General features: G+C 44.6%; 1 protein-coding gene and 1 long non-coding RNA gene across 7 annotated transcripts; both read right to left on the bottom strand.

Moving 5' to 3' along the window:
* Nucleotides 1-16,945: 16,945 nt before the first annotated feature.
* Nucleotides 16,946-21,378, bottom strand: LOC309878582. The gene is made up of 2 exons (XR_014317584.1): nucleotides 20,838-21,378; nucleotides 16,946-20,376 (listed from the first exon to the last, which is right to left on the bottom strand). It is a non-coding gene; the product is annotated as an uncharacterized lncRNA (long non-coding RNA).
* Nucleotides 21,379-51,427: 30,049 nt separating this feature from the next.
* On the bottom strand, nucleotides 51,428-129,432 carry TSC22D1 (TSC22 domain family member 1). 6 transcript variants are annotated; one of them, XM_082759575.1, is made up of 4 exons: nucleotides 129,082-129,432; nucleotides 125,720-128,550; nucleotides 53,699-53,750; nucleotides 51,428-52,915 (listed from the first exon to the last, which is right to left on the bottom strand). In XM_082759575.1, the coding sequence occupies exons 2-4, from the start codon at nucleotides 128,515-128,517 to the stop codon at nucleotides 52,643-52,645; spliced, it is 3,123 nt and encodes a 1,040-aa protein (XP_082615701.1). In that variant the 5' UTR covers nucleotides 128,518-128,550; nucleotides 129,082-129,432; the 3' UTR covers nucleotides 51,428-52,642. The 6 variants fall into 6 exon arrangements, 4 of the variants coding, with proteins under 4 accessions (XP_082615701.1, XP_082615704.1, XP_082615702.1 ...); XM_082759578.1 differs by lacking the exons at nucleotides 125,720-128,550; nucleotides 129,082-129,432 and adding an exon at nucleotides 58,451-58,471; XM_082759576.1 differs by lacking the exons at nucleotides 125,720-128,550; nucleotides 129,082-129,432 and adding an exon at nucleotides 54,171-54,478.
* Nucleotides 129,433-144,179: the final 14,747 nt, after the last annotated feature.

Here is a 144,179-nt window from a genome sequence, read left to right as displayed (position 1 = left end):
CTATGTGCCTATGAGATCATTTTTCTACACATAAACTTTGTAAGGGAAGATTTTCTTATGCTTACACAGCTTATTTCTATGATTATTTGCTAAACATTGAGAACTTCATTGGCACAAAACAGGACCCAGAATGAAGACATATCAAGCCCTGAAGCCATTCTTCATGTGAAATATACCCCAAATGGCCATTCTGGCTGAAAACACAGAGTTAGGAGTTTCAAAACCACTTCCCTTCCTTGGAGTTCTAAGCATATTCATGACATTTCTGGCAAAAGAGCTTAAACAACCATTCACAGAAATTTGTGCTGCATTCATCTCAAAAGCTTTCCTTTTAGCCCATGCAAAACCAGTTTTTCAGTGCAAAATATACATTTCAGCAAGATTAAGATTGTTTATACAAGATTTTTGAATGCAAATTCAGGAGAAATAGTAACAAAAAATAAATCACTTTTTTAAGTTGATAGTTACAATGTTGATTCTTCATGAAGCAACCCACTTCTTCCCACACAACATCCTTGTCTCTAAACTGGAGAGACATGGATTTGATGGATGGACCACCTGGTGGGTAAGGAATTGTCTGGAAGGTTGCACTCAAAGAGTTGCGGTCAATGGCTCAATAACCAGGTGGAGATCAGTGATGAATGGTGTTCCTCAGGGGCCAGTATTGGGATCGGTGTTGTTTAATATCTTCGCTGGCGACATGGACAGTGGGATTGAGTGCACCCTCAGTGAGTTTGCTGATGGCACCAAGCTGAGTGGTGCAGTTGACACACTGGAGGGAAGGCACGCCATCCAGAGAGACCTGGGCAGGCTGGAGAAGTGGGCCCACGTGAACCCAATGAGGTTCAACAAGGCCAAGTGCAAGGTGCTGCACCTGGGCTTGGAACAATCCCAAGCATAAACACAGGCTGGGCAGAGAATGGATTGAGAGCAACCCTGAGAAGGACCTGAGGGTATTGGTTGATGAGAAGCTCACCATGAGCCAGCAATGTGTGCTTGCAGCCCAGAAACCAGACATATCCTGAGTTGTATCAAAGGAAGTGTGGCCAGCAGGACAAGGGAGGTGATTGTCCCCTTCTGCTCTGCTCTCGTGAGACCCCACCTGGAGCACTGCATTCAGCTCTGGGGCCTCCAGCACAAGAAGGACATGGACGTATTAGAGCAAGTCCAGAGGAGGACCGTGAGGATTATCAGAGAGCTGGAGCCTCTCTCAACCTCTCCTATGAAGACTGGCTGAGGGAGCTGGGAGTTGTTCAGCCTGGAGGAGTGGTGGTTTTACTCGGATGGACAGCCGAGTTCCACCATGGCTGCTCTCACATTCCCCCTTCCTCTTTGAGGAGGGAGAGAAAATATGACACAAAGGGCTCAAGGGTTGAGATAAGAACGGGGAGGTCACTCAATTATCATAATGGGCAAAACAGACTCAGAGTAGGATTTTTTTTGTCTATTACTAATAAGATAGAGAAGTGAGAAGCAAAGGAAAGAAACCAAAAATGCTTTCCCCCAATCTGCCCTCTTCCATTTCCTCCCACCAAGAAGCACAGGGGAATGGGGGCTGTGGTCAGTCCCTGACGCTTCGTCTCCGCCTCTTCTTCACAGTCCCTCCCTGCCCCTGCTCCCCGTGGGGTCCCTCCCATGGGATTCTGGCACCCCCAGACCCCTGCTCCTGCGTGGGCTCCTCTCCACGGGCTGCAGCATGGAGATCTGCTCCATGTGGGACCCATGGGCTGCAGGGGGACAGCCTGCTCCACCAGGGGCCTCTCCACAGGCTGCAGGGGAACTGCTGCTGCCTGCCTGGAGCACCTCCTGCCCTCCTGCTGCACTGCCCTGGGGGCTGCAAGGCTGGGTCTCACTCCTCTCTCTCTCCAAGCTGTTGTGTAGCAGCAGGGTTTTTTTCCCCCTTTCTTAAATCTGGTCTCACAGAAGTGCAAACAACATCGCTTATTGTCTTGGCTCTGGTCAGCAGCAGGGTGGTCTTTAAGGTCCCTTCCAACCCAAACCATTGTATGATTCTATAATAACTAATGAAACTTTACAACTAATTTTGGTATTAAATGGTATTTAGTATATACCACAGTATATACTAATACCACAGTGGCAATGGAGCCACTCCCTGTCATTCTGCTTCCTTGTCTCTCCCAAACCAAGGGTGGATGGAGACTGGATGCTGTCTCAGGTTTAGAGGATGCTATGCTTTCCTTCTCTCACACTCCACATACAAAGGAGGATTTGTATCGCTGTCCTTCATGCATCTAAAAGATGTCTGTATCTGTGTTGTATGTCAGCTCCCCTCAGAATCAGAAGGAGGAAACTGGCACATGTGAAAAGTAATTCATCTCATCCTAGGTAGGTTTGTGCCCAAAATAGGTCAGATGAATCATGCCTTCAAAGTGCCATGTGCTTCTGACCACAGAGAGAGCCTGGATGACTAAATGTTTCATGTTAGCTGAGATGGATCCTGTCCTCAGCATCTTTCTGTTATACCATTGCCTTGCCTAGTCCCCTGTTGCTCACAGCACATTATCCTCCTGAATGATCTTTCATCTCACTTCCCTTCTCATACAAGTGGCAAGGTCCAGAGAAATGGTATCTTTCTCCCAGCAACTCAGAAGCAATTTCCCAGCCTGCACCTTCTTCTGAGATATCTCACTGATCTGGTATTTCATGAAGCATCTTCCAGAAATCATTTGTGAAAGCTCTGGCTTATATTTCACATCTCTCCTCCAAACTCACCTCTAGCAGGATGCATGCACTGTAGCTTTCCTACTGCTAATAGCTAAGTGGGTGGTCTGTTGGGAATCATTAAAATTCTTGCTCTTCTGCATTAACTACCCCCCCTTAAAAAATAAAAATAAAAATTCTAGGAGTGAAACCTGCTATTATCCTAGCACCAATATACCAGTGCTGACAGAACCATGGACTGGAGCCCCTCAAGACTGCAGCGTGGGTTAACAGAACAGTTTACAATAGCTTTCTGACACTTCGTGAATGGCAGCATAAATTACAGTGCAGAAATAGATCAACAAGCTAAAGTGGCTTTACTTCTTTGAACAGCTCTTACAGGCACCAATGCTCCCCTACGGATTTAAAAGAGTCTTTTCTTCTTACTCCTCCACCTTCCTCATTTTAAGCAGGCAGCAGTGAATGGAAAAGCACATTGTGAAACACCATTGCCTCTTTATCAGGTTACAGCACTAGAGAAAAGAAAAGATGAAAATCCAAGTGAAAATCACTCCTGTTTCCAGTCTCACCCTGCCCTGGAGTCCCCCTAATAGCTGAAAGGGATTAGGATCTTAAATGACTTGCTGACAAAACCACTGTACAATAGGACCAGTTGGCAACATTGGAAGGAGATGTTCAGCTTTGTTTTCCTTCAGCTTCATAGAGGGTCTGACTAAAATACAACTATTCTGTTAGCCCATAAATAAATGCAAAGCCTGATCAAGTTGCAGAAGTCCCCAGCACAAAGTTGAGGCTTTTAAGGGGATGGTTTTTGGAAGCAGCTCTTCCCATGTGGGCACAGTGTGGGGATGCAAATACCTGGTTTGGCAGGAGGACGTGAGACAATTAGGGCTTGTTAATCTGAGGTGCTGAGTGCCAACAGATCTCTTGGAAATCCATGGGAGCTGGGAAAAATCTTTTCCTCTTGGAGGAAAAAACATGCTCCTGCAACAGTCTGAGAACTTACAGAGAAGTGACTACATAAAAGAATTAAAAAATAATAATAATAATAAATAAAAAAAATAAAGCTCCAGTATTATGAATGTCATCATATTGCTGCAGCACCTAGGCATGCTGGCTGGCTTCGGGGCATGGCTGCAGCAGCTGGTAGGACTCCCACATAAAAATGAGCTTCCAGGGACAAGTGTGAAGCTGAAATACTGACGAAAGCAGTAGGAAGAAAGGCAAGACAACCAGAGCATGAAGAGCTGCACCACTATCCTCATATTCTGGCACTGACTTTGCTCAGGATGAGGAGAGAACATGTTCAAAGAGAAGGAAGCCAACTCCATTTAGTATGTCAGAGGAGGAATGAAGAAAGTACAGAAGAGGGCTGAAACTGTCTGTCTATCAGTCTTCAAGAGTAAAAAATGTCTGAGGAAGTTCCCCAGAATATCCATGAACGTCAGCAGTTTTTGCTCAGCACAGCCTGGATCAAAGCACTAAAAAGAAGGCTTTGCTCTTGCTGCCAGTTGCACTGCTGCTGTAAATTGGAAAGCTAAGGCCAGCTCCATGGGAGGAATAATCTGTACAAGCCAAGGATCAACATCCATTTGTAGATCTCCTTGCCACATGGATGGTAAAAACCATCTGGACTCACATTTGCTACATCCGTAGGACAGGCATCCAGGTCAAAGCAAGTTGTTTCCAGGATATTTTTCTAATTGAGAAAGGGAGGGAGATGCCTCCAGGGGAAAGCCATCACATCCTAAGATATATTTGTAAGCTCAGCCAAATGAACCTTGCTCTTCATGGATGACAAGGGGAATCTGACTTTGTCACCTGAAGAGTGGTGTGATGAATCCCAGTTACTGTGCTGAAGCCTTCAACACCTTCTTGCCACCACTGCTGAACCTATTAATTGTAGTTGTTGTTATTCCTGTGTTTTGGAAATCACAACCCAGACAGATGAGATTCCCAATATCAGCAGCTTCCCTGCAGAACCAGACACCTGCAGCTATGCTCAGATCCATCCCAGGACCAAAACCTTAGATTTCTGCCTTACTTCTGGCAGCCTGGCACTTCTTTTTGTGGCTAACCTGGTGCATGTGCTAGATGAGAAGGCCCAACCCCAGCATTAAAGAAAAAAGGTGTCCACATGCGATGCTGCCCCTTCCTCTCCTGGAGAGAGTGGCAATAAAGATTGTTTTCAAGGTTCCACTGGCAGAGTAAATGCGTGCCTTCAACTCTTATCCACAGCTCAGAAGGGGGCCTTAAATATGTATTGCAAACACACACACATCACCCGAGACTTCAAGCTGCTCTGGTTTGTGTCTCATTAAGCTACGAGGTGATAACAACTGTGAAATCCACAGCAACCTGACACAGCTGGAGTCGGTGGGTACTTGAGAGATGCTGTTGCCTGTGGCCTTATGTTACCTGCACAGAAACATTAGGTTAAAATAAACAGAAGAGGAAGAAAGCATCGTTACCAGGCAGGCGCTGAGCAGAGAGTGCCTTTTCCCTGTGATAATTTGCTCTGCAGTTTTCAGGTTTGTTACACGGTTTGGGGTCATGTTATTTCAGTGTCTTTTCCCTCAGAATAAATATGGTATGAAAATTCTCCTAATGGACCCCTGTAGACAGAAATTCACTCCAGGATGTGGAAGCAGCTGGTAAACACTCACAAGCTATAATATCCACATGACAAGCCTCGATACCCGCTCACGCCCCATTAGCAACACCGCCAGGCTCGCTCCAAGCTTCTGACAGCAGGGGAGAAGGATCCTGGGGAGCCAATGTCATGAGAAGAAGACCCTGCCATGTGCCTGGGTACACCCAGTGGTGTGGATCAGGGCTGGGGGAGACCTGCTGGGTCTTCCCAGCACCATTCAGAAGTTAATCCAGCACTGGGCATTCAGAAAGAGCAAAGGAGAAGAGAGAAGCAGTGCCTGAGACTGATGCTGGTGTGGCAAACTGCAAGAATAGGTCAAGCTGTCAGCTGTTATTAACTCTGGCAAAAAAACATATCTTCCAGTTCAACCTCAATTAATTCATATAGCATTTGTTCGAGGGCCCTCATGTTACACTGTGGAATTACTGGGCCTGGCTTCAGCCTCGCTAACCTGCCTGCTTCTCCTCCTGCACGGTTTAAATGTCAGTTATATTTTTGTGGTTGACTGCTTGCTGAAAGGATAAAAGAATAAGTGTTTGTGCTAACTGATCTACATGAAGATGCCTCATTAAGCAGAAATGGACATGGGATGATACAATTTTGATGCTGTCTTGGCTTACTTTAGGAAACATATTTTCTGTTAGAGAAGTGGTGAGAAACATGAAACACTAAGTTTGCTCCATTTGTCCCCATTTTGCCACCTTTGCTTTAGATCTCCCTTCGCCTGGGATCCTACAGCACCGATGTGTTACTCAGCTCTGGTGAGGCCGCACCTCGAGTACTGTGTTCAGTTTTGGGCCCCTCGCTACAAGAAGGACATGGAGGTGCTTGAGCGGGTACAGAGAAGGGCAACGAAGCTGGTGAGGGGCCTGGAGAACAAGTCCTACGAGGAGCGGCTGAGGGAGCTGGGCTTGTTCAGCCTGGAGAAGAGGAGGCTCAGGGGCGACCTTATCGCTCTCTATGGGTACCTCAAGGGAGGCTGTAGCGAGGTGGGGGTTGGCCTGTTCTCCCACGTGCCTGGTGACAGGACGAGGGGGAATGGGCTTAAGTTGAGCCAGGGGAGTTTTAGGTTAGATGTTAGGAAGAACTTCTTCACTGAAAGGGTTGTGAGGCACTGGAACAGGCTGCCCAGGGAAGTGGTGGAGTCACCATCCCTGGAAGTCTTCAAAAGACGTTTAGATGTAGAGCTTAGGGAAATGGTTTAGTGGGGACTGTTAGCGTTAGGTCAGAGGTTGGACTCGATGATCTTGAGGTCTCTTCCAACCTAGAAAATTCTGTGATTCTGTGATATGTGAGGATGCCCAAGCTCAGTTGTTGGTGCTGTCAGGGAAGAGGCTTGAGGTGGCTTTGAGGTACCCAGCAGTTATTACACAGCTTTGTGCTGTCATTGGGGAGAATTGCTTCAGACCTCTCTTGTTGGAGCCATTTGACTTCATATATACAATTAAACATTAATTGGAAGACTGATTGGCTAATCTTATATTTAGGAAAACTGGGATGAGACACAGAGGGCTGGTCTGGGATGAGAAACTGGGGGAACATGGATCCAGCTGTACACTTGGCCATAAATCATTTCCATATAGGGCAAATTTCTAGCAATAACCCTCACTTTTCCCTGCCAACCAGGGAAGGAAAACCCAGGTCTGCAGGTCCTCATCGCAGACTTCGGCCAAAATCCTGCTGATAACAAATGGATAACGAGGCTTTGGATGGACAGTTGGCTAGATCCACAGGTCAGCACTATGCTGAGGTCTGTAATTCCTGTTTGAAACCACACAGGAAGGAGACCTCAACCTGGGTCAGCCAATACCAACAGAATCGCTGAGGTATCCATCTGGTCTGGACATACAGATGGATATAATAACGCATTGATATGTGTGGATGATGAAGACCTGCACCCATTGATCCTAATATACAATCAGCAACACAAGAGAGGCTCAAGAGTGAACGTCTCAGAAAGAATGGTTTCAGCAGGACCTCTGTGCCAGTAAGCACTGACAGGATCCCTTCCTATTCTCATTTTTATGGGGTATGTGCCTCCAGTCTCCTTTGAAAATGGACATACGCACACGTCTTTCACAGCCTGCACAAATGACCACATTTCAGTTCTTACAGGCCAAGAAATTGAGGAAGTTCAAGGGGTCTAGAGCCTTCCCTCAGAAGGAAAATAAGATATCTTCAGCACTTCTGAAATATATATATATATTTCATATTATATATATAATATATATAATATATATATTTTATATATATACCCTCCCTCATCCAGGCAAAGCACACATTGACTTGCAAGAGAAGGAAAGGGAAAAGCCTCCAGGAAATAGTGAACGGTTTCCAAGTCTTTCCCTTGTTCATTTTTACAGACTCTGGCTTCCTTCTGGGGAAAAGAATGTCCTTTTTAAATGTGCCTGACCCTGGGCTCCCTTCCTACAAACATTTATTCCGGGAGGTAGTTTGTTTTTATTTATTCTCAACTAACAACTGGAGAAGGAGTATCCCAGAAGCCTGGTGGCCACAGGCATTGCTGCTCCCTGCTGTATTTCTCCTGTCCCTGGCTAACAGCAAATTGCCACAAAACCTCTATTTTGGGTTAGCTGGAGTAAAAGCAGAAAAAAAAATGTGCAACTCACACATCTTTTATTTTGGTCCACTCTGAAGGCATTACCTAGTTGTATGTCTCTGGCTGCATCTCCTCCTCATAGACTGAACAAGACCATTTATGTTGCCTGACACCAAAGCCATCCTGCACAGAAGAGCCCATGGCATCCTCTAAAATTTTCATGTTGCCCTGTCTAGGCATTGTCCAGAAAGCCTGCATAATTCATGCCCCATTCCCTGGACCAGTCCAACAGCATAGACTGTCACGCTCCAGTGTCCGGAGCAGTCCATGGCTTTGTTTAATTTCCCATCCTGTCCCAGCTTGCAAGATCCAAGGCACAACCTGCTCCTAACTGAAGGGAATCCAAAGCTCCATACAGCTGAAGGAGCCAGGAAGATTTTCCTCAAGGGACTGTGGCCATGCTCTTCAGCTGGAAATGGGGGTCCTCAGCACTTCGGATGCTCGGACTCAGAGCAGAGCTGTACAGCTGATGCACTTTTCACACTTGGAGCTCAACATGTGGCTGCACATGTTTGTGACTAAGAATGTGCTTTTTCTGAAATGAAACTGGAATCAATAACCAATCAAGCCAGTGTGTGCTTCTGTGGAACAGCTTAAAATAGCATTTTTCTTTTTCTTTCTTAGCAACTGCTCGCAATAAGCTCAACATTTCATTTCTTCCACAGCCCTGAAAAGAGCTCTGAGATCACATCACCGCAGTCACAAATATTCCACATCATATAAAGCCAGAGAAGTACGGGGAACTGAAAGGCAGCAGACCACGCTATGCAATAGGAAAAAAAAAAAAAAGGAAAAAAACCCACTTGTACCCATAGTGCAGCAGTACCTGAGCACTTCAAAACCAAGGAATGTGTAAATTAAGGTTGTTTGTAGAATATCACTTCACCTTCCTCTGCACATATGCATCCTGAAAGAGCTTTTAATTATAAGAATTGCATGCTAATTTTTACCACCATGCCTCTCTCCCCGCTCCCAATCCTTGAGTAATGAACAGCTATTCAATATCTTTTTTTTTTTTTTTTCTCCAGCACATGGTCTCATGCTTCATTTTTATTGCTTGCTGCTCAAACCCTGACCTGGAGTCAGAAGTCTCCATGGATCATGTAGGGATGGATTTTTTTATAGATGTTAGTCGCCTGGCCAAATTTGGGTAGGTTTTCCAAAGGAGGCGAAGAGGTCGGGTGCGTGACACTAGCTCACTGACCCTAGTTCCCTGCTCCAGAGTGCAAAGGAGTCCTCAAGGAAAGGCAGCAGCCGCTTTCCCCGAGGACAACAAAACTCATTTTTCTTCTGAGACAAGTGCAAGATAAGCCCAACGGAGGGTCCTGGGAAGGTCCAGCCCCGATGGGTCAGGTAGATCCGGATCTGAGCGTGTACCCTGTGGCTTCTTACCCGCCATGGCCAACTGTGCATTCAGCTGGTAAGACCATGTAAAATTCTGTTTTGATGAAGTGGTGCTGGTGTGCTCATGGCTGTTCTTGGAAAATTGCCTCTCAGTGCTGCCTGCACATGCAGGCTCTAACACTCGCATTGGGGTAGGCAGCAAGGTTTGAAAGAGCAGGAAAAATGTGCACTGAAACACAAATTTATTTAACAGAACTGGCTGTTTTTGAAACTGTATGAAAATAAATTGCTTTCATTTTGCTTAGGAGCAAGAGCCTGGTTTTAAGTAGTTGCCCTCATTAACCCTTTGCTTTATAACATGTGACTGCATCAACATTCAATAACCTTCCTTTGGGAAAGGGAAAAAAAAAGAAGAAGAAGAAGAAAAGAAACCCAGTCACACTGGTTGGATGGACCATCAAATATATATTTGATGGATGAAGCGGAGAAATGGAAATGCCATCTGCATTTCCAGCATTCCCCAAATGATCAGCCCACTGGGAAATTGCAAGGGAGGAGAATTTGATATTCTCTGTGTCTGCTATTCACCGTTACGCACCAAATTTTGCAGGAGATCAATACTCTTTTAACAATTCTGCCACAGATGCCAGAGCTCATTAGCAGGAGGTGAATAACCATGGAGGTCGGAAATCCTATTTTACTTGTCTGTCTGAAGGATTTTGGTCTCTTATCGCCTTAGCTGAGGATTTCATGACCAGATTTTGCAGTCCACATTGAGCTCTTACTCAGGTAAAATTTCCTTATCTAAATGAGAGTCTTCTCTGATTTGACTCAGCAGAAGCCTCAGAGTCCTTTCATCATGAGTTATTACAATTTTGTGTTGAATAAAATGTACAGGACCGCAAACCAACCAGATCATAGCTACAGATGTCACTATTTTGATGTGAGACCTGCTTATTCCGATCATCCAGAATTCCTCTTATCCTTAAATGTCCTCTCCCCCTTGAAACAACATCAAGAACAACGAAGCATACAGTCACATTAAAAAATAAAAATAAAAATTGAGTGAAACCGAATTCTACGCATGCATTCTTCCCTTGGAATTCAAACTCTTTTCCTGTGGTTATACAGATTTCTCCCCTCTGCCCCTTGCAAATGCAGATTTCACAAAACTCATGTCATTTTGGCTTGCATCTTTGGTCCAGCTCTCAAGAGAAAATATGTCTCAGAAGCCAGTGTGGTCCCAGAAGGGCTATGAATAGGATTTTTCTCAAAAGCTGGTAGTAAAATATGATACTCCCCCCTTCACTTCAGTGCTCACGTGCCCTTTAGCTCTTGGGTTTTAGGCGAGCTTTGAGAGAAGTTCATGGGACATTAAAGCCAATAACCGTTACACTAATTAGTCAACGCCAATCTGTTTGCTTGAGACAGCCAGGCTGCTTGGGTGCAATCCTGCCAGATGCTGAGTTCACTGCGATGTAACCAAAGCCATTGAGGTGACTGGGCTCCAAAAGGTCCAAAATTCTTCATTTCAAGCAGAAATACTCAACGCTGCACGAAGCAAAGCTCATGAGACCTCTCCTGCAGCAGGTGCCACCGCTTTTCCCGTGCAGAGGTGGGTAAAGCAAAACACTGCTTTCACCAATTCAGCCAAGGCACCCGCACAGGGCTGTGTCTATTCCTTAGTTAATCTGTTTGAAACTGTTGTTTAATCCCACCATAGGGTTCCCAAATGCGACAGCTTGCAACAGAGGTGACAGGAGGATATTACTGCAACATGTCGACGTTTTGCAATGGCTGGGAGCATTCCCTCCTCCTGGTCCTGGAGGAATGGCTTTTTCCCATGGATGCTTTTTTTGGATTTATTTTTAAATTTATTAAACACAATAAAATTATAATTTGTATTTATGGAGTTTTGTACAATGGAGTGGGCTTCATTTTCCAAATTTACAATGCTTTTCTGTCCCTGTAAACAATCAGGCTTCCCAGACTTCCCTAAAAAAACAGAAAATGGAAGCTTTTGAGGAATCTGGCTGCAAAATTACCCATCATTAGTTTCTCCAGAAGTTCACACTGGCCATACGCACATGTTTTGGGTCTGTAAACACAACATGTGAATGCTGGGATTGCGTGACAAAAATCTCTTCAAGAGACAATCAGACTGATCTAGTTTCATAATTATTAGTAAGATGCTTAAATAAAATAAAATAGTGTTGTGATTTCACGGGGAATCCTCTGAGAAAGCCATCTGTACATGTAAACAAAATGATCCAAAACATTCATTTTAGACAGTAAGCCATGCAAAACCTTCCCTCTAACACACACATTTGCTTTATGTGAGTGGCATGTTTTACTCACAGAGGCCAGCAGACAATCAGAAAATACAACTGCTTGGTATTTTTGCTGCTTTTATTTAAAGGGAGTGAGAAAGGGTAGAAAGTAAGGGACAGATTTTCAAGGGTGCGTGTGGCAAAATGGCTCTTTGACATTATTTATGATTTTGGGCATTTCCATCCAGATGCATTTTAAAATACTTTTGAATCCTGGGTACAGTTTGCAAGACCTATGACTTAAAGTTCTCTCCAGAAACCAAATTTCGCTTTCTGAGTTTCATAAATTTAATACTTCTTTTTAATTTAGATAGGGAGTTTTCAAATGCTTCTGGAGGATTTAAGAGGACAGGTTCCAGGGAAAACTGGGAGGCTGTGTTAACCTAAAAATCTTACATTTTGAAAAGCTCCCTCCCAGCTAAACAATTCTACATACTAAGGGCTTTTTTTTCCAGACCACTACAAATCTTCTCTTCTTGGGCTTCAAAACCCTCCAGAGGGTTTTATTTGATAACAGCCTTTTCAAATATGTTTAAGAGCTTCTCTGAAGTCTTGAAGACGTGTGTTTTCACAAGACCTGCATATGACAGAGTGTTTTGGTAGAGTGTTTTTGCTGAGGCTGGGATTCATTTAATTTAATTTTAGCCATCTAGAAGCCGGGTCACCTAGTGTGCTGATCACCAGGGCTCCCTTGTCTGGCTTCACTGGAGAAAGAAATAAGCAGCTATGGTGTCGCCCCACCTCCTGCGGATGTGTAGCTCGGGATGGGATCTATTCCTTTCAGCTATCCTTACCTACCTCTTTTACTCACTTCACCGTAGGGAGAACCCAGCTGATCTGGTGGGATGCTTGGCTCTCAGATGCCTGCTGTTGGCACTGATGGAGCTCATCCTGAGAATACCTGAGCTGTGTGATTTGGAAGGCGTTAAACACGACGCTGTGAGTTTGTGTCACTGAGCTCCCCAAATGAGTGGGCAGTTCCCAGAAGTGTACCCCATAAACAAAACATTAAATCTGTGCCCACAGCCTGATTTTGTTGTCTTCTGTGCAGAAGTGGTTTCACAACCTTCTCTTCAAGAGCACTGTGCTCATAGCTATCAACTCATGAGGACCATTTGTCCACCTACCTGCCGTAGGAAGAAACCTGCTTGAGTCAAAATCTGAAGCTCCACGTAGCATCCACAGCGAGGCAAAGCTCCGATAATGAGCTTCTGGAACAAATTGCTCCATCCACAACTGTGCTCGCTCAAATACAAGGCACACGTACGAAAGCCTGAGAAACAGGCAGGTTCTGCATTGGCAGGTGGGTACTTAAGTGTCTGACACATTTAGTCTGATTCATCCAGGAGTAAATTTGTCATTGTTGGGGCAGGACCAAATCGACTGTAGGAGTTTTATCATATGCTCACAACATCTTTTATTTTCATCAGTTGCAGCTTGGCGTGCCACAAATTAATGTGCTCATGCGTTAGGTCAGGTTTTTTTCTCTGCAGGCTATTTTAACATCACCCAAAAATGGTGCATTTTAGGAAACAGAAATCAGTATAAAAACTCCATTTATATTTGCGTCAGTGCAGCACATTCACATCTTTCGGAAAAGTCTTTGGTTGCCAAAACTTTGAGGAAAGAACTGTGACCTTCTGCTGTTTCCCATGCTTGTTGTCTAAATTAAACTTGTTGTGAATCATGTTTACAACACCCAACTTGCTTGCCTCGGACCTCTAACAGACAAAGGCTTTCAGCCCCTAATGTACGTTTCCAGATTCACCAGAGCTCACTGCCACTGTTTTCGTCACTTCCTGTACATGGAAAATGCAAAGGCCAAATTTAGAAATGGATCACAAGTCTCCGGTCAGTTTGTTTCCAAGAAGGCTGATGAAATCTGCTTTGTTATTTAGCTTAAACCTGTCTTCCCAAGCATTATCTTCCTGGAGACTCTCAGACCCGTTTCCATCCCCCAAGCTGTTAACTCCTGCAGCGTTAGGACAAAAAGAAAAAGCAAACTTTTCCTGGGGGCCGAGAGGCAGATGCAAGGTTGTAAATGTCATTTGATAGCACAAACCCTATGTATGTGAAACCAAACAGGGCTCTTCTGTGTATTTAAATCTAGAAGAAAAAAAAAATGCAAAGCAAGATATACTTATTAGCATGATAAGATAAAGAGTCTGAAAGAGTCACTGCCCTGCACATTGTACATTAATTTATGCATCCTCCTTGCTTACTATTGCAACCTTAAAATTACTGACACCATTATTGGATCAAAGAGGTTTCATTTCTTTAATATTTGGTCAAAAGCCCACTCAGCTGCTTTTGAGTTGGCAAATATGAAATCAACACATGCTTCAGATTATAAGGGCAACCACTCGTTTAAAACAGGTTTAACACCAGTGTGCGTGTAGAAAACAAATGGGGCAAAAGGGAAAAGGAACAGTCTGATAATGTCAGGTTTTCTGAAGAAGTAGGAGCTGTGGACTTAGGTATTGCTGTGGTTAGCAAAACCCTGGAGATTCTCTTTCAAGCAGGAAATACAAGGTACAAATAGCCGCTGTCCTGGAGGGCATCAGTCTGTGCATCAAGTAAAGAAGAAATAAAGTCTGGGGAGGCACAAGGAAGGTTTCATAATTCCTATTATTTAAATCATGTTTTTAAGCCTTATTTTAAATTTTTATTCTAATGGAGATTTAATTAATATATATATTTTTTTTTTAATTGTTTCTAAATCTTATTTTCAACTCCATGCTCTGCCTTGCTCTGGAGGAAGGTCTGGCATCCCGTATGGCCAGGCACACACACTGACCCATTCCCAACCAAGCCCGGGTGCTTAGCAGTGCTTAAATGAGGGCAAGGAGAAGGACAGGCAGGGAGCACACTGCGGAGGATCCTGCTCAGCACCAGGAAGAGCTGTGTCCTGAAGGAAAGGCGTCCCCTGGGCACCTCCAGCATAGCATCCTCCTGGTCGCTGTCAGATAACCTCTCTTCCCCAGCCCTTTATGTCACGCTGTGCCTCCTATTTTTGAACTGACGTTACCCGGGCTTAATCCACTTAGCCTGTGAGCACCTTCATCTGCTTCCCGCAAGCAGCGTGCGAGGCTGTGAGATCCTCCCGGCTGCACTCCCCCTCTGCCCCGCTCGGAGCCTGTATTTATAAAGAGGTGGATTAGGAACATTACAAGGCAGGTCACTGGGTGTCAAGCTGCTCTTTCAGGGCTTAAAATCCGAGGCTCGCTGAAGCTGGAGAGCTCTCCATCCTTGTGATAACAGTCCGGATGACTCTCGCATTGTACTTGCAATTTGTAAATGGGGCAGCATTAGAGGGAGCATTAGAGACACTGCTGCTGTAAACAAAGCAATGGGAGGCTGTAGAAGTGCTTTACCTTAATTTCACACAGGGGAAAAAATAAAAAAAAAAGGAGTATTTTTAAGTGCAACTCATAGCTGTTGCAAATCCACTTTGCTCCACTGCTGTCATTGAACATCAGATGATCTACACCCACCACAGTCCCCAGCCTGTAATCCCCTCTGAGCCGACCAGCCCCAAGAGCAATTATTTTGGCTGTCTTCTGATTGGTGGAGAGAAATGATATGCTCACAGTGTGGTCACCTCACAGGAAGCATGGCCAAATGCCCACTGCCCTTATAAGTGCCTCTGGGTCCCACTTGGTGATGTCTCAATGCTTGAGACCATGCATGATACATGGGGCAAGGTCAAAAGAAATTCGGACCAAGAGCTGGCTGCAGATTGTGAGGTGTGTTTGGGTTGGGCCCGTGTCTTTTAGGAGGTGCTCCACCTCAAAGCAGGGCTTTGTAAAGGCTTGTAAATCAGGAGCATGCGTTCCCCGCTGGTGTGCTGCAGGGATCAGCAAGAGGGCAAATCCCAAGTGCTTCGTCATCGTGCTGAGCTCTAATCCCATCAGCATCTCCGGCCACTCCATCAATCCGATTAAAACATGGCTGAAAGTCATAACACAGCTGGCTTGCCCACGGGGAGAGAGCCCTGGTCATTCAGGCCCAGCACCAGGCTGTTTGCAAGCAGCCCCCAGGCTTTTTTTGGGGGGTGGGGGAAGCGGTCAGAGGTGCAGACAGGGCAGCCCACATTCAGCATCACCGTGGAGATGGAGATGTAGGGGCTGTGCTTTTATCCCCCTCCCATCCTTTCACAGCCCCTGTGGTTTTAATGGATGAGGTAATTGTAGCAGTGCTGTCAGGGCACTTCGTGTTCACACCAAAACAGTTCCAGGGCCACACACGGGCTTCACCAGCATATCTCAAATGAGGTGGACTGGATTTGGCCCTCAGAACAACTCCAAGTGGCCTACTGCCATTTGGTGGCTAAGTAGGTGTTGACCTCCACAGTGTTCACAGGGGATGGCCCCTGCTTTTGTACAAAAGCACATAGAGACAAAGCCAGGTGAGCCAAAAAACACCTCTGCATGACTCCATGAGGTTACCCTCACACTCTCTATATAAAAGCACAGTGTTTTGGCAATAGGAAGGGTGTAGCTGGCTTATTTTTTTGTATTTTCTAGGTCTGTCCAAAGCCTCACTGTCCTTTCCACTACACTTATCTCCAGAAATCAGTCTACACTTCCCAGTCATTTATATTTTTTCTTATATTTACTTTCCCAACAAGTAACTGCTCCTAAAAAACATAGGAAATAAAGCTGAGAGCCTTCTCAAGATGTCATCTAAACCACAGCTTACTCCAAAAATGGCCAGACTCTACTGTTATCCATGTGCACTCATCACCCCCTCATGAAGATAGCAGCAGTCTAGTGCCTTGAGGACAGGGCTGCCTCTGCAGTATGTACGGTGACACCCACACCAGTTTGGGAAAATTATTCACGTCCCTCTTTTCCTATTTTATTTACGGAGAAATAAATATAGAACTAAAGAGCATAACTGAAAGGAGAGTTTTCCATAGGCCTGTGAACAAGCCTGGAGAAGTCACTTGCAGGGATAAAATCTCTCTGTGAATATATTCCATGGGTGGATTCAAAAGTTATATTAAAGAGATGCTCAACGTGTGATAGAGAAGATGAATCATTCCATCCAGATTCCAGATGTAATATTCACTATTACTCCTCATTTATCTGAACTTTCCCTGTGCCTTCCTTTTTCTCACCTTCTCCTTTAGTTTAAGAGACTTTTCACTGTGTAAAATTCTCTTTTACAGCTCTGCTCCATGCGTGGAGCAGGTGACCCAAGCGCACAGCGGCGGGCGTGCAGCTGAGGTTAGCCCCCGTGCAGACCCACACCCGTGTCTTGTGTATCGGGAAAAACAGCACAAATGTGTTTGATTTGTAACTTTACAAGGACTTTCTTGTTGAGGTTTAAGTTCCTTTTATTAGCAGACTTAAGAGGAAGGCACCATTAACACATAACAAAGGAGGCAGCATTAAACTATTGCCATAACAGCAATGTTTTAAAAAACCCACTACTTAGAGGTTTACAAGGTTCCTTTGACAGATTATTGCAGAAGCCACAAAATGGAAACAGAGGAGGGAACTTCTCAGCCACATTGTGCCTTTCCACATGCTTTCAGCCCTATTCGGAGGGACATTCCTGGTCTAAACACAACTGTAACCTCGCTTAAACAATTTCCTTGGCTTGAGGACGCACAGGGGTTTCCCTGCAGCAGGAGAATCCCCTGGCCAGATTTAAGACCCCACTGTGCTATCGGAGCAACACAGGAGAGCCTTCGCAGTAAAACTGAAGGAATAATTCAACAGCTGAAGCAACCACTTTTCCTCTCCCAGGTAGCCTTGTGTCAGGCAAGACTCTCTGTTCAGCCTGCTTTCTGCAGTTTTCTTTTAGTTTTTCCATGTTGTATTTTTTTTTCTAGGTATTTTGAATGAAGGGTACCCTGGCCCTGAACATCCTCCAAGGAAAACATCACAGTATTTCAACACAAGATGTCTAAATAAAATGCTATATCTTTCCGAACACTTTCATATTTGCTCTTTTTTTTTGTCAAAACTATAAAAGAAATTGAATTTCAAATTCTTCCCCCAGAGCTACCTTTAAACGAATTCTCTGTCAGAAAGTTTTCCTAGATCTGCTTATCCGATTCAATCTATGCACGCTCCTAGACCGCCATATGATAAGGACATTAGTAAAAGCTTTAAGTATGTATTATTTCAAGACATTTGCTTATAAAGTGGCGACAGTCTGTATTAGCAGCCTTTCTTCTCTTTGAGCTCTGTCTGAGCTGCAGAGGAAGGAAAGGGATGGCTGGTCCCAGAGAAGGGACACAGCTGAGCATCCTTTGGTGGTTCCCCTCCTCTGGTTCCTGCCACACACCAACATGGGTCCCTAACCCTGCACACCTGGTGAGGGACCTGTCCTCGCTGGGCTTTCCTTGCCCTTGTCCATCAGCTGGAAAATCCAGCATCCTCCTTGAGCAATGACTGAAGGTCTCCTCCCTGCTCAGCCAATGCTGGAGATGGGGGGATGCCACGGAGTGGAGGAGATGGGCAAGCATTCATCAGGCAAAAATCATTGCTCTGAGCCAGAGTCTCTGTGGGCAAGCCAGCTTTCAGGTCTATTAAACTGATTTCTTCCTTCACCACCTGTGTTTTCCCATTTTTTAGGAGCCGCCTTAGCCTTCATGCAGCATGACTTAATACGGTGCTTTTGATGCTCTCATAGATTCCACTCCTCAGACCTCGCTCCATGATCTCACCTCTCCACTGTCTCCTCTTCGCCTGATCTCTGTCTGACACAGAAAGCATCTCTTTCCCAGCCCTCAGCCGTGCTTGCCTTTCCATACATATCCTCACCAGCCTCTTCATACTTTCCAAACCCACCCTCAGTTCCCCAGCGAGACCCCCGTGTGGGCAGGTCACCACCCTCAAGGGCACCGGGTGCAACAAGACAATTTGGGTGGCCATGTGTCATCTCATGCTACTTTTGGAGGTGTTCCGTGATGGTGCTGCATGGTCCCACCACCTCATGCCCCCAAAGAAAACCCAAGTAGGACTCCCAATCTACCCAACTGGTAGAAATCCCAAGGCATACATGTTCCTCCTAGAAGCAGTGTATTACCGGCCCTGGCCCCGTGCACAGGAAAGGACTGCAACGCACCACTTCTCACCGGAGGGAAGGCTGCCTGGAACATGAGCTCATGTTTTCCTAAAATAACCAGGACCCATGTGCTTAAACTTAACACCTGAGGCAAAGCAAGAGTCACCGTTAACACTGTGCAGCCTTCAAAACAGCCCTCGCGCGCGGCATGGCGCGAGCCAGAAGCGCCGAGCAGCCAGCAGCTGCCCGGGGGTGACTAATGCCCCGCTGCTAAAAACAACTTCAAGGGGTTTTCCATGAGCAAACCTCGTTACAGGTAGAGCATTGACTTTTCACCTGCTAAACACAAGAACTCCACTGTAATGCCCACACTGCCGGAATTTTTTTCTACCGACGCATGCCACAGCTGGTAAAGGAAACCTAGCTCTTTCATAAACAATGGCAGCATCTGATCCTTGTTAACACCATTCCCAAATGCCAAAAAAATCACCCCTCCAGTAGATTATGCGGGAGTGTGGAAATGAGGGTTAAGGATGTGTTGTAGACATGGCAGAGAAGACTGGAACGTGAAGTAAGATGCGTGCGTGGACATGAATGTCTAAATTCCAAATAAAAGGTGTAGAAAATAGGGTGCTGATATGGCTGCTGCGAGAAGCATGGCATTACATCAGAATATGTGGTCCTGTCAAAAACACATAGCGCTCTCCAGCTTCACAGAAACCCAGCAAAATTCCCCAGAGCATCATTTCAGCAAGAAACCAGTAAGAACAGCCGCTGGTTCTCTTGGATTTAGCAGAGCCTCTGTCCCTTTGGATTCACAGGACCTTGCTGCTCCTCTTCTCAGGCTACCAGGCCTCCATTTCATTGCTTCTTCTTCAGCGACTAAAAGCCACATCTCCAGGAAACGGAAAGAACACGCAGCTCAGGTCATAGAGGGGAGAAATGTACACAGTGTAAATTTCTGAACTTGTTCAATTAATGTCTTGTATAATCAGGCTCCAGATCTCCGTTTTCTTACATATTTGTGGTCTGCAGTTAAGCTAAGCAGTTGAACTCTGTAATCCACCATCTGAGACATGACATATTGGTTGCCAGCCCTGACTGTCCCTGACAGGTTGATTCATCTTATAAATCATTTGGGCTTCCAGATGACATATACACTGATTTCATTTTACTTACTTTATTTTAAGACCAAGCATCCCACCGATGGGTGTGTCATAGTGCCTTCCCAATCATGCTCCTAGGAACAATACTTTCCTTGCACAAGTGTTAATGAAAAGTAAAGAGAGAGATTTGCAATTGAAATGAGACTACCTTGAGGAGTTGCCAAAATATCTATGAATAAATTCCCCCATTAGCAATGTTATACTGGCAGCTGAATTTTGTGGGAAACATATACATGCCTCTTTCTGTTTTAGGAGATCCACCTTTCCACATCAGTATTTCCTATCATAACTTCTGTTACAATATCCAAATGCTGTCCTGTGCAGCCACTATCACAAGGACTCTACCATGGATCTCCTCCAAGGAGGCTTTGCTCAAGTCAAGCTGCTGTGCAGGCTATGAGCAAGTGGTAGAAGATGTGGGACGGGCAGTGCAAGAGGAATGGATTGGTACAGGGCAGCTCACGGTGACCCTTGTCCTTGAGAAGACAGCCAAGCTTTGAAGACACTCCATATCTCTGTCCTGAAGACTCTGCAGCTGTTGAATGGGAAATGGATTGTCTGTAAAAAAAAAAAAAAAAAAAAAAAAAAAGGAACATAAGGCTTCTAAAATGTTTTTTATTTCAGAGAAGGGTCAAAAAGTCCAGCATGGCAAAAAGGCAGGATTTCAACACCTTGAAACAATTAATTCTAGTGTTCCCAAGAGATGAGAGACTGCCTTCCACTTATTTCTAATTAATTTACAAATTAGCCCACTGGCCCATAAAGCGCATCATGCACTAATTGAGCCCAGCTGCTTTATGGGAAAAGTCACAGTGAAATCTGTAGATCACAGGTACCAAAAGGAAACGTCCTACCAGGACGTTATTCAACTCCTGACTCAGTGCTCATTGGCCCTGGATGTTGTTAAAGCTAAGAACATGCTCAGTCACAAAGAATTAAGCATTTACATCAGATCCTGAGGATATCCAAAGTTATAATCAATAGGAAAAAGAGGCAGTGCCATTAGTGCCAGTGGTTACCTGGGATTTGCATCTCATGTTGATGGAGAGCCACAGTCGAGGCTTTTCCCACAGCTGGAGCACTCGTAAGATCCTCTCCCATGTGGTTTCTAAGGAGGTGTAAGCTCGCCCTGAGCTGGCACGATTACCCGTCTCTCCTCACTGAGGAACAGCTTATATTCATGAAACCTGTAGGCTATTTGTGAGACCTCCTCCCCTCTGCTTCAGATGGCAGAGATCAGCAGTGTTCAGGAGGTGCTGGAGGCAGGAGAGTGGACAGAGAGGGAGGGAGGCAGAGATTTGCACAGCCGGGCAGTGCACTGGTTGCATAAGCTTTGTATCCATGGGAAATCGCACTGAAACCTTGTTGGAAGAAATATAAACACATAGCCTTTTAGGACTAAAGTCGTTTATGCAGAAATTTCCCCCATGGTCAGGCTATTTCATAATTATCCACGCTGGGATGTCTTGCATTTTCCTTTGAAGCATCTGGTTCTGGGCATGTCACCATTAGTCTGATCTAGCAGTTCCTATCCTTATATAATAACAAGCCGTTTCATGACTATTTCACACAAAATGTCTCTCTCTTTTTTTTTTTTTTTTGCCCACTAAATGACCTGGAACTAGAACACAAACATTCTGTTTGCACAGTTTTACATAACATTTGCCATAGTTTTCACACAACGCTATTAAAGACTAATTTGTTTCTGTTCCCAGGCTGATGGAAAGCAGTTCTTTTGGTAGCTCTATTGCGTCAGTGTTCTTTGAAAATGTAAATAAAGATACTGAGATAAGACCCGTCCAACTACACAGCCCTTTTTCTCTTTATGTTTACCACATACCTCAAGCTAAATAAAGTTATTCTTTGCACTTGATCTGCCCCAGAACATGCTCGACTAATTGATAATCAAATTTCCTTTGATATCATGATCCCTCGCCAACATATTATTGCCACAAGCAGCATCTAAGAGGATCCACAGCAACATTTTTCAAGAAGACATTCTGAAAAATGACTTATTCTCCCAACTACCACTTTGAAAAGCAACTTAGCTCCTTAGGGATGGAGGGAGATTTCAGGGAGATGTAGATTCTTGATCATTTAAAGGCCAGCTTGGAAAAAAATGAGTTTCTACTTAGCAGACCTTTCAATAGCATTGCATTGGCAGCTCCTATTGATCTTGATGGAAGTGAATCACCTGTTGAAATCTGACAATCTCACCAAGCACTCATCTTCACCTTTAGGGGTATAAAACAACTTTGCAATCTGATTTAAGGATGATTTTCTCAACAGGCTTCACATCTTTCTCACTGGGTAAAATATAGGAGTGTTTTCTCCACTTGGTTCCCTTTGGGTTGGTGAGTTGGAGGTCATTTTGCACGACAAGGATTCCTCAATTTCCTGAATTTTCAATAGACAGTTGTACTAAAAACAACTATTTTGCAAAACTGCCCTTTGTCTCTTTGGAAAAGATGGAGATATACCCCACTTAACATGCATACTAACCTCTGCATGTGCCCAATTTTGAAAGAGTAGGGAAATTAGTCAACCAAGCACCTCTGATGCTGCAGGTACAGAATGGATCCAACCCCGTATTGGGCTGGACACTTTGGCTACACTGACACGTATCCCCAAAGTATTTAAATAAGCCTAGCAGTATGGATTCCTGAACTCAAGTCATCAAATGACAGAGCCATGAAGCAGGCGTGGTGGCAGAAGTTGCCTACAGATAAATGGAAAAAGGCATTGGCAATTTCTGTTTTTGCCTTTGTCTCTGCCTGCTTTGCTAGCTTCTTCCCTCCTGGGCTTTATTTCACCAGATGTTACATAAGGACCTTCCAGTCTCTGAAGATGGGAAATCCCTCCCTATTAGACATAAATGATGATGTTTTGGGGTTGCTGTTTAAACAACTGCTACAGTCCTTGAAGATTTGTACGTAAAATCCCAAGTAAACAGTGCCAAGAAGCGCTAAGTGTAAAAATATGTGAGGATAAATGCAAGAAATGCAGGGGAAATGGTTAAGAATCGCGTCAGATTTTTATGAAGGCAGATCACAAGGCATACAACACAAAGTTACGTGAGTAAAGTAGCCTTCAGAAGGCCACATGAGCTATCTGCTGTTTATAGCACAATATGAAACGGCAAAGCCACATTTCAAAGGGAACACTGTATAAAGCAAATTGACTACTTGCTCAGTCAATCTTTCTTCTGACATTTCTTGTTTCCCTCTGCCCTCTTCCCCTCACCCCATGAATTTTGATAAGCCTAAAGAAATGTCAGTTTGGCATAGCTACCTCATGCTGGACCCCAGAATTCCTACCAAAAACACAAAGACCAGTCAGATGAGAAAAAGAGAATATCAGTCACGGGTACAAGAACAAGGCCTCCTTCAAAGTGAGAGGGTATTTCAGGAGCCACAGAAATGCCCCATAAACAGCTTTGCATCGCACACACCGTGACAACAGGTTTCTGGAGGCAGAGAAGCCCAGAGGGGTGTTATGCCCTCAAGATGCTACTTGAAGCAACAGCCAGCCAACATTGCCATTCCCTGGTATGGACTGCTGATGGACATGTCTTCAGAGGAGCCTTCATATTAAAATAAATAATAAATAAATGAATAAAAAGAACTGTTCTCTTCCCACCATGTCCCCCCCTGGAGTGGGTAAAAACCCTGCCAAGGGTCTGGCAGCAGAATTCGCTCCTTGCCTTGGGAAGCTGAGGCAGGGAACCCCCACTGCTCCCCTTTCTCTGTTATTTGGAGGCTCAGGAGGATGAGGGCCAGAGGTCTCAGCCACCCCTTCCCAAACATCACCAGGCTCCCTAGGGAGGAAAGCATCTCCCACCAGCGTGGTAACCCAGCCAGCAATCATCCTCACCCAGCTTTATCAGGACATTTAATAAACAGCCCAACAGCTGCTTGATGGTATCAGCTGGGATGAAAGTACTGGACATTTTGAGCAGGATTTAACAACGTCTGTGGCCTCCAACAATTCGTTATTTCTTTAGCACATGCGGAGCCTGACCCCGCGCGCATTCTTCAAATCCCTTTGCTCTCTTCCCCTTCTTTTCCTGCTCCCAGAAAGGCCACAGGATGGAAAAAAAAAATTATATCCAAGGGGAACTAGTATTAAATTATAAGTAGCAACAACCAGGCACTTCATCAGCATGAACACAGTATTCATAAATCTTTATCACCAGCAATTTTTTTGCATATCTGGAATCCACTATGCTGCAAATTAGTCCCATTTGTCCACTCAGTGCTAATGCCATTAAATTCAACCTCATTTGCCAAGCACGTGAGGCCAGAAATCCCTGGACTTGTTAATTTTTTCAGATGAAAAAAAAATAAATAAAGAAAAATCATCTTGGTTCCTAAGCTAAATTTTTATGGAAAGAGATTGTATTGTAGCTAGAAACTACACCCTTGTAACTCGAAGGAAAATTAAGACCAGACCACCCTTTGTTTGGGTTGGCGCTGGTGGGCACTTTAACACCTGTGTTATTTTCTTATGCTCCGAGAACAGCCGCTCATTCCTTTCCACTCCAACCCAATATTTTTCACCTCTGCCTCTGCCTGTGTTTGCCACAGAAATTTCAGCGTGGCCGGGGTGACTGAACATACAATTTCTCTCAGTTTCCCAGAGACTGCTCTGAAAAGAGGGGGTCCTTTTCTTTTCCCCAGAAAGGTAACTTTGAGCACAGGCAAAACATTCTGAAAGCTTAGCAATGCTGGCAAGAAAAAAAAAAAAAATGTTTTCCTGAAGCTCATTATTTTCTTTCCCTATTTCTACCAGTCCTGCCACCACTTAAGGGTTCCCCAATGAAATGTGACTTCTAATTTTAATTTTCCATTTTTGAAATGACTTCAGTAAAAAATGTATCTTAGTTGACTGTGGCTGTTAAAAAGTTCAGGTCTTCACCAAAGGGTCACTGCAGGAAAAGATGAATATGAAATGGTTACAGAGCTGGTTAGAGCATAAGCAGTGGTGTGCATCTCTGAGATGGGAAATACAAGATGAAACTACATGCTGAAACTGCACAGAAGACAAGAAAAAGATAAAAGAAAAAGGAGTGCACCCTCTCCCTTCTATTCTGCATCCTGTTTGGTGAGGAAACCTCTGTAGGGTCAAGCAGGATGCCTTAAAATGGATATTGGTCACAGATGCTGTGCAGCCAGGAGGCTGAGCCTTGGTAACGAAGCATTTCCCAGCCTCCTGTTGTGTTTAAAAGGGAAGACAGCCATCACAGGTGACTGAGGATGCTATCAGGTCGGTGAGATGTGTACGGCTGCTGAGAACAACCACGGGTAACACAGGCAAGAAAACTCCTCTTGAAAAGCAAACGCTCTTCCCTAGGGGTTTGGCCAGCTCCAGCAACCAGAGTTAAGACACCCTGCTGCCCACTGCCAGCCCTGGCTTGTTCCCAGTTCTTGGGCACCTCTAAAACGCAATGCAGGTTCATGCCATACCCAGCAAAGCCCCTCCCTGTGCAACAAGCGAGGCCAAGCATTGCCCATCCTTCTCCAGGATCATTTTTTATCAGGTAATTCATGCAAAGTACAACCCATGGGGAGGACCTTCCTGAGATTTGGGGCATTTAGTGGAAAACCTCTGCGTGTGCACCACGTAGCCCGTAACTTCTTCCCACAACAACCCAAACCCATCCATCCGCGAGCTCCCTGTGCCCCAGGGATGCTGGACCCCAACACCAGCACCAGCAGGGCTGGGTGACCCTGGTAGAGCACAGACAACCCAACCTGGCTGCTGCTCACACCACCCCGGGGCCCTCTGCTTTGTGGCACATTTCCCTGCTGACACCAGGGCTGCACTCCAAGGGCCGTGTCTTTGGTAAGTATTTTTGCAGCAATAAAGCAGCATTTTCACTGGGCAAAGCTGCACTTTAATAGTAAGTGGAGAGGACTGTTAAAAGCTGCAGCAGGCCCCGTTTGGCGCCAGACATTTCTTTTTTTCTTTCTTTCTTTTTTTTTTTTTCTTTCCTCCTCCATGTGTACCACATATGCAAGTACAGCTGAGAAGCTGACATAGAAATTTAAAGAAAAAAGAAATGGAGAGAGAGAGAAACCTCTGAAGCTGCCCTGAGAAGGATGTTCTGGGCTTTTTAACTCTGCTTTTGCAAGAGCTGCAGAGACCCCAGAGATCCCTTATGTCTGCACTTTTGTATTCCCTCCTTGCAGGTCATTAATAACACAGGCAACTGCGATGGGGGTGTAGGGGTGAGAGCTTCCTCTCCTTGTGGCCTCCCTCTCCGCAGCCCAGATGCTGTTTGGTGTTTTGGTCCTCTGCCTCCATGGCAGACAGCACATGGGCAGGTGGATCCCAAAAATACCAGCCACTCTTTGCATGGGTTTGCATCACCACGGTGGGTCTGGGACAGCAGAGTTGGTCTCCAATGGGTCTCTCATCCCAGCACCTCCTACAGCCCCTCCACTTCCATAAGCCCAGGGACACCACCTGCTCTTACCCTCAAGAGTTCCTCCTAGCAGAGAGCAGGGCAGGAGGTGGCCCGGGGCCCAAACCCACCTCCAGGCTGGATTTTATGACCCAGGTACAGCCACAGACATGATGGGGAAGTCACTCTCATGAGCTCCTTCTTGAATCTTGGCTGAAGAATTCATCGCCCTTGGGTTCACAGGTGGCATTTGGATGGGCTTGCCTGTGTCCTTTGCTCCCTGCTGTTTATGAGCAATACTAAATCGCTTTTCTTCATACGGCCATGTGAAATCTGCCATGAAATAGTCTCTACACAAGTGCAAATGTTCCTCAAACTCCTTCGTTTTAGGACCTGAAGCCCCCTATATCCTCACCACTTTGTTTTGTAACCAAAAATAAGTTATTTAACCAGAAAATATGAGGAATACATAGTCTGGGAGGAATGAACGTGTATTTATACATGTATTTCTTTATTTTAGTTCTCTTGTCACCCTGGAGAACTCTTTGGGATTGGGTGAGATCCTTGCAGGTATCCAAAATCCTCCTTTTGAAACCTCTGGCTTGCTCATCAAGTCTCCATGTGTCTGCCCTAACTCACTTTGCACTAATGATCATGCAGCTAATGCTTTTCACCCTTGTTTGCTGTGCCCTCCAGCTTTACAACTCCTCTAGCATGGCCTTGCAAGTATTTGGTTCCAGTGTTCAGCACTATCACACTGCCAGACACTAACTTGGAAAATCAGACAAAGCAAGGGCAGCTTTAATATTTCCACCCCCATTTCACAGCTAAGCCCAGAGAAATCATGGGGAGACCTTAGCATGCCACTTGAAAGGACACAAACTGTAGCATGAAAAGCTTTTTGTAAAAAAAAAAAAAAAAAAAAAAAAAAGCCACCAAGGATGCCTCCTTCCCCCATGGAAACCCTGATCTCCCATTTCCAAACGAGGAGCAGGTAAGAAAAGGAGATTCACGGCAAGGAGCAGAGCTGAAGAGTGATGGATTTAGGCAGTGAGCTGTGACAGGGAAAGGTATTTTTCACAGGTTAACCGATTACCTACTGAAAAACATCATTTTTCATCCTTTTTGACCTTTGCTTACATTTCAGCAGAACAATGATGCAGGAGATGATTCTCCTACAGAGAATGAGTTTTCTTCATACAAATGCCGTGCCATAATAAACTCCCCGCTTTATGGCATTTAAGTTATTTTTTTCTATGGGGAAAGTTAGGCAAAATATTCAAAAACCTACAACAGTGAATCTCATTTTCATAGCTTTTAGGAGTTTTCCTTGAGCAGAATTCACTATAGCATCTTATAGGGTAGACGAAGGTAAAAAAGATTGTTTTGCTATTGAATCCTTTAGGACACCTTCTGCCAAACCTCTTGAACACGATTAGACTTTGGGAGACCCAAATGTGGCCGAGTTTAGGTGTGCTGCCCAAAATGATGCTCTAGGATCACTCCAGGGCTGTTACCGTGTGTCTGCCAGACAATGGAGCTGATGTGAATTCGCCGTTAATTGGAGAGCGGGGCTTGGCGTGCGCCAGACTAAGTGATTTACTCCCAAAGTGCTGTTATTATGGCTGCAGCCTGCGTCTGGTTGCCAGGAGACCGTCCTTATCGATGATTCGAGTTTTCTCCTGATAGCAGGGTAAGTGGAGAGCACCTTTATTTTTCTCTCAGCAGTTGTCAGGAGAGACTAGTTTATAAGAACCGCTGCAAAGGGAAGAAGCGTCGCTCCACAGCCAGGCAATGGTTGAGCTGGCACGTTGGGTTAGGCAGGAGGGGTATGTTATCCCAAAGGACCAAAAATTATTTTAGAAAATGGCATTTCAGCCCCATTGTTCTGCCAGGGGAAGAGGAGGAAAAAACTTTCCCATCGAGTGGGAAGGCATATCTGACAACGAGCATATCTAACAAGCAACAAATGCTAAGGAGAAGGTCTCTGTAATGTTTCATTAAAACCACAGACACATTACCGATGTGGACTTCGGGCTGCAACTCATTAGTAAATGAATTCTATCTGTGACAGCCTTGTCAAACCCGAGCTTTACTGATTACATTTGGCTTTTAGGCAGTAATCCCCGGGGAAAGTGATTTATTTCAGCACTTGATGAGTTACTCCATAGATGGTAGCGATAATGACATTATCTTGACATAGGTTAGCATTTATAGGCCTCTTGGAAGGAGCGAGTGTTCAAGGGGGATTTAAACGAGGACAGGAGGCAAGCCAGGCACATTGGTGCGAGGATATTTAGAAATGCTTGGGGAGCATGGCCCACCTGTAGTAGCAAAGTGTTTTACAAAGCTGGGCTCTGCTCTACACCTTTACGGGCCAAAGCAGAGGTGGACAGATCGGAGATGCCATCACCAGAACAACCCAGAAGTCCCAGCAGAAGAAGCCAGAATAACTCCTTGTAGTCCAGATATGAATCCTGCTGAAGGAATTCATGCTTCAGCCTCACACACCTGCTGGGATAATTCACGCCATTCAGACCTGGTGGCCCAGACACTGAATGCCCTTCTCACCCAGCACGACAAGGGATGGGAAGACCCCAGGTTCTTCCAGTTTGAGCTATGAAGGTGCTCTTTGTGGTGCAGGAGACAAAGTCTGAGCCGAGGCTGTTTGGAAACCCTTCCATTTGAGAAGTCTTTAACCAGAAAAATTGAACTGGGATCCACAGATGCTTGACAACCCCTTAGCAGATCCCAAGTGTGCCTATGAAGGTTTCTGTCATCATCTACCTGGCCTAGCGAGTCTTCTTCTGCTCAAGGAAGTGCAGAGTGAGCCACCTTGGGTCTGTCATGGCCATAAAACTGAAGCATTAGTGCATGTGAGGACTGATGCACTCACAATCCCTAAGACAACATCACGCTCTCGATTCATCTTTGCAGAAAACAGAGCAAAAACTCACTCTGCGGCAGCAGCATCTGCAGGCCCTTGTGCAAATTCAGGTGATGGTTTTATGCCTGCTGAAATTGTTCTGTCAATTTTCACCTGAGAATATGTCTTTCAAAGGGCAGTGAACATGCACCGTGTCATACTGATCCAGCGTTGCCCTAGCTGGAGCAGTGAAAGCAAGAACAGCTTATCTTTTTCAGTAATTAACTCTAATCTGAGAAGACATAGGTGAGTAATTGCAAAAATCAAGGCTATTACACTCCCAAGTAGTAAAATGTAATTTGCTTTTTTTTCAGCTCCAGTGTTCGGTTGGACCACTAAGTTGCTTCTGTTGCAAATCAGAAGTATAACATGATTAAATATCAAATATGCTGTTACTGTTTTTAAGGTAATCGCGCCTTTTAATATCCCAAGCAACATCACACCAAGCGGGTTTGAGACAGAACACGAGAAATTCAATTACAATTTTTAGGGAGGCACCTAAACCCCAGGCAGCAAACGACTGGATTTCAGAAAATCACATTTTGTTGTTTAGGGAAAGAGGCGTAGGATAATACATGTCCCGAGGGACAGCACAAGAGCAAGGCCCTGCTGGGCACCAGCTCCTGCACTCCCAGGAAGGCGGTCTAGAGAGCAGCTCAGCTTGCAAAGTAGTCGAAAGTGCCCTGTGTGAATTAAAATGAAAACTATAAGGCTAAATGAAGTGAATTGTTTAGCTATAAGGCCAAATTAATGAATAGTGCAGAGAATAATACTTTTCACCATGTAACCATATTAATATTAATTTCCACACACACTGGCGAGACTCGAAAACAACGCGGGCCGGAGCCACTGGCAATACATGGCTGCTGTGCCATTCCCAGCCCGCCTGTGCTGAGGACAATGCAAAATACGATTTTATTAAGCTTTCCTTCTAATTTCATGGCACTCAGCGGTGTTTGTGACTGCGCACAATGGGAGGCACCAGGCCAGAGACTGCGCTGGCACAAGCGGGGCCTGTTCCATTGACCCCAGCAGAGCCGCGCTGATTTACACCAGCTGAAATCCAACCCTTAACTTCTGCCTCGGAAGGATTAAGCCTTAATTACTTCTTTATGGTTGACCCACGGCACGGGGATATCCCAGCATCGCCAACCCCAGGGTACCCATCTCTCAGCTGCAGTAAATGTCCCCCTTCATGCCAACCCCACCGCAGCGGCTTGGCAAAAAGCACAAGTTGTGCATCAGACTGATGGGCAGTCTGGTTTAGCCAAAAAAAGGTTATATGGCAGGGATTTGGGAGCTACAGGGCGCTCCTGGAGCTTCCCAATGCCCACCCTGGTGGGGACAGTTTTCGTGCCCAGCCCCACCAGACAGTGGCCCCCAAAACCCAGCTGGGAACGTTCCCCGTAGGGAAGAGGTGTTTGACCCCTCCAAGGGGTTGTGATCCTCCTGCTCGAGGGGTCGTCCCTTGTGCTGGCTGTGCTGGAGGAGGGTCCTTGCCTGCCTAGCAGTTCCATGAGCATGTTTTGTTCATCATTCCCTAAAATCTTCCAAAGCTATGAGCAAGAGGGAGGCAGGGAGCACTTTCCAGGGGATGCTTTAACCCCCAGGTCCTGCTGCACATGGATTGCTGCCCTATGGTCAGAGAGACTTAAAGCAGGCCCTCTGAGGACGTCAGAAAGCAAATCATTTGGGGCTTTAGAGGTTAAAGCACAGACACTTCGGATTGCTTCCGTCTGCCAGCATCGAGCAGCGGCCTGCCCAGTTCCCAGCATGATCCATTGCCCATGGGAAGCGCTGCTGAATGAGGACACGTCGCCACGCTGTCCTGCACTCACTGCAGCTTGACAAATGCTTATAAGCAGCATCTTACATAGAGCCCATTGTAGGGATCGTGCCTCAAGGCTGTGTCCTTTCTTTCCGAGCAGAAGAGGCTGAAAGCATGCATGGAAACTATTTCTCGCTGGGCACATTGGTGCAGAGAAATCCTACAGCCAGAGAAATCCTACAGCCCTGTGCTTTTCAGCCTGGACACCTTCACTTACACTTCTCTCACCCTTCTGGCTTTTGAGACTATTAAAACAGTTTAGAGCACCTACTGGTGAGCAATTTGCAGTAGAGGGTTTTTTTTCTGACCCCCGGTTAAACAGACCCCTGGTGATGTTGCTGCAAAGCAGGACAGAAGGACACACAACACAAAATGCACAGCATTTCCCCCTGCACAACCCACGAAAAGGCAGTGTGCTTGGGAAATCCCACTTCTGGCAAAGTGAATGGCCAACTTGCTTCAACAGCATTAAGATTTTGTCTTGATATTTATTTTTCTGTAAATAAATAGCACTATGTGACATGAAGAAGAGTGGTGGCCAGGCTTGTTCTGCAGAGCATAGCTGGCTATGCCACGATGCCTGCCTTCCACATAGGCACAAAGCAATGGCTTGGGTGTCATTATTTTAAAGTCTCCTTTTGCTAAGCTGTACCTACATGAAGCTGCTTTCACCGTGGCCCTTCACTTGAAGACTTGCTGAAACGCAGCTGTTACCCCCAAGGTATATATCCTTACATCTCTGAAGAGAATACGCCGGTTCATTAATTTTGTCATTTCATCTGGGAAGGATCAAATCTGAAAACTTTTTTTTTTTTTTTTTTTTCCGTGTTCTCCTTAACTCAGTAATTACACTGCCTGTGAGAAAACAGAACAGAAAGGAAATTGCTTCTAAAGGACACGGTAATAAACGTGTCCTGTATATATCACTTTTGGTGGGTTGTGTTTATTATTAACCTGGAGAAGCCTCAAGCCCAGATGTGGGAGCACGGCAGGCGGGTTTCCCTGGGAGCACAGCCCCAGACAGCACTTTATTGCCCCATGTCTATGCCACACGAACCAGCCCCTGTGGCAGACCTCATTAGCCCAGCCAGGGAGCTGGGAAGCCTACTGCTGCCCACATTTCTCTGCAAGGAGCTCCCTGACGTTTTCCCCTTTGCTAATTTCCACTAATGGATGATCCGACTAATTTTAATTAAACCGCTATATACTGGGAATAACTCCTCCGGCTTCACGTTAATGCCAGCTAATAGAGAAAATCTGCCTTGCAGAGCCTCATCCTTGGAAGTTGTCAGCTTCGGTTGTTCAGCTGAACTCCAGCACCTGGGGAGATCAACCTTAGGACGTTGGCTTGACGTTGAGTCTCGTGCCAGGACCGGTGCCAGTGGGTCTGATGCCAGTGGGTGCGAAATTCTTAGGAAAAGTCTCATCAATTTCCGTGTAATCAAGATTTCACCTTTATCTCTAATGCCTGTCTGCATTCAGGCCAGATTTGCTATCCTGTTTTTGATCACTCCCAAGGTGTGAATAAAATTAAATCTGTTAAACAAGTAGCTGCTTAACCTGGGTTTACTGCTGCTTTGCATAAGTGGAGTGCTTAAAAGCAGCTAGCAGGTAGGATATGTAGTTAAATATGGAAAAAGCTTGCCCAGACTTTTCTAAAGAAGTGGCTTGGGCACTCAGCCGTGTGTTGGGGTTCCTTTGTTTTTAACAAAACCTGCAGTAGCACTGCTTAGAGGTGTGAAAGTGGGGCGGCTGCACCTGAGACCCTCTGGATTTGGAAGTGAGAGGGAAACAACCTCTCCATGATGTGTGCTGGGACCCTATGTCATTCCCTGGAGCCATCCCAGGACATGGGAACATCACTGATGTAGGTAGGATGCTGAGATCACCTGGTTTGAAGTCCACTGGGTGAAGAAAATGATGTTCTGGTGGTGGCCAGTTTAGTTTTGCATGGCCAGTCCTGGGACGAACCGAAGCAAGCACACATGTAATTCCCAGCTCCTTCCCTGTGCCATGAGGCACACTTCTCAGGGCACATCTTTTGAAAGAAGCACTTTGACCCTTGTCTTTTCAGGAAATTAAAAAGGTGGAATCCACCCCCCCAAAAACTGTTTTCTGCTTAATTTAAGATAACAAGCCCCATCAAGATAGCAGTTGTTCTCTTGTTTGAGTACTGCCTCTGCTCATTATGTGCGTGTATATTATCGTTATCAGTAATCTCCTCGGAGCTTTACAGTGGCTCAAAATTATGACATTCCCTGCTCCCAGAGCTTGCTATATCAAACACAAACAAGTTATCAGGAAGAGCTGTAACTACTGAGCCGCTGATCCGAGCCAACCTTTGATCTGTGGCTGGAGATGGGATGAAACAAAAGGTGGCTTGTCAGGTTGTCAGGACCCTGAGTTTAATACGATTCATCAGACAAACCGGGTATTTCGGCTGGGGCACAATCAATGCATATTCTTTCGAGGATGCTAGGAGTTTTTCCTTGGTTTGGGATTTTTTTTTTCCCCACACGTGGCATTGGTTTGAAAGCATTTAAGTGGTGATTATCCCTTATTTTCCTACTTTATTGGCAACAGTGAAATGTGGGGATAAACAGAATATATGCAACGGTGCAAAAAGAATAAAAACACATTTCTGAGTTAAGAAAATGAGCTGTGGAGCAAAGACCACAGTGTGATTACACAAGCTTATTCACTGATGGAAATAAGTGCTGTGGCAGGCAATTATTTCCAGATCTTACCATGCAAGAAAGGCAAACTGTTTGCTGGATAGCATTCATGAGGGTCAGATGATGGAGGGAAAGGCCAGGAAGACAAGAAGGAAAGCTTTCACATCCCTTTTTGCAAGCTGTCACATGAAAGAAATGCCTGCAGTAACACTCACTGAATGTGAACAGGGGGATGTTTGCAAACTGCCAGAACGTCCCTCACAGGGGCAGAGGGAGAAGAAAATGATCATTAAGCGAAACAATAAGAGAATTGTTGCCATTTCATGTTATTTTCGTCGTCCGGAGCTGAGCGAAGAGAAACAAGCCGTGCTTGTCCGGTCCGTGCTATGCCAAGAGAAGCCTGATGCCGTTAGAGGGGCTGCACGGACTTCTCGTGCTGAGACCATAAAGGTCTGGGCCCCATCCCCACCACAACATCACCTGGGCTTCTTCAGAAGCCACGCTGGTCCCAGCAGCACCTATTTGTGTATGTGTGTCTGTAGACTCCTGCCAAGCCACGATTTCAGCCATTTGCTATTTAGCCCTGTCAGCAGCTCGGTGGCCTTAGGACCCCTCGGTAGATGAAGGGTGAAGATCAGCCCAGAGGTGCCCCTCTCTCCCTTTGACTCCAGAGGGGACCTACAGCTCGTGTTCTCCCACCAAAGACACGTGAGGGAGGTGTTCAAAGCCAGGGGGGGTGGCTCTGGGCCTGCAGACATGTCTACAGCTGTCTCAAGGCTTGGCCCGTGGGCCCAGCAGCTCCTGAGCTGCTCAGAACAAGGTGACCTGGCAGAGATCTCCTCAGGATCACGGCTATCCAGGCATAAATAAGAAAGTGTGCAGTGCCCTCGGCTGCTCGGCAGCTTCATAAATGGCCTGGGGAAAGGGTGAGGGGTGAGGAGGCAGAACCTGCTGCCGATAAGAAGTTATCTGAGGGCAAGGACACGCTGTGGGAACTGCAGGAGGCCCAGTGGTCAGTGAAAGGGCTGACATGCAACAGATAACTGCAAAATCGGGGTTTGGGTGGGTGGGGAGTCCTAGTTCATGTGGGCTCTGCGCAGGCTGATGCTGGTCAAGAAGCAGGTCCTGTGCTTGGTGTCCACCAAAGCATGAATGAGCTCAGGGCTCAGCAGCAGCCACAGAAGCGAAGTCAGATGCCAGGAGCCTACAGGAAAGGAGCCCAGAGGCTGGCAGATTGGTTTTTAAAGCCCTCAGCAATAGCCTTATTGCCTGCTCGTGGGGCCCTGGAATAAGCAGTGCCCATCAGAGGGTGGTAACATGTGCCACGAGATGGGCGAGATGAAATAAAATAACATATAACATAGCATAACATAGCATAGCATAACAAGGCATAACATAATATAATACAACATAACATAACATAACATAGCCAGGGATATTATAATAAAAATAAATACCCCAGCCCCTGGGGGACACCTCCAGGCGTGCTCCCCTGTGGCAGGAGCAGGCAGGGTGTCTCAGCTGGATACCTCCTCCCAAAAGCTGTTTGTTCTCTGCAAAGTGTGCATCTGCCCCAGCGAAACCTGCAGAGGAAGTGTCAGACCCCACCCTTGGGAAAAAAAAAAAAAAAAAAAAAAAAAAAAGCATAAGAATGTGTCTGTCTTTCTGTATATTTACATTTACACACACCCCTACATCTGTTTTTCTCCTGCTGCTCATTGAGGCCGTGGGCAAGGCGGAGGAGCTCACAAGGACAAGCATCTGGGTGCTGTCCCCTGGGGGCTACTCGAGCAAAGCCCCCCAGCAGCAGGGTTTCTCCCCATAAACCTTTGGCCACCATCTAGCTTCCCTGATGCATCGCCCTCATGGCTCCAGGGATAACCTGAAATGCTCCTCTAAAAGGAAATACGCTGCGGCTCTTGATGTTTTCCAGCCCGTGGCGTTTGTTTTCCTTCCACAAAATGCAAGTCAAAAATCCAAATGCTGTAAGCCCATTTAAAATGCAGTGTTTCTGCATCCCACCGCCTTCCTGATAACACAAATGGAGGGTGCTTTTGTTCTTTTGTTTTTCCTTTTCTTTTTACGTTGACTTTAAATGGAGTGAATCTGTTTTTCTCCTTTGCTCCTGCCTCTTGCCAATGTGCAAAGCAGCGTTTCTGCTCCGAGCGTCTGGGACTAATAGCGGGAGTCATCCCCAGCGCCACAAAGGTTTCCTTTTGTCACCTTTGTGTCTCCTCTGCCTGCTGTCCCGTCGGGTCAAAGGGGGCTGCTGAATGTCACCCCCATGCCGTGGCCCAGGGGTGCAGCGGGGACCTGCCCCAGGACCCCCATCCCTGGGGGGAAAAGGAGGGGAGACGAAGCAGGGGCTGTCAGAAGGGGCTAGCATCACCCTAAGGAAAAATGGAAAGAAAGGGGAAAAAAGGGAAGCCAGACTAGGGATTATGCCAGTCTTTAGACCCAGGGGGAAAGGAGGCAGCGTCTTACATGACCTTTAAGTCCAACGGGTATCAGTTTATGAAAGCTGCTAGCTCGGTCCTGGCAACATCTGCATTTAGAGAACGTTTGTGTTTTGTTTTTATTTCTGTGGAGTTTTAACTGTTATACTAATTAGATTAATTCATCGTTTATATTAATCCTTAATTAATATTAATTCATAATTAATATTGATTCTTAATATTTAATAAAGCATTGCAAACTTGAAATATATACTTAACAATACCAGAAAGAATTACTAGTTAATTCTTCCTTATTGTTTTCGTTCTTCAACCTGCTCTGTGAGTACCGTGCTGGTGGTACACGTGAAAATGAAACTCAGCAGTCCGAAATGGCCGTAAATTTCTGAAACTTCTCCTTTTTGCCTTCCTCCCCAGCTTCAGCACCCTGCCTTGCCCTGCTTCGTGGTGCGGACTTGAAATAAACTGAATAGAGGTTGCAACATCTTAGCGAATTCCACATGAATATATTCCTGGCGCAGGCTGAAGAAAGAATAAAATTAATGGGATGTGAGGGAGGGAGGGAGGAGGGTTTAACAATTTCGCTGTTTGCTGGAAGTAGGAGTCGGCAGGAGGTGCCTGTATCAATAGTGAGTGAGGCAGCTCAGCAAGAGGAACAAAAAAATAAAAATAAAAAAAAAATAGAAACCTCCTGGGAGAGAAACTCTATTGAACCATTGAAGCTTTCAGATCTCGGAGCATCCCCTATTGTATTTACAGCTCCTCTGTGACTAAACACTATTTTCCAATTACTATATTGTTGGTTTTTTGCTTTTTTTTTTTTTTCAGTTGGGCTCCTTATCCTTTCTTTGAAGCAACGTGACCGCATAGTAAACTGTTTTTGAGGAGTGTTTGCTGCTTGAGGTTAGAAGTTGAAACCACAGAGTTCCTTATCTTGTCTTTCTGCCTCTGTTTTTAAATGAGCTAGCAGGGCAGAAGAGCGCTAACAACCAAAATGTTCTTTTTGCCCTCTCCCCACCCATATTTTCAAGGCCACAGGAGGAGAAGTCCCCGGCAGGACCCAGCTGCTGGTTTTGCTGCCCGCAGACCAGGTACGTGCTTCTGAGGGGTGGGCAGGGAGGGGAGAGCAACCACCAGCCTAACATAGCTCCCCCGAAACCTGTGCTGGTTGCTTAGCAAAAAGCTCCAGAAAACAAACAAAACAAAACTAAACTAAACTAAACTAAACTAATTTTGGTACCTTTCCATCCCAAGCTTCAACCATGTGGAAGCTTTAACTGCAGTGGGCCTCTGCTCCTGGGCTGCTGCAGGAGGGTCTCTGTCACTGCCTCCATCTGAGACAGCTCTGGGAGCCCCCATGGAGATCCAGGGCCTTTGGATGGATGCGGGTGACAAAAATTTCCTCCTGTGGTTTGATTTTAGTTTGCACGCTTCCTGGCACGTCTGGGAGAAGATACTTCTAACTGGGGTGAGCTTGGCCAGCTTTCCAGGTTGCACCATGTTGGTACCTACAGACCTTCCCAACTAGCTCAGGCTTTCAAAATCACATTTTGCAGCACATTTTGAAGACATTTGTCTCCCGTGCAGACCTGTAGTGGTGCTGGATACATCCCAACGTCATGGTTTTATAGCAGGACAAGTGTGCTGGCATAAATCCTTTTGCAAGGATGTCCCCTTTCTACCTCCCAGAGGTGCATGGACTCAACAAAGCTGGGTTCTGTGCTTAGTCCTCATTCTTAACTACATCTGTACTTGGCCTTCTGTGTTTTTTTTGTCTTTTTTGACTCTTTTTAGAAAGAAATCACTGGCACACAGACACATAGGTAGCCTCATTTCCTAAAACTCATAGCTAGGTTTTTGGGAGGGAACTGACACAGTTTTTCCAGCTGTGAGCGATGCCTCCAGTGGATTGATTTCTGCACAAAAACACTTGTGGTATTGAACCCCGAGTGGTGTTTGCCATTTGCACTCAGCTGTCGGCGAGTTACATGGGAATTTCACATGGGAAACAGAATTACTTTCATTATCTCGAGGCCCATCTCAAAAACACAGCACTGATAATTACCTCTGTTTAGTTCTGGCTCTCAGAAAATCAGACTTCACTCTTGAGCAAAACAGCCGGGGGGGCTGTGTTTAGACAAATGCTTCCTGCCTGTGGAAAACCTTTCCGAAGCAGTCCCAGCCAGCTTCACCTGGGGCCCTTGCCCTCACAAATGGCCATGCTGTGGGGTCTGCAGCCACCCCGGGACCCCAGCCACCTTCACCAGCACGTCCTGGGGCTGCGTGCAGGGACGAGGGGCACGAAGCTCGTGGTCCGGATGGTGAAGCCTCCTGAGATGACACTGGCTGACCCCGGTGTTTTGCAGGACAAGTCACCACCTAGTTCTCGTAAACTTCTTGACTTCTGTGGGTGACTTCTCACAACCACCTGGCCTGCCAAAAGCCTTAAGCCCGAGTCTAACCTGACTGATTTTTCCCCTGCAGTTTCAGGGCATTGCTCCTCATCTGGAGCAATTCCCTCCCTTCATTTCTGTCAGCACCTGTCACTACCTCTCCCATCCTCCCCCCCACTCACTTATTCCCATGGAGAGCCCTTTGTGACCCCAGAAGTTACACGTGTCAGCCTTCTGTGTGTTTGAGCTAGTTTCTGTATGCCTTTCCTGAATACCAAAGGTCAAAAACACAAGCTGTGTTGCTCTACAACCTCATTAACCCCACAGATTTCACTAGCAAACTGTCTCTGCATGTTTGCAAGCAATCATCTTGTTTCCCTCAGGTTTTCTCTGCAGGGCATCCTGGCGTGCAGCATCCCTGCTTAAGCTCCCGGGCACTTTTTTTGGGTCCATGCAATCCAGATCTGGGCAGAGATGTCTCCTCTCTGCTGGACAGCAAGGAGATTTCAGGGGGTGACTGGCTCAGCTGTAGCTAATTGTTAAATATCCGCAGCTAAAGCCCATACAACCCCCTCAGGGTTAAAATAAGGCTTGCATAGGGCCTGGGAGGGAAAGCCAGCCTGTGGAAGCACAACGCCACCACCCTAAAGGTGTCCTCATCTGCCTGGGCTGTGGTGGGCCACCGAAGCCCATCTCAATGAGCTGGGGCAGGTTGGGGAATCCAGTGGCTTCCCTCCTTCCTTTTTTTAATTCATTTATTATTAATTTGCTAATCCAGCTATCACACGAAGGGAGGGATTGACAGCTCTTACAGCATGTCCTGAGCCACGGGCTGGGGAACATCTTTCCCCCAGATGCTCACGGAGGGCACGGCACACGCGGGGACTGCCGGAGCCAGACCTGCTCCTCTCTCAGCTTGCCTCGGGTTTGTCTGATGCCTGGCTGGAGGCTGGGAGCACCCCTGGATGTGTCCTTCTCCTGTGGCCCTTCTCACCTCCTTCACAGACCCTTTTTTTGTTTCCTGTGATGAATTCTCCTTGCTCTGCCTGCAGAAAGGAGCTGGAACGGTTTCGTTCCTGTGGTGCTTTTCTCCCTCTTCATCCCTCTCAGCAGGCTCGGAGCTATTCAAATCCCCTCTATTTTCTTCCTTTCCAGCGCAGCTTCCTCCAGTCTCAGCTTTTTGGCTGATGCTGGGCTTGAAATCTGCCTTTCCTCCTCCCAGTGCTTCCTCCTGGGGTAACCCTCTGTGAGCCACGGGCTCACTTTCTGCAAAACCCTCCTTGCTCCCTGGCAAAGCCACGTGTAAGGAGTCCCATGACAAAGGGATTTCAGGGCACCCTGCAGGCTGTGAGGGCTCCATCCAGCAGATCGACGAGGTGGACAGGCTCCCAGCATCCTGGCATGCAGCAGGATGGCAGGATCAGGCCCCGAGGGATAGCATCAACCCCCTGTGGCATCGACCTCTCCTGATGGAGCGACAGTAGGCTTTGGTACCCTCGGTTTTGAGGGCATAAATGCCATCTCCTCCTCTTGGGGACCATCCCAGCCTGACCTGGGATTGGCAGCAACTCAACTGCTGTATCAGCAGAGAGGGTTACACATTCATAATTAAAGTAAGGAGGGGAAATTTATCAAAGAGGGATGGGATGGGGCTCTTACCAGCCTGCCCAGCTGCAACAGGAAAGTTCATTTTCCCTCTTGCATGGACTTTAACCACAGCAGTTGGCTGGCCTGGCAGCCCTTTTGGTTTTCCTTTTTGCCCAAGAAATGTATTCACCAAAAATACATTCTTGCTCATGTAGATGACTTTTTTTTTTTTTTTTTAATGTTAAACGAGCCAGCTGCAAGAGTCACCCTTGTTGGACCTCCTCTCTCTTCCTAAAAAAAAACCCTAAACCAAGTGGCTCCCACCCCTGCTCCAGGAGCAGCCCATGGAGATCCCATCCACGGAATGCTTTCAGAAAAACATCCCGACCCATTTCAAAGGTGAGGAGCAGCATTTCCCAACGCCTACCATTAAGTTCTCCCGAATCCCCTTCCAGATGCCCTGTGTGAGGACCAGCTCACTGGGCTTCAACCCAGCCATATCTGAGAAAAGCGCCCTCCAGAAATGCTCCTTCCTACCTTCACCTCACTTTTTACCTGCCTTATATGCCTTCTGTGGCGTTTCATTAGTACTGTACATTACATAAGAATATTGTGCCAGTTTGTTTTTTTATCCTGTTTCATTTTAAAACTATTAAAACCATCTGCCACTTGGTAAACACTAACATGTTTTCTGTTCCAGATCAAAGTGTCTCCTGTCTGTGTTGTAGTGGAAGTTTGACATTATTTTTTTATTTTTTTTTACAAGACGGGCAGGAGACTCTTTGATCGGGTGCCAAACTGTTTCCCTACAACAAACAGGCAACACTCTGAGCTAGAAACGATAAGATGTTATTATGCACTGTGATGATTTCATGACATGTCAGCAGTGATGTTTTTTTTTTAAAAAAAAATCCCTAAATAATATATAACATTTAAAATATCATCGTGAAATTACGGATTTTTTTTAAATGAACAATTTATGAATTGAAAGCGTGCCTTTTATATTTTCCCTCTACGTGACTGTGACTTCTTGTTAGCATTTTGACCATTTTGTCATAATCCTTTTCAACAAATCGGTTTCTTCTGTCAAGAACGCTGCATTGAAAAAATTCTGACGGAGCCGACTTAAAAAGCTTTTTCCTGAAAGCCTTTTTACACATGCAAGATTATTGTCCCTGCCAGAGAACAAAAGGATCACCTGCTGGCTTTTTTGTCACGGCTAAATAAATTAATTGCTCCAGGATTATTTCCTCAGAGTTCCCCAAACACGGCGCTTCACACCAGCCCTCATACACATGTTCTCCTTTGATGCCACGACGCGTTCCCTCCGCAGAGAGCCCACAGCTTCGCAGTAACACAAGCACTGAAGCTGCATGCTGAGAAAAGAGACATGCACGTTGTCATTTCTGTCTTCATTTGCATGCTGACAAGGAAAAGGGCTCTTCCGTAGCCTCATGCGTCTCTTCTGGCCCTCTGCGCAGCACCCGTCTTCAAACCTGCAAGCTGTCTCACCCTAAAAGAGGTGGCAAGGAACAGACACTTCACATCCAGGTCTCCTTTCCTCCCCTGATGGGAGGTCGCTGTCCCCAGAATGACTCTCAGCACCCACACGGCACAGGCTGCTCAAGAAACACTGAGCCCGAGCTCGTTTTCTCCCTCTTTAAGCAGGCCGTGTGGAAACAAAAGCCACAGTATTGTACGCTTCGCCGTTTCAACTCAATGGCAGTATTTTAATACACAATAAATCATTATTGAGGGGAAAAAGTCAGAACTCCAGACCGGGAGGCTAGACGTGTGGGTTGGGTGTTGCAAACCAACCCAAATGAATTCACGTCGGATGTCTCATTCCCTGAGGCCCCCCCGAATTCACCACTTCCACGCTTTTCTTCCCCAAAGACTGCGTTCAGAAGTGCACTAGGCAAAGTTCACTTATTTTGGAGAGCTGATAATTCAGCATTTTCTCCCCTCTGAAAAGAGGACCTGCTTTCCACAGGTTGGTTGTTGTTACTGCTTGTCTTCAGCACCTCTTCCCCTTCCTCTCCCTCTCCAGGCAAAACTCAGAGCACTTCCTACTGCCCGTGATGCCTCAGTACCCCATGGGGTTATTAATTAGCTCCTGCCCTTTCCCCAAACCCCTGCGTGCAGGATGACCCAGGAAACCACACAGCCCGACGTGCCCAAGGGCTTCCCGCTTCACCAAGAGAGGGAAATGGCTGGGAAGAGAGAGACACAAGTCCCGAAGAGCCCGTCTCTTCCCCAGTGAAAATATTTTGAAGCTGTGGCCTAAAGAGAACAGCACGTCAGAAGTGCCTACCCACAGACCTTGCTCTGGTACAGAGAGAGTGGATCAGAGCAGAACAAGACATGGAGCTGCTAGAGCAGGTCCAGAGGAAAGCCACGAAGATGGTCAAGGGGCTGGAGCTCCTCTCCTGTGGAGAGAGGCTGAGGCAGTTGGGGTTGCTCACCTTGGAGAAGAGAAGCCTCCAGGGAGACCTTATAGAGGCCCTCCAATATATAAACATGGGCTTATGAGGAAGATGGAGAAAGACCTGTTGCCAGGACCTGTAATGACAGGGCAAGGGGCAATGGTTTTAAACTGAAAGAGGGTAGATTTAGATTGTATATGAGGGACAAATTCTTCACTGTGAGGGTGGTGAGGCCCTGGCACAGGCTGCCCAGAGAAGCTGTGGCTGCCCCATCCCTGGAGGTGCTCAAGGCCAGGCTGGATGGGGCTTTGGGCAACCTGGGCTGGTGGGAGGTGTCCCTGCCCATGGCAGGGGGGTGGGACTGGGTGGGCTTTAAGGTCCCTTCCAACCCAAACCATTCTGTGAATCTATAAACTGAGTTCATGTGCCATTCAGCTAGAATGTGCCATTTTAGCCTTCAGTAGCACCAAGGCCACCCCATGTTCCTCAGCTCCCGTCTAGGAGCTCCTAACCCTGCCTGGCTTCCAAAACCAGGGAGGATCAGGCATGGTCAAGGCGTTACAGCCATGGCAGAAATAATACAGACAAAATACAGCACCAGGAGGCCAGCAGATCTCTGCCCTGCACTCTCCCAAGGTGGCCAACTGTGTCTGCTCTGAAACACGGCAGAGATCACCTGAATCCAGCCCCATCCAGGCATCTTACAGGCTTCATAAACCCCCCAGCTGGCTAGGTAGCCGTGATCCTTAATAGCAGCATTTAACAGCGTTCCTGTGTTACCATGCTGAAGTACACCACGCAGTAATAGCCCGGGTCCCGAATGTGCCATTTGCCACATCTATTCGTAGAACAGCTTTCCAGATGATGTTCGAGCCTTTCCAGGAACCAAAGGCATCTCCACGAGGACCGGGCTATTATCCCACTGCTCCTCTTTGAAGTGCCTTGCCCCCATTAAGCAAACAGTGGAGGAAAAGCTTCCTATTTACCTGCTCCAGCACAGCCCTTTGTTTTAGCCCAGCCAGGCTGCATCTGTCGGAGCAGCAACGTGCAGCATATTCTGCCTCTCTATTTGCATGGTTTGAAGAAACAGGCTGCCTACACAGGCATTTTCCAGATGGAGCAGTCCCATGTGGGTACAGACCTTTACTAGCAGTTGCCAGACTTACCACGGTACATGAGAAATGCCTACGTGTAATTACAGGGTTGGGTTGTTTTGCTTAATCATCCTGCTGATGGTAGAATACAGCTGCCCGAGGGATTGTCCTCTTGGAAACCTCCCTCAGCACACATTTTGGGACACTCAGGAGGAACCAAATCTCCCGGCAGGCTCACGACAGGTAGCAGCTTTATGGGGGAGGTAAAGGTCTATTTCTTCAACTAATAGCTCTTGTTTTATTCAACACGCTCCCGTGTAGTTCTGCAAAGGCCACAGCACACGGAGGGGACTGGGGATGGGATTGTTCCTGCAGCCAGTTATTGCTGTTGGAAATGGCTGCTGCTGTTTTTCCATCTCCTTGATTTAGCCGGTGGGTTTCCAAAGAACAAAAAAAAAAAAAAAAAATTGGTGCTTTCTCTTGACCCATTGCTGCAAAACTCAACCTGAGATATAGCAAAACCCATGGTCAGCAGGCTCTCACTCTGATCTACCCTCGCCGTTGGTGGCACAGTAGGAAGTCACCAAGGATTGTATGGTCACCATCCTGCTGGGCACAGAGGGACACCAGCCTGAGCATGGCCCCTCTCTAATGAAGCCATCTGATATAGAGCAGTTGATGCTGTTCAATGCCCACACTGCAGACACTAAAATAAAAGCACTCCAGAGAGCCTTTGGGGGTGAATGAACTGATGCCATTGCTTCAGAAACAAAAGCAGAGTCTAACCTTGTGAGGTTGGGTATGATTGTGACACACCAGGTTGAAGCTGTTCCTCCCTACCTGTTTGCACAGCTAAAAGCAAGCAGATAATTTTATTTTCCAATTTTCTGGGGAAAAAGTTACAACCTTAATTCCTTCCTTAAGGAAGACATTGAATTTCTTTTTATGATCCTGAGCAATGCGATCATTTACTCATTTACTGAGTCTACAAAAGCAATTCGTGTTTCAGCTCGATTATTTGCATATAATGAGTCACGGGACAAAACACCGTGGGTACAAAAATGTTCCTTAATAGAGAATTTGATAAAACATGGTGAAGATTAAGGACCTGACATAACCTTAAACATCGCAAAACTGTCGCACATCAAGAAAAAAAATCATTCAGCCCCATTTTGTGAAGAGGGAAGGCCAGTCCTGTATTTCTGTTTAATCTTAATTAACTCTCCGCAGGATCAGGGGACACAACAGCACTGGCAGCTTGTGCTACTGTCAGAGCACAGGGGCAGAAACTTTGTTCCAACACGGTTTCAGTGCTCTCAAAGCTTCCAGAAACTACGTAAATCAGGCCCCGATGTGTCGTTTAATCTTAAGAAATAATTTGGGATTTTTTTCTTTTATTTCTTTTTGGGTTTCTGGCTCCATGCGTTGCAGCTCATTGATATTTTCGGCTCTTTTCCTCGGAAACCAAAGGCTGGAAGCTGACTCATTGTTAATAGAAGGTAAAAGCCTCTTGGAGGCAACACGATTTCAGGAGCTCAGACCTTAATGGGAACACCAAATGCATCTGGCATTATGATAAGGTCATCAAAAATTAGCAACACCGAAGGTGCATCCTGGCTGTCCTAACAGAGATCAAAGCTGATATATATAAAACTGCATTTTGTGAAGGTTCAGACCAAAAGTAAGGGTTATTTTCCTATTCACTCCTTTTAGGCAGAAAACAGAAATCGATCTCTGTGAGGGTCCCACACAACGTCTCTGAAGGGTGAGCAGCTTTCATTCGAGCCTTGCCTTGGCTGGCTCTGCCTCCCAGCCCTGCCAGGATTGCACTCTCATCAGAGAGAGAGAAGGTAAAACTGTGCACAGAAATGAAAGTGACCCATTTAATGATCTCTCCTCTAATGACTTGCCCACAAAAGCAAATAAAATCAATGCTAATAAGGGATGCCAATACCCAAAGCCCTCTCCAGATCAGGAAGAAGGGAGATCACTTCTTTTATGTAATGGAATGAGATGGAGACAGCGGTGAAGCAGGGGAGAGGAGATCTGTGGAGGACACCACATTTGCCACAAGAGTCTACCCAGAATGTCAAGGGTGGGGAGCAAGGGACAGACAATGCACACCAGAGAGGAAAAGCAACATCTGAGGCAACACACGTGGGCTGTCAGCACTAATCACCACCACTGCAGGGCTCCAGGGGTACCACTACGCTGGGGAGTGAGTGTGAACGCTCTCTTCCCCCCAAACTGGACTGGGGTAAAATTTTCATGACCAAAGCCACCAAAAATCACCATCTACAGAACTGCCCTCTCCTTCTGCAGGGTGTTCTTTGATTATTTTGGTTTGGTGGTTTGGGCTTGTTGTGTGTGTTTGTTTGTTTTGCATTGCTCTTTCTCCCCTGTTAATTCAGATGATTGCCTTAAATTTATTTTGAGAAAAAGAGAAGAATGCACCCATCCTGCAGACAACTTCATTTAGCACCCTGCTAATTTCCACCTCCATGTGGAAGCAGTGCCGTTGCCACCACCTCCAAGGCCAGGCATAGCACCTCAAGCAAGAGGATGGATGAGCGCAGCACCAAGGCCAGCCAAAAACGTGGACAAAGCCACTTTCCCTGGGCTACCCAAAAACTCCCTCAGACCACCAAGGCCACCAACAGCCTATAGAAGTCCAGAGCTGGAGTAAACACACCACTCACCCATGGCTTTTCCAACGAGGGTATTGGCATCCAACAGGTCACATCAGAACATGGTCACTCCCACAGTCTTCCTGCATCCTTGATCTACCTGAGCAGTCCCAGCCCTGGCTTCTCTGTAACCCATCCTAGGGTGGAGCTGCCTCTGTTCCCTACATGCCCTGGCAATACAGCAGTACAGCCACTGCTTTTCCTCGGAAATCCGGAAATCTGGAGTGCCTTTGTTTATGGCACTTAAGGAGTAAATAGGAGTCGTTGCCTCCTGAGAAAAGGCTGTCCTGGCTCAATCCTTCACACAAACCCATAAAAAAGAGGAGCTGGTGTTCATTAAAAGCATGACTGAACCTGATTCACCGCCGTTCCTAACAGGATTTGAAGCCTATGGAGATGGGGAGAAGGGCTAGGGGACGTTTTCCTACACCACCTATCAGTACCTACATTTCTCTCCTCATCTCAGTACTTTTGTATTGCCCTGATCCCCGTTTCTTTTTTCTCCCAGGCATGCGTTCAACATCCTTCCCCACTGACCAAAGCAAGCCGCCCCCCGGGGCAGCAAAGCCTGCAGCGAGCTGCGCGCCACGCATGCTCCTGCTGCCCACCTCTGCTTTTCGCTTCTCTTCTGGTTTGGGGTTTTTTGTCAGCAGCACCTTTTCTAAAAAGGAGCCCACACAAACCTCCCTCCTGACTGCTTTCACTTGCGAGCCTTAGAAACAGCCCTTAGAAACACTTTGAAGGAGGCCATGAAAGCTCTCCTCAGCCTCCTTTAGGGCCTTTTTCAACAAGGCCGTGATGTGGGCCTGGGGACCGGCCTGACACAGCTCGGGGGACACATTTATCTCCAGGGCATGACTCCGAACAGCCCCCCATGAGACACAGGAGCTCACTGCAAGCCTCTGTAGGCCACCACCACCATGGGGTCGGTGCCCCAGGAGCAGGGCCAAGGCCACGGATGAGTAGGACAAGGGGACGAGGCCATGGACAAGGCAGGGAGCAGAGCCCCCGCAGGCTGTGGCCAGTTTCACGGAGCTCACTCACGAGTTTAAGCTCATATCTAATTGAATTGCAGATGGCTTTTCTGATGGCTATCTGGGAGCAAAGCTTTGATTAAAGCAGCAGCGGAGAGGCAGAACAGGCTTGTTGTTCCCAGTAATAAAACTAATGGAAGGAGGAACGACCACTTACTGCAGGCTCCACGGGGAGCATAAAGCAGGCAGATACTTTAAACAAGATTTTATTTTTATTATGACTTTTTTTTTTTTTTTTTGATTTTTGAGATTTGACAGCTCAGCACAAACCCCCAGCTTCTAGCTCCTAGAGATACAGAACACACGGAGGGCTGGAAAGCAGCTGACTGTCACTGAAAGGCTCCGCAAAGAAACTCACCCCCGTCCCTTCCCATACTCCTTGATGAACAACAGATCTGCTTTCTGCTCCGAAGGCCAGATATGTTTGTTGTCCTTTATTCTGTTTTTAGAGGCTGGCAATTTCTCTGCTCCATCCTTTTGTCGCTTCCAAGAATCAGGTGGCTTGGCCCTGAGGTCGCACACGCTAGATCTCAGCCTCTTGAGATCTTCTGGTGCCTTCAGAGCTCCGAAGAGGGAGAAGTTCAGAAGAGCTCCCAGCCCACCCAAACTAGAAAACTAAACCGAAGCGTTATGGGTTGTTGTTTTTGTTGTTTTTTCTTTTCCCCCTCATGACGGCTTGAACCACATCCAATGCACATTACCACATACGCATCACTGAAAAACCACCCCCACCCAACGCAGCTGAAGAATCAAAGCTGAACTTCGAGCTGACCTAAAAACCTGGCTCAGCTCAGGAACACGGTGTCAGAGGACTGCACTCCCCTTCCACAGCTGGCTGTGCACAAACCGAAGCCACACTAGGTCCTGGGGGCCTCTCGGCCACGTCCTGCTTCAACTTTCTCTCTCGCCTCTTGGCCTTGCACAACTCTCCCGGGGGCACCTCGATGAACAACAACAACAACAACCTGGGGCTGAGTTTCAAGGAAAGTCCTTGGAGGTTTGCTGGTTTTCCCTTTTGAACTGCTGCCCTTTTCCGATGTATTTACAATGTAAGGAAGTCAGTTTATTCACGGTTTGGCTTTTAACTTCATTGTTGAGCTTGGCCTTGCTCCTGTTGGAAATTGGACCCTGATTCAGGAGGGCAGCTGCCAGTGTCTGCTGGAAACTCCTTGCCACGGGATTTTCAAACATGTTGCTTGTTGGCCCAGCTCAGCACAAAGTAAATGCAGGAGGAAGAGCCCTGCTTACTCATCACAGGAAAAGAGGCAAGCATTTCGCAGAGTAGCCTCAAACACACATCACAAACTCCTGAGCTTGTTCCAGGCTTCCCAGGAGCTCCCTCCAGCAGCCGGCCCGGGCTCAGTTTCGCACATCTGAAGTTACACTGACCAGCGGGGACGGAGTTGGGCCAACTGCCAGCCTCCAGCCTCGGCTTTGCAATTTGTTTCAGGTCCACCCCAGCAGAAATCTCTCCAGAAAGTTAAAACGCATCATCCCAAAGAGAAAAGCAAGAAATATTTCAACATCTCAGATGCCAACTGCTACTACTCACGAGGCTCCGTTAAGCCAAGAGAGCTTGAGTACTACTATTCTACCCCACAAAGAATAAATATATGTTGTATTAAACTCCATATACACACATGAAGCTACAGAAATCAAGGGTGGTGATTCCCAAACAGCCTCGCTGGGCTCCTTCTCCAGCTGAAAGAGGGGAAGCCACCTTCCAGGCACTGATTTATTCCATAAGGACTGGGGAGAGGCATCTCTGAGACCCTGCACTTACTGCGCTGCTGCTGGGAGGTTTTGTCTGGATGCTCTTGGGATGGTTTTCAGACGCATAATGGAAGCCTATTTCTCTTCCCCAGCTATTTACAAAGCCCTCATTTTGGACAATCTGCACTTGCCTTAGAATTATTTGCCAATCTTTTTTTTTTTTTTTTTTTTAAAGCAATTAGGGAAAAATAGCAAGTTGTGCTCAGCGATAATTCACTTACCTCAGTTCATCATGTTGCTGTTAAAAATAAAGCAAGCGTGCGGCTAAATGTCAAGAAGGTAAATGACAAACAGTTTGAATATAGCCTGAAGAGCTACTGAGCGGCAGATAGGCAGAGATTAGGAAGCCTGACAGATTACATTTAATTTGATTCTCGCTGTGGATGAAAGCCCGAGCATTTCACAATTCTTACCAAAAAAAAAAAAAAAATAAAATATATATATATATATAAAAAAAAAAAAAAAACAATCTAGTGGGAAAAGAAAAAGGGTACTCTTGGCTATTGGAGCCATTTGATTTAAAGTGCTCTGAAAAATGATTTGTTATAGAACAAAAGCAAAAATCAAAACAATTCATTCCACAAGCATTACAGCACAACAGGCTGAGCAGCCCTCCCTTTGTTTTGGGCTCAAGTGAAATTTTGGTCAATTCTGGGCTGTTTCACAGAGGGAGCCTTCAGTTTTGACAGAGGGGTTGCTAAAATAACCTCGGCAACCAAGTTTCTCTGCCTAACTTTAGAAGTTTCATGAACAGCTCCAAAAGCTGGCTCCATGGTTTTAAAACGATTAAAACAGCGCTTCACCAAGGAATAGATGACGAGATTTGCCAACGCTGAAGCACAGCATGCTAAAATTATCGACGTATTACCTAACCCAAAGCCTTCAAACTCCCAGACGCTGCCTTAAAGAACAGTTTGGAAAACAATCCTGGATTTAGGACATGCTCGGGCTGTTCTCCTAAACAAAGAAGAATAAATCAATCCAGAGGTCAATCTCGTTTTTAAACATAAAACAATGCTCGGCAAATTCGGGTGAGCGAAGTGGGTGAAAAAGCTTATCTGCATGTTAACATTGGCTTTTTAGACACTCAACATTACGGCCTGGAAGTGCTAAAGAGACATTCAGAATATAAAGGCAACTGGAGACAATTAAGCCACTTACAAAGCACCAAAATTAGCATTCCTTTTGTCAGGCCCAGATAATTCAAGTGCTGTTCTGCCACAAAGGCTATCATCAATTTCTAATTTTAGCTTAATCCATTAGAAAAAAAAAAAAAAAAAAAAAAAAAAGCATCTAGCTTTTCTCTCAGTTGTTTCCTCATTAAGGATACTTTTAAATTATATACTGAAACCTCGAGAATGCAAACTACAAATTACAGTTCACATTCCCACAGGGACATAGGCACTTGCTTTGATATACTAATCCCAGCAAGGGTATCTGACACAGCTCCTTGTGCCCTAACACAGCCCAGCAGCGCCTGAACCACTGCATGAGCTGAACCCAAAAGCAAGATTTAGTTCTCAATCACAGAAAGAAAGTCTCTCCTGCCTTTGAGCCCACAGCCTTCTTGTTTCCTCTGCTGCACATTTATCCACAGTAACGTTGTTCCCCAGGAACTGTAGCTCCTGATATTCACTCACCAGTATTCACTGCATGCTACCCTGCAAAAGACTCCGTAACAACTTTGTAATTACCCTTCACATTTCAAGCCAAATTCCTGCACTCAGTTTTTAGGATGGTGCTTTCCATGACAAAATACTGTCCTACCAGTCTGTAAAGGACTAATCATTTCGTACTTCATCAGTTGCCCAGGATCCACTGTAAGCTGCAAAGCCCTTTGCTACCCCAGTTGCAGGCTGCAGTCTTGCTGTTACCTACGAGCCTTCGCCAGTAGCTTTGTAGGTTTTGGTTCACTTCTATTTTAATCATGATTACCGAAGAGGAAATAAGCGCTTTTTCCAAGCTGAAAGTGCTTTTTATCTCCATGAAGAACTTGGAAATTCTCCTCCACAATCCCACAAGGCACAATTAACACCAAGTTTGCACAATTTCAACTTGCAGAAAAACAATCGAGGTAAGAGCTGCGGGTGTGAAAGCGAGGTATTTGTGGCCATCCAACGTTTCAGCCAGGTCTAAGCACCAAAAGCTTCAGAGAGCATCTCGCTGCGGCTCGCTGCTGGGTCCATGCTCCTGCTCTTCAAGGTACAAAAAGCACCCAGTGGTGCTCCTGGCACTTCCACACCACTTCCTCATCTCTCCGCTCAGGCAGAGCCCAGTTGCAACATGCTGAAGTGACCGCAGCTGACATGATTACAATATGCAAACAGTGATTTATCAACATTGTATGCTTTATTGAAAGTTGACAAGTGCAACAGTTAAATACATTGACGTGTTACAACTGTTTAGAGAACATGCACAAAAACATATGCATACTACTATACAGATCATATGCAAAAATCCATACTGGGAAATCCAATTTTTTTTTTTTTCTTTTTTTTAAATTCTTTGCTAGCAGGGTTTGATAATAATTTTTGGAGTGGTTTTTCCTGTCTTAAACCAAACTACAATGAACAAAGATTTACTTCAAGATAATCAGCAGCCAGGGAACTTCAGAAGTTACACAAACAGCATAAACCTGCCAAATTCTGAACAGTTGCGTAGGTGCATTCTTATTTATGTAGCATTAAAAAAAAAAAAAAAAAAAAAAGACTTTCCAAACTTTTTCAGATCAGCCAATGAAACAACTAAACTTCAATCTGTACAACCTAAATAGTTACAGTTTTTTCTATTTTACAAAGTAATTACACTAAATACACAAATGTACAGTAGGCAAATAACCTTCATTGTAATTATCCTATGACCCAACTGTGTGTCACCTACCTGCCTTCTATATATAATACAGCTTTATGCACCTGTCCACTGCTGCAGAAAACGGTGCAAGTATTTGCACTTAAGGTTTCAGGTGACAATTAAGTGTTAAACACTGAGTTTACCTTTCTCCCTCTTCCTCTCAGATCCTACGCACCAGTCCTCACTTTGGAACCCCGGTGCTCTCTGGGGATCGAGCCATCGCCTTTCGTTTTTTAAACTCCAGTCTATTTCTTCACGTGTTCCAAGCTTGAAAAGCACTTGTATCGGTAGCATCACTGGATGAGTGGAAGATTTAAAAACAAACCAAAAAAAAAACAACAAAAACAAAAATATTCAGGCGTGCAGCTTCGTTCTTCAGCCATCTGCAGAAGCTGCTCCAGTCCCCAGTGTACTTGTGCTAATTCTCTGGAAGAAGTTTATTTTATTAAACCAACCTAAGAACAAAGACTCCTTCAAGCCAAAGGGGGAAGGGAGGGAAGAGAGGGAGAGATGAGCGCGTAACATGGCGGTGGGCGGGCGGGAAGCCTCTCGTAGTGATGCGTGCAGGGCACCGAGTCCTCAGTCCAGGCTGCGACACGCGCCGAAATGGATGTCGGGCGGATTCCCGCTACAGTCCTCCTCGCTCCGGGCAGTCCAGGGGCCGGCGGTCACGACGGCAATGCCATGGGCGGCTACGCTGAAGGCCCCGATCCCTGTGAGGCCGGCTGGGCGGGCTGCTGCTGCTGCTGCTGCGTCGTCGTCCCTTGGGACTGCGAGGAGGACGGCGGGGACCCCGTCTGCAGCTGCGCCTGGAACTGGGCGAGCTGCTCGGGGCTGGCCAGCGTCTTCAGCAGCGTGTTCTCCTGCTCCAGCTGCGAGTTCTTCTCGATCAGCTCCTTGATCTGCTCCTTCAGCACCTCCACCTCCTCGCGCACGGCGTACATCAGGTGGCTCTTCACCAGGTCCTGGGGGGCGACACGCGGGGGAGAGGGGGACATCAGGGCACGGCCGAACACGTGCGCCGGGTGGCGCGCCGCAAGCCACGCCCCCCTCCCATCAAGCCACGCCCCCCTCCCTTCAGGCCACGCCCCCCGCCGCGCCGGCTGCAGCCAGTTCTGGGCGCAGGTTGCCGCATTTCCCTCCCCTGCCGCCGGCCGGCCGCGGCCGCGGGTGACGTCAGGGCGCGGCGCGGCCAATGAGCGGCCGAGTTATTTATAGCCGGTTGTTAAAGGCTCGCACTTTGCCTAGCAACAGCCGGCCGGCGGAGCCCTCCCGGGAGAGCGGCGGCTCCGGCTCCGGCACCGCTCCGCCAACAAAGGGAGCGGGCGGCGGGCACCGGGCACCGGCACGGGACCGGACCCCCACGCCGGGAACTGCCGGGCCCCAGCCCCCCCGGGCTGCCCCGGCCGCCTCCAGGGGGCTGCGCCTGTTTGTAGGGCGCGGGATGCGCCGAGGAAAGCAGCAAAATCGATTAAAAAATGAATTAGAAAGCAGGGGGAAAAAATGAGGGAATAGGGCAAAATGCTGCGTGCTGCCCCAACGCACCGGCACCCAGCCGTCATGGGCTGTGGTGAGAACAGCCCCGTGGTGAAGCCTGATGGGCAAAGCCCCCAGCCCCGGACACGAAACCCTAAAAACACGAAACCCCAAAACCATGAAACCCTAAAACACAAAACCCCAAAAACACAAAACCCCAAAAGCTAAGGGGTCCCTGCCCGGCCCCACAAGCCTCCCGGCGCCGTACGTACCATCGCTTGCTCGATCTTGTTGTCGATCGCTACCACGCTTGCACCAGAGGAGCTGCGAGAAAAAGGAGGAAAAAAAAAAAAAAGAGAGAGAAAAAAAAAAAAAAAAACACCATAAAAATCAAAATAAGGACCGGAGGGCTTAGGGGCGGCCGGATCCCTCCCGAGCCCCGGCGGGATGCTGGGGCTGCAGCGCTGCGAGCGGGGCGGCCGCCCCCGGGCTGCCCCCCCCGGGCACGGCGGGGGGACGGCGCTGGGCTGGGGGCGGCGGCCCCGCTCCCCGCTCCCCGCTCCCTGTCCCGGTCCTAATCCCAATCCCGGTCCTGACCCCAACCCTAATCCCAATCCCGATCCCGATAGGGGCAGGCGGGCAGCGGTGCGGCTGTGCGCGGACAAAGGATGCGGCTCCGGGGGTCGTGCCGCCCCCCTTTTACCCCTCACCCCCAAAATAAATCCCCCCTGCGTGCCTCTTTACCTACTGTCGAGCCTCAGGGAGGAGCTGTCGGTGCCCAGCAGGGACGAGAGGAAGGAGATGGAGAAATGCCGCAGCTGATAGACCCCGAGATCCATCGCCACCGCTCTACAACATCGGGCGCTCATGCGAGCGCGGCCGGGAGCGCTCCCCGCGACAGAGCCCACGGGGACGAAGAGGATGAGGAAGGGGACGAGGAAGGGGACACGGGACGGGGCGGGGAGCCGGGGGGCTACCGGGATGGGGCCGGGGCTGGCCGGCGCCGGGCGAGCCGCGGGGCGAGCTGCGGGGCCGCGCCGCACAAAACCCGGCCATCCCGGCCCCCCCCAGCTTTTATGCGCCGCCGCCGCCGCCCATTGGCTGAGCCGCCGCCAGGCCACGCCCCCTCCTGCATCTCATTAAGGGAGCCCCCCCTCCCTCCCTCCCTCTCCCCCAGCCCCCCCCCCCCGCCCTGCTCTGAGCACCCCCCACACACACACCCCAAATTGGTGGGCACAGGGAGGGGGGGGGCACGGCCCCTGCATCCCCCACATCGCTTTAAAGTGAGACCCGAGGGGGTGTGGGGGGGTCTTGGGACCCCCCCCTCAATCCAAGCTGCCCCCTCCCTATTCAAAAAATTCGGTAGGAAATGGTGCAATTCAGCAAAAGCAACTTAAAAACGCGGGGAAGCGGCTGGCGGGCAGGAGCCCGGCCCCGTTGCCTCGCCGACACCGCCACCTGCCGGCCCCCTGGCTGTGTGTGTGTGTGTACAGGGGGGGGACCCCAAATCCATCCCAAATCCGCCCCAAATCCGCCCCAAAACGCAGCGCGGAGCACGGAGCCCGCCCGGCCCCACACGTGTCCGGGGCAGGGGGGAAGCCCCTTAGGGCTAAGGAGAGCGGCCCCATCCTTCTCAGCTCCCTGCTTCACCCGAAAAGGCACCAGCAGGGAAACCACCCCACGCACACCCGGCATTAATAAATATCCCCAAATAACAGACAGGATCCCGAGTCCCGAGGCTCGGGTCCTTAACCCTATTCCACCACCAACTTTACAGCGTGGGCTCTCGGCAAATTCCTCCGCCTGTTTTTAGCTGCCCACGAGCCCGGGTTGTGATTCCCCAGAAAGCTGTAGGGCTGCGCGTTGACGTGCACGCTCTGCTCTGCCCACCCTATAAAATAAAGCTCCCGCAGGGGCTCAGGAGGATGGCTGCGGTGTCACCGAGCGGAGTGCTATAGGGCCAAGCAAGCAGCGTGCAGAAATAATGCTTATATCAAAACACAGACCAGAGCCAGCAACTTTTGAGCGAGCTTCGGCTTTGGTGGTGTTGGAGATCTGAAACGCCGCTTCTCCCATTAAATAATTTCCTCTTGTCTCAATTTAATCCCGCTAAGCACTCCTCTTTGAAGTGCTTCTCATCTTAAGCACATAATGAGGTAAGCTGCAGCACAGAATCCTTTTGTCTCCACGCGAGCCTGCTTCTGCGTGCTTGTTAAAAAAAATAATAATAAAAATACCTCTTTATCCATCAAGCACCTCGCCAAGGTGGGCTTCCTTCGGGTGCCAGCACGGGACGCCCTGCACAAGCATCTCCCAGAGCTGAAATCAATCTCAGCTTTGGGCTGGGCCCCCAACTCAAAGCTAGAGGTATCCTACAGGTATCCTAGAGGTACCGACAGCTGTTTTCCCAGCATCAAACTTCTGTGAAACTGCTCAGATCCTAACAACCTGAAGAAACAACTCCGGCTGCATGAAACCAAGGGCTGAAGGGTTATTGATTTCAACAGGCCAGGATTTTTTTTCCTCATTTCAACGAGAGCGGAGAAACCGTACGATAATTTCTTTCCCCTCAGTAAGTCAGATTTTTTTTTATATACAATAAGATCCAATAAAAAAAGACAGAAGTGTAAGTTAAAAACACAGAATCTCCAGCCTCAAACCCGTAGCTCTGGTCTTTAAGGACACCAAGTTTTAATGCTGACAAAAGATGAGGTCTGTATTGAGTACCTGGATATTAGGACGCACAGAGAGGATCCCCCCTTACCAGTCAGCGAGCTCTCCACAGGGAAATCCGGGCCATCTTTAACCAGTTGTGATGTTTGGGACATTTCTTTCCTCAGATCATCCCTAGCTGACTACCTGGCGATGCGGTCGGGATGAAGGCCCCTGCTCTGTGCACATCCATGGGGTTGGGTTTCCGAGTCCCCTCTGGGAGTTGAGCAAGGTTGATCATAGCTCAAAGCCCGAAATGGCATCCAGATGCTGCACCACCTAAATTTAAGGACTTGCACGTTTGCAAGTCCGGGAATCAGAGGCTTCCCAGATTGCATAATCCAAGCTTAAAATGACAAAGAATAAAATATTTGCCTTAATTAAAAAAATCCTCCTCGGTGTCCCGTAAACTGCTCTTAACCAAAGGCTGCGAGCAGGAAGAGATCCACCAAACGTGTCAGTGCCCTCAAAAGTTTTAAATGAGACCCAGGAATTGGTTTGTATTTCACACACACACCCCCAAAAAAAACACACAACCTCGCTCTGTGCGCTGTTGCTATCCCTGGGATGGCATTTAGTGCCATAAAACAGTATACGTGGAAAAGTGACAAAATGTCACCGTTTTAGGTCTCACCACCCCAAGCACGGCGCTGAAATTCATTTTTCCTTTCTGTGAAACCGCTTAAATCATCCTAGATTTAACTCATAAAAAGAGCATTCGACTCCCTGCTCTTACGTGCAGCTTTCATGTGCTGTGCTCTTCTCAAAGCCGAGGAGAACACCTCGGAGTAAAAGCCACTTACGTTAAAATTTAATCCCACTCGTTCTCCTGACAGCGCGAGAGGGGATTTTTCAACCATCTACTCCAAAATTAACTGAAGAAGGGAAGAATGAGAGTCACTGGAGCATCTCGAGTCACACCTAGCATCACAAAAGAAACACAGCGAGGACGGGATGTGGTTTGGCACGCTGACATGGCAAGCATTTGGGAAGCCCGAGCACCCCTGCCCCATAGGGCTGATGCCAGGACGGTGGCGCGCACACACACACCCCGCACAGCACTGCACTGGGATTTCATCATCAAATTAAAAAAAAAAATGGATCAGTTAATAATTTAACCACACGAGAAATTATTCAGCATAGCAGCAGGCATGTACTTCTCACCAGCTAGTGCTTCTCCTCTCTTTTTCCTTTTCAATTCAACCCCTGAAAGCAAGCCTGTATTTCAGACAGACGCCTATCACACCAGGAGGAACAACTCACAGGTGTGTGCCTTACACCTTCTAGGGGCCAGAGCTGGTTTTAGGGGCACTTCCAGCTTCTCCTGCAACCTTTTTGCAGGCTTCTCTTCTTGAGTTCAATGTCACTTCCCTCCCTCAGCAGGTAACTGGATGCAAGTCTGTTCCTCACCCGTATCTTCGCTCTCTGCAGTCACAGGCAAAGGGCTTCAAAGGCATCAGAAAAATCGCTGGGCAACTGAGGGAACGCGTTTCAAATCAAGTCCCCTGGATCTCCTGGCTCTAGCGCACGTGCATTAACCAAATCCCTTTGTTTCTGAGCACTCAGGGCACTACCGCAGCTGGGCCTGGACTTCCAGCTCATCAGCTTCAGGCAACTTCCTAAAAAACGTGGAGAAAATTCAAGAGCTGCTGTTCCAAGCAGCCCTTCAGGAAGCAAGGGGGGAATTTCCAGAACCATGACCTGATTTAGCAGGGTTACTGCACTCTGCAGGGCACCCCAAAGCCTCCCTTCCCTTATCAACCACCACACAAGGCACCCCGCAGAGCACTTCCATGGAAAATACATTGAAACTTGCCTTGCTTGGGGAAGAAATCATAATAAAGCCACGCAGATGTGATGCTTGGTGTAAAGACTACGAATGGAGGTGTTCTTGAAAACTACTTAAAATTACCTAAAGACAGCTGAAGAGGCATTTCGATCTGATCTGACTTTGCCTCAAGGCTCTGGAAGATGCGCTACCTACTTGAACACGGCTTTTATTTCCCGTAGCCCTGCCACACTGCAAACCAGAGAGCAGCCAGCGCAGACGTGCAAGCTCAGCACATTTTGAGCACGTCCCCGGAGCACCTTCCAGGCCAGAGCCTGCAAGTGGCTGGCAGAGCTCCACGTCATTTAAAGAAAGGAAAAAAAATAAAAGCCAAAGACCTTGCTCTCCTTGGAGCAGGGTCCAGCCTTCCCCAGCACCCTGCTACCACTCCAAAAGAGCTTTAGGGCTTCCTGTAGGGCTTTCTGTGAAGCCCTCATTTAGCCACCCTTGAGCCAGCTGCTGCCAGCAGAAGATGTCCCCTTACCTTAATCTTCTCACGCACGGCCCGCGGGGATTACAGCACGGTATTTCAGAGCTGCTCCACACAAGGGTAATCACCTCGATGGGGAGCTCGCCGAGTTTATGAATGGTGCTGGGGTTACGAAGCGGGCCAGCCCATTCCCTCAGACTGACGGTGGTTTCCTGGTGGATATCTGCCTAAAATACATTTCACGAGCTGTTCCAAGAGCCTTCCGTACAGAGCAAGGCCTGAAGTCACTTACGGGCTGCACCAGGAACACGACACTTCTTGAAAACTCTTACCTAATCCTCCAGAAACCGCTGTCACCAAGATGACACCTGCAGCCTCTACAGCTGAAGACAAAAACCAAAACCCAACAAACCCCAACCCCGAGCGATTCCAGCAGCAGCAGTGTGAGATGAGTAACCTGTTTGGGAACGCATGGGAGCCCCAAACAGCTCCCAGGGACATTTCCTCATTCCCAGGCGAGGTGTTAGCTCAGGTGCCCAGCAGCAGCCACACTGAGCTGCCACCCCACAACCCATTTGGGAAGGAAAAAGGGTCTGCAGCCATCCCGGGCTTGAAGTCCCTCCTCGGGGAAGCCAGGGAAGCAGGGTGGCAGTGCCCCAGCAGGCGAGGGACAGGTGACCTCTTGCAGAAACACCCACGGGCAGCCTGCCATCACACAGTCATCGCCTGCCCTGACCCGGTACGGAGCAGGGGAATTCCTCCGGCTCTTTCCGGCCGCTGGAGGCCCTGGGCAGGAGGAGGTGCCATCAGTCAGTTTAATCATTGTAACCAAAAACAGCGGTAAGTGAAGGTTTGAGTCACAGGTGGTGCTGCTGAGCTGTGCCCCTGCCTTCGGTCAGGTTGCCCAAACGTGCTCCCCAGCCCCGTTTCTGTAGCGCTGAGCATTATCACGCTGGCTGCTGATAAACCCAAGCAGGCAGAAAACCACCACTGAAATGGTTCAGATAGCAGAGGAATTTACTTGTGCTGATGGACTGAGGTGTTATTGTACCCGAAACAATCCTTGAAAGGACTGGGACCTGTTTAAGTGGAGCAGTTACTTCTAAAGGAGAAAACGCTGGGTGCTGTCAATTCTTTCTTTATTTCACTTATCAGAGCACATCTGTTTAGTATGTTAATGATGAATTAAAGCCTACCTTTTAAAAATAGTAGGGAGGACTAGCCCACAAATATAGGGTGAGCTTTCCACCCCTTGGTATCATCAGATGGCCCAGCACCAGAGTGACCAAATGCCCTTAGTTAAGCTCCACTTTAACCAAGCTGAAAGTATCTGAATCCAGATCTGGCTTTTTTTTTTTTTCCTTCCCCTTTCAAATACCCAGATCATCTCTATTTCCAACCACGTTTCAAGAAGAAGTAGAGGACACCCCAGCACTGTTCTTTCAGTAGCAGGATGGAGAGGCATTGACATGCTCCAGATCTCGAGTGGACACAACTGCCTACCTGCAGTCTTGACTACAAAGGAAGCAGGAGCTCACACACACCCATATTGACCCTATTTCCAGCTGCCCAGGAGCATGTAGGAATTTGGGGTCACTTTTCCAAAGCACTGTGGAAGAGCTGAAGTGCCTGGAATCTAAATCTCAGGCTTCATTCGTTTAATCACGAATGGTTTGGGTTGGAAGGGGCCTTAAAGACCACCCAGTTCCCTCCCCCCTGCCATGGGCAGGGACACCTCCCACTACATCAGGTTGCTCCAAGTCCCATCCAGCCTTGATGGGGATTCTGGCAGCTAAGCTTACAATGAAAAAGTGTAAAATATTTAACTCTATTGAAAGTAAAAACCTTTCTCAGCCCCCTGTAAACTGCCATTGACCAAGGACTGCACGTGGGGCAGTGAGAGGGGATGAACACCAACTGTGTGGTAGCATCCTGAGAGCCTGAAATGAGACATCTGACCTGGGATTCATCCTTCTTTCCTACAGAAAGCTGCACACAGCTTCACTCGCCCTCCAAAGACACCGTGTCTTCTTTGGACTTGGCCTATGTGTTCAGTAGGGTCAGTTTGGGAAGGGAAATATAACCATATGCAGCATAGGCTGCAAAAGCAGTTCAGTTTCTCCTTCACTTGTAACCCCGGTGACGCGACAGTCATTCAATCTTAATTTAGAGAACAGCAGCCAGAGCAAAACCAGCATCTCTGCAAGAGACACCGAAGGAAACACAAACAAACGAGAAGCAAACAGGAAGCAGCCTGCCGAAAACGCGCAGCAGAGAGCACCCGAACTCTCAGAATAAAGCTACCGTGCAAATCGTGTCTCTGAGCAGAGCTGCCACATCACGCCGCCGTGTGTAGCAATAAAATGAGTGACAGCAAAACACCGTGACAACGCCAGAAGCTGACAGAGGAACATCACACACCTCGGCTCCATCACACGTTTTCACTACTATGCTGTGTAGCTTTTGTTTTAAGGGTGTGGTGTAACAAAAGCACCAGTTCAGAGACTCGAAGCTATGAGGAACATGCCCCGTGCTTCCTCCCACCACAGCCTATTTGTCTCCTGTGCACAGACCGATAACTAAGCAGCATCCGAAGTAGGGCATTTCCCCCCCTCTATCACGTATTTTAAATCAGCTCGGTAAAATAACTCTTCCCATTCACCAAATTACAGGGTATTTCTTCTACACACTAGGGGAAACAGATCAAAGTGAAGCGTGCATTGCACATTTCCCTGTTTGCGTGGGAAATTAGGTTAATAAATGCAGCTTGCAGAAGACCTAGTTGTATTTCATCGCCTTTCCAAGCATTCAGCAAGGCTGAACAACCGCGCCTTGAGTGTGTTGAGGTGGGAGATGCTACATCCTATTTCTGAAACACGCCTGAACACACACAATATTGTTTGATAACATGATTCAAACCACATTCAAATTCTCGTTTTGGGTTTAGCAGTACCTCACCTAAGTTTCCGAATGACTGCAGTGATGTGTTTTTGAGAAGAGAAAAGAAAACATGAATGGAAAATGTTTTATAATAGGGATTATTTTGAATATTGCAGTGAAGACTCTTCAAGACACGTAGACTTCTGGTGAATGAGTAAACCACTACTCTGCGTGACACAGTGCTCTCAACTGGAATTATACTCGTAGCTTGAAACAGCCTGAAATGGTTTTAACAAGTGCCAAGTACTTGGGTTTAGGAGAAGCATTTAAGTACTTGCTCAAACAAAATGGTTTAAGAAATCCTTATAACAACAACACAGAGAGACAAGTGAAGCAAGCATCAAAAGATTTCAGCTTTCTAAATACCTCTTCTTTAGGTGCTGCTCCAGTTCCAAGAAGAACACTTTCATGGTCACCCCGTCAGAGCCCCGCTTCTGGAGAAACGTCACTCTCATTGATGTATCTGTGTAGTACCTGCTGACCAGTTCCCCCAGACAGAGCCTGAAGAAGTACCCTGCAATCCCTGGCAGCCCTGAGCAGGAACCACAGAGCCCTGCCCGTTAACGATTATCCCCTCGCTCCTATTCAAAGTTTGCGGAGTTCAGTGGTGGTTGGTGGCGATCAACAAAAACAAGAAGGGCAAACGGTGACGACACGGCGGATCTCGGGATCACGTGGCTTTGTGTTACATAAAGCTTCAAGAGAGATTACCATCTTCACGATTAGGTTTTCACATCTCAAGCAAACGCATCTGCTTTCAGCAGCGCCGGCTCCTCTAATTCGGACTGCTCCTGCTTGTTGTGAAGCAGGGGATCGCTGCTAACAGGTAGCTAATTGTGCTCACAGCCAGCCGAGCTGTACTACTCCAATCAGCCCCAGCACTTAATGACAGCTGTAATTAGACACGGAACCAACGGGTTAGCCCCCCAAAATTTACACAGGCAAATCCTGCCCCTGCCCGCTATCACCACAAGGACTGGCGGCAAGTTACAGATGTGATTGATTCATTTGAGCCTTCCCCTTTAGGCCAGGTTAAGACAACTCATCTCTCCTCCTGAGCCCTGTATCAATTCAAAGTTCCCCTGATTGCTGTCTATTCCTCTATTCCTCCTCACAAACACAAAAAACTATATAGGAAAGAAAAGCAGGGAAGGTACAGGGCAGCAGAAAACCAACCCCAACTGTCTGAGCCGACAAGTCAAGCATCACGTGAGGGGAGTATTTTGGCTAGGAGTCAGAAAGGAAGCAGGTGGACAGAAATAACACAATTTCGGGCAGGGGGGGAATAGCTGCCCACTCCCAGAGCCAAGAGGGAGTTCAGATAATTTAGGCTGGTATCCTGCTGGTATCACCACCACCTTATCACTTGTCCTACAGCCCCCTCGGCATCCTGTACACTCCACAGCTGACCGGAGGATTGCCATCAGTGGTGGTCAGGCTTGGCTGAGCCAACACCCAATGGCTTCAGATTTTAAGCTGCCCTTCCCACAAACCTCTTTAACACCCTTTTTGCCATCTGTGCTGCCTGTGCTCCCCTCTCTAAAGCTGCACCACTGACATCAGCACGGAGACAGCCTTCCTCCTTAGCTGCTGTGCATGCAGCCGTCACAGATGTCCTGCAGGGTGCTCGAACCAACAAATACACGAGCCTGTTGGCATGGGAAAGGACAAAAGCCGATGTTAACCTTTTACTTGGACAGTCTCTGCTTCCTCCCTTCCTATTCCACGATGATCCCTGTAGAGGAGCTCCATCGAGGCAGCTGACAACGAGGTCCAGTAACGTGCACATCTCACCTACAGCAGCACAGCTCCAGCACTGCTCTGACTCAAATCCGGGATTCCTTTGTAGTCAGAAGGATGATTAAATAAATGTTAGATTACGTGGGGGAAAAAAATAAATCAATTTTTCAGAGACCAATCTTCAAGCACTAAATATAATTTATGGAAGATAGATAACCATATGTACTATCAACTCATGCCCACACACAAATTAAAAGATACTGTAAAAAAAAAGTTTTCCATCCTCCTCCTCACAAGCTAATGCCAAAATCCTTGTAATTTACTCTGATTATTGAAGAAGCCATGACAGAGCCAGTCTGACAAAGAAAGGTGAATATATCTATCTATATGCACGTATGATGCAGGACTACTGGATACATGCAGCTGCTCTGTCTGGCAGAGAAGCAAGTCTGCTGCTGGATGCACAAGGAGAAGCTCCCATCTCCGGAAACACTGCGCCTCATGCCTCAGCCCCAGTTCTGGCAGCAAATTCACAGTAAAAGCAGGCTTTAACACTCACAGGCTTTATTTAAAGCTAATTCTCCAGCTATTATACGTAGAGCTGTTTCCATACCACTGACCCAAAAGCGCATATTCATAGCTGCGACGCATCACCTTGTTATTTGGGGTGTTCGCGCCCCAGAGGAGTTTTATCGGTTCAATTTGCCACCTTCAAGAAAAACAGCGAAGGATTTGCTGTGTCAGTTGCTAGGCTGAGACCAAATTAAATTTTAAAACACAACCACTTCAGGGCCAGGTATGCCGATAACCGCGTGATTTTGCTCGCAACCGTGCCCACAAAAGCGCCTGTTCTGGTTACAAGGCGTCCAAGTAATTAAAAATATTGCTCAGTTATGTGTAGGTCAACAACTTGCAGGTAATAGAAACCACAGCGAAATTGTAAGTCAGCTGGATGAACCAAGTGATGGAACATTTTTACTGCTTTGAAAAATAGCCTCTAGCTGCAACTGAAAAAAAAAAAGAAAAAAAAGCCTGAAGTACAAGGATCTGCTTTCTTCTGCTGTCACATTCGAGAACTCAGCACCGAGCTCTGCTTTCCTTCCTTTGTCCTGAACCATCCTGGCTGTTATGTAAAGTGACAGATTGCGCACAGATGAATTATCACCGTGGGTACACTAGGATGTCAGATATGGATAAGTTTTAGCATTTAATGAAACAAAAAAAAAAAAAAAAAAACAACAAGATTTCATGCATCATCGCATCAGGGTACCTCGCTTCCCCCACACACACCCCGATAGCTGGGATGCCCCCAAAGGGGAAGGGGGGAGAGCACTGCGAGACGTTCGGCTTGCTGTACTCCCCAACAGCTTTGTTTTTAATAAGAAAATAAAAAAAAAAAAACAACGCAGAAATGCACCAGCTTAGATTCAAGCTAAGTGAATTAAGCTGGCGCCCAGCCAAGAACATTTACCGCGTGTGTCAGTCTGAATGAAGTTCAGCTCCCGAGCACGTCACGGCCCGCCGGGGGAGCTGCCCTACCTCCGCCGAGTAAACGCTTGGCAGGTTCGCTTTCCACGGGCTGGGGAGGACTTCGGAGACAGCTTGAATAATCTCAGCTTTTAACACGGGGGAAAAAAAAGCAAAAAATAAAAGGCAAGCCAATCTTTAGATGACAGACATAAAAAAAAAAAAACCCTCGGTAGAAATACCTATTTTGCTATGAAGCAGCAAACTAAGGAGGGGTTTAAAATTCTGGTGCGAATACTGGTGCCTGATGGAGCAGAGCACAGGCCAAACAAAGCATTCGAGCCCTTTGCGAAGTTTCAAACTCACACATCTGCAATCCTTCACATATTTCAGCATTAAAATTACTAGAACAGATCTAAGACTGATTTAAGACACTGATGCAACAACAGCCTCCAAAGACTACAACTTTGTAAGTTAAAAACCACCCAATTTATACAAATTCACAGTGCTTACTGTTAGGGGAGATGCTCCGGGCACCCTTTGCATCATACCTTACGTATTTTTTTATGCTTTGCTCCCAGCAGCACGCACACACCTTGATCAATCTTTATGGTGCACTTGGCAAGGAGCGTTTCGCAAGGCTGCTCAGCAGAGACAGCAGCACACGAAAACAAACCCGATCTCAGAAAATATTCATTAGAGCTCAGCAGTGAAGCAATGCGTGCTGAAATATCAAAGGAAGTGAAACCGACATGAAGAGGCAGAAAAAAAAAACTACCAGAAGCTGTACACAGACACCGTAATGAAAGCCAAAGCACTGGAGTGAAAGACAAGTGTGCAGATGCCAGGCCTGGGAAGTGCCTCATCCTAAACACTGTAGCAGCAGAAGACACGGCTGGATCTTTGCACTCTTCGTATTTTAGGCTGATGTTATAAGTTTTTCTTCTCTAGTTGCAGTTTATTTCAGCTCACCATGAAGCAACTAAAAAAAAAAAGCATCTTTAGCTATCAACATCACAGCTGTGCATCTTTGGAATATTGTTTGAAATCCTTCCCAATTACCACCAAGCAATACAGAAGGCGAGCTTTAAGCTTTTCAGTGAAAAATGAGCATTACAATTGCACACAATTAACCTGCTGTTCTATTTTGCTTTATAATTTCATCAGAAATACCCATCTAGCCCAGGAAGTGGGCTACAGGACAACCTAAAAAAAAGGCAGGCAGGCAAGCAGGCAAGTTTAACGCTCCTGTGGCATCCTCCTACCTGTCAGCCTGCAGCTTAGGGAGCTCCTGCACAAGAAGAGATCACTTAGTGCTTAACTCTTGAGAGAATATTCTTCTAACAGCTGGTTCAGTTGGTTTCTTTTAAAGAAATGACTCACATCACATAGCTGAGACTTTGTAAAAACTCTGGCTAGTTAATTCTGGTGAGGCAGTTTTGAAGCATCAACCGCCCTGGCTGCTAAAGAGAGATGAATTTGAACCTCTGGAGCAGATCCAGGAGGGATTTCTTATTTACAGAGATTTGGAAGACGCCACAAGCATGACAGGGCAGCTGCAGGGAGCCAGTCTCCTCCAAGAACCACAGTGAGCAATGCGAGTGAACACTTTACCTGCCACTAAAGGGAAATCACTGAGCTCCCAGCATTGCATCACAGACCAGAACAAAAGGTCTTCAAGTGTATTCAGAGTGGAAATGTGTCCATGTGACTGATTTATGGTTTTTTGTACTATGGAGAGGAGTAAAACCAGAGGTGTTCAGGAAGACGAGCCTCCTATCTCTTCAGCTTCTCCAGGTGAGATGTCTTTCCCCTGGCCACACTATGCTAATCTCTTAGCACCGTTCCCTTCCTTTGCTCTAGCACCTGTGAAATCCAAATGAGCAGAATGTGATTAAGAAGGAGCCTGATTAACGCAGACTGACACAGCACAGCAACAGCGGCTCAGCACTTTTTGCTGCAAGGGGTTGTCAATTTATTTCCCGTGTTACATCAGCTGAACACGAAACAAACAAGGAAGGGTTCCTGGGTAGCAGCTAGACCGGAGGGGAAGGCATCCTCCCCCAGCACTCCCGTACATTTGGATCTTAAAAAGACTTCAGAGCACGATGAAGTTGCCAGTCGTACAACCCATGAAACAGAGCCTCAAGGTCAAGGGTAAATTAATTTCCACAGACAAATAGGGCACTAAGCAGGACACAAACCTTTCTGTTCAAGAGGGCAGCTCCCCAAGGGAGCAGCGGTTGTACCTCAATACCCAAAACCTTCAAAGGACAGCTAAACAAGTCAGCATGCTGCCCACACCGAGGTACATCATGAGGTGTGGGCTAGCAGTAACCTGTAACAAGTTTTCCTCAATACCAGGAACTCTTTGTAAAGCTTTTAAACTCTGTAAGAAAAAGGATTGATAATTAAAAGCTTTTTTTTTTTTTCCCAACATTTTCACAGGAGGAGAACCATCGGCAGCTCGCTGCTGGAAGGGGAGCTGCAGCACCTGACACATGTTTTGCACAGCAACCCTTCCCACAAATAACTCCAGTGGTGGCTACAAACCTCCCTAAAACCTTCACGGAAACCAGCGTGTATCTCCAAGATCCCCTATAGAGAGATTTCACAGGACAACAGCAGCAACAACACAACACCCCAGGCAGCAAAGCCAATACCTTGCCACTTGGAGCCACGGATATTAGGCAAGTATTTTCCCCCCCATGACTAAGCCCCAGTAGTTCGTGTGTCACCAATACCCTGCCCCTAAGCGTTTGTTATTTCAGCAGGCATCAGGAGACAGCACTAATCCCGTAGTTTCTTATTTTTACCATCAACATTTCTTTTACCCTGTATTTATTTGGGTATTTTTGGAAATCCAGCGCATTCAGCACTGTTTGTTTCACAAGGACTGAAAGCCACAACCTTCAATGTTCTGATCTGGCTACGTAACAACAGCAAGCCGTTCTGAAATGAGCTGCTTCTGACAAAGCATTTTCTTCCAACGCCTTCTGCCTGTGTATTTATTTCTTCCCTTATCAGTACGCAGCACAGAACTGAAGAAAGTCCAGATGTACCAAAACGCCCCTCTTTTAAACCTGAGATTGTGACTTTGGATCCGTAGCCAGCAATTATCAATCCTTTTCTTGAAAGGAATTGCTCAAATCGGGTAAGTAAGAGCTCTGGAGGTTATTCTGGGAAGCTAAATGCAGAAAGGTTCGAAAGGGTATTACTGTATCTCAGAGGATGAGAGATTATTTTTACATACACTGTTATTAACGAGACAGAGCTGAAAGGACGTGTTTATAATGAAATCGAATATTAAGTAACAGAATCACAAGAAAACCACCTAACTACAGACCTGGGGACTAGAAAAAACGTGTCAGTGAACTAAAGACAGACATAACAATGAGAGAGAAAAAAGAAAATAGAAATAAAACAGCAAGTGGAAGCAGGGAAAGAACAGGGAGAAAAAGTAGCCAGAGAAAACAGCAAGGAGAACAAGGCATTAAAGACAGCAGGGTCAGGAACTGCATGTGGGAGTGAAGAGGATAAAGGAATTACGAGCTAAAAATATCCAAAAGAAAGGTAATGGCAGATGTTATTTGTTGGTACGTTTAATACAACATCTGAAAAATAGAAAACATTTCTGGAAACTCCGGATTTTTCGGGGAAGAGCAAAACATCAGAAGGGAAGGATTAAGAAACTAAATCTACGGTAAGTGGTTGCTAAAGCCCTGCAATTTCTCTTGGCAGGCCAGCGCTTCGATTCATCACCCTGTGCCATGACACCGCTGTCTCACGACGACAGCTTTTGGAAAAGGCGAAAATAATGAAAATGGAAGCGTCCAACTCTTTTCTCTGTATAAAGAAGCAAAAACATCCAGCCTGTTGTGGCTCTTTCCTTAGTTCATGCTCTAAATGCAGTGGATTAGAGAAACACTTCAAGCTAAGGCACCAGAAGTGTAACAGCTGTGTTAGCCAGGGTCTTTGAATCGCTCAGCTCATCCCACGGGGCAGGGTGAAGGTGGCAGTGCTAGGGGAGCTCACCCCAAAACAGCTCACACCCTCTCCCCACGCTATTCCTGCTGCCAGGAGCACTGCAGCAGCAGCCCTGGGCTCCACTGCTCCAGCTGCTGCCCTTCGGTGGAGGCGAGTTAAACAGCGAGGCAATGAAGTAAAGTAAATGGAAGTAAATGAAGTAAGATGAAGTACAAAGCCTGCCCACACCTGCCTTTGCACCATCACAACTCATTCAGTCACAGCAAGCTCGGGGATTTTCAAGAGAACGGCTCTGTGTGAGCTCCAAATAACACAGCATCGTTTTCCTTCCACGGGGAGGGAGGGAATGAGCAGGCGTTGGAGTGGGGTTGGAGCTCGCTTACTGACATATCCACATTTCTTTCTGAGTTAATAATGGCCAACGCTCCGTAACGCTCAACAAAAACACCCGAAGAGGCAAGGATTATGGGTCCTAACTGCGCTCCGCAAGCCTGTGCTTTTGGCTTCTGAATATCAATTTATCAAGTTATAAGAGCCGAGAGCTCCTGTTTCCAAGACGCCTGAAACAAAATCGAAGTGTATTACTTTCTCCTTCAGCGAGCAGTTCAATATCCCATTAAACATCTGTGGCGAGCCCTGTTGGTGCGTACATACGGACGGACCCGAGTCCAAGGATGCGATCTGCTCAGGCATTCATGTCAACAGGCTGACAGAAGCTGGACTCCATGTTTCACTGAGACACAAACACAGCTAACGAGACAAGTTAAATTACATTCTCCTCCTCTCGCCCCAGTAATGTATTCCACTACTGTATTTCGCAACGGGCTCCGATGAATTGCTGCGAGTTCTCCTACTTCATCCTGCCCACACGGCCCTGCCTTCTCCTTTGCGTCGGACCTGATGGAAGAAGTAATCTGCCGAAGGTTACCTGCTGTATAGCACGTGGACAGTACAAAAGCAACGGCAGAAATGAGGGGCTGATGGAGGAGAAAGAGGGAATATATTAACATTATTCGTTCTTGGCTAGCTTCCCCTTCCTCACACGTACACACACCAACCATGCTATTAGGGTAAAGTCCTCCGGAGCACACTAAACACAAAGCACCAAGAAAGAAAGCACGGATGATTTTCTGTCTGTTTATGTGTAAGGAGGATTCGGGGACAGGTCAGGAAGAATAAGAAAAGCAGATAAGGAAGGAAATATTCAGGACATTCTCCCAGCTAATCTTCTTCTAACGACACCCGCCACTGCAGGGGGATTGCCCTGTCCCAGCCTGCAGCTGTGTGCAACGTCTGATTAAAGATTCACTGCGTGCTGCCAGGCAGAGGGTACGCTCGGTAAATATTGGTATCAACAGGCTGGTATTTACCTGTGTCAGAAGATTATCAGAACAGTTGAAGAACCACATTCCAAAGAAGATAAGCAGGCAAACAGGCAGAAAAACACAGCCAAAATGGGAGAAAAAAAAAGTTATAGTCAAAGCTCTAATATTAAAGAGAAACGTAACAGCAAGCACAATTAACATGAAGCCTGTTGAATACTTCAAGGTTATTTGACAAGTGACTGAATCATCTGCGCCTAGGAACAAAGAGGTATTGGCACTGACATTACCCAACGATTTTACTCAAAAAAAAGTACAGTTGTCAGATCTGTCAGCTGTGTTACTGTTCAGTCCATTGAGAGGAACCCTTCCACAGAAGCCCGTTGTTAAAAGGGGACAAAAAAAGTCTGCTTGCAATGTTACTGATATAAGTCTGTGTACTGTGTGTGGAGGTATTTCCCAAAGCTTCCTTTAGCATAGGCAAGGTTCGGTGCCTAGAGGGCAGAACCCAGCCTAAGGCACTTTGTCCCTACCTCTCTCTCCACTGGAGAGAAGCAGCCCAATGAAATTAATCTCCCTGCACCAAAGTTAGCTTTTAGGAATCTTTCCTTCCTATAAAGCAGTTTTTTCAGTGTCCAGCGTAATCCAAACTCTGAAAGGGAAGATCTTAACAGACAAAAACACCACCAAAAAAATAATCAGTTCAATGGACTGAGTGAGAACTCTGGTAGGCAAAAACCATTAGGCACAGCAACAAATGGCTCTCCAGAAGGTACCTACAGATGGTGCCCTTTCTGGGAAGGAGTCGCAGCTTTTCTGCTCCTGTGCTTTGTTCTCCTGGTTTCCAGCCCATCCAGTTCTTTCCCACAGCCTTTTCCACCCTTTCCCCTTCATTTAGAGGACTGCAACATACTGAACTTTCTAGGTCTTTTTCCCACCCCAGAAGACACATTCAGCAATCACCTTACAAGCATAAGGGACACAAAACACAAAGAGCTGAGGGTGAAAGCAAGGGATACCAAGTTCATCTGAGCTACTGACATCAACAAAGAACATAGGAAAAAATATTTTTTTGATCTGTCTGGTACCTTTAAAAAAGCCACAGGTAACAGGTAAAAAGAAAACTCATTACTTGTTATCCTAAATTGCAGACTAACCCTAAAACCAATTTAGGTTCTGATCTTTTACGCTCAGCTCAGCAGCTGTCTCAGCAGTTCCAAAAAGTGCTCACATTTTTTTTTTTTATTTTATTTTTTAAAGGCAACAGGAATTAGTGGAATGGAAAGATTTTGATTTTTAAAGATCTGGACCTTTGCTACATTGCAGAGCAAAAGCTACTTGAAGAATCTGGAACCTTGCAGACTTCATTCTGTTCCATCACTTGTCTCAATTATTTCCCTGACAACCTGAATTACGAGGAAATCAGAGAGCTTTCAGTCTCAAGTTGCTGCTCATGTGTTCAGGAGAGCTTTTACTAGAATTAAATGCTATTCCACCAAACACATCCTCATTTATTTATTTATTTATTTTAAGTGTGACTGCTCGTGCTGACTTGAGCCTCCCTGCATTTACCGCTCAGGTTGCTGCTTTCTTCCTTCAAGGCCCATATTATATAATAGCTCAGCTGCCTACAAAATTATGTATCGCCATACAAAAAGCGTGAAAAAAATATCTAATTTTTGCTATGCGCTCCTCTAAATATATAAAAACCAACTTTATTTTTGTTCTTTACCTCTGCATCAGCTTGATCGCGTAGCAAGACAAAATTGTCACTGATACCAGCAGACACAAAATAACTCGAGCTTTGAAAATAAGCTACCCTTTGACCACATGCGTAGTGTTTGAGGCAAACCGAGGAGGTAACACGCATATTTTTATGCTTCCCCACAGCATGCAGTGCACAAAACTGGGAATCAGCAGTGCACAGGGCTTATGCAACCAGAAAGTCCCCAGCCTTGCTGAAGCACAGCTCAGTGCTGGCCACACCAAGCCTGCCCCTGAAGGTCTCCTTCCAGGGTGCAATTAATGTCTACAGTCATGCTAGGGCAGCAAAGGCTTCTTGTTTCCAGCTGGGAACTCGAACAAGACAAAAAGGTGTAAGTAGAGATAACACAATTCACCTATTTTTTCCCCCAGGCATCACATAACCTGGGAGCATTATTCAACTGCAACAATAATTAGGACTGCCTAATTAAGAGCAGCATACCTAAGAGAATTCTGCTGAAATATGCTACATTACTGATAGCACAGCCTTGGCTAAAAATAAGCCAGTCCTGATGTTGTTGAAGCTTTTTCTGCCTTTCCTACCTCTTCTGCTTCCCTCCTGGGCTAGGAGAGGGACATCCCCTCCTCCCAGCGGTGACTTCTCACTGGGGGCCTAGCTCTGAGTGACTTCAAGGTTAAAAGCTATTAGAATGCTTCCCTGTTTCTATTAAAACACATCATTTAAGCGTAAAGCCGGAATCGCTGGCTCAGGAGGTGGATAAAGCCGCTTTGGGTTTGGGTTTATTTTCCGCCTCAGCTCCGCGGCCCAACCCCGCCATCTGGCGGCCGCGGCCGGGGGAGCCGGGGCCGCCAGGGAGCGCTCGGGGACCGGCCTCGCCTGGTGCCTGGCGCCCCTCCGCGGCCAGCCCCCGCCAGCTGGGAGGCACACAAATACATATTGAGATATATATTTTATATATTTATAAATACGCCTTAGCGGAAAGTAAGGGGATGGGCGAGGCGAGGGGCGAGCCCCTGAGGTGTTTCTGGTCACCTCAGAGCTCGTCGCGCCCAGCCCCTGGCATTGCTGCCAGCCCCTCGGTGCCGCCTCATACAGCCCGCTGAAGCTGGCTTGGTAGCTGAGGGAAAATACACACACACACAGAATATCCCAGTGGAAAAGTGGCAGGAGAAAACCTGAGGAGTGTTTAGGTGCCCATAGCGGTGCCCCCCTCACACTCAGCCCCTCTCAGGAAGGCGCTGAGAAATGGGGTGTGGGTGGCTGCAGGGCTCAGGTACGCTTTCCTACGCTTTCAGGGCTGTGAAAGAGCTCAGGGAGCAGAAATGTGGTGGCTTTCGGAGTAAATGTTTAAGGAGGAGCCCCCGCAAACGTCCCTCTAGCTTTAAGGGCAGGAAGGCACAGCAGCTTCGAGCCCTAGGGGCTGACTTGCACAGAGGCACAAGGAGAGTGGTAAGAAACGGGCTGGGAGCTCACGAAGTTTTTTTTGGGTGAGTTGAGCAAAGGTAACGAAACGCTTTCTTCCCTCAGTCCTCTGATCCGTGACATGCAAGAAAGCAAGATACTGGTGCTGATGAAAGGAAAAAAGAGCATTTCATTTTATGGAGGCATAACTGAGTACGAGACACCTCGTTCTCCCCTTTCAAAACACTGAAGCAACAACATTTAAAACTCATGTCCTTTCTAGACTAACGTAACCCTTACATTAACTAACCTCCTCCAAATGTATTACTTTCCACTGCTAGGAGGTCATCAGCTTACCCACAACAAAGCACATGCCCACGGTGTTGCAGCTTCAGTGAGAAATGACCCTTACCTTTGAGCCAGATTCACAAGATACCACAAAAATAACAACTCGTCGTTTTAACAGAGGATGCCAAAGGGTCACTGTGCTCCCACTTTCCCCCCCAGCAAATCTGAATTTGTTCGCTGGCAGTTACCTCTGAGCAAACATTAAGGCTGCAAGACGTCATGCATCGGGACCCTGAATTCCTGCCACTATTCCCAGGGACGGAGCAACTCTGAGCTGAACCCAGCTTGAGAAAATACAAGCACAGGTACGTCCACACACAGGGCTGGTATGTCAGAACAGCCAGATTTTAGGGAGTCTTAATTTCCGAGAGCATTTACTGCTAAAATATCAGAACGCACTTTTACAGACAGATTTTCTTTCTTAAAAAAGGATTTCCTTACAAAAAACAACAGTATTTCTTTTAAAGAAGCACTGCAACACGCAATCATTTTCACCATGCTGGTATCTATTCAGTGTTCTCCCTTTACAAACACCAAAATGCTTGCGGGTATTGGTCTACCCACCTCTTTTTTTTTTTTTTTTTTTTCTCCCCCGTTTGTTTGTTTTAATAGAGCATCAGCCAACATGGCAAAGACTTGCTCTTCAACTGCCAAAAGCATCACTTGTGCAAAAGTGATGTCAGCACTGCTTTGTTGGGAAGCTGGCCTTCCCTCCAAAGAGGCAGAACACACACATTGCCAGGTCAAGCAGTAACGGCAGCTATTGTTGGTTTGCTCAGCCCAGCAGCGTGACAGCTCGTAAGACAAGGCAGCATCATTAAAGATGATCTGGGATCACCTCGAGCTCAATCACTGCGCTCCCTTCTGGAGATCCATACGCTCAGGAATCCAATTCACAAAATCCAAGTGACTGAGGACATCACAGAGGTAACAATACACAAGAAGATCAAACCATGACCTGCTGGGGCTCCTGCACCCCCTTCTAAGCTGTCTCGCCTCTACATGCACAGAACATGGTGTTCTGCAGAAAGCACTGCCCACAAGATTATGAACTCAATGGAAAACAAGCGTTTTATAAAATCTACACTTCCAAATTTAGTAATTAACTGTCAGAATGCGATACAAGAGTGTCAAATCTTTTGTTATTGTACCAAGCTACAGTTTTGTCTACTATTGTAGCTCCAATACTGCACGTAGACTCCACGAGTTTTCTGGTCAAGACTATTTCTAACTTTAATTATTAAATCACTTCTTTATTCAATTATTTCAATGAATTGCCTTAGCTTCCCTAATTACTCAAGCAGCCGAGTTCTCTGTTACCATCTACTTCGGATGAAATTACAAGAACACTCTGAAAAAAGACCTCAACTGGGATACACAGGAACACATGGGCCACAGGAAACAGGAATACTGAAGTACAAATATTCTTAATTGACCAAATAAATGCCTTTTGCTGGAGGCTTGACACGTCAGAGAACTGAAGTTTATACCTTCAAGGCATAGGAGCAAGTAATTACGTGGCAGACCAATTTAAAAAAACAATCAAGGAAATTAGCTGAAATGTAGGCCTCAGAAACCACTAAGCCAAGTACAATGTAGCACACAGTAGTCTGGTACTACCAACCAAAGCATAACAAAAAATAAGCTTGGGAAGGTTCTCTATCTAGACCAACCTCCTGCTCAAATGAGGGTTAACTTCAAAATGACATCAGGTTGCTCATGGCCTTCTGAATCAATTCAGCAAGAAGAGACAAAACTCAAAATTCAGGAGCACTACTGCCCCAGCAAGACCACCACAAGGCTCAAGAGCACTCAACAGAAGAATGGTGCAGACTTCACAAAGACCTTGCAATTGAGATCAGCAAAAGCCGCACTCCTGTGATCACCTTCCAGGAGCTAAAGCAGAGTAAGTGATTTTCTGAAATAGCAGAAAGGAAAATAAAACTTTAGATGAATTTGCAACTGGTTCCCGAAATACTCTAACTCCAGGATATGAGAAGCAGGAGGCTGTATGGCCCATGAAAAACAGTTCCAGGAGTACAGCAGACAACTCCTCACAACATACCTTATATTAAGTTATATTTTAAAAATTACATCACCTATTTGGCTTCTACACCCCTGGTTGGAAGCCAAGCCACAACCGCAGCTCTCCAACAGCAGTAGCCTTCAGTATGTGGCACACAGTTCCTTATACCAGCTGAAGCTCAGGCTAGCCCAAAAAACGAAAGCGCAAACAACTCTTCTCCCTTCCTGGTTGTTTTTTTAAGGAGGAAAGCCACATTCTCTCGTTCTTCCACGGGTGAGGGCACATAAGGCAACAGCTGAAGAGAACAAGCAGCTCAGCCCATGAAACCTTTTCAGACGGGTACAAATTGAACCTGTACTGCAGACAAAAATCGAAGTGAAAGATGACAGTGAAAGGAGCACCAAACACATCCATCACACAGAAGGTACTTGGCTGTGATGTACGGTCCCAGGTGACTCCCTGGTCAGGTGCCTTGCATATGTAAATCCAATCACATTCCAGCTCCAAACCACCCAGAAACCCCAAAAACTGAAGACAATATAACACAATGGTGATATGGTGATAATAAGGTCCAATTAGATTCGTAGGAACAACTGGCACCAACAGTTTCTGGGGTACAGGCAGCATTAAAAGAAGGCTATGTTCAAACTGGCAAGAGATCTTATCAAAAAAAAGCAACCCCAAGAAACTGAACCAAAACGTTAATGCTCTGAAGACTGCTGTAGACTTAAGACTAAATAGAATCCATTAAAAAAAAAAAAAAAAAAAAAAAAAAAAGAAGTCTGATTAGCAGGTAACCGTAGGTAAGATTAAGAAAAACAAGGCAGGCACAGATAAGATTGCTTTGGTCTTAACTTTACGTTCAAAGCCTGCCCATAAATCCGCATGAATTTCATCCGGTCGTAAAAGCAGCCATTTTACCATCACAAGACTTGCACAGTCCAACAACTACATAATTTGGGACCACTTTGTTCATATTCTGCAACTAGATGAACCACTGCTTCAGTCCAAATGTTCAGATTAAGGCTGCCTGAATTCAGCCACCATTAACAGTTTGTTCGAGTGAAAAGACAGGTATTTAATGGAGGTACTCAGAACATTTCCTACGTATTTAACCCAGAAGGTACTGCTTTCTACAGTCACTTCTGGAACCTGAAAGGAAAATAAAGCAGAAAAGGAGAACAAACACTGAAAATTAAGAGATATGTGGATCAATGATTACTAATACCTATAAAGACAAAGCACAGAAGGAGGCAGGGTAGATGCTACATTAAGAGTATAAGACAAATCCCCAGCTGATTTATAGCCTTGTATCACCCCATTTATCATTATTCTCCAATTGCCTATGTTAAGCAACAGCAACTGAGTATTTCTGAAGTACATTAAGATCCAGTTACTGTTTGAATGCCAAATACTCTTGCCTGCACTTACAGACAACAGTAACCACGTGCTTAACTGAAGTCTTTTTCCATAGTTTCTGTGAGTTAGAGAAGATTGATGTTTGCACAGTTTCTTGATGTTTCCACAGTTTCACTAACCTGATGGTCAGAAAAGTTATGATGGAAGGATTTTTTTTTTTAATGCCAGAAATTGTACTCCAGACTGAACTCTAACAGCAAGGTTAAAGACATGCTAGAAATGTTTGCAATACATGTTTGCAGAGGTTAAGAATAGCCCAAAGATAAGCAGTTGCCTAAACTTGGCAGTTATGAACTGGGACTCGACACAGGCACAAAACATTCTTGTGATGCTCAGACTCATTTGTTCTCAAACACGAACTGTCCCGGCTCCAAAGCCACACAAAAGTTTAATGAGGTGACAATCCCCTGTTGTAACAAAGTTTTGAGAGATTCAGGTCACAGAGGAAAAAAAAAAATAGTCACTTGACACAACAGGAACTCACTGAAGAGACTGAGATAACAGGTGCTGGGAGATGGGTTTTTCCCCCATCATGACCAAAATCCCCCCCAGCCATTAAAACAGAAGGCACATACACAATTTTTCTGATACCAGGTATATTTGACACTTGAGGCTTGGGAAGGATTTGAAAACCTCTGATTAACCCCTTCTTTTTCAGGGCAGGGATCCCTCTCAAGTTCTTTTCCCAAAGCTCTTTGGGGCTAGAATCACCACAAAGCAGCCTTACCTTTGTGTGTAAACTGAATTAAAACCATGTTTGGAGGGGATGGCTTCGTAGGGAAAGAAAAGTAGCAGTGCGCATAACATCGGCCACAGTGGTGCCTGCTTTTCATCAACGTGACTGGCACACTGAATCCATCTTTGTTAAAAGCACACAATTTCCCAGAGCATTTGTGGGAAATACCAACTTTTACAACTTTAGCTTTTATTTTAAATCTCTAATGCTATCTATACCATTTCTCCTGAAGCTATTGTAATCCTACAGCTACTGGAAAAAAAACATTAAGTCATAGAACCAATTAAAGAATTATCTCTGCCCATAAAAATCCAATTTATTTACAGTAAAACATGCAGTTTTATTTGACATTTACCTTTCAAATGTAAAGTACACTTAAATCTGGGCTGTACTAGTACAAGCAAGCCTTATTTCAACTTAAAATTTGATCTGAAACCATCCATGAACACCCTGAACACAGGCACACTAGCAATAATTTAAGTAATTGTACCTGCCTGCTCTTTATTCATTTTTATCACCACATAGTTTAACATCGAAAGGTCCATTTAGTTCAAATGTTCCCATATTAGAAAGCTGTACTGAATCATTTTTCAGTCAACTCTAATTAAACGAGGACTCCTCCCTAGCATCGGTGACCACTTTCTAAGAGCACACCACGCGCAATTAACTGGACAGTCTGCACCTAGGTTAGTCAGATGCAATAAAATCCTTTCATTTTTCCTTTTTTTTTTCTTTATATATTCCTTGGAGGAAGTATCCAGGTTTCCATTAGTTTTAAAAGGAAACCCAGGAACAAAAACTTTTTTTTCTTTTTTGAAAAATCAGAAGTGATCTCTGAAAACAAAGAGGATTCTATACTCGGCAGGACAGTGCAGTCCTGCTTTGCATCAATATACGAGTCCATTACATCATCATTACATTGCACAATCGCCAAGAAAATTGAGCTTCCAGATATCTGGCATACGCAGCCAACAATCTGGGTATTTCATCACCGTGTGCAGGAGACAACAGTTAAATGATCAAAATTTCAGAGGTTTTACCCCCAAAACTGTCTCATGTACTGCAGCCAGAAGAAACTGAAGGCGTCATTCTCCTCTGAAAGAGCTTCATCTCAGAGCTAAGTTACCTGTGGATACCACCACTACAGACAGCAGTTTAGTTACTGGAAATAAAGTGTATTTTGTGTAAACTAGATGGTCCGACTCTCAAATACACTAGCTATAGTCCTTATAGATTAGCTAATAAAAACACCTACAGAAAACACCAGAATTAAGAAAATAGCAAAGTTGGAGAGGCAGAGCTGTAAAAACATTCAAAATACATCAAAACAAGGAAACCATCAACACAAGATATTTAAAATTATGTTTCCAGGAAAAAAAAACTCGAGTTTCATTCTTTTCTTATGCTAAAGAACTGAAGAGAGCATCTTATTCAGCTTCCCCCCCACCCTCTATCGTGGGATAGAAGTTTCATGTTTTCGTCTAGATAATTACTACTTTAATCTTTCTGAATATTCTCACCCGTTTCCAGCCAAAATTGATTCATTTATTAACTTAAGATGGAAGGATTTGGGCTTCGAGTCATTAAGTATTTCAGAAATATAGGCTAGCCTATCTATAATTAGCGTTCCTGATGATTTAAGCACGGTCTGATGATTACTAAATTCATCATCTTTAAATAAACACTTCTGACTCAGCAACAGTAGAATAGAGACATTTTCATCAACTAATTTAGCTTAAGACTTTTTGGCAGGGAAGAATAGGAAAAGAACTGATAGCTTTTTATATAAGATCAGCGAAGGCAGGAATAGGCACGCAAGTATGTTAGTTAGCAAGGAACAGGGAAAATATTATCAGGGAAAGGAATCCAGAATCATCGCAGACAATTGTTCCCATACGCCAATGTTTTGCATTATAAAGTGAGTAATCAGCAAGCAGACACTACACAGACAAAAAAAAAAGTCCTTATCTAAATATTCAGGTAAGGGATCTACCCTTTTTTTTTTTTATTATGATTAAATGCCAACATGCCTTAGAAGTCAAGTTGGATCTTGTAGAAGCTAACACAATGTACAATGGAAAATACTTATTTTGGTACTTAGTGGTCAAAGAGGATGAGGCTAATGACTCCTGAATTAAAGATTTAATCCTATAATGGAACCACAGCGCTCAGTTGCTGCGGATGAGCAGGATTCATCTCAGCAAGTCACCTGCTAAGTCAGGAAACAATATAAAATTTAAGTGCCACGTATCCACATGGGAAGAACGGGTAGAACAAAGGCTCAAAGGACACGTACCCAGGAAGGTCCTCAGCAAATAGCCAAAAAAATCAGTTCAGTAGTTCCGAACTGGGATGTTCCCACACCTCTCAGAGATCCATCCCATATAAAGGCCAGATGGAGAACTTCACAAGACAGCTGAAGCCCAAGATCATCTTATTTACAACACACTGTGCCTCACAAGGCCAAACACCACGCTTTCTAAACACTCACAGAGAGGTTTTCCCAAGATGTGTGTGTGTGAACCTTCCCCTCGGTGTATCGATACCACACACGCACCCCGATAACTGCAGCAGAAGACGAGCCACTTCGCATATCAAGCCCCAAAGTCTGTTTTGTCTACAGCCTCCTTGGAAACTCGGTTTGCACAACACATTCTTTCCAAGAGACTCCTCTGCTGAAATAAATGTATTTTTTTCTTTTATTAAAGATAAGGCAGCTCACTTTCAGTTTCTAACTTCCAATTCTTTTTTTCCATCTAAAACACAGCAGATGGCCCTTCCATTTCTACACGGCACGCGAACACACGCTGCCACCCTACAGATTTTACCTGGAGGCAGTTCTTCCCCAATTCAGGATCCCTCTCAGCCTTTGTGTGTCCTACTGATTTCTTTATTCCACACTAAGATATCGGAGACCTTTAGCTCTCTTTTCTAGTGTTACATCAGTCTTCAGCTCCTAGGCTGCATACCATTCCTCAAATAGCACGAGCCATTCACTTTTTACTTGCTTGTTTTTTTACCAGTGCATACACACGAAGCAAACACCATTCCCCACGTTTCTACAACAGTTTGCCCAAAATAGTCAAGACTAAAATGTTGCTTTAGTGTCTATCTTAAGCTTCTCCAGAGGACTCTGCTTTAAAAATAAAAAAGGACTTTTTGGAGGTGACAAGTGCACCTGCACCAGGTAGGAGGATATGGCTGCCTACAACAGCAACCTATTTACACTGTCCCTGTGACATTTTTGAACAGCCTTGCAGCAAAACATGCGAGGCTCCACGCAGCACAACAGCATCCAACATTTTTTCACGGTACCTTTCCACTTTTCCTGGTTTTTGTCTGACGTTGCTATTTCCTCCAGCCAAATAGGTGGCTGAGCGAATTCACCAGAGCAAAACGTTTGAGGAGCTGTCAACTTGTGTGAGATGATACAATATTGCTACAAATAGTTTAAGGACTTAGGCCTTATGAATAGAGGCTTTTGTTCAGATCAAGCTTTCTGTGCCATTAGGGTGCTACCTAGTACAGGTTGGATGTGATTTGCAACCTGCACTACATCAGCATAGAAGACTAGCCCAGAAACTGCAGGCACTGCATGCTGCTCCTGGCTGATTTCTGTATTTTTCCACAGGGTTAAGTGTGCAGAGAGAAGGCTTCAAGGCCAAATTTGGGACCCTGAATTTTGCCTAAACAGTCTAAAAAACGAGTTTAATAATATCAAGCTTTAATAACAACCACCAAGTGACAACATGGTACCAAACAGACCCCATTAACAGTTTGAAAAGCTGCAGAGAGGTCTAGCAGGGGAACAATGCTGCCGAACACAGCATGCCCATCTCAACTGTTATTCTAAACCAGTTTTTAACATATATAATTTATAACTTTGTTTTCCAAATGGTGTCACCTCTGACTTTCTAAAAGCCACACTATCTGCAAATCCTTGCGGATTGTTCTAGTTGTGCAATATTTAAAATGCTACCACGTTCTTTATTCTCTACGCTTTTTACCAGCACAGTCTGGTTGAAAATCAGTCAGTACCTTCTGAAGGAGTCTGGGACATTCAGTCTGAGGTTTAAAAGGTGAGAGACACGGAGCATCTCCTCCTAGGAGCTGCTGACTCCAGCAGCTTGACCCCAGCTGCTGGCACTCAGAGCCCCATGCACATACAGGAGGCAGCCCCGTACCCAAGGAAGCAATTAACAACAGTTTAATGAGAAGACAGGCCCAACAGCACTGATCAGGGCACTGCATGGCCAAACATACAGTCCAGCCACCCACTTTCTCCCTTTAAATCCCCCAGCTCTTCCTTCCCCCCAAAAAAAATCACCCCGATCCATCCTTTCCCCACCTTCGGTCCACTTCCAGCCTGCACACCCAAAGCCATTCCCCGAGCATTTATCAAAGCCCCGAAAATACCATTTTGAAGCTGAAGGCGTTTGGAAAATCATCGTGCTCGCCGCTTGCCTCGAGCTGGTGGCGGCGGTAGATTCGAAAACACAGGCACATCATTTATCAGATCGAGTTGTTGCTCTGAAGTGTCAGGTGCTTGCTCATGTGTAACCCCAATAAGCGTTTTCCAACGGTTATCAGGACACTTAAGTAACACCAAAAGCACCACACAGCTTGTTGACCATATCCCATTATATTTGCTTTATAAACACTCAGGGCTGTTAATGTTATTGCTAAGCAACTGGGCCGTCTGCCGGGCACTATTTGCCGAGCGCTGTCTATCAGCAAACAAATGATTTTGAGCTGCTTTAATTCCCAACAGAATTACACGTGTAGCTAACGCCAGGCAGATGTTTGGGTTTTGAAGCTTTTGAGAAATTAGCTAAATCTGACGACAAAAACAACTCATTCACCACTAGTGTTTAAAATGATTGGGACCATCAAAAGATGGAAAAACATGGGAGGTTTGGGTTGTATGGGAGACGACAGCTGAAGTTTTAATTCAGCAGCTCTGCAAGGTGGGTGAAACCAAACTGAAGACGTTACCTGGAATTTGCCAAGTACCATTTCATGCTTAGGATGCGAGGCATCTCTCCCTTTCCTCACTGCTACAGCAGCTGCAAAGATGCAAATCTGGTCATGCACAAAGGAAAAAAGTTACTTAGAAAATGGAAGAGGAACAGACGAAGAGGAAGCAGGGCAGCGCTTCTCGTGTTGCAGCTGAGAGGCTGTTCCCTTCCATCACCTCCCACTTACTACTTTCTCCAGTAACCCTACTTCTGTCCTGCCCTACCAATGCCTGGAGTGATGGCTCTTCCTGATCCCTCTTCATTTCCATGTTTTGTTCTGAAAAGCAGAGATTTTTACTTTTTTTACATAGATTATAACTTCATTGTTTCCAAATGATTCAGTCACCACGATGTACTTAACACCTGGCGATTCAGCTGCTATTACTGAATTACTCTAACGCTCCTTCCCCAAGTTTCACTGATCTGCAAGAAATTCTACCAAAATTCACATTCTGGGAGGCAGGAGCTTGGCCAGACAAGCCGAACGAGGCAGCACCCTCAACATCTGCAGGGGCAAGCAAGCCGAGCTCTCGCAGTGCTTACACAGGGAGCAAAGTCTTCACGGTCGAATTTTAGCCCTGAAGATCAGCCGTGGCAAACAAGCTGCGCTCTTGTCACCGCGATGATAGATTGAAACCCTGTCGGTCACAGTGAGGGGAAGGTCAAAGAGACACTAAGAGTCAGTGTAGCGTTTGCAATGCCCCATTTTTCTGGGCAGAAGCATGAATGGCGCGGGCAGCCACACGCCGGCTGAGCAGCACCAGGAGGAGCTCACATGCTCCCGTTGTTGTCAGGTCGGAGCAGTGGGTAATTTTAGCCCTACTCCCTGAAAAGAGGCCTTTAAAATAGACGGATGAATGATAGGGATCTGGAGCAGTGGGTGAGACTGCAGAAATTCTGATTACCCAGCGTCTGGAATTGAATGCTCCGCCAGCGGGAGATTAACCCAAATATTAGTTAGGCAGGTTTTCGAAGCGCGGAGCTTCACAAAGTCTAGGGCCTCCCACACAGCCATATGCCGCGCTCCTACCGGGCGTTCCCGATGCAAGCTGCCTGCTTTTTCGGTTGGATCTTCCCCCCATCACGAAGGATTCGTCACCTGCCGGGGTTTTGGGGAAGCTGCGGCCCCGCTGTTGGCAGCCTGGAGCTCAACAGGCGCAAAGACTCCCGCACAAGAGGATATAAAACAGAGGCTGTGCAAGAGGATATGCAGCAGATTTAAGCCGCTTTTGTGTGAACACTGACCTGTTAGCATCGTTTCTGGGGCAGTTTTAGGGCCGAGAACATCTCTTTTGGGTTGAACATGGGAGAGGAAGCTCTAGTTCACTGGTAAAGTCAGCACTGTAACAGCTGAGGTAGGGGGAGGAAGGTGGCGAGCAAGATGCCATACCCAGCAAGTGGAAGTGGGCAGCCAAACAGTATTACTACTTCTTAAAAAAGGGGAAAAAAAAGTTTTAAAATCCTAAAATATATGGTTAACAGCAAGAATCACAGCTAGGCAGAGTAAGGCTGAGAAGAAAGGACAACTCCCTAACTCCTCCAGCCTTCAAGTGTCCACTAAAATGTTTCATGTTGAGTTTTAAGAAGCTCCCAGGAGAATTAATCCCCTACTTGCAAGAGTTTTATGAAATACACACATTTTGTATTATTATGACAGCACCTGGAGCCATACAGGGCTGGAGCCTGCTAACAACGCGCTACAAATCAAGTCTGTATTTCCACAGGTGAAGACGTCAAATATTACAAAAAATGCTTTTACTTACTCTGAACTTTTCCAGGGAGAGTGGGGGAATGCAGGAGGAAATGATACAAAGCAGACAAGACCCTTTTGAACACACTAAGCATGCTCACTGAGATTGGCAGCCACAGGTTTGGGAATCATCATTTAAAAAAAAAAAAAAAGCAGATTTTTCAATAATAACAGTAGGAAGGGAAGCAACGCAGATGCCATCAGTGTCAGTTGAGAATTACTCACACGCTGATGAGGCTCAGGGCTAATTTCGGTATTAGAAAGCAATCATGTCAAATTTGTCCTGGTTTAATTCCATTACCAAAGCAGTATTCAATTTGGTCCGACTCGTCGAGAGCTGGCACATCCACTTACGGCAGAACTGGGATATGCCAGCAACAGCAACGAAAAGAAGCCCTTCAAGAAGGTACCTGGATATTTACAGAGCAGTTATGCACAGCCTGAAGTTCTCTGAATTAAACAGTACAGCAAGAGTTAGGAGAACTTCATCAGTTTCAGTGCTGTCGATCAAAGAAACATGAACTTAAAACCCCCTAGCAAACCCTCATGGTTTCACGGCTCAGAGATGACTAACACAACGTGGCCAAGCATCCCATACACCCATGTCAACTTTTTAATTATTTCTGTGTGCAGCTTCTCCTTCCACATAAAATCAGAAGTACGGTGCTTAGTCCAAAGTGCACGTATAACACAAAAACAGAAGCCTTTAAGGCTCAAAGACCATTTCCTAGTCTCACTTACGCTTTCAGTCTCGTTTTAAAAGGCGACGAAAAAGATGACCTCAGTAAATTGCGGTTCCTTTATTGCAACGACTGATTTGCTAAGAAGTTTTCTTCGGTCTGCCTCATGTCAAATAAACTCTAGAAAAAGGACTGGGGGAGAGCAAAAAGCTCCAGCCTCGGCTGCGTTCGTGCAATTAAAAAGTTACAGCCAAGCCGTGTAAGATGTTTCCCCAGTAATGTCTCCGCAGAGGCAGAAAGCATGTATTTCTGCATGCTAAGCACCATCTGCAAGCAATAAGCTTCCCTATCTTCCCCTGGCCTCCAGGAACGTGAATAATAACCTTTCACACAGAAGATACACAGCGAGGGAGGGGAAGATAAGCCCGGCGTACTTGTGTTTACCCTACCGAGTCCTGCACAATCCTTACAGAGTTCTTGGGAAAAGCCTCTCTGGGAAACCTGTCTCGCTTCTCCTTGTACACGTCCTGGCTTCATCTCTCTTTTCTGACACGCTGAAACAAAGAAGGGTTTTGGTGTGAAACAAAAGCTGAACGAGGAAGAGAGGAGAGCCCCGAATCTTCAGCTGGGATGGCAGCACCTCCTTCTTCTGAGCCAGCGATGCCGGAGCAGCACGTGCTCAGAGGCAGCAGGTACCCTGTAATTTAGGCAGCCAACACAAGCCAGCTCTGCCTACCAGAAATACCAACGCGCCCTCCACGAGCCCATCAGCTGGGAGAGGACGAAGTGAGACGGGTTCCTAAAAAAGGCAAGGCACCACGAGTTGGTGGCGGCAGACGGAGCCCGTTAATCCCCAGGGAAGGAGCACGATGCCCGCGAGAAGACTCGGCAGATGCGATGCGAGAGGTGTAGCTGCTCTCACGCCCTCCCCACCAACAGGAAATTAAAGCGGTGTTAACGAATCCTCTTGAGCTCTGAGACGAAGGAGAGATCCTTTTATGAAAATCTTTTTATAGATGGCTTCAGGACTCAAAAGCATCTCCTCAAAATAGATGTCTGGAATCGAGGCTCTTGTAAATACAATAAAAAAATAGGAGAGGCACTTCAGCATTCAAATCCACTTCTAAAGCAAAAGTACCTCAATATTTTCACTTTTTTTCCCCTCCTCCAGTGGGATCTTCAGTCTTATATACTGCTATGGCTGTCACTGAGAAATGCTGGGGCCAAGATATTTGAACTTTAGAAACTGCTAAAACAATTAAGGTGCAGGTTAGATAATTCATTTCATTACCAATGCAAGCAGGCACAATTCAACATCCCTCAAGTCCTAGCCCACTTTATTCCAAGTTTTCCCGAGCTACCCCTCAGGTACTAGGCCACTAAGGGAAGTTTTGTGTTGCTCTGCAACCACAGAAAACCTCATGTATAAAAAGAAATGTACAAAGACGTGTTCTAAACCAAGCTCACCCACTTCTCGATATTCATTAACAGCAGCATTTAATCTCCGAAGTTGGTGAGGGATCTGCTTTTCATCACTGCAGCAGTTACCATGAGCACGCAGATTCAGCACTTCTACGTGTATTTAAGCATCACCATTTGAGATGGATGCTCAACTGCAAGACAGCAGCCCCCACAAAGGGGTTAAAAATCCACACTGCTGACATGAGCCACCTCTTTCACTTAAACGCAAACCAGTGGCCACCAAAACCACGTTAAGGCTTGATTTAAAAATGAAAGAATTAAGTGACTTAATGCCTTGTTAAGCAGTCTGCGCTCGGTATTTAAACCTCGACAGGGCAAGAGCATTCGGGTCAAGTCAAAAAAGCAACACGCAGGAGTGACAGATGGCCAAAAAAAAGCTTCCTACAGCCGTGCCTAATGACAAAGGGGTACCACTGCTGCAGGAACAGACCATCAGGGTCAACGTCAGTGCAAAGTCTTTAAGGGCTAGGGACGTGGAGCACAGTTACAGTGTGAAATGCTGGAAAAAAAAAAATATTCTAAAGGCCTCATCTATTTAATGATTAGGTGCTGGTTTTGATGGAGTTTCAAGTCCGAAGGAAGAAATTTAAGTTGAATCCTCAATGCTGCTTACAAAAGGGATATCCTGCACCAGCACTACATGTGTAGCTTGGACACAAAACATACCTGATGCTCCAATATGCTCTAGCTTTCATTTTAAAGGCCAGTAGGAGCATCTAGTGCTATGAAGCAGCCCTTTAAGACATCAACTCTTTGAGACATCCTAAGTTGAAGACTTCACCGCTTTTCTTCCACCCTTCAATGTGTCTCACACACCACACACTATCATCTCCAAAACTCTTCTTCAGTGTGAAAACAAAACACACAGTAGTGCTACTCGACAACAGATCCCTTTGTAACCTGTTATATAGACATCAGCGTACATTTCCACACACAGCCCTGCGTAATATTCACGGATCTAAGACAGACTGTTTTGTCTTATTCTATAGATAAGAGCATAAAATTTTACATAAAACACTAGAAATGTGTGTTTAGTTCCTTTACCTGTTTGGAAATTTTAATTTGGAAAAAGTAAACTCATCACTATAGGCGTCACAAACAGCACAGTAGAGAAAAATGTCTTAACTTGGAAACGTTTAGCTAAAAATTCCTCTTTAAGGAGTACCAAAGTACTACTAACAGGCAAAAAAAAAATAAAATGAGCATAATAAACAGTCAAACTAGGTAATAAGGGGACAGGGCTTATCAGCAGAAGGTCTTCACTAACAGAGCTCTACAACATTCACTAATCCTAACTAGCCCTTTTTCAAAAGCTCAGCTATGGGGAAAAACGTAAAATCCCCAATCTTTGAAGATAATTACTCTTAGACACATTAAAAGAAATGTTATGTCTTATTTTACTTTATGTTATACCTCTCTAACGCCACCTTAATGGGATTTTTGTCTTAATGAAACCTCTGTATACAAACCTGCCATCCCGTCTGACCCAAGCCAGAACCGTGAGGGAACAATTTTCAACTTCAGGCACAAGGAAAGGCAGCGTTAGCTGGGGGACAGATAAAAAACCCTTGCCTTATAAACCACGTGCTTAAATATTTGTAATGAAATATCACCCATAGGATTAATTTAATAAGCAAGGAACCCTCCTTTTTGGCATCAAGTAAAAAAGGGAAAAATGACATCCTAGAGTACTTCATATAAACTTAGTATAACCGTAAATTTGAAGGGGAGAGATAGGAACAGCATCCACAATACAGTCACTAATTCTAGGGGAAAAAGTAAATTCCTGAATTTTGAGACACACTGAGGAATTTTGGTGTTTTTTGTTTTTTGTTTTTTTTTTAAAAGTATCGTAACTATTGTATTTTATACGTCATTGATTATACCAAAAATGACGAATTTTCTGGAGTTACCCAATAGCTGAAGATTCACCGAGAAGCATGGGGAGTTCAGTAGGTAAAGAAAAACCTCCTCATTAGGAAGGAGGAATTGCAAAAGAAATAGGGGCTTCAGGCAGTTTTATTTTAATTCCTTTTAGCTAGGACTGAAGGAAGTTCCTTTGGGCCAGAAGATGACACGTCAGTCAAACTGGGGGACTACTCACTGAACCAAGGCCTGGCACACGTGTGGCTCTCAACATCTTCAGTTTGAAATTTTGGGCTCTGTGCAAGGAAACGTGCAAATTGAACAAACACAAACAGCTTGTCAAGTCACAGCATCTTGCATCTACTTCAGCATGTATAAAGAAATCCTCCTCTCTGCCTTAAAGTACGCCACGTTGGCTGGTTTTGAAACAGCAGGCACTCCACGAGGGGAAAAACAGATGGCAGCTCAGGGGAACGAGATGTGGCAACACAAACCATTCACTGCTCGAGTGTACAAGCAAGTGGAGATCCTAGATTTATCTCACTGATCTACATATGGTGTTCAAGCTCTAAAAAAAAAGTTTAACTTAAAGCAAAGTCATCAGGAATGGGCAGGAGCACAGCCCTTCTATCATTATTATTTTGCCACAGGGTTTATAATGAAAAAAAGTCTCTTAAGGAGAGAAAGTTGATCTGAAAGAGTAGCTTGAGTCCAACTAGAGGCAGGAATCTGGGTGTTGAGGTTACCTGGACAGGCAAACAAAAGGCCCTGCAGCTGCACAAGCACCACGCTGGAAGCACAAGGGGATATGAGCCCTCCAAGCAGTCTTCTCCAAAAACACAACAGGGGGAGGCAGTTTGTTTTCTTGATTTTTTTTTTTTTGAGCATTTATTCTCTGGACAAGTGTAGTGTTACTGTTCAGCATTCCTATTTGCAGAATTCATTTAATAAAAAAAAAAAAAAAGAAAACAATTCTCAACTAGTTAAAGGAAGTAACTCAACACTTGTTTAGAGTACGCTTAATAAGGGGGATAGATGGAAAAGGTCTGCCAAGTGCAAGTATAGAAGAAGATAGCTAAAAATACTTACATTAAATTTAGCATTAACACAGAACATACTTAAAAGGTATCATTAATATAAACACAAAATGAATAGAAATGTCAGGACAGAACACAGCTTGTGGAACACTCCTCGGTATGCTTCAAAAAAGCAGTTCCCCAAAATACTCACGAACTAGTACAAGTTTGTTCTACGGCAGTCTTCATTTCGATATCCCTATCTTTTTTTTTTTTTTTTTAACCTATTTCTAACCTCAACCCGATCCAACAGAGGGCTACAGCTTCTGAAGGTACACAAGTTCTAAAAAGTTGCCTAAAAATAAATAGATAAGTCCAGAAGCCCTTCTACCTTATGCCTACTTTCTCCTTAAAAAATGCAGCACTGGGTCTATAGTTTTAGACACCACTGGGTCACAAGCAATCAGTGACAAAGGGCTAATGAAGCTGCAAATCAGAGCTCACACTTCAGACACCACAAAACCAAACCACACAAGCAACGGCCTTACAGGAACCCAGACTTTGCTAGTGTCAAGCTTCTTTTTTTTTTTTCCTCTCCCTGCCCTGCTGTAAGCAACAAGTGCTGCAAGTGATTTTCTGCCTGACAAGGGAGAGCTCCTACATTAGTTGACTGCTTATTTCAATTCCTGTGCTGTTCCGCTACCCAGCTTAGCCAAAATTTCTCTAAAATGACCCAAAAGCATCCTGTCCTTACACAGCAGCTTGCGCTGAAGTTATCTCTCCATTTGTTCTCATGCCCTTCAGCCTGGTTTCATCTCTTCTACACGTTCAAAAAAGATCTTGCAAATTAATTTTCCTGCTTTCTCATCTAACACAAAGTACTACCACAGATCAAGAAGATATTTTAAAAGGTGTTTCAAGTCTCACTGTTCTGTGCAGTTCTACCCACAAGAGCAGCAGCAGGTGTGTAAAAACCCCCATGAATCACGTCAGTGGACGTATTCAACTCACGGCTTGTGCATTTGGGGTAACTTCCAGTTTCTTAGAGATTTGTATTTCACACCCAAATGCCACTTCACTTTACTTCACACTCAGCTGAACTTCCTAACCTTTCACAATGCCCTCCCTCCCCGGTCAATGCCAGGGTAGACAGCTGTGACAGCACAAGGACTGAGGACAGAATTCAATTCCTACCTCAAGGAGCTGAGATTTCCTGACTGTGTGCCTTAAGCCTTCCCCTGTCCATAGGGGATTAAGCTTCAGAAAAATACGTGATCCCTTATTTGTCAGTAATTTCTGAAAAATTACGCATCCAAAGAGCCTTCCCATTCTTTCTGCAGCCCCGTGCAACAAGTCCATTACAGATTATTTTACCTTGCATTTTAAATATTTTCCTAGTAATAAGAAGCTAAATGTTTGCAAACTGCTAGACTGCAAACTGATAGAAATGAAACAATAGAGGTCAGTTTGACAGAGCATTAATTTCATATTTCACTCAAAAGCGTTGGAAGTGATCAAGTACCACTGCCAGTGGTGAAAGAAACCAACTTCATATGGTCTTCAAAACCTTTTTTTTTTTTCTTTTTTTTAAAATAGTTGTTTTGTAATGCCTTCCATGCCATTCATACGATCCAGCTTCTTCAGCAGCCAAACCCAGTAATCCCTGAAACAACCCGTCAACTCACCTCGCTTTGCTGGTAACAACCTGAATCATTTATGGGCCTGGCTGAGGAGCTGTGCAGCTGCCAATTCTTCATGAAGTCCATGCAAGAAACAAAACTGGAATGGTTCAACTGTTTGTTAGCACTGCTGTTCAGAGAACACCTTTCTCCAATTAAAAAAAAAAACTTTTTTTTTTTTTATTAATCCCCAAACCACATGCATTCTTTCAGCAATCAGTAACATGTTTGACAATCCACGGTATCTACCTGCTTTCCTCAAAGAGTAAAGAGGCTGAAAAAATAATTTTGTCATTTCTACTCAATCAAATCCCAGCGTCCTGCAGACAGGGATGGAGAAACAAAATGGGAAACCTCTCCCGACTTACAGTACGCTACTGCTGATGGAACCAGTCTTTGACTTTCAAAAGTTCATTGCAAACTGCTGCTAGTCTTGTAATCCACCCTCTTTCACCATGAAAGCAAGGGAAAAACACCCCAGAATCTCACTGTTTATAGAAGGACCACACTTCTGGTGCTTCCTTTAAAAAATACTCTGAACTGACAAAGCATTTCAAAAAAAAAAAAAAGGTTTAGTTCTGGCAGAAGTATTCAGCAAGGTTTTCCCTGGAATTTCTCAAACTTTATAAGAGACTCCATCACCTTCAAAACATCCCATAGCAGAGAAGGTTGCAACACAAGCCACAAAGGGTGGAGAGAAGGCGTGAAGAAAGCACATCTTTCAGGTTAAACAAGCTAGCTTTTCTTGGACAGGAGAAAAGACGTCAGCAGCCAGGATTTTATTGACTGGATATGAAACAGTTAGGAGGGGCTGGCATCTGGTAAAGGAGATGTAAAGAATTACAGACAGCGAGTTACGTAGCTCTAATGCTCAAGGAATCTTAAAGGGAGCAGAAAGGAAAAACAGGAACAAGCTTGTCCTGCACAATTATTAGTATTTGGGATTCAAAACCTAAAATCCTTAAAATCATCCCGTGCTTTTCCGTGTTTCCTGACATTCTGGAGACAATCAGAAGAGAGTCACTCAATACTCATACAGTTACGTTAAGTACAATATAAACAAGAAGAAAATGGTTTTAGACATCTTTATTATTTAATAACACAAAGGCAGGAGCTATTGCTCTGAAGACGTATCAAGAATCCAGGATTCCAGCTGCAAAACCCAGAGAGCACCATAATAGCAGGCTAACAATGCTGATACACAAGTATCAAAACACTGACTTTATAAAAGCAAGTCTTTTTGTGTCTTTTTTTTTTTTTTTTAAATTGTTACTATGGAGAGGAGGGGGACAAGTGAAATCATTTTGGGTTTCCCTTCACTTTGGGCAGCAAGTGAGACAATAACATTAGAAAGCTCTCAGTGCCCCTGATATTTCACCGTAAGCATTTAGTGTTCAGAAGCATTTCATGGTCTTAAATTTACCTTCTTCTACAGAACACAATGACCAAGAACTGTGGCTGAGATAAGCGTACCTCTCTTAGGGAAGGCACACAACGTTATCAGACCTTAAACAGACCAGAAGTTAGAAAAAAACAGGTATTTTTCAACTAACAGCGCCGCTGGCACAGCTCTTAAGCCACAGATGTTAGTATTTATTTCTAAGACTCACAGATCTTCAGCTTCTAGCTTCCAGATTACTCCTGTTAAGCACACAATTCACATCCAGAGGTCTGTACCTGTAACAGCTACTCAGAGTCACCATAAACATATGCACACATTTCCACTTTTTTTTAATGAAAGCCATCGAATTTGATACATTAAACTGATTTCTTTAAATTTCAAAGTGTTACTGTGGTCGCATAGTTTAACACACGCATCAGTTTTCTCAAAATACCACGTTATAAATTTAGCATTTTACTTGATAACCCCAGAAGAAGCAAGGCAAAGGAGCCTGATATTCGTGGCAAAAAGAGTCGTAAAGCCATCCACCAGAGCCAAATTTCAAGAAGGCCAATGCAAATGGCTCACTGCATAAGTATGCACTTAAACAGCACCATCTGAACAATTATTTTTAGAAAGCACCAAGACTGCAATGCATTCCAGCATAATAAGAAGTCACAACTGCCATGAAGCAGTAGCCCCGGGGCTACGTTAAGACAGTTCGACCATTTAAATATGCTGGTGAATTTAATGAAATTCTAGGCATTAGTTAAAAACAATGCTTTCACGGTGAGTGACTCCAGAAATTAGCTGGATTCAAGCACGAGCATCTACTTTCCTCCGAGGGCCAGAAGCAGAAACCAGGAAAATCAAAGTGCTCTTCACCTACTGCCAGAGGGGCCGCTTCACCCTCCTGCCACCCCTCCTCGCTCTCAGCTTCAGAGCAAAGCTTCCCCCTCCCCTAATCTGAGCGTTCAAAGTCAGGCTTATTGTTCAAAAGCCATTTCCTATAGTGAAAAGGAACAGAAGTACACGGGCATGCGTGTGTTTGTCGCTCCTGCCAAACATAAGGTTTTTATTTGGGATCTTGCAAGACATTTAATTTAAGTTCGGCTGCAGAATCCCCTTAGGGGAAGACAATTAAAGCTTTCTGCTTTCTAACAAATAACTTTTCAATCTTCAATAATTTTTAAAGAAAAAAAAAATTATGTTTTTCTACTTCCACAGCTCTCAGCACTCCCAATGTACCTTTTATCTACAGAAAACCACAGGAAACCTCAAAAGATGCAGTACTTTTCACAATGCCGTTGACATTTTTGGCTTTTTTTTTTTTTTTTTTTTTAAGTAAAATTGAAGAGGTGGAAAGCCTAATTAAACGTCATTTCCATGAGAATCTTCATTATATGCTTTATAATCATTTGAATAGGCTAGAAGTCGAAAAGGCTTTACAAATGTCAGTCCAAACCACAGCAGAACCCTGTTTCCCAGACTCACGTGGCATCTCCTATGTCCAATAATGACATTATCGGACCTGTAAACTCTTACACTTGGATTTATTGATTTCATCTTCATCAGATAGCAAGGTGCCAGGTTTAGGTTTTTATAAAAAACAAACAGCTTTATGACATCGTAACAACAGGACCATGGAAGGCCAACCAAGTTTCCTAAGGAATCCCGCGTTAGAAGTAATTCTCTGCCTACGCTTCCATATCTAGGGTGGCTCTGTGTGATGGAAAAAGGAGTCATTTCTTTCCCAATCCCATTTTTGCCAGGAGATCCTGCTTAAGGAAGGCCAAGATCCAAACCCAGTCATCTTCCAGCAACATAAATGGTTCTCAAGATCTTCTGCTGAAGGCTTGTGACGCGGTATAAAGGTTAGAAGGTGTCCTGAAGCGATTTGGAGGGAATGAAGAGGGAGAGAAGAGTCACAAGATGCACCAAAGTAATAATGCACGTAACATAGTTCCAAACGACTTCACTCAGCATCAAAGAGGAACTGGTAAAATCTCCTTAGAATTACACTGCCACTTCTCAGGTGACGCCTTTCGCTAAAAAAAAATCTAAAGGAAATTGGGAATCAATTTCCTGTGTCAGCAATGCCTGAGAGAAAAATGCTGGAGAAAAAGAAAAGGTCTGACTTGGGGCTGCTGACGTCTGCGAGGAAGAGGCTGTTGCTCTGCACAGCGTGAAGCGAGGAAGGCAGAATTTACCTGAACTGATTGCCCCTATCTGGGCCTTAGGAATTGCTGACTGATCAGCAGCATATCCCCTTCCTTTCTCAGAGCATTGCAGTCAATTCCCTTCGCATGGGCAAAGAAACGGGACAAACCCAGCAGCCGGACTCCTCTGAAGGCAGAACACATTTACACATTGAGGTTCAGACCTGGGGAAGGCTGTCACTGCTGGGAACCCACCTGCTGGCCTCTGCCTTTACTGCACAGCCAAAGCTAACTAACACTGGTGAAAGAGACAGGGAGGAGATGAAAATGATGTGGCTACGGGCCTTGTACAATCAATCACTGGCTTTACCTAGGCCCTAGCCACCAATTTCTACTCGACTTAGCTTCCTGTATAGAAAAGGGTCAGACGCAGAGTGCCATGAGAGCCTCAAAGAGCTCCAGTGCAAATACGACCCTGTGAACAGGAAGCTTATGCAGAGGTATAAAAACATTCTTCCCGAGTACCCAGGATATTTTTTCTCCTCTCTCTCTCCCCCACGTTTTTCGTTAAGCCGCTCACACTTCCTCTCTCTCAGCCTAGAGAAGTGGAAGACAACATCAACAAAAAAAAAAAAAAAGCATAGAGAAACAGCATAAAGTCCACCCTTCACACCTGAGTGGATGGCGGTTTAAAGGGGCCCTACCTACCTGCAACCCTGTTGTTTGCTTCAAGAACTCTGTTTGCCCAAGGAAAAAGAGACGAGCAAATCCTGGAAGCAGATCCTTCCCCAAAGGAAGTTTCTTTCTGAGTCTGCAACCTGGAGCTTTTGCTTGAGACTCAGTCCTCTGAGCGGGTTCTTTCTTCAAACTTTCACACTGGTTCTGTACTTTTGTGGGCAGCTGGAAAAAGAATGAAGCCGTAGGCTGAGGCAGGGACTCCAGACTTCCAGGGTAGGGAGGCAGAAAAGACTGGAGGGGAAGGAAAAGTGCTAGTTGGTAACTTCTTGGCAAATGATCTGCATTCCCTCATTTTCGGCCACACAGAGACATACACATAGAGTCACTGCAATAGGGGAGGATGACGAGAGATGAGTACTAGACATGCAGTTTTTTCATGCTCTGATGCCAAAAAAAAAATCCCCAGGGTGTTGAACTGTGAACTTTCAAGACTGTTAAGACATCTACCAATAGATGAGATCAATAAGATGTTTTGTCCAGAAAGTTCTCTCAGTTTGTTACAAGGAGATGTAGGTGGGGAAAAAAAATGCAATTTTAATTTCTGGGGGGGGGCGGGAAAAAATCCAGATTTCTCCTCTGTTCACTCTGAAGAGAATTAAAAATGGCATCTAGTGCAATGCAGTGAACATCTCCCCATGGTCATAGACAGGAAGTCTCTTTAAGAAGAAATTATACTTACCTGAACGTTTCCCTCTCCAAGGGCTCCCTAACCCCACTTCCAGCTCCTCTGTAAGAGGCCTTAGTCCAATCTCAAGTTCTCTGTCCTTTTCTCTACCCTTTTGCAAAATCAGATTGATCAAAGGCTGACACCAGTTTAACTAGATGCCCTAGGAGTTATTTTTGTTATTGTTTTAATACAAACTATCAATGCACAAGAGCAGAAATTTTCCTCTTCATAAATTCTTGAGACTGACAGGCTCCAGTCACGTTTTATCAGAAGCAAGGAGCCAGCATCCAAGAGAGCAGCACAGAATGGGACTTAAAGCAAAATTATACGTAGAGTCATGTAGACATTTACTGGCTATTACCCACTGCAGTAACTTCTGCACAACAGCAGCAGGCTGGTATTTGCACATGGGCAGCCGTTGATCCATGTACCTCAGATGAGATGTCACCATTTTATCAGCAGGGCTTTCAGGACAGAAGGTAAAGCACAGCCCAACAGTTAACCAAGAAGATGCATTTCATGCAATTTCTCCTATAATTAATTTGGGGGCAGTTTTGGTGGCTTTTTCCCTCCATTCTCTTCTTTGGACCCTACACCTAACAAAAACACTTTGAATAGTTTGGTATCTTGAGTGCCCTTCAATTATAAGCTTTCCCATCCTTCCTTCGTGCTGCTCCAGGTCACAAAGAGAAGCTGGAATGAAAGCTAAGTTTCATCATCCACATCTCCGCAATAATCTATTGTTAGAAAGGCACCTTTAACTTTTGCTGTTAGGGTAAAACAGGAATGCTTCATATGTTTCTTTAAACAGATGATGGAAAGCCATCAGCAACAGGACCTGATATCCTGCACTCACTGAAACAGAAAAATCAGGAAGTCAGTTCCAAAGAAACTCCTTGGGCATGCAAAAAGATGCTCTGCCTCTTGATTCCTGAGAACAAACACACACAGTGATACTACTTCAATTTAAGGTATAAGGTTTTGCTCTAAATAGACTATTTTATAGGGAAAAAAAAAAGATTAGCTATCCTTTAGTGGAACCTCATGACATCTGCTTAGATATTTTCATGCGAACATCATGAGACCAAGGTGTGTTCCTGTACTTTTCAATCTGGCAAAACACTGGCTTTTTGATTTAGTATCAACTCAAAAGGTTAGAGAGCCAGGTTGAGTCTTTCATCCTGCACGCCTGTTTCTGTGAAAGAGGGTCTCTCTGTATGCCAAGAACTGGGCAAAACATACGTAAATGTAACTGGCCATTAGATGTCTCCAGGATGATCTTTATGTTCTCCACTTCCAGTAAGGTAGATGACACAAGATAAAAACAAAAGACAAATATAATAAACAGGATGTGTTCAATGAAAGAATTTCTACTGTTAGCTAATTGCTGGCTAAAAAATGATCACAAAAGGACAGTACAATTAGAAGCATGTATCTTCTTGTAATTAAAGTTCTTTCTTATTAAATAATTAGCAAATGCTCTTGACTCTGCAACTTTTTGAGTTGCCAGCACCTGCTACATACTTGACAATACCTATCACACAGCTACAATGCCACACACAGCATTCCAGGCTTAATTTCAGGTGGTAGGTGTCGAAGCCTAGAACATCATCAACACTTCCTGAATTGATATTCCTTTCCAGCTCAAAGCAATAGACCATATCAGAGCAAATCAACCCAGATGAAGCAGCATGACCCAGCTTAGTATAGGTTGCTTTCAAACAGCAATTTGTCTAGTGTCTCTGTGATATTAAGAAAAGGCTGCCTTTGAGATGTCCTCTATAAGGGAAAGATCCTATTCACTGGAAAAAAAAGACTCCAGATCATACTGCCCGTTATGAAATCACCTATTCAGGCTTCAGGGGGGTGTGGAGAAGAGGATTACTTGGTCATATTCTATTCGTGTAGCAGTTCTGTAGAGGAGACAAAGATCCAACACAAAACCTGAGGAAAAAAAGCATCTATGAGAACTTGGAGCACTGGTGTTTTCCTCATGAAAACAGAAACAGATACGCAGCAAAACAGTTTGGGAGATCATTCTGAAACACGCTGTTAGGAATAACTTGTTTTTAAGTTCCTTTCTTTGCATCAAGGTCATAGTATTTCTCCTTTTTAAAAGGAATAGGAGAACCCTTTATTTCTACTTTTTACCCTTTCGTACATCTTTCTTCCCTTGTAGACTTGTTTTGAACACTGAAGAACAAGAAAAATTGGTCGTATTTGTGTTCTAGCTATGAAAAATACTAGCCTGATTTCTATATGCAGATCCATATTTCAGGCTGAAACAACTGAAAACTCCTTTGTTCTTCTAAAATTTAGAAGAGCAGAAAGGCCTGAAACAGGTCATCCAAAAGTACCTGAATTCCTCTTATGGGAATTTTCAGAGAGGATTACCATTTTTTTTTTTTGCCTCTTCAGAAGTGATTCCTGCTACAGAGACTGGGTGTTTGACCAGTTTAGGGAATTGAACAGACAACAGCTCTTCTCTCAGTCACTGTACTGTAGTTTGCTGATTTACCTCAAGTGCAGGCTGTGATGGGATCAGTCCAGTTGGAGCAGGGAAAAATTCTGGCTGTGATGACAAGAACTGCACATGTAGATGATCTTCAGATAAGGATGAGGTCAGGAAGGCCCTGGTATCTCTGCTTCTGAGCATACAGCAGACATTAAGGAATCTTACAATAGATGTTTCATCTCCTTTGTGGGAAAGAAGGGATCAATGCAGTGTCTTTGTCTCTCCATAGTGACCTGACAGTCGATAGAGATGCTGGGAGCAAAGCTCCCTTTAGTGCTTTTTTTCTACATTCTCTGCTCAGCAGGTTTCACTGCCACTAAGTGGATCAAGAGACAGTGAAGACTGATCCCCATTTTTCTGCAGTGTGGTTCTGCTCCACTGCCAGTAAAGAAAAATCTAAATAACTGAGTAAGTTCTGTGGAAGACCATCTGCAAAATAAGCAAAAAACTGAATCTGTGCATTTGGTAAGTGGTACAGAGTACAGAAAAGGAAAAAAAAAAAAGTGTTGCTGCTTGTAATACTGCAGCTCCAACCACTACAGGATCCAAGTAGAAACAAAAAGCAAACTGCTGCATCTGATTCACAATCCCAGCAGCTAGTTTAACTATTTCTCACCCTCAAACTGAAGCCTTATAGGATCATGCAATTATTTTAAAGTGCTGCTGGCCATACAGAGTATCTGCAACTACAAAACCAAGACTTCCTAGGTTGAGAAGTATCTGTTACCCTGCTGCCATTCACTGGTTTACTGGTTTAGTCCTACCTCTAGAAACGTGCATGCTGAAAACCCACTGCAGGATCTATGCAGCAGCATCTGGTTGGACTGTTATTCAAAATAAACATTCCAAGAACAACAAATTTTAGCAAAGCACCTTTCTCCTGGAAGTTAGCACCAATATGCCATGGATATTGAAGAATCAGCAACAGTGATGTAAAGGTAACTGCTTACATTTCAAGCCACTGACCCAAAACGTTTCCCAAAACTTGATGTATTTTGGTTTCAGGGAGTGGGAGAGGAGCAGGGAACTGAGGGGACAGAAAGGAAGGAGGCATTGAGCATTGCAATAGCCATATCAGGAAACATTATCAAATCTCAGGAAAGAGAAAAGGCAGCAAAGCTATAGATCGAAGTATTAATGTAAAGAATTAAGTGTCATGCAAGCCATCATTAAAAGCTAAACTTGCAGGCAACTGGGGTGGCAGGAATCTTGACTTGCTGAATTTCAAAGTGTCTTTTAAAGCATTTGGCCTCTTTCCAGAAATATTTTGTGCTCAGTTTCTTTAACAGCCTACTACACACCTTTGCAGGCCACAGTGCTATCTAGATTATCGTGCAAGGACTTAGGACCTACCACGTGGGTCCTGCTCACTGAAAGACCTTTCCTATTTCCCGGTTAGGAGTGGTAGGAAACTACGGCTTCTCCAAATTCAGCAGGACACAATTCCAAAGTTGTATAAAGCTGCCACTGAAGGATACATTTGAGAAATAGTACTTCTTCAAGCTTATATAACATCAGAAAAACACTAGGGGTATAAAACTCAACAATTGGTTGATTATTGAAAAATACTACCTTGTAAGAATAAGTTCCATTAATAGATGCATCCATTTTATTAAATTAAATAAATGGGTACTTGTTAAGTAATGTTATTTTCATTTTAAGAGCACTTAATATTCTTTCAGTGTAAACAGTTTATCAGCATGCTTTGTTTCTTGTCAACTTTGTACGCCAAGCACTGTTGATAGCAAACCTTTTATGGCCTAATTAAAACACATTTTAAATCAGATTAACAGACTTTACTGGCACTAACTAATTTCTGCCAGAAAAACAGACCTTCATTCAGCCTTTGGGAAATCTTACGCTCCGAACAACGAGGCAGAGCCCATGAGCTGATACGCAGTGCTTTGAAGAAATAACATCTTTTATGATGCCAGGTTGTTCAGCTTTTTCTCCCTTAAAAAAAGCCAACAATAGTGACAAAGGTTGCGGTACTCCCAGTACTTACACCTTGAATTTAGTTGAAGTAGTTACACAAAACCAGCAGTTTCTTAATATTAAGAGGCTTTGTGCTTTCCTTTCCAGCTCTAACCAGGTGTTTACTTGATTGAATTTGATTCCGTGTACCCACAATTAGCTTCTATACATTTCTTACAGACTTTTAAGCGTTTTTTAAAAGAGATTTTTCTCATTGAGTTCTCAATCTTCACGCAATTCCTGCAGTTCTCTGCTGAGGGTCTATCTGTAGAAACTAGAAGGTGAAATACTACACACGAGCAATGTTAGGAATGACCCCAATACAGCTCAAGACTGGATGCCTGGATGCCAGTGGTGGGTTTTGGTGGGTTTCTTTTGTTGTCTTTCCTCCCCAAACTGAATTTTCAGGTGAAAACAGCTCAAAGCTTTTCTACGTAGGTTCTAACCCTTGCTCATCTCTACAAACTCTCCGCTGATGCCTATGGTATCCGGAGAACTCAAATACAGCAAAAATATCCCTTGCACACAAGTATTTGCTCAAATATATAGAGATCTAATGGGCTTATGTTAGTAAGTCACAGCACAGATGAACTAGAAAAAATGAAACCTAGACAAATTTGCCTTTTTTGCAGTCCTCTGTTTTGACAAGTTCTACTTGGTAAAGTACTCAAAACGCACATTTCAGAATTCAAGCCTTACCATGTTTCTTTCCATATCAAATATTAATTTCAACACCTTTCATATTCAAATACGTCACTAATTCTTGTCCTTCCAAATTTAGCGTGTAATTTGACCAACAGGCTTGACCATTGTCTCAGCCATAGGAGCTCTTTGGCCAGAAACTGGACTGTCTCCTAACAAACTTACTCTTCCTGCTGAGGCACAAACTGATGTTATGAAGTTATGTTGTAGCTTAGAACTACAGTACATTTTTGACTATTTTTGCCTGCTGAGTAGTAACAGTACACGAAAAATGCATTCTAGGTCATCTCATACTGCTACCACCACACAAAAAACACTTTCTGACTTTTTAAGTTTGCTGACTTACTAGTTTTCCTTACTGGACCACTGCCCCAAGTTCACCCATATTTTAGTATCGCATTAAAATTGCGCGACTCTTCCCAAATATGACTTGAAGTAAGACCGCCACAAGTTTTATAGCCAAACACTCAGAAGTCAGCTGAGGTTAAGGACACCTGAAATGTTATTTGGCTCTGCTTAAGTAGAGCTGAAATCCTGCTGAGCTCCCCTGTATCTTTTCTCCATGCGAGCACCTTCACACCTACCTGCTTTGATCAGCCAGAGCTCCCAGCTTTTGCACTAGACACAATTAAACTTTGGCAGTGCCTCTTCACGGGCATACCAGTGTGCAATGTTTGACTGTCAGTCTGTATCTGTTGAAATATCAGCACTTGGTTTAGGTTGCATGAAAGGAAAAACACAGCATCAAGTCATACATAACAATAAAAGAGAGATGAATACACATGCACCAAGATCTGTTTCTAGCCCAGACTTATGGCTTGCACAAAATTATTCAGAACAGGGAAAGAGACACCATGCATCCGTACCAGATAGAAACTTACCCCACTAACTGATCTGGGGTGTTTAATCATACCCTGAATCTCACAGGACCCTCTTTCTTTTATTTAAATACTTCATTGGCAAAAATATAAATGCAATCCAGGACAGATAAAAAGAGCCTCCCACACAGTCAGGCAAATATGCAATAGAGTAAGAACCCTTTTGATAGAAAACACTATTTGAATCATTACTGAACACCTCTATATATGATCAATACATACAACATGCAGAGCTGATTTTGAAAGCAAGCTTGACAGCTATATACAGCAGAAGCCCTTGACATAACAGGTTTTTTAGCATGAAATCAGTTGCCTCATCTGTGCAAAAATGTTAAAAAATCACCATTTCCTCAAAATAGCTGTTATATTTAATAAAATGCTTCTGCCTGTAAGGTTCTAAGATCAGCTCTCCTATAAAAGAGCAGCGAGGCTCCTTTCCTTCCCTTCCATCACATTTTCTTTTTAAGGCAAGATTCTAAAATTAGTTTGCAGCAGGACCAGGGAGAGGTCTGCGTTACAGTTATCAGATCTTAGCCGCACGGTATCTGTGAACAAACTGGCAGATTTTCATCTGAGGGGCTTCCTAGCCACCAAAGAAAAATAAAAGCCAAAAATCTCACAAGCATTATTTCTACACGCAGGAAAGGTTGCAACAAAACTATCTTACACACTCCCAAATCATTGTTTAACTAGAACTCCATCTTCTAGTGAACCAAAAATACAAGGAGGAAAGCAGAGAACACATGACAGAGCCTGACACAGCCAGCTTAAGGAAAACTGCAACCCTGATGCCTAATAAAGTAAAAGTCATTGTTTGCATGTGCTCAAAATCCCTTCTCGAGATGCTGTAAAATTCAACATTACACAGAATTCAACTGAGCCTGCATTAAGTGCAGTCACTCTTCCAAATAGCTGTTTCCCCAAGTTTTAAGCAATTCTTTGTCATAGTTTAATAGCTACACAAGTGAAATCCCTTTAAGCATTTCACGAACTGGACTGGGGCCTTATACAGCCTAACTTTTTTTCCTCTCCTCCCTTTTTGGCTGGGCAAGCATTACGCTGAGCATCTTTCACGCAAGCAATTCTATAGATCAGCATCAAGTAACTCTCTGTTCCTTTATTTCTTCAGTATTTTTATTGTAGACTTCAGTCCAAAGGAAAAATTCTTCGGACAGAACTGCCAAGTTCGTATTTCATGATGCAGCTTACTGCAACACTCTGCTTTTCCTACCTCTGGCAACCTTTCACATGTCCTGTGTTGTGTTTGTTTTTTTTTTTTTTCCAAGTCATCAGGGAATTGCCTTTTACCAGTCAAGTTCTTGCAGCCTAGCTTATAAAACACAGCCTGCGTATGTATTTAAGCAGCCTGCATGACAGAAGAATCATTGATGGTACCCAGTAAAACACGTTCTAGTCATACTTGCAGAGGCAACTGCACCACTTTGTTGGAGAGAAGCTGTGGGAAGTATTTCGGTGAGCACTCAGTGGCATGTTGCAATGCACCATTAAAACATTCTTCATGAACTGAACACCACTTGAAGAAATACTGAATTTTCAAGCCTGTGCTAAGCAGGAGTTTGCTTTTCAATCAATGAATCTTGATATTATGACTCAACATTTTGCTTCATCAGTTCTTCTCGTGTATTTTAAGCATGTAGACAGAATAAAGGGTGTGTTAGGAAAAACAAAAGCACTAACAAAGTGTTGATAGTCTGTCACTACCACAAGCAAGTAAGAATGTCTTCATACTTACTGCAATTTGTAACAAAAAAATGCAGTGAAACACATTCTGTATTCAACAAAATAGCAAGGGGGACTATTCACATCTCCCGCTGGGGAAGAGAGAACAGAGATGGAGAGAAGAGAGGTGGGGAGGGCAATAGTCCACAACTGCAACAAAACCACTTAAACACACTTTAGCGGCATGTACATTGGCAGGTAATTGTCAAAGAGCAAGTAATTTAAGCATGACAACCCCAGCCTGCAAGGAAAATAATCATTAAAATGGATCTCTCAGATTTTTGAGCTCTACAAAACCTAAAGGTGCTTCACTTCAAAGTCACATTGATTATACACTAAAAGAGTACAGAAACATATGACGACTCTTACCCCCGCTTATGGGGTTGCGGTTAAAGAAACTGTAATCTGTAAGTATTCTAAAAGGAAAGTCAAGAGAGAAAAAATAAATGTCTTAAAATCCTTTTCACTGCAGAAAAGAGTTGTCTTCTTTTCCCATACACTCCCCAGCATGCATTAACACAACACTGAAGACCTACCAGAACAAATGGCTTTCTGAGCAGCGCCCTAAAGACTAATGTAAACCAAAATTAAGCCTATTTAGCAGCCAGCAATCAGGAACATTAATATCATCTGACTCCCCTGCTTTCAACCTACCATAACTAAATTTTTACTACTTTCTGTTAATTTGGAGCATAAATGTATGGTGTAAATAATCTGAGGTAACAAGCATGACACTACAGACAATAATATCAGTTTTGAGTAATCCCCATTAAAAAGGAAGAACCTAAGTCACTGGGAGAAAGACAAACTCAAGCAAGCTTGTTGATCCACTTGGGAACTGCAGCAAACTTCAAATACAAAAAGCATTTTCTCCTTTAAGAAAAGCGGGCTCATGGCTGTTTGAGCTTTAAACCCTTGCACATATTTGATTAGAATTACTCGTTTTATTTAGCACATGGCTAAACATGACTAGAAGGTGATTTAGTTCACACAGGCAGTTTCAAACCCCATGAACTTGCAAATTACTAGTTACCACCCTCAAATGGTCTGAAGGGATAAACCATTCCGGATTCCGCAGGATTACTGCCCGTGTCGTCCTACCACAATTTTGACAGGGTCATTAAAAAAAAGGACGGAGTGTTTCTGCTGCATCTTCCCTACGAGACAGCTTTTAAATCCAGCTTGACACCTCCCCTGTTGGAGCAGCGAGGCAGAGCATCCTGAGCTCGCAGAGCAGCGGCACCGTGTCTTCTTCGGGCAGCCACTAAAAGGGAAATTGCAGTGGGAGAGGAAGAGGAAAAGCAAGAACTTGAATTATCAGGGGTGAAGGGAAGGGAAGAGCAGCATGGCAATAGGAAAGGGATAACTGCAGTGCCAGAGTAAAAGGGATTTCCGATGGGAAGTCCTAGAAGGGCTACCTATGCATGTTTTAACTCTAATACTCGTGGGATATATTGCTTGTTTCTCAAATAACAAACAAAATCACCTGGGGAGGGGGGAAAACAGATAGATGGAAGTCAAATCTTTTAGCTTTGCTTCCTACATCCCACACTCCCCCTGTAGCAGAGCCACTGGCTCAACCTCCCTGACTTGAACGCTGCAAGAGCCGACCTAACTTTCTGCATTTATTAAGCCCTTTGCAGGACCAGCGGCCACGTTATGGCAGTAACACTTAGGCTTGAACATTAACCTGAATATTGCATCAGCTATGCTATTTTGAAGCACAATTCAGCTTTTCTTTCATGACCTGATGCAAGCCTCGATGTTTTGGTTTCCAAAAAAAACCTTCAAGTGTAGTTTGTTCAACATCACCCTACTTGCCAAATATTTCAGAGCCATTCTAATTTCACGCAGCAACATCAACTAGCAGAAAGGTTTATTAAAAGCAGTGACTGCTGTGCTTGACAGGAAAGCAGCTAATATTAAATTTATCCTTCTAAATACACTAAGAAGTTCTGTCAGCTTTGTTTAACTTCCATTTTACTACATTAGGCTGCATGAATGATGGTATCAATGAAAAGAAGAATTCATCGTGAAAAGAATTTGGGAGTCTCAGGACTGAAGTTTAAGAGATTCCTCATCCATAACACTGATATCTCAAAAAGAAATTATGGAAAACCAAGCTTATCATTTGTGAAACTCCTGCTGTCACAGTGCTATCGGGAGACCCCAAAACACAGGGCCCGGTTCAGTTACCTGCTCTCTCCTGTTTTAATATTTAGCATTCAGGCATTTTCTAAAAGCTTCCCAGGAGCTCATGAAGAGGTAGTCAGGCTCTAGACAGGGTGTATGAAGAGGCATGCAGTTGCCAACTCCTCCACCTTTGTTTTGCCTTGAGTTACCTGCCAAAGGCATTTAGCAATTTAACAAACAGGCAAAGAAATAGTTTGAACAAGGACTCAACAGCATATGCCATTTTCTTGGCTCCAATACACCCACTCTGGTCTGCTCACTGGCCAAAGCGAAACCACAAAAAACTAACAAGTTCTGAATTACTGGTGTAACTGAAGTCTGAGCATGTCATTTGCACCCAGTTATGCCACATTCTCTGCAAGTGGAGGAGATACAAAAGGAGGAAAGCGATGAACAGAGGCTTCTGATGCTAGAATATCTGAAATCAGTAGGTCTGAAATACCCTATGTTAGGTCTAGTGGTCACCCTAGGGCTTACCTAGATGAATTCAGCAAGTCCAAAGGATCTGCCTCTCTGCTCCTGACTCTCACGTACCTAGGAGGAATCTCAGTGTCTGCACGGGCTGACAGCTGTCCAGAGACTTGCAGGCTGCTGCCTGAAGCAGCAGGGTAACAGCATACCGCAAAGGAAAAAAACAGAATTGGCACACAGACAGAGCCAGGCCAACAGGTTCCCCTTCAACACTGTCATACTTTACGGAGCTCGACTTCAGGCTTCTGTTCTCTCCTCTGTAAGCATCAGGGAAAAGGAATTTGGAATGCAAAAAAAAAATAAAACCAAGGCTCTTCTTCCCTACCCCGCCCCCAGCTGCCTCCCCCAAAAAGTCAGCATAAAAACCCGTTAGAAATCCCAAGGCGTTGAGCTCAGGACAGCTTTGCTGACTGCGCTGTGGATTCCAGGACTGAAGGAGCCAGAAGGGGGGCATGGCATGGCTCAAAGGATACAAAGGGTCAAACAGGCAAGCATCAGAGAGATAGCAGAATAAACTCTAGGTTTCCTCATAGTCCTTCAAGAGAGCTTGGTTTACAGAAAGCTAGATGCTTTCTCTCTCTCTCAGACTAAGAATACTCAACTCAATTACCAATAATAACCAACGCCAGCACCATGCACTTCTCAGAGAAAATACTACATTTTCCACACCTACTGAATTTATCACAGGATCACCACATCGCTGAGATTGGAAGGGATGGCACAGCAGGGTCAGCTAGGAGGAAGAAATAATAAGCTGCAAAGGGAAAAATAAGCTGCAAGACATTGCAGGGTACTACTCCTGAGATGGAAATAAGCAGGGCTGGGAGCTAGCCACCTCTCCCCAACATCCCCTCCTCCTGCCCACTGAAGATGTGCATTTATCTTGTCTTTACAGGAACAACCCCACTCACAGCAGAGCACCACCTGCCACAAGGCCATTTGTATAAGGGAACTCTCTTTACCGTATCACTCGGACACCTCATTATCAAATGGGTAAACTTTCTTGTTTATAGATGTGTCACAACTTGGTATTTCCCAATTGAGGGGAAGCCTTTCTCTATTTGTTGAGAACCCCTTCCAGGCAATATGCTGTACCTTAACTGATGGGAAAAGGCTGTTGTTGATTCTTAATTAAAAATCCACGTACGGCAAAACCAGGGCAGCACACAAAAAGCCTGCACCTCACAGCTTTAATTTCAAGGGTGTAAAATGCATAGTGAAAACTAACTCCTTCTCCAGCTAATACAAACCTGAAGCTTATCAGTAACTTTAATTGATAACTACTTGTTTTGAAGCTAGAGAGCCAAGAGACAGCTCCAGACAGTGTCTGAACCTTTTTATCTATCAGTGTGACTTAACCCAGGAAACACCAGAAGACATGAGAAGCGTGAGCTGAAGCTTCAAAGAGCCAGCTCCATAAAGAGCAAAGATAGTGAGAAATATTCATGGACACTATTTTTTATTGGTTTCAGGTGAATTTCATCAGGATGGCTCAGGATACCTTATTTTTAATGAGTACATACCATGACTACTAAATAAACTAAAAGAGAACAGGAAGCAAGTAAGGTAACCCCTCTTGAAGCCCGACTATTAATAATAATGCATCATGCTCAAGTGTTGTGTTTTTAATTACTATCAACTCAAACCCATAAGCAGAATTAAACGAGTTACACAAATATTACTAAATCGCTCCTCCCTAGATGTTAAGTAAACATTTAGAGTCACTCGGGACCCTTTAAAGACAGTGATTTATTTAAACCGGGCCAACGACTGAAATTAGCATGAGCATTTTATGTTATGTTTTCGTATCATGTATCATCACGCTTTAAGCATACATCAAAGACTTGGAGACAATGTTGTGAAGTCTGTTTTAGCTTCTATAAACTAATAGCCACATCAATGACAGAGAAAACATGATACTGTAAACACAGAACTGTAATATGACTCGTGAATAATCCCACTGACTTCAATGAAAGCTCTTTACATGTACGATTTAAGCTAGAGCTACATTACTAAAATCTTCATTTTTAACACAAGCTTTTTATATCCGTAACTGTTAACTAAATGTAGAGTGAATAGTAATGAGAAACTACTCATAAAAGGAGTCAAAATTGTGAAAAAAATGAGGAGCCTCGAGGGAAAGACATCCAAATTCCTGTTTCTGTGGTTCACTGGTGCAAAAGGTAAGCAAGGGGTTTAAAGAACAAATATAATCAACTCAGTGTTAAATTATAGCAATTCACATTCTCTCCCTTTCCGTTAACTTTCCCTTAGTCAAAAGCAAAACCATAAATAAGCAGTTGCAGTACCAAATCTCAATGAATTAGCTACGAGCGAATTCCAGTAGAAAATTCTTCCCTGGCTACATCACTCTTCCTTTTCCTCCGTAGAAAAATGGGTTCCACATAACTGGAAATAATAAGCGTTTGTCAGAGTCCTTGAAATTCCTCCTGCCTAGACACAGCACAGAAATAACCGTCCTATCATAAACCCCAAATATGCCAACAATCCTCTTCCCGAATTTATGCAGGATTGCAAGAACGATCAAGGATCGATTAAAAAGTTCAGCCACAGATTTGTTTGTTGATCTCCTTTTCCAACCCAGGCTTTCGTGCGTTAAACCTCAGGTGCTGGGATTTTAATTAAGTAGGGTTTTTTACATAGCTAATTATTTGAATCAATTATATTATACTTGAAAGGCCAAAAACTGTTAGCGCAAACAAAGAATTTAACAGCTTGTTTTGATGCTGGACCATGATGTAAGGCTCTTTTGTGCAGCAGCTGAAAAGCTTAAATAATATGGGAGATCAGATGGGCCAAACCAAAACAGAAAACGCTGTACACAATAACCTGAATCAGGTTCAACAGTCCTCAGAACAGCTCATGTTTTCCACATAAGTTTCAAACAATCCCAAAAAAATTTGCATTTCAGCCTCACTCCCCTGAGATGTACATGTAGTAATTCAATCACTGAAATTCTGCTTCTACACTTCTCCATCCGATTACTCCTAAAGCTTCTGAACCTCACCAGTCTATTCTTTAAATTAAGTCACGTACTTGCAGGAGTAGCAAGTTTTCCAGCACAGCCACGTGATATAAAATTGCTTCTATTTCCCTTTACATTCTTGGAGGGCACCAACATCAGAAATCACTGTTTTCAAAGGTCTTTACACAGTAAGAATTATGCTCTGAGCTGATCTGGCTTCCTTATTTTTTCCTCTTAGCTCTGTCTCCATCCTCATTCTACTGACATACCCATCTTTTTTCTTTAAAAGAGCTTCTGCATCATTCTGATATATAGTTTTTAAAAAATACCTAAGCCGTACCATTTAACCGAACCAAAACATTTAAAGACCCAGATTCTAGAAACTGCAATCCTTCATCATTTTCTTCCCTTAGTCTCAAGCCTACAACAGCACAATCGTTTCCCAAATGTAAACAGTTGTGACAATTCTTCTCAAAGGCAGAACAGAGCCAACACTTTTCAACAACTTAAGTGTATCCGGAGCAACTTGCCTTAAGTCCTCACCCAGCAGGAATAGTACCCCATCCGTCTCCAGTACTGCCTGCTTCCAGCAGTGCTATCTGATGAAATTGTAACCAACTGTGCAAAAGGACTTGCTGCAAAAGCCACCTATTAAAGTTATTGGCGCTGGGTAATTAGCCTAATGAGGTGTATAAACTTATCCAGCCCAGCAGACAGGGTCCTACAGAATCACTTGGCTACAGGTGGCAGCAACTGATCCTGTGCTTTAAGAAGTACTTGAAATAGTTTGGCCCATTATTACTCTTGGACATCTTCAGACTTCTCCTAGGATGTTTTACAGAGATAAGCAAACTTGTACTAGACAAAAAGGGGTCACGTACAGTTTCTTGAGAGTAAAGCCACATACAAGTTCATAAATTTCTTGCATCCTTCTCCCCAGTCCTTCGCACCTGGTTTATCTTGCAGGAAAGTCTCGCGTTCACATCTGTCACTCTTCCTGGAGATGCAAGCAAGTCATAAGCACTAGCCTAAGAATTACTGTTACTTATTTCTATTTAAATTCATAGAACAGAATTATAGAATCATTTAGGCTGGAAAAGACCTCCATGATCATCACATCCAACCGTTAACCTAGCACTGCCACGTCTACCACTAAGCCATGTCCCTAAGCACCACATCTCTGCATCTTTTCAGTGCCTCCAGGGATGGTGACTCAGCCACTTCCCTGTACCAACCCCTCACATCCCCTTCAATGAAATTTTTCCTAATATCCAACCTAAACCTCCCCTGGAGCAAACTGAGGCCATTTCCTCTTGTCCTGTTTGTTGCTTGGGAGAAGACACCAAGCCCTACCTTGCTGCATCCTCCTTTGAGGCAGCTGCAAAGAGCAATGAGGTCTCCCCCAGCCTCCTTTTCTCCAGGAGAAAGAAGCCCAGCTCCTTCAGCTGCTCCTCACAGGACTTGTTCTCGAGACCCTTCACCACCTTCACTTCCATTGTCCTGAGAAGATATTCGAAACTCTAAAATTACCTGCCTCACTTTACCATTCCCATAACAGTATTTTACATCACCTACAGAACATGATGTAAATTTTGAGACTATTTTCTTCCTCCAGCAGGAGAAAGAAATAAATTTCCTCAACAGTGAGCTGCAAATAGAACACTTGGTTAACAGCTTTAGTTAGCATTCATAAATTCTTGAATATGTTATTGAAAAGTTAGGATATAACACTTTTAAGGTAAGAATGCTTTTTAATTTTAAGCCATACATATTATTTCCCTTCACCACTACCCAATGGTACAGCTAGCAGGGAACATTTCAAATGTTTTGGTTTTGATACTTAGAAAACGTTACAACAATTTACTGGCTTTAGTAACTGGAATTAATTTAAAAATTTCTTTTTTTTAAAAAAAAAAGTTTTCAAGTTTTTATATTTAAAACAAGATCATTCCAGTATTTCTGAATTTATTACTCATTTTACTGCTAACTTGCAAAGTAACTGCACTGTTTTTGTATAACCCACACCCCACTGCATTAAAATTGAATCAAGCACCTTCTCCAAACACCAAATACATCTCCTGAGAAGTCTGCAAACTCCTCCAGTTTATGAAGAAGGATTCCTGGGAGAGGTATAATCCAATACACTACTAATATGCAGCAGAGAGCCACAATACAAGGAGAAAATGGCAGACTTAAGGGCTCATCTTAACCCAGGTTCTGACTCGAGACCTCACCATAATAGTACTCCCTTAGGGAGCACATTCAGGCCTCGTTCAGGCACAAATGCATTAAGCAGAACATTATTTGCCCAGAACGACTGCTGAATGGATTAAAATAAATACAACACAATGGAAAGAAAGCTATTTTCAATGTAGCTAGGTGTTCTAAATAAAGTCATAAAAAGCTTAAGTAGATTACTTGTCTCCTCTAGGGTTTAGTGACCTCTGACATCTTGCTGATCTGCAGAGCATCTGATAACACCAGCAGCTCTAGAAATTTGCAACTCCTGAAAAACGTGTTTCAGAAGTTATTACTGAAGTCCAATTCCTCCTCGGTGATACTGGCTAGAATAAAGCATAACAAGGACATCTGTATCTTTCTGCATGGAAGAGCAGAGCTGCATTTGAGAGAAGCAGCACCGTGATGAGGAAGAGCTTCGATGAAGCTGTATCAGATCTCACAGATTCTCAAAATGACTAGTAGTGCTCCAGTTCCAACAATAACCATGCAGTTGTGAATCAAGTGGAGCTGTCCTGTCCTTTTTTTTGTTTGTTTGTTTTTTACTGCAAAGACAGTTCTCAGCAGCTTTGGTACCAGCACTCACCTGCCAGAACTGGGAGGGGAAGCATTTCACATCTTTTATTCAGAGACCTTCTCAGGCAGCAGTAAAATTAAGAACCTGGTAATTTTTAATGCTTGCTACTCATTTATTCATTAGCAACAGCTAATGGAGTTGTTCACAGAAGCTTTAAGAGTGGATATCATAAGAAAAGGCTTCTCTCCTCCCGTGGGGGAACGTATAACTACCAAGGATGTCTTGGGTAGGAGCAAGAAAGGAGGCTGCTGAAGGATTTCCCTCCTCCTGCTGCGTGGCAAGGGACAAATGGCATTGCTCGGCTCTATCACATAACCACCACACACATTCATGTAAAGATGAATTTGCCTGGAAAGGCCTACAGTGTATGCTGATAAGGCAACCAAGCATTTGCAAAACATGCACGTAGGGAAAACAGAAACATGCAACTGCTGAAGCTTGTTTCTTTTGACCCTACAGGTGCAGCTACCCCTTCACTTCAGCGCAGTTAGGCACCCCACATGCCCTCCTGTAACAGAGTTATTTTTGTGTGGCCTGTAAGAACTGTTTCTACAAAGAGACTCTTCACAGGGTTTTAAACTTCGTAGTAGCTTTGTGAAGTAGGCAAACAATTTCAAAATGTTAGCAAAACTCAACATCAGAAGCTGCTTTATGAAACCAAGTTTAACACGTAAAGCATTTTTCTTCTTCTTTTACATTGCTCTTGGACGTTTGCCAATGGGGCTCTAATGTCAGTGCTGTAGCATCCAAAGGGCTATTTTAAGCCATTGCTGTGCTGACCATTACATTTTTCAAGCACGAGAACAGCTTCCTGAAAAATAACGATTGTGAATGAATGTTTTTGTTGTTAATGGCACTGTAAATATCTTGCTTTGTGCTTACGTGACATCTTAATTTGAGCTACGTTTTGAAAGAACATGGTAGGAATTACAGCTTTCCCTACCTCTCAACTTCTGTTATTCCATGAAGCGACACATCTTGGCTTTCCAGCTTTTAGCAGCCCATGTGATCGATTGTGATCACTCACACTTCCATAAACAGTTTGGGGTATGGCCTATTTCTGTACCTCTTTTTCCATTTGACTCCATCAGTTCCCTCTCCTGCCATCATACTTCAAAACCATTCTCAAAAAAAGTTTAAAAACAAGCGTGAAGAAGTATCCTGTCTTCAACAAATGCCAGTGCCGGGTACTTCAGAAGCTGCTGCAGAAGGAAGCTATGAGTAACCTGTCTCAGAAAATAATACATTTACTGGTACCAGATCTTGATTGAAACTAGTGTTCACTTATAACCTAAAATACAAAATAAGTATGTGTGTTATAGCTTTAGGCTCCTTCTGAGTCATTGCCTCAACCAGCAGCCAGATGGAGGTTTACCATTCAGCTTTAGAGATTTGTGTTTCTTGTTTTAGGTATTACTTTGCCATTTCTTTTTGAACTCGTCCTAATCCCAGTAGATCATACTTAGTCATTAAAAAAAATGCAACACTAACTGAATTCTACAATGTCCTACTAAAGGCTACAGCAACACCACAGGTCTTAACTTTAACTCAGTTTTTGTTTTCAAAGGTTCAGAGCAAGCAAGCCTACTCTAAGAGGAGAGGACAAAAGACTTCTGGTTAAATAAGAGTGACTCTAGTCACCAAGAGTGACTAGTTTCAGTTTTCAGAAAAGCCAAGATGCAAGAGGCTGCCTTAATTTCCACGTTTCACGTCTGTGCAATCTTAATTCAACCCACTAACATACTTATAGACAAAACCTGCCTAGCTTTTGAGGAACTGCATTTCAATCCATTACTTCCCCATCTGAGATTTAAAACAACCTTTGTTACTATCCAAGGACAGTCTCACAGGAATTGGTCACATTCCCTGACAGACACTGTAATTAAATAGTATTTAGCCAGGGCTAGATTTGCTTTCATGAAGAAAAAAGGCTACTTACTTTTACCAGCAATTATGTTTGGGGCATTTCTTTTGTGGTCACTTTAGGCAGACCAGACTACCTATGGTAATTACTTTTTCTAACTCTTATTTCTGAAACGAAACCTTCCCAGAATTTATTTTTTTTAATCGCCCCTCTTCATTAGAGGCAGATGACATACGCCAGTGGCTGTAAACAAACAACTGATAAGCAGAAGTTGAAATATCCAGCGTTTGCCAGTCACACTGAAAGTATCCTGCACAGGGACAAATAATTTCATTATATCTTAGGATAAAGCATATTAAGAAGTTAAAATTATATTTGGCATATAAAGCACTACAGAGAAAATACTATTAAGCTATAAAATAACTTCAGTGCAAGTATATCCTGATGTACAGACTCCTAATTTTCTAACTGAAAATGCAGATATTTTGGAAAAAAATTAATCAGAAGTTATTTTTACTATTTCTTTGCCCATCTTGACATTTCCATGAAGATAAAAGTTCATGAAATATGACTTTCCATTACACTTACATTCTAAGACGGGTGTTCAGGAAAGCAAAAGTTCTTAGCAGAACTGGCACAACTGAAGAAGTTCCAGCAAGAAAAGATCTACATACACATCCTACGATTCACTACAGAAGATTAAAACTTGTATTTGAACATTTCTGAACACAGACCTTGGTGTCAAGCTGTCCGTGCCAAATTGTGCAAAGCTACACGGCCGTATTATCAGACAAACGCAACCTGCGTGACTGTTCCTTTTTAGGAAGGCAATTTTAAAAGAGTACCTATAATTTCAGTGAATTATAGGTATTTTTAAAAACCAAAGTGAAGTAAGAAAGAAAAGATGTCTGGGATTTTGAATAACTGTGTCTTATATTGATCTTCAGTCTATATTTGAATATAACATACACAGGCCATTTAACAGAGATATCCCAATATCCAGTGTATTTATTGCTGTACATTTTAAGAATGAAGGTATATAAATGTAGATAATACACTATAGAGAGATATATATAGTTGTACTACTACTACTATATATTATACACACACACTACAATAGATACTCATATTTTTATGTTCCTGAAATATCAAGGGTAGTTTAGACTACCTTGTTTAGAGGCTGGAATAAGAAGGATCTCCTAAAAATAATTTTAAAAACATAATAAATAGCTTCATTTTACATTTCTTCAATTAAAAGTTACCAAGATGGAAGGTTGCATGGCTTTCTTAAACATTGTTTAGTTTAGTAAGCCTCAACGCAGTCTATGTGAAAATACGTATGAACACTTACAGCAGAATTTCAATGTCCCTTTAAAAATTCTTTGGAGAGCTGTTTGTGACACCTTCGGAGAAAACACTTTCATCCAATAGCTTCACAGGCACTAAAATTCCATGTTTAAAGTATTTTAAGCGTTTTGACAGCAAATATGCACATTAAAGATCTCGGCGAGCAGATTCTCACAGCCAGACAAACGCAAAGAAGATAACTGCTGCTAGCCACAACTGTCTGCTGGAACAATGTTAATATTTATTTTCCCCACTTCCACAGATCTCAGTATTCTTCAGAAGCCGAAAATATCCTCATGCAAGTCATCAGCTGCCATTTACATGTTAATTTCCAGTGAAATAAAAAGACTGCTCAATTACGTCGCTGTGCCCCAGCACAAGCAAGCGGCACTAAGAATACACACATCCCCAGAGAAATCTCCGAGAAACCCCAGAGAAGAGGCCAACCCATGCTTTCATGACAAAATGGTGACTCAGGTTTTGGTGCAGCAGCCTTGTAGAGCCTCCTTCGTTCCCACCAGGATGCACATCCACAGGAATATACAGATTACTGTCTTGCCTCGCTGCTGTTTTTCCATAAACCACTGAAAAGTTGTTAAATTTTGCATCTTTTGAAGGAGTGCTATCTTAAAATCATTTCAGAAATAACACAGGAATCAGACAGCAAGTCTTTTAGGATCATCATATCCCTGCTCTTGGTTATAAGGCAGGGAAAGCAGAACCCCAAATCCTGCCTAGGCCCTTTGGCTACCATCCCTCCCTCCTCTAAGAGGCTGCATTGCCAGCAACTGCGAACGCTTGGCTCGAACACACACAGGCCTGACACCATTTCACGCCGACTGAAATCCCTTTCCCCTCTAAGAAGAGACAGAAGAAAACCAAAAAACCACCATCATAAACATTTCACACTTCTTTTACTCCCTCCTCTCTCTCCAATGAAATCCATGCTCGGGAACTCCTCCTTTACAAGCCGGCACGGAGCTGGAAAAAGCCCTAAAAACTTGGAAAGAAAGAACAGAGCATGGAAGCACATGCACATCCTGCCCCATTCCCTGGGCACTTATGAGTAACTTGCCATTTCACCTAATTTAGGATATTAGGCCTACTAAAGAAACCCTTGGCAGCACAACGCGCTGATCCATTCTTAACATAATAACCTCATTCAATAGATTAAAGAGGTGCGTTTATACCTTAAATTCATTTGAGTGGTACGGTAAATTATTTAACAAGTGCTTAAAATATTAACTCATGGTTCATTTTATTTTTATTTTCACTTGGTCTTATTTTTGTATGGATGCAAGAAGCGAAACACCAACAGCAGCAACTGCTCACCAGAAGTTTTTGTGGGTTTCTTCCTTTAAAAGAGGTTTATATATTCTCATACACATAGAAATAGACACACATATGTGTTCAGATAAGCAGCATTCAGAATTTTTAGACCAAAAAAATGAATCAAAAAAAAAAGTTCTAACATTTCAAGTTAAGGTCAGGTCAAGATTTTCACTAAACAGCTTGCAGCATAAGCCATAATGCCGAATATAAACTAATTACTACTGCAGAATCCTTCCTTGCTGGATTTCAGAGATGCTCGGAGTTCGTGAGGATCCAAGTGACATCAAGGGACAGCGACAATTAGTACCTCCTTAAATTAATGGTACTACCAACTGACTTCCTCAGGGAAATAAGAGCCTTTTCACATGATACACCAACATGTTATGAGACTGTTGTGTACACACACATCCAATAAAGCTACCCAGCTGAAAATAATCTCTCAGGAAAATCGACAGAAGCTAATTTTTTGCCTAAACTGATCCCAATTCAGTTGCGATACATGCCAAACAAGTCATGTATAATTTAAACCCTGCCTGGGAAGTTTTTGTTTCATCTTCTTTGAAGAGAGAGATTTCTAAACTGCAGTCACAAGAGCAGTCCAAACAACCATACATGAGTTATTGGGCTTTGTCACACTCTTTATTAGCTGTAAGAGCTCTAAATATTTAGAAACACGAGCTTAGCATGGTTAAGTTTTGAACTGATCTCTTGCATGTAAGTTATGACCGCCAGCAATCATCTCTCTTCCATCCAAACACAACTGTGACAGAGCTGGGTGAAGGGAAGGTCAGGGGAAGCTTAAAAGCGTCAAAGTTCTCCCTCATCTTGACAGGGATTTCATCCCTCTCCAGTGCATGGGGAGTTCAAAGTCACTGGAAGTACATTAAAAGGTATTTCTATAGCATGCATTTGTTTACAGAGATGTAATGGAAAAAGCCATTCCTAAACCAAGCACAAAACTCATCACAGGTACCAAGCACCAAGCTCCACAGCGTGACACCGAACGACCAGGCTGCTGACTAGGTACATCAGCACTGAAATTTAATGTTTGGTACCAATAACGAGCACTGCCAGTGACCCAAGACAATTGATTATAGATTAAAAAAAATCAATGCTTGGAAAAAAAACAATATAAGCTACACAGAGTTTGCACCTTCAGATCTTATAGGAATGAAGCAAGCGTGAGGCTCAGGATACAGAAATGAGCACATGCTAACAGCACCTTACCTACATAACTCACCTTTCAGAGCTACATTACAGTATATATTCTTTCCTAAGGAGCTATTATTTAAGGCATGAAAACACTAAAACTATTGCTGAATGCCCATCTGCATTTTCAGCTGCTTTAAGTCCTGTCCCTAACACTTAGCGCAGCACTTTCACGCTGTTGCTTAAGCAACTGCTGCAGAAGTCCAAAATTGCATTACACGTGAAGAAACCAGAGTCCTGAGAAGTTGCTGCTGGACATCCACGCTAATTTAAACCCCAACAACAGAAAGAAGGCTGGACAACTCGCACACAAGCTCAAACAATCTGCCTGGCCAAGCGGTTTAGCACATTTAACAGCACGCTCGAAAACTCCCTCCAAACAACTTCCAGTCAGTATCAGATTTCCAGTTCCTTACTAGAAATAGCAGCTCCATCTTTTTAACAGATCCATTCCTATCTTTCAGTTAAGCCTAAACCTCCAGGAGATCTTCCTGTGTCTGTTTTTGCAAATTCTAAGTGTAATTTTGCAATATAGATGAGAATACGATGAATATAGAACAGATAGCCAAGACATCCCTCATTTTATTAAGATAAATATGAAGCAGTTTTCTGAGAATTTCCCTGAGAAAAACAAACATCAACGGTACCCACATTTGTTGTGCTTCGTGGATTACAGTCAGCTTCTCAGAAAGTGTTAAATTCCTAATCCCTGGTGATAATGAAAACCTCAAACTGCTCTACTTCCTACTTTATTCTTCTAATGCACTTTCCGAATCCTACACCACTGCAGCCTGTACAATACCTGTAACCCCCAGCAAGGAAGGTTAAAACAGAGAGCAGTTTGTTTAGGTAACAGCTCTACGCTGGACAAAGAAAAATCACTCCGACTCTTCTGGACTATTGCTGGCCCTGAACTGCAAGAAAAAAAATAGAAACAGGGATGAGAACTTCAAGCTTGAATGCCTGCAATATTTAGCCATACATCCTGACTGTCAGAAGTACTCGATACCTGAAGTCTCATCAACAGCATGCACCTCGTAGCAGTACAATAAACACTTAAAGAAAAAACATGTTAAAATCCCATAAAGGCACACACCACGCTAAGTGAGTTACTAACTGCCCAATAAAAGGTTAAATTACCGATAGCATTAAAACAGCTTAGATGAAGTCAAAACCACGATGTTAAAGGCTGTGGAGTAGGAAAAAAAAATCGTGAGTCACATCTGAAATACAAAAATTGAAAGTGTTTGCTCAGAGAAAAGTGGTAAGTAAGCCTAAAGAGTCCCACTACCTAATCAAGTGTTTGTGAGTTAGGATGCAAGTATAAATATTTCCATAAAACTGAAGGGGTTCAGCTCTTAAAGCACAATGCTGTGTTTCAGCTGTGATGAGTCATTCTTAATCTCTGCACAGCACCAAAGTGAGAAACCCTCATTTAGTAGGTACCAACAACTCGTTTAGTTTAGTCCACAAGGTAGCTAACAATGATAAAACAGCCTGAATATCATGGCAAGAATCTCACATTTGCATGTATAGGATCATTAGGGTTGACAGGCAATCTCTGCCTGTCGAACACCAGGAACTGCTCAATCTCTCTCAGTGAAGTCTGGCTTCAATAGAAGATGGAGACTTCTGCACAGGGCTGCACCACAAAGCAAATCCTCCTTCAAACACTGCTAATTCACACCAGGTGTTTGGAAGCTTGCACCAAAATGGGCTGATAAGGGCTTCTACCCCACAACTGACTACAGCATAAGTAGTATCTTTGTTAGCTAATTCCCCAGTGCAGACCAAGAGTTAAATTTCTCTAAGACAGCAAAACCATAAGGACAAGATGCCCTGGTTTGATGCCATATTATAGTAATTACACTGTGTTTCCATCATTCAATTCCTAACTCTGTAAGTGTTTTAGAACAGGCTAAAATAAACCGAGGGGTATCTCCAGTCACTCAAGAGGTCTTTCCATCTTACCTTTCGGTTATGGTTTCTTGTACAATCACGCTGACAATGAACTAGTTCCTTATTTACAGTGATTGTTACCATGAAATAATTTACTTAATAATCTTGCCCATGATTTGTGCTCTGTAAAACATGCTTTTGCTTAATATCATTGCTTTTGGTGGCTCAAGTGCAGTAAATGACAGGTAGAGGCCCATTTTTAAGCAGTTACCAGTATTTGTTCACCTAAATACATATTACACACACAGCACATTTCATTCTCATAAATTAATCAAGAAGAGAAGAGAACGAGGGCATAAAAATCAATGAGAACAAAGACAGAGCATTCTTTTTCAATTCTTATGCTTTACCTACACTGAACTGCAGACCCAGATCACAAACTATTCCAAAAAAGTCATGCCAAGAACATTATTATAGCTCTCTCCATAGCATAGGCGTGCTATCGACATGTCTTTCTACTTGTGTTTAAGCAAGCTACATTTTAATGTCTCCCTCCCACCCTCATTCGTGTGATTTTGCTTACCAGGGAGCATCACAGGCATTGCTCTGCTGTGGCATTACCTAGGCCATGGTGACCGGTGAGGCCAAACCACTTCACTCCCAGTACAGACTGACTGGCAGATCCCAATTTCCAGTTCAGCCTGTCCCTTAAGGAATGCAAATCCTGAGAAAGCAACGAGTGCTTTTCAGCACTGAACACTTCACCTTTTGTTCGTTGGTTTTCACACCCGCAGATATTTAGCCTGCTTATACGCTGCCGATCCCAAAGAGCAGCCAAAACCATAGTGCTAATGAACATTTGCTGGAAATCCCATTAAAACCCGTCTGCTCTTCCTGTCTTTAAAGGACACAACACCAAGCATGCAGAAAACACATCCCCAAAAGGGAGACAGCAGGAAGAGGTCCATCCAAACAGATACCAAAACTTTTTGCCTGCATTGAGTTCACCCTTACTGCAACTCCACGGTGCTGGCAAAGCAGCTGCTGTCATTACCCAGGGAGAAATGTGCTAACTATCCCAAAATGTGGTTTGGGATAACCACAGGCCCAGTGGCACAGAACTCAGCTGACGAGTTACGGTGGACCAAAGCTGCTGCAGACACAGAGGAGAGCAGCACCCTTGTGCCTACAGCTGGCCAGCAGACACAAGAGGAGCAGACCCTCAATTCCTCCTCCTTCGTTTGAGCAGAGAACCAACTGAGTCAATTCCGCCAGTGCTAGGGCATTTTATTCCCTCAGATGAAAAAAGAAGCTGAACTTGCCAGCACCACACAGCAGTAACGGCATTTTCTTCGCCAAAGTACTCTTCGCTCGCACAATCTGTCATTAACAAGGAGGGTAACTTTTTTTTTTCCCAAGTTCCATAAATAGCCAAATTGAAAATATGAACAGACTTTTTAAAAAGTCAATATCCAGGAATTCGAGTGGTGTCATTTTTAAATGACATGACTCCAAAGCAAGTTTGCCTCTGGATAATGGAAGACGGTGACACTGCCACCAGGCTGCACCTAAAAAAAAATAGTGACCATAAATCCATGCTGAGCCACCATAAACGCTTTGTTGTGAAGCATCTTCTAAAGGTTACCTTCCTCCTTTTGCTCAAATATGCAGAAGCAATCTTCACAGCAAATGAAGAAGTCCATGTTAACTCTAAACAGCATGCAAAAAAAGCAGTTATTGCATTAAAAATAACATTTAATCGAAACTTCCATTTGTGCTTCAGTATGTTCATTCATGCTGCCTACCAACAGCTTCAGCAAGAACCCAGCTGCATCTGTAAAAACCTGACCAACCTTCCTACTTGTGTGTATGAAACCTCATCCAGTTTCCAGAGTGTACCCTCCCTTTACAAACCACTACTAGTTACTACTACTAGAGATTCTTAAAATTCAGTTCACAGGTCTTTCAATTCTCATGTTCAGCTTTAAAATCCCAGTTGCTCCAAAGATTTAGCAGGCCAGAACAGATACGGTATAGAGAACATCTCCTCCAAGAATGCCTTTTGCTGTCTGTTCTGCTGTAAAGATGTCTTCTACTAAAAAATTCTCTTAAAAAGAGAATTACAGGAGAGATTGTCAGCTAATAAAGAATACTTCAAATATCTATGCCAATTTTATGCGTTTAGCATCTCTTCCTCCTTCCTCTTTTGCTCCACTGCTAGATGAAACGCACAAGCAGGTGAAAACAACTTGCATCAGATGAAAGAATGAAAGCAACTCCACAGGAAACGTCAAGGACAGGGAGACAGTTATTAGTTCTCTCATCTTTCATTCATAAAATCTGCTTTTGAGTAACGGGTACTCAAATTCAGTTTCTGAAATTAATTTACAATAGCCCTTAGAAATGGCATAAATGCATTCATTTCTAGTTTTTGTTTAAATTACTGCTGAATTGGAAGATTTATATCCATCTGTGCGAATTCTTACTGCAAATGCCTACAACATAATAAAGCATTGTCTATAAAGATGTAAAATTGATATATTTTGCAACACTAAGTATAAATACTCAAAAGAACTTGCTGCAATATAAACATGTTTTCAATACTTAAAGGTTTCAGAAGCATCAAAATAAAAAATCCTCTTCTACAGTTCCAGAGATGAAATACTGAGCTGAAAAGACCAATGTCTAAAATGGAGAGAATTCAGTACCAGAACTGAATACATTGAGGTAACCACTGCAAATTTAAGGGAGTAACTCTGTGAGAATCATATATTAAAATGGACTCATACCATGGTTCAAACTAATCAAAACATAATATAACATCCAAAAACCTGGCTGGCATTTTTGTAGATTGAAATATCAGAAGAGAAGTCTACCAACAGGTAAACATCTTATGGCATACCTGACAGGCTGAAGAAATATTAGTCGGAAGAATTTATTATTATAAATACAGAACCTGACTGCATTATTTGTATCCTCTTTATTAAAGTTTGTAAATTAATTTTCCATACGACATTCTGCCAAGGAAATCATTTTTAATATCTCTTCGAGTCACACCGGTGATTAAAAAACCTGATCCATACCAGGGAAATAAAGGTTGCTGTTTTCAAAGCAGATACGCCCCACGCTGCCTTTATTTAAAAGGCCATGCCCTGATAGCAGGCATCAAAAGAACTGCAAACAGCATCCTAAAAACGAGAGCTGAAGGCTTAAAGATACCGGGATGTCTTTAAGCACAACTATACGCAGGTTTAACGAAAGCTGGGAGTTAATCTAAACGAGGTATTACATAGGTCAGATGTTTCTTCAAAGGCACACTACATGGAATTTTACAGCTTCTTCACTGGCCCAATTATGTCAGCGCCTGCCTGCTTGCCTCCCCTACCTTCTCCCTTGCCAGGTTTAGAACCACTAGGGATGTATTGATATAATTTTAAATGAGATGTATGGGTGCACGAGGGAGAGGGAGCAACCCGGATTTTATATGCACGCACTTACAGGTATTTATTTATTGTGCATCTCTTCCTTTAATGTTTACGTACACTTACAACACACTACCCCTTTACCTGCTGTAAAATAGGGAATAATCTGACAAACAGGCAAAAAAAAAAAAAAAAAAACTCTCAAGAGTACTCTAGTTAAAGACATTCAATAACCAGAGAAGTAAATGAGGAGCCAGAGGGTAACAGCACGTCCTGTGCCACCTGTAGGGAGTGACAAGCTCTGAGCCCCAGACCAGAAGAAATTCCACGGTCAAGACAATTCGGTGCTTGCCCTGAGCCTCCCTGGAGCAGGAGCAGAAGCCATCTCACCAAGTTTCCAGTTTTACAGGCAGAAGCTCCACCAGAAGTTACCCGAGCAAACTGATCACCGCTGCCATGCAGAACACACAATTATTTTTGGTCTCCATTTAACAGAGTCACATCCTGCTCTGTGTAAAGCATCTGAATGATTTTCCAACTGCAGCTGAACAAAAGTATAGGCTACCTGGAGACGACAGATAGAACAAAGACACAACGTGCATGGGAGAAGAAAGGATATGATCTTTAGCTGGCCAAATAACAGAGGAAGGAGGCATTTCTGGCTATTGTTACCCTGAGGGATTTAAACATGCTGGGAAAAGCTACCAATCGTGACAAACAGCTAACATATGCTCTTAAAATCAGGGTACAATCACGTGCTAGACGTGATTTTCCAAAACACCGGGTATCAATGAGCTTAAAATTCTCTAACTTAGCTAGGATCTCCTGAAAGCTTAGGGTGATTTTTTTTTTTTTCCCCAATTGGTTGGTTAAAAAAAAAAAAAAAAAAAAACAGGATCAGTGTCCAAGTTTAGAAAGATTGAAGGAAGGAAAAGCAAATAAAAAGTTTGAGAAAATCGCCTGCTAGTAGCTACAGTGGTGACACTGCGAGCTTGAACACCTCCATCTGTCTTCTACCACCTTCACGTATTTATCGACTAAAAAACACGATCAAAATGAACCAGTGTTGGAACTTGTCTCCCAGCACTCCTCGAAGACAAGCTGCTACTCATTATAGCTCCCTGGCATCTTAGAAAGATGTGATGAAAGCCATGAAGACAGTCAACACCTCATGATCAACATAATCAGGGACTGCTGATAGAGTTAGTATTTTCAATATTAAGCAGCCAACCTCTCCCAGCAACCTTTTTTTTTTTTTTTTTTTTTTAAAATAGAGTTTGGCCACTGATATTTCTCTTATTTCCTGCCTCCCATCCCCACCTTGTAAATATTTGGTGTTGTGTCTCTCACCTCAAGTCTCAGCTTTTCTTTACCAGTGCTCTTTTCTGCCCCCTCCCCATTTTCAAGGTAGGTTATTTATTTTGAAGTTATCTACTTCTCCCACTAGCATCGGTTCTTCTTAGCCAAGAAGTTCCTTGGGAAACCACCACAGTCTTCCGGTCCATTTCTAAATGCGTATCACCAGAGGTCCTCAATAATTAGGAATTTCCAGACATAATGAACATTAAACAATTGCACTGTAAAACCGCTGGGAAGATCACTTTACCCTGAGCACGCAAGGGCCTTCTGCAACTGACCCAGCTTCTTTGCACGCACCAAGAAACGAGAATATTCACAAGCACACACCATTAAGACCAAGCAGCCTTCATTTCTTTGAAAAAAGTGGAGGTGGGAGACCGTGTAGCTTATTACTCTGCACAACATAGGTGCACCAGACTCAAAGGCTCGCTGCCCCTCCACAGGCCTGAGCGGCTCCCACAAAGGATTGCTGCTTTGAAGCAAAACCACCAAGACCAAAAGTGCCCCGAGTTCAATTTGAGGAGCCACAACAGCGTTGCTGAATCTCCCTTTTCCCACCAGACTCATTTGCCTAAAGCATCTCTTGGCTGTCAAAGAGAAGGCTTCTATATATACACACCGCAGCCTCGCAACTGGTTCAACCTGAGTGAAGGCAACACTTGAAAAGAGAAGCTGAGGCAGGATGAAGTCTAGGCTTGTGGAGGAAAAGTCATCCGCCGAAGAATAAATATTAATTATTTCAGCATAATAAATAATCTAAACTACAATCACCACCAGCGTACCCACATTCCGCCGTATTCTTTTGTCTTCCTCTATACAATGGGAACATACACACTGTCACAGACTGTTAAACACAATTTACCCACGCAGTAGTTTCGGAGCATAATCAATACAAGCCACCCCCTCACGAGAAAAACAAGCGTTTTCATCTCGCACCTCCACACGCTGGGACCCGAGAAACGCGATTTTCAGACAAAAACCCCGCGCCACTTCACCTCACAGCACAGCCGGGCACAGAGCTGTGCTCGAACCCCGGGCTGCACCTTTGGAAGAAAGTTCCAGGCCTTACCTCTCGTCCTCACCATCTACGAGGGGCGTCGTCAGCGGCAGCACCTTCAGCGGGAAGAGGGAAGCGGAGGGCGGCGCGCTGCTGCTGGTGCCGTCGGTGGGGGCTCCGACGCCGCTCTCGCCGCCGGCAGCTTGAGGTAAACCAACGAGGGAAGGTTCTGTGGGGCGCCTGCCGTCCTCCATCTGGCTCACGACCGACTGGGCCAGCGATTGTGCGGGGAACTGGGCAGAGCTCAGCGGTATCTGCTGCGGCACACTCTGTGCCACCGGCATCCCTATACTCGTCGGTAGCAAGGGAGGCTGGCTAACGCTCCCGTTCGGCACGGCCGAAGCCTGAGCCATGTTCTGGGGCTGTCCCAAACCTATAGAGGCAGAAGGAATGCCAGGAGGCACGGCCGAAGCAGCTTGACTCGGCGCAGGAACAGTACTAGCGGAAGGTATAGGGCTAACTGCAGGCAGCTGCTGGCCGCTCATTCCTTGCACCACCGACTCCACCGCTTGCGCCTGCGGCTGCACGGGCAGCAAAGTGTTTTGCTGAGCCATCACCATTTGCTGGGGAAGGCCCGAAGCGCCGGCCTGTAACCCCGGCTGCATTATCCCCGCCTGCACAGGCTGCACCACTTGCGAAGACGGAGGAGCAGCCGCCGACGGCATGCCGGGAGGCGGCATTTGGTTGGCAGCAGGCGCCGGCTGCACCACGGCGGCCACGCTTCCTTGCTGCCCGACGCTCAGCATCTGAGCCGCCGGAGCGTGCGCCACCGGCGGGGCCGGGGCGGCAGCGGGGTGAGCTTGGACCGCAGGCTGCATGCCCTGGGCTTGGGCCACGGGAACCGGCGGCCCCGCTCCTACCGCGGAGGAACTGGGCTGCATGGCAGGCGCCGGGGGCTGGAGGATCTGCTGGTGCTGGATGTACTCCGGCATGGCCCCTGGAACAGAGTTTTGGTTCACCGGCTTGACGTGAGCTGCGGCCATCGGCGGAGGAACCGTTTGTTGCTGCTGCTGCTGCTGCTGTCCTCCTGCGTACTGCAGCTGCTGCTGCTGCACAACCGGCAGCGTCTGCACGGGCTGCGCCGGCTGCGGGTACGGCAGCTGCTGCTGGGCCATGCCCTGCATGGCAGGCTGCTGGTGGCCCAGCGCCGGGGTCACACCCAGGATGTTAACCGGGGCCGGCTGAACCCCGGGAACAGCGGCGAGAGTGGGCTGCGCGGGAGGCTGGACCCCTGGCTTCTGCTGCGGGTAGTTTACCTCTTGAGAATGCAGCTGGACTTGTGCAAGCTGGGATTGAGAAACACTCTGTGGTATACTCGCTGCTGGAATTGCCGGAGGAGCAGCGCTGCTAAAATCCATCTGCTGCGGACCCACACCTTGAAACGCTTGCTGCTGTACCACAGTAGGTGCTCCCATTTCTCCACTTCCCACACTTTCTGTATAGTGACTCAGTGTGCTTACATTGCTGCTAACAGAACTCCCACTGGTGCTCTCCCTTTCAGAAGTCACTTCGAGCGGGTTTTGTTTTATCGTCTCTACTGCTTTGTTTACTGCTACTCCTTCTGCAACTGCAGCAGTGTTTTCTTTATCATAGAACTCAGTGCATGTCCATCGACCTTTTTTGAAAGGTTCGGAACTAGAATCTAATTTTACAACTCTAAACCTTGACGTGCCAGATGCAGGCTGCTGCTGGCTTGATCCCACTGCCATCCCTGCAGTTGGATTAGTAACATTGTTAATGACACTAGAGGAAGCACTCGTACCATTGCCAACACCACTCAAGATATTCACATTAACATTGCTGCTAGTTCCAGACAAAGCATTTACATTACCAGTACTTGTGATGTTGCTTAAATTTATAGTACCAAGCACGCTGCTTGCCACGCTAGAGCTACCACCGCCCATATTATTTAAGGTACTAGTTCCAGAAGCAGGACTTACACCTAGATTGCCAGGAGTACTCGTAGTGCGGATATTAGACGCGACAGATGCGGGGGAACCAGTGGATGATGCAGCAGAACCCGGTGCGGTTGCTATAACATTGTCAGAGCTTCCAGTTGTGGATAGTTTTCTAAACGACGGACTGGGTGGCGGTCCTCCAGAAATCGGGGCACTGCCCACCCCAGGATGCGATGGATGATGGTGTCCGTGGTGGTGGTGGTGAAGATGATGGTGGTGGTGAACATGATGGGGGTGAACGCTTCCGTTGATCACGACGCCCTGCTGCGGGTGATGAGGCAGAGAAGGGTGCTGCTGAGGAAGATGAGGCTGGTTTGGAGAAACAGCCCCAGGAGTCTCTGCCTCCTGGAAGTTATTTAAAGTCTCTTCAGAGGAGCTCCTCTCGGGTTCTCCCAAGTCAGTGGCCCTGGATAAAGAAACATCCAAGATTTCTGAAGAGGACAGGTCTTCAGTGTGGGACTCATCCAGGTCATCGTAGCTTTCGGTGTCTTCGGCTATGCTGTTATTAGAGCTCATGCTAGCCGATATTTGAGCAGGGGTCACGCTGGTAATCTGGAAGCCACTTTTCTTCTTCATCTGAGCTCCAGCCTGCGCGAGAGGCTGTGGCTGGAGCTGAGACTGCGAGAGGAGGTTCAGGCTTTGTGGAGGAGGGGGTGTCGGCTGTGGACCCGCCGCCGCCGCCGATGCTGCAGGAGATGGAGGCGGCGGCTGGACCAGCAAGGGCGGCTGATAATCCTCGGCGGAGAGGGCAGCGCTCCCGCCGCCGGTACCTGGTGCAGTGGGAGCCGTAACGCAGCTGCTGCCGCTGCTACTGCTGCTGCCCCTTCTAGGAAACATCGCCGGGTGCGCCATCTTCCTAGCACTAATGTCTGCGGCTGAGTCAGGCTGGTGCATTGTATCGGGTGGATTTTAAGAGCGCGGTCCCCCGGCACGGAGAGAGACAGACAGACAGACAGACACACGCACAGTTAGCTGGGCGGCAGGGCGCAGACCCCGCACGGACCCCCCTATAACCCCCCCTATAACCCCCATTCCCCCACCACCACCCGCAGCGCAGGGGCTGAGCCGCCTCAGCACCGCCGCTCTCCTCCCCCTCTCCTCCTGCACAGGGAGGGGGCGAGCACCAGCCCTGGATGTGACACTCCCCAACCCCCCCACACCCCTTTTACCCCCTCAGGACCCCCTCACACCCCCCCAAATCCCATCCCACCACCACCACCACCACCGACCTCCCCCGGCCCCTCCGGCGAGGGGAGGCGATGCCCGCCTCAGCCCGGCCGAGCCCCTTCCCTTTCCCCTTCCCCTCATGGAAGCCGGCAACCGGCAGAACCGCCCCTCCGGCCCTGCCTGCGGCCAGGGGAGGAAGAGGAGGAGGAGGAGGAGGAGGAGGAGGAGGAGGAAGGCGCGGATACGTACGGGACCGGCGGCAGCGGCAGGCAGAGCCGGGCAGGGCCATCCCCGTCAGTGGCAGCCATGGAGCTGAATCATTTTGGGGAGCCGAGAGACGGCAGCAGCAGCAGGAGGAGGAGGAGGAGGAGGAGGAGGAGGAGGGAAGAAAAGCGGCAGCCCGGCGAGGAGAGCAGGGAGGGAGGGAGGGAGGGAGGGAGGCAGGCAGGCGGGCGGGCGGGCAGCCGCTCTGCCCTCCCTCCGTGTCTGGCTGCCTCCGGGGGAGGCTCCGCTCGGCTCCGCTCCCTCTTCCTTCCCCCTCCGCCTCCTCCCCCTTTATAACACCCGCTCGCCCTCCGCACAGCCCCTCTCCCCTGCCTGCTCTCCCCCGGCCCCTCGCCGAGCCCGGCGGGGAGGAGGAGGAGGAGGAGGAGGAGGAGGAGGAGGAGGAGGAGGAGGAGGAGGAGGAGGAGGGCGCTGCGCGGGGCCGCAGGGGGTTGGGCAGCGCTGGCCCTGAGGGGAGGGCAGCCCGCAGACGGCGTAAGATGGCGGCCGCCGCGCAGGCGCGCCCGGCCCGGCAGACATAAAGCCCGGCGGGACCGGGGACGGCGGAACTCGGCTGGGCTCGGCTCCCCCCGGCGGAAATTGCCGAGCGCCGCCGAGCCCCCCCCCGAGCGCCGAGGAGGGGCGTAGCGGGGCTGGGGGGGGGATGCGAAATGGCGGCCAGGTGCCGCGGTCCCGCAGCGTGACTGTGCCTCACATGACCCGCCTCCCTGCCCCCTCTCCACCATCCGCGGGTTTATTCACGTTATTCATCACCTTCGTCTTCATTCTTCATCCCCTCCCTCGGTCCAGAATGTTCCTGTCGCCCTCCCTCCTCCTCCTCCTCCTCCTCTTCCTCCTCCTCCTGCCGTGCGCGGCGCCTCGCCCGTCCCTTTGTGCCGCCCGGGGTCCCCTCACGCCCCGACATGGCCGCCGCCCCCCTCAGGCACCCCGTGCCCCACCGGGTGGCAGGAGGGCCCGGGGCTGCCACCGCTCCCTGAGGCGGTGTGGGCGCATCGAGCAAACGTACCAAAGCACTCCTTCAAAAAATGGTCACCCTTCACAAGTGTCTTTTTGTCATTAAGTGAAATTGAGGTCAAGTCCACCGCAATCTCTCTCTTGCTGTTTCAGCACTGAAGACCTCGTGGCCTTCCTCAGATGTAGCAAAACTCAGCCATCTCCATCCCCTTGTGGCTTCAGCTCTCCCGTGCCCAAATCTTGGCTACTCCTCAAGCTGGTGCAGCTGCTGTCTGATCCCTGAAGGCACCAGGTGCTTGTGTGATGGCCGAGAGGTCTTCCATAGCATCTACAAACCTGCTAGCATGCCCTGGTGAGCATCCTGCAGGTGGGGAGGTATCTCACTGCAACACAAGCCCAACAGATTCACACCAATTCAATTCACCAAATTCACAGTAATTTCATCGCCCCACCACTCCTGTCATAAGGACCCTCTCCAGGAGCACTCTCAGAGCTTGCTAAATTGGCTGTCCTGCTTTCCTACAGAGGGGGAAATGTTCACACCTTCTCCTCTGTTTCTCCAGGTGGATGAAGTGTGCACCTATGCCAGGAGGGGTGCTTGTGTGTCCCATTTTCTGGCAGCACATCCTCATCTCCAGATACAGTCTTTCACGAGCTGGTGGAGATAGCTCAGTCACCTCTTTGAAATTACTATGTTGTGTGTGGAACAATAAAACGTTTGACTGACTCGGACTAATTCTGTAGCTTATTTGTGAAAGCCACCACTTAGGACAATCAACAGGACACGTGGGGGAAGCAAAAAAAAAAAAAAAAAAAAAAAAAAAAAAAAAAAAAAGAAGAATTTGGTGTTTACTGCAGTGAATATGTAAATATGTTGTGAAGAGTAGTAGAGCTTTAACAAGAGAATATGGGAGAGTCCAAGCTACTATATCACATAGCTGAGTCATTAGAGTTCTTGTGGGAGATGTAAATGTGAGTTCCTTGAGGCAGAGAGGAGATTTGAGTCTCCCATGTTCAGTGTGTGGTGTTTAATCACTGAGGTACTAAAAATGCTGTTTTTCTAGCTCCGTTTTGTGAAAAGGGTGAGGTTTCAAGGTCACGCACAGTGGGAGTTTCTGCTGCCTGTGCCTGAATCTCAGCCTTCCATCTTGTCTCACCCTGTTAACTAGATTATCCATCTCTCAGTCAGTGTGAGGGACAGGGGTAGCTTTGAGAAAATCCTGATTTTTGCATCCTAATTGCTTTTATATCTGGAATGCAGACGTTCAGCTCAGGTCTCTAGGTACCTGAAATGTAGACTTGCAACCCTTGCTCCTTCCATGGCTCTAGCCCACTGCCTGTATACAGACAATGCTGAGTACTGTGAAGCAATTGGCATGTAATTAAATAAGGTTCTGCCTGTTACGAGAACTAGGCAGTATTATGTTTTAGAGCTGATAATCAGAACATATTGAATACCATGCTACCTGAACGTGTTGTGAGCCCCATACCAGAAGGCATCTTCATGTGACCCTCACAGATTTCAGGAAAGCATCACAAAGATGCCCGTGATCTGTCTACATGGAATTGATGCAACGCTGAGGCCTTATTGATGAGATACTCATATGCCGAATGCTAAATGTGTGTAAACATTTTTGGGATGAGAGCCTGAGGTTGCAAGCCAACTTCCATTATAAATTCCTGTTCTGTCTGCTTATAACTTTCCCAGAACAATTTCCTTGAGGAATTAAGCCTTCTATGATTAGTCCCAGCACAAAGATATTTTTTTGAATGTTTGAACAAAGGCCAACTACTTTTAAAGCACATGGTCTAGGAAGAGGGATGAATCTGTTTTTAACTTTAAAAATCTCTGTATAAGTATCTCAAACAGAATCTTGTATGCACCTAATAGGCATCAATCAGCTTGAAAACGAATTTAAAAAGTAGTATGGTAATTGGTTAAATGTCTGGTTTAGCACACTCCGACTAAATAAATTACATCCATTTCAAGTAGTTGGTGAGATACCTGTCATCCTCTCGGGCTATACACTTCTTAGTACAGTATGTGAAACATCTTTAGATTAGCTCCACACAGTTCTTCCCCAAGGGAAACTGGAGAAAAAAAGGAAAAAATATGTAATTTAGATAAGTCGTAACTTACTTGCATAATGTGGTCACTAGTCAGTTAACAATCCAAAGGATGGTCTAGGCTACGCAAAGGACGTCTGGAGTAGCCTGATTGAAATATATTTTAAATACTGTTAATAAATATTAATGTAATCTTAGATATTTTTTTCCTTTGCTTACACCTTTTCACCAGCCATATGCTTACAATTTTTTTTTTCTTTCTTTCTTTTTTTTTTTCAAGCCTCAGTCTCAGAATGGAATTCTCAAATTAAAGATTTTAATTCCTTTTCATATTTGTCAAGGTTGATGAAATTAAAATTAAACTGCTGAAATTGATGATTTGTTTGCTATAAATGTTGTTACTTAGTTGTTGTTCAAAGTGGGAAAAGAACCTTCAACATATATCCAGTTTAAAACACACCAAATATTTCAAAACTGGGCAATGACAAAATTAACCATCTTCAAGTGGGGTGTGTTGGACTGTAAGGGAAATTGCTCCATAGTTATTCCAAACAAGTTCACCCCCTTTTTTTTTTTTAATGAACTGTATCAGTCTACTGGCTGGATACAGAGGTGCTCTGTCATTACTGTCTGGATCCAGCACCTTATCCACTGTGGTCACCGCTCACAACTACAGGGCAGTCCTACAATGGCTTCATGAACTCTTGGGGTCTCAGTCAGAGACAGAAGGGTTGTCAGTATAGAGGAATCCCCTTAGATTGCATCTCATACACGCATGCTTTCTGGACAGGCACGTACAGATGGGATTGATGGAGCCCTTGCTGCCAGGTAGGGTGAGCATGTGTCTGGAAGAACTCTCTTTCCATCTTAAAATCTTGTACTTCAGGTTTGTGCAAGAGAACAAGATCTTCACAGTGTAGATATTTAGAGATCTGCCTTCCAAATTTGTAGTATTTCTTCAGACAGGAAACAAACCCTATTGCCATCACAGATTCTCCAGGGATTCCAGAAGAAGCAGTATTTTAATATTTTCTTTCTCTGGCTCCTTGACTATGAGACACAGTTGTATACGTTCCTCCTACTATATGCAGTAGTTTGTATTTTTGTACACAGTAATTATAAAGCCAACAAGCAGGAGTACTGTTGGTTTCTCACTCAAGACAAAGTCAGAATCAAGGGGGATCAATCTGACAGGTGTTTTAAATCCCGTGTGACTGCTCATAAATATTTTTTTGAAACTTTAATGAAAAGAAATGTTTATGATATGAAGCTGCCATTGTTACTTTAGACAGAAGGCTTTTCTGTGTTCATTAATATTGCTGACTGTAGTCTCTCCGTTGATTTGCAAAGGTGTATGCAATTATTTTCTGCCTTCTTAGAGGAGTATTCATAAGAAAACTCACCTTTCAGCTCTGAAAAAGCTGTAATTCTGCTTCTGTGTTTTCTTAGAAAGTTCAAGTCAAGTCTTGATCTTCCTTTCTTGTTTTGTTTTTAGTTGGCTGGTTAGTTGGTTGATTGGGTTTACTGACTGATTCCAAAACGCCTACTGAGACATTTTTCAGTCCTTATTTTAATTCTTATGAAATACTGTCAAACCTTCTGGAAAGGGAAATTTTCTCACAAGTTTCTATTAAATGCTCGCAGAAAATGATAATTTTAGCAATCTTTAAAAAAAAAAAAGATAGGTTTTTCTTTACATTAGTCAGTTCTACTTCAATGCCAGTTTTCTCAAAATCATGTATTTCTAGATCATCTGGAGAAGTTGTTTTAAAATATTCCTATACCTGCACTTGGGGAATGTGGCCAAGTAGGTAGTCTTTCTCTTTTTTTTCTTGGTAAGGATTGCATTCAAATTCAGAGTTTATGGAAGACTTGTAGAAACTTTTACCATCACTTTAAACTGTACAGACTATATTTGTATAGACTATGTGCAAGGCAATGTAGTATAGAAGCCATGGTTAAAAGTAAACCCTCCACCATTCCTTGACAGATGCGTTATCAACCAAACCAACACTGTGGGTTTTATCAATATCATCTTCTTGTCCTTATCCATTTTCACCTGGGTTTGTAGTCAATCGATGAAATTGCATCTTATAGCAGAGCCAAGTTCTGGAAAGACTTCCTCAGGTACCTCAACCTCTGATGGTTATAGATGCAGTTCCATTGTAGTCTGAGATCATTTATTTAATTAAATGTTTCTAGAGTACAGGTCTTAGATTGTTAACTATTTGATCTTTGATTAGTCAGCCAAGTGGTATATATAATTAAGCTGAAGATCAAATAAAATGATGATCAAATCATTGAAAAATGGTCCAGTTGTTAAACAGACCCTCCTTTTTTTTACCTCTGGAAAATATGAGCAAAGTGGGAAGTCAAACAGTTTTTTTAGATTAGCTTTAGTTTTTACTAATTAATCAGAAAGATTTTTCACAGGACTCTTAAATAGTATTGGAAACCTGAGCTCTTTTGAGTTGCAGTTCTCAGTCACAGGGACTGTGTGGAATTGTTTTCTTTTTGCAGATCTTAACCCTGATAGAGGAAAGCACTTAGGAAAATACTTTGTTTAAGAACAAACTTTTCTCCATTGATTACACTAGGAATTCTGCGGTGCATAGAAGTTCTGCAATTTATGTGTCATCTTCTTCAATGGTCAGGGTGAGTGTGTCCATTCTGATGAGGCAGAAATCTTTAAAATTTTAGACTAGGAGTAAATAAATAGATTTCTGGATTTATATATATATATTTTTTTTCCTGAACCACCAGCCTTGTCTGATACAGAATTCTTTGCAAAAGCAGACTGTGCAGCTAGCTAGTTTTTAACACATCCACATAATTTTTGTCACTACAGGAACTGGAGGCAAATAGTCTGTCCTAGTTGTAAAGGGTACAGAGAAGCCATTCTTGAACCCATTCAATTTTCTGAATCTCGTGTATCTTAATTTTCATCTCCCTTTTTTACTGTGTCAACAGTTTTTCTTCCCATCTAAAACATATTCTGTGGAAGCAAATATTTGTTTGCGCAAATCTAAAATTTTCTATTGGACAGTGCCTGAGCAAACTTAAACTTTGCTTTGTATATGCCTTAGTCGTAGTATAACTGGATCGCTTACTGAAAGCAAGCACAGACTGGTCATGAGCACAGCAGAAGTAAACATAACTTTTATGAGTAGTCACTTGGTAATTTTCCCATAATTCTAATAATACAAATCACCTATTTCTCTACAGTTATTTCACTACTAAACGACATGCAAGCCTGTTCACAGTAATGGGAAAGCAGTGTATATAATTCCTCCGCTTATCTAAGGTCTTCGGGTTGTTTCTCTGTTTTATAATTGTCTGGGCATCTTCTCTTTGATTGCCTCTGCATTTTAAATTGCTCTGTGTGACACTTTTGCTACTGCACACACTCACTGGCAAGCACTGAAAAGCTGAATTAAAAGTTCTTGTAACAGAATTCAGTGAGAAACAGGTTTGGAAATTGCGATTCAAGCACCAGGAAAAATTGCCTCTTCCCATTTCAGCAGAACAAAAGATATGAAAAAAAAAAATGTCCTGACAATTTATACATTGTAGTCAGAGGCTTAACTTAAGTCATGTGAATAGTCCCTTTGACTGTTAACTTTTAGTCACTAAACCCCTAAAAACTTAACATAAAACATGTAAATATTTGGAGACTCAGAAGACAAGAAGATGAGGTATGTGCTAAGGTGTGGTCTTTTGTAGCTTTAGGATTACGTTGATCTTTAGTCGGTAACAGTGTTGAGTCCTTTTCAAGTTACTCCATATGCTGCTAGACCAGAGATTCTCCAATATTTTTGTTGAAAGATGCTAGCTTTTTGTCCTATACAAGCTTTATGAATGAGCTTGACAACCAGCCCTGCAATATTTCACTGCTTTAGGATCAAGTCACATTACCTCATTGCCAGTTTTACCGCTCATAAGGGCATTTTAACTGCTGTTAGTAAGAGGCTCAAAAATTACCCGTTTTAAATTGTATTATACAAAAAAAAAAATATGTTTTTCATGTTTCTGTTTGTTAGAATGTGCTTTATTTCTGCTCGGACTTAATGGCTCTGTTAGTAGTTCAGCATGGAAGCACTGATGAGAATTTGAAACGCATCAGCATTATTTGCCATGTCTCTCTGCAAAGTGAATTCTTAGATAATAAATGAGCAGAGGCTCAAAGAGTGTCAAAACACACCTCTAACTGTGCTGATCGAGTAGCCCATCCTACTTAAATAAGGGGCAGTGTGTCAGTGTGCTTGTCCTGTGGGACAAAAAATAGCGGTGCCTTAATTGAGGGAAACTTTAAAGACAATTCTTTTTTAGGTCATGAATAGGAGAAGTTAATAGGATACAAATGAAATTTACAGACATGAAGACGGGAGGTGGTATGGAAACCAGACAGGAAATAACACAGAGACTTGATATTTCCAGAAGAAAGAAAAAAAAAAGGTGCAATTGCTTAGTTTACACATTTAGTAAATATGAAATTAAATGTGATTTTGTAATATAAAATGGATACAAAGAAACACTTTTAATGACCTTTTGATGGCATTTGCAAAGATGCTGTTGCTGGTATACCTAGGAATTGTAATAATTTAAAGATATTATGGTACCAGAAGTGTGCTGAAAAAGCAGTAATAGTCCAGGGAAATGAAAAAAAAAAAAATAAAATGATGTTTGAGTCAAATGAGTTTCAGTCTGGGGATAATGTGTGTTTGTTTTGCAAGTGTCTGCAGGTCGAGGCATTAAACCACAAGATAATAATCTCTGGCTGTTGAAAGGAGAGGGGAGATACGTTGAAGCAAGAAGATATTTCAGACCCAGATTCAGCTCCCTCCACCCCCCTGCCAGTGAAGTACCCGACTTAGAAGTGTTGCTGTAAAATTTCTGGTGGGGAACACGAACCTTCACCTGCCACTTCTACATCTTCTGGAGCTGCTCATTTTTATCCATTGACTGCTGCGAGAGCCCAGGGTTATTATTAGGTGTTTAATGTATGTGTCTCAGAAGGGACTAGATTAAGGTGGGAGGTATGTGAGCCAATGGCATGAGAAAAAGAATATTTTATTTGAACATCAGGACAAACAATTTTGAATGTACAAGGGACATTAACAGTGAAATATAGCCTGTGAGAATGTGACAGAAAATCTATTACAGGGACACTCAAAATCAGACAATAAAATACTTTAATAAGTGCCTGTAGAGAGTAATCCTACTGACCAAGAGAGGTCTCATATCATCTGTAAGATTATTCGTACCATTAAAATATAAAATACTATTATTATCTGGGAAAGAACAATAATCTATCATTTAAGGTTCTTACCTGATACTAGGATTACAGTGACAGGTGAGTATCCAGTGCAGGAAATAATGCATAATATAATTTCCCTGCATAATAATACTGGGGAATAAAATCACATTCTTTGTACACACGCACACATGTACACGTATATAAATATATACATGTACACATTATATATATGAAAATGTGTTTTTATATTGCATATATCGATATATCTACTTTTTATTTCCTCACTGCTATTTTTATTTCCTAACTTAGTGGTGCTTTCAGCGTATGCTAATTGTCGCTTCTGCAGCTTCCCAGCCGTCAGATACCATAAGCTGAGGCTTCAGACTCTCCTGGACGTCTGAGAGCTCCTTCGCGTGTTTTTTGTCTTCATTCACCCAAAACTGGCCAGCTCACTACCCTCCACATAAACAAGACCTCCCAAAGCAAACTCAACCAAGTAGATGAAAACAGAGTGGTAGGCTGAGCCCTGGCTTCAGTGACCTTGGCTGCTTTTCTTTGCTGTGCGTCTGTTGCGTTTCCACGCGGTGATGCTTCTTGTTGATTTAAAAACTCTTTAAGACCAAAGCTGCATTCTACAAACTTCTTCATTGTTCAGCTTTTATTTGCTGTCCTTACATACCTTTAACCTGTCATTTGTATCATTTGCCTTGTTCATGAACATAGTGAAATGCGTTCCTTGCTTTGCTGTTTCTGTTTTTTTTTTTTTTTTCTCATTTGTCTTCTATCCTACTTCTCAGTTCTCATTTTATTTAACTCTTTCTCCATTTGATGCATAGATTATTTTCTTTCTCTGTAAAACTTCCCCTTAGTTTAATTCAGCTCTAGCACATGTACTCAGAGCTGCCACCGCTTTCAAAATACTGCTTTCAGACTTCCAGTTAGACCAGCTTCTTCTCAGATAGGGTCACCGGGAGGTTATGCTGCCTCTCGGCTTCTCAGCTAATCCTCTGAGGCCTAGAAACAGGTTTTTCTAGCAGAATAAATAACTCTGCTGAGCCATTACACTCGTTACAAAGTGTTAAATAGCTGATTTCAGTGTTTTTGTAGACAATGATGAGTGAATACTGCATTTTGTTTCTTTTTTTAGCCTGCTTTCCTAAGGAAACAAAGCTTACACAACTGTTCTGCCTGGCTGTCCATCTGCTTGTCTGTCAGCCTCTCTTTAATAACTTTGAACCTGTTGGCTGATTTCAGGCGGGGAGACAGAGAGATCACAAAGGTATGCTCGCCCTAAAGTCCGTGCCCGTTGTACAGTTTGGCAGAGGGTAAAGTCCTAACACCCTGCTCTCGGGGGAAAAGGGGAATCCCCGCAGCCATTCGGGGCAGCAGCAGCCACCGTGTCCCAGTCCTGGCTGTTGGCTCTCGCCAGTCACTGCACATCTCTCTCCTGGGGACAAGAGCTTCAAGAGGAGGAATAAACCTTCCCCTGACAAAGGTGAAGGAAGGAGACCTTTTGTATGGTCTGTAGGCCATTGAGCTTCATTGCTGCAGCTGGAATGTGCGTTTATGACAAAGAAGAAAGCGAGCAAAACGTTTTCTTTATAGGAGTCTCTTTTCTTGGAAAGAGTGTGTGCGTGTAATTGACTCACCGTGTATTTGTGTATTCGTTTTTCAGCTGGATGGCTCAGTCTTGGATCTGGGTCACTAGGTGCCACTGAAATATGAACAGGAGATGTTAATAATACTGCAGCAGGAGCGCTAGGCTCCATTCTTCGGTACCCAGGAGGAGTTGCCTACTGCTCGCAATTCTCAGAGTCCTTCCGGGCATTCAAGTTTCCAGCTCCTCTGTCTCTTAATCTTCTGCTCAGCATTGAAACGATTTTCAGCTGTTTATTCTTCCAGCAGGCTAGTCTCCAGATATCCAGTATCCAGATATTCAGTATTTGTCCTCTGTCTCCCTTTGTGCTGTGGAAGATGAGACTTTGCAGCTGCTGGTTAACAGATTTCATAGTCGAAGATTTTAACATCTTCGTGCTTTAGCTCTGGAGGTCATGGTCTGAATTCTCGGTCCTGACCACAAATAGCAAATATGATAAATCATCCGATTCACATGTTAAGTGATAAAGATTCATTTAATTACAGTGTCTGAAACACCAATCACGGTGGCAACTAATATAAACAAACTAGAGAACAAAATATGAACAGCTAAATGAACGCTAAAAAAAACACAACTCATGCATCTGGCATCCAGGGCTGCGAGTTGCTATATTATATCTGAAATGGGTTGCTAGTGGGAGTGAATGCTAAATAAGGTGCCATCAGCTAAACAAGTCATTTTGTCAGCAACAGATTTAACGAGGCCCATTTCCTGGGGATTTGTGCTTCATACTTGGCTTCTCCATTGTCTAATATGGAGCCAACCTTGGTCCAAGCTTTTCTTGTGGATGGGCTACACCAAACCCATTTCCTGCAGAGTTTCTCTGCCAGTTTTCTAAATTAAAAGGTCCCGGGGAAAGTTTCTGGCCACTGGAGTTTGGCTGTCCATACTGCCAAATTGCCTGCATCTATTGCCCGTGTCTACCAGCAGTCTCCCAAATGATTCCTGAACGCAATTTGGGAGCAAGCTCAGGCCATTTCCAGCAGGCAGTTGGCTTTTGGCCCACCCTCTTTTGGAGAACAAGAGCGTTTAGGAGTATATGGCATGGGCTGTTCACTGCCAGCTGCCCTTAGTGCCAGAGAACTGTCCTGGGAATATTTAAGGTTGGAGTATAGACATCGTCTCTGGTACCTAATAGGAGCTACTCCTTTTCCTCGGGACTACTGATACACTAATAGGGCTTTTATTCATTAATTAACTGCCTATTTATACAGACCTGTTGGAAATGAGTGTGTTAGAAATCTCTGCTCTGCTGCCAGGTTCGGCTGGAATTAATGGAAAGCTTCACAGTTATTAGTAGGTGACGGACAGTGATGGGAAGGGAAATTCACAGACACCCAAATGTGCATTTATGTAGGGCCATTTGTGTATGTACATGTATGTACATGTTCCTGCATACAGGATACAATCACAAACCTCTCCTAAGGAAATCAGGCTAGAAATATAGTGGACAAACACAACGTGGTCAAACCTGGCAGAGTGTGCTCCATAACCAACCTATTTTGATGGTGTTCTGTGTTTGGTCAGGCCCCTTGAATTATACCAGCTGAACTGAATTTTAAGCAGAAAGAAGGCCACTGTGAACTAACAGGTGCTTTTGAGCACATGCAACGTTTAACTATGTTGTGTAGCAAGAAATCGTTGTGACTGTATGTGTAGATGTGCGTGAGCGACTCTTAAACCAGCCTGGGGACTCATAGAAGTGTAATAATCTGAAGCTCAGCATTGAAGAATAGAAGACACTTGAATGGTGGGATCATTTCTTGTTTGGTGAGCCTGTCCTGGGCTATGTTAGCATATGCAGGGTGGTGAACACAAAGTTAGGTGAAAGATGTCGCAATATGCCTGAACGACCTGCACTGAAACAGTGCCAGCCATCTGCACGGTCTAAAGCTTGTGCTGTTGTTGCTGTCCATTTCCAGCCCAAAGGACCCTCCTGCCTTCTGAAGTTGCAAAGAAAATCTTGAAAATATGACCCGCTGCAAACTTGCATGGCAAATCTTCCCAAGTCTGCAGGCGGCTGAACCAAAAGTTTCAAGCAGCAAGAAAAAAAATAGCTTGTATTTTCTGTAACATGAAAACCAGGATCCTCAAAAGGAGGGTTGAAGAGGTCAGCAACGTTAGCTGGTTCACATCTGGTCTCTTCAGTAGGTATAGTTTACTCTCACAGTCTGAACCTGCTTCTCCCACTGCCCCTGATACAGCCTCCCTCCTTTCATCTGGCTCCCCCAGTGCCTGTTGATATGTCACCAGCTGGGACTGGTTTATTGGTCATGCCCAAGGAAAAGAAAAAAACATGTCAACACAGTGATTTTTCACCTGCCTTCTGAGCAATTTCAAACCAACTTGCTCTTGAAAAATGAAAGATTCATCATAAATTTCCATAAGCAATCATGAAAATCCAGATTTCTCATAACCGAGATGGTGATTTTTATTTTTATTTTTATTTTTATTTAAAAAACAACCTCTGTCAAGAAACAACATCAGATCAAAGTGACAGTCTTAAAGATTGGATGGTGCAGCTGGCATGGGTACAAGGCATTACGGGCTGTCTAGATTAAAGACAATTTTTCCATTACAAGGGCGGGCTAAAACCAAGACCTTGCAACTACAGAAGAACCTAAACATTATAGTAGGCTGGCTGCTAGAAATATCTCATTGACTGAATGTTAATGCATCTGTGGGATTTTCAGGAGTGAGCTTTGAGGGCAGCAGAAAATGGAATGGAGTTTAATCTGGAAGGAGACATGAAAATGATGTCTTTCTCTGTTAGAATCAAAGCCAAGGAGAATTTGGACGCATTCCATTACTTAGGACTGACTCAGCCTCTTTTTTGAATTTAGTGTAGTGTCAATTGCAGAGATGCCAACAAAGCTATCCATCAAAATGCTGGGAGGAAAAAGCACAGGTGCTCTCCTGCTCCAGTTATTTATAGGAAAGGCTCGCAATCACATATGATACAAATGCCCTGATTGAGTTTTTACGTTCCAGAGCCCTAAATCCATCTCTTTGGCTGAAAACACAGCTCAGAAAATTATAATTGGCTATCAGTTGTTGCTGTTTAGCAAAGCTGAAAAAAAAAATGGGTAAGACATTAAATTTAGCTACAGGGGACTAAGAAAGTAGCAGTAAATTTGGGAAACTTTGTAGGAAGCATACTGGTTTGGGAGAAAGTTACTAAGGCACAGGAGAATTTGCATGGTATGTTGGTGTATAATAATATTTTATTTCAGAAATTACATCCAGTCTTCAGCGTATTTAGGATGCAGAAAATGCTATGGCTCCTCGATACAGGCTCAATACCTGGATCAGCACATCTTTTACTAAATATCCTAGAATATTTCCATTTATTCTCCCGCTGTTTGAGGAAATCTCAGGAAACCCAATATTTTTTCTAGGATGATTGGTGTTGCTGTGGGCTTTTGAAATTTCTCATACTTTGTTAGGTTTTCAAGATAAAAATTTGTAATAAGTATGAGAAATGTCTGGGATTAAATCAGAAGCATTTTCAGTATACCAAAGGAATTATTTAGACCTTTGCATATTTATGTGAACATGTTGCCTCTCTTCTCAACACGACTGCTGTTGTCTCAGTTGCCATAATAATTGTTTCAATATATTTTTAACCACTTCTTTAAATAAGCCAAAGCAGACTGCAAAGGCGGCAACAAATCAAATAATTTCAGATTTTTACCTCTTTCGGGAGTCTACCCGGAGTTCTGCTGAAACTGATGTGCAACACATTGACCTACTTTGGCAAAGATCACCACAGAGTCCTAGAGGACTCAAAGTCTGCCTGTTCTGTTGCTCTTTCTTTGTATATTCTTTGAGACAGTAATTTGTTAGAAAGCCACATAATCAGTTGCTACATTTCCAGTGGACAAAAAGTGCATATTTAGAGAGGAAAAAAAGAACATTAAAAAAAAAAAAAAAAAAAAAAAAAAAGGCTCTGCTATTTCTGTGTGAGGGCTTTTGTTTCTTCATGTCAGACTCCATGCAGACTACCTGTTAGTAGAAAAGACACTAAAAACAAAAGGTATGGGCAACGAATCTCAGGATATTCATAATTTTGTGGGAACCCCAGACATCTTAGAGCCTCTGCCTCAGCTGATCCAAAGAAATCATGTCCCAGCAGTGCTCCATCCTGTCTTGTGCAAAGCCCCATCTTTCAGAAAGACACTTGAATAGCTCCAGGGAGCTAACAAGGTGGCTATGACTATATTCAAGTTTTGGTGGCAACACACCACAGACATCATTCAGTCCTGTGCATCTTGTTTCCAGTGTGCTCAGTAACTGGAATTGTTACTGTTGGTGGGAGGTGCCCCTGCCATTGGGATGCCCAGCAGCATTGTCCTAGCGTTGTGTCTCTAAATAAAGTGCTGTGACCACTTTACTCCTTTTGTTCAGCAGTATGGTAGAAAGCCCTACATACAAGGTATTACTTTTTAAATCTACTTTCCAAAAGTCTTGGAATTTGGATAGTTGTCTTTCATGAATACTTGTTTTCCCATTATTTCTCCAAACCCCAGCAATTATTTCTGAGCTATGTGTGATTTCTGCCGTATTTGACAAAAAGGCAGAGGTCCCAAAAATCTTTGGTTTGAACAAGTGTTGTGCAAGTAGAGGAGAAATGTCAGAGTGCAGCATTCATTCCTGATTTAACATGAGGATGGAGAGAAGAGTGTAAAGGAAAGAGAGGGATGGTGTAGATCACAGAATCACGAAAACTCTACAGCCATATAAACTCCCAAATTTCGCAGACACAGCAGGAAGGCACACAACCACAAGGCACCGGGCTTTCCTCGCCCTGCTACAGACCAATTTGCAAGCCTGCACTGCAGCAGCTGGGTGGTTGTACAGCCACAACTAGCACAATAGCATGGGTTATGGTGGCTTTATAGTGCTGACGTAAGGTAGGTGGGGAGGTGACACGCCAAGCCCCACACCTACCGTCACGTCATACGCGGTGTCTATGGAAGGCCAGCACCGGTCTCCCGCAAATCCAGGGGCTGTCAAAACGCTCCGTGTGTAATTCTGTGTGAGATAAGCAGTGTGTACATTGCTGCGATGATATCAGAAGTCCTCAGGGCAAGTCATGCCATCTGGGAAGGGCAATCTCGGGTGAGT

The sequence above is a fragment of the Aythya marila genome, assembly GCF_965140915.1.
Source record: "Aythya marila genome assembly, chromosome: 1".
Taxonomy (NCBI): Eukaryota; Metazoa; Chordata; class Aves; order Anseriformes; family Anatidae; genus Aythya; species Aythya marila.
This window is presented reverse-complemented; position numbering and strand designations above follow the sequence as displayed.

What these genes read in the sequence shown, in the direction of transcription:
- TSC22D1 (XM_082759575.1), bottom strand. Translation starts at nt 128,517, where the DNA reads ATGGCGCACCCGGCGATGTTTCCTAGAAGGGGCAGCAGCAGTAGCAGC. An exon ending in GTAGATGGTGAGGACGAGAG is followed by an intron (nt 53,751 to 125,719) that starts GTAAGGCCTGGA and finishes TTTTTCTCGCAG; the next exon opens with CTCCTCTGGTGCAAGCGTGG. An exon ending in ACAAGATCGAGCAAGCGATG is followed by an intron (nt 52,916 to 53,698) that starts GTACGTACGGCG and finishes GTCGCCCCCCAG; the next exon opens with GACCTGGTGAAGAGCCACCT.